The 144,179-nt window shown below is 47.9% G+C and overlaps 1 protein-coding gene across 1 annotated transcript; it reads left to right on the top strand.

Moving 5' to 3' along the window:
* The first annotated feature begins 64,446 nt into the window (after window positions 1-64,446).
* Window positions 64,447-129,234, top strand: LOC119454355 (phospholipid scramblase 2-like). Its single transcript, XM_037716310.2, has 3 exons — window positions 64,447-64,801; window positions 72,030-72,242; window positions 128,996-129,234. Exons 1-3 carry the CDS (start codon window positions 64,447-64,449, stop codon window positions 129,232-129,234), a joined length of 807 nt encoding a protein of 268 aa, XP_037572238.2.
* The last annotated feature ends 14,945 nt before the right edge of the window (window positions 129,235-144,179 follow it).

The following is a 144,179-nucleotide window of genomic DNA, read 5'->3' as shown; positions in this document are numbered from 1 at the left end:
ACGTGCGATTAGAATCTGTCATCATCGCCTTAAGGGCTCGAGTGCAATCGGAATTCAGTAACAGCACACGACTTTAAGCTCAGGTTGTCGTTTACTGGCAACGCCACGCCGCTAATGTCTCATTCTTTGTACAACGCATAAAAGTTGCTTAAAAGCTTTTAATCGAAGGCGGTTTGGCCAACTAACGACTGATTTCTCAGTAAGAAGAATTCTATGCGCGTCGTCTGCTGACACACGGAGCCGCCAGCTGACTGAGATATTTTACTTGTTGTACGTGCCTTGATTTCGATTAGAAAACACTCTCAGATGTTCAAATTTGGATACTGTAACTGCTGCGACAAAATAGAATGTAAATAAAATCGAAAAGAAGCTGGGCTTTCGGCCGCAACGCGACCAGAGCAGAAAAATACCGCCGCCTGCGGCAGCCGCTCGGCTAGGTGGCCTTTCTTTTACTATGGCGCCCCTAGCGGCAGACGCTGGCTCTATATCAAACTCAGGCGGGAGTTTCGTGACCAGACAAAGCTATTAAGCTACTATGGTAATACCTAGCATTCTCGCATACAGGACTGCATATCCTGGCGCTTCGAGGCCTTACATCAGAGTCCTTACTGAGGTCCCAGGGGTTATACCGTGGACGACACCTTCGCTCGAGTAGTCAGGCGTTGCTGCGTATGCGGTGACTGCGTATTCTTTCTCCCCAAGTTGTAGTGATTTGATTCGATTAGCTTTATCCTCTAATCTCTGTCGGGTACGCTCGCGATGGCGGTGTTTTGCTGTGGCTCCATTCTCACGATCATGGTTTGCGCGCACGTTCCGATTGGCTGATTACTTGCCCTTTTGATGCTGTTGGGGGTAATCATCCTTGTAATCCTCTTTCGGTAGCGGAGGGAGTCGTCTGTACACCGGTGCGGCTGTCGGTTGGGCGTTTTGCGTCGGCTGTGTCGTGGTTGACATATCTATTTTTTCTGGCGCTTTGCTCAGCGTCCATTTAGACTTCCTACTCATTACTGTGATCCATCGATCGTGATTTTTCGGCTATTTGGAGGATTCTGACGTTACTGGAACGTTTTCCGACGTGTCCATGCGCATGTGCTGCTGGGGCGGCGTGTCCGCATCCATGCTGTGTGTCAAGCGAGCGCTAGCCCTAGCCGTACACGTCGAAACGAAAACGTCAGTAAAATCCTCAAGATTTGGTGGACTGGCCTGAAGGTGGTCGCGACAGGTGCCTCTTTACTTGCGGCGCTCATTGATGTCGGTGTCAGATCAATAGAGCAAGTAATTCAGCTGATATTGAGGTGAAAAGCAGGAGCCCATGTGAGGCACGTTCGTATGGGCCAACCTCCTCGTCGTCTTCTCTGGAAAAGCGAGGAATGACATATATTCGGCCGATCCCACAATAGTGCAGGATGTAGAAGTGTTAGGTAGGGTAAAGTGCAGTGACCATAGATTAGTGAAGTCTAGGATTTCACTCAATTTTATGAGAGGAAATAAAATTTGTTAAAAAGAAAAACAGGCCAACCTAAACGCAGAAGAGTATAAGCAGACCAGTTCAGACTTGTGCTTGCACACAAAAATTGGAGGACTCTTAAGCTTCGCCTTTAAGGGCAGAACGTGACAGCGTTATCAGGACCCGTTCGCATCGCATAGTTCACATACGGCAAGTAGGCTTCATTCACTGAAACGTTTAACGCCCGAAAGCAAGCTTACAAAGGCCAAGCTTACACCTATCCCCTAAAAGTCGGCTTCACTTTTAACCTAAATGCTTTCGGAACAGTTGTTTAACATATTGTACAGTCAGTGACGCAGCCATAGCAGTCGTTTACTGGTTTCATCGAAGGGAAATGGTGACGCGAAAGCGCCTGCTGGCGGAGAAATACAACTTTGCACGTCACACGGATGACTCCGCATGGCGGCGCCACGGTGTGTCCTCGACCCCAATAGCACTGATAATTGAGAAAGTTACTCTCGTTACTGAATGGCTGACGCGAGCTATACATTTCCAACGGTAGTTTTTAGGGCAAGAAGGCATCGTTTACATTTGTGGCCTGTCGTATTTCCGTCAGCAGCCAAGGCCACTATCTTGGGAATGATGTAGAATAAGAAAAAATCGGCGCCATCACATTGAACGTGTAACGACAAAAGCAGCGCGTGCTGTAGCTATGCTTCGCAGAGCAAGTACCAGAGGCTGGGAAATGTATGCTCCATAAATGATCTTTACTGGTCGTCCAGTATACAAAGTTAATCTCATCGCCATTTAAAAAAAAGTGTTGCCAAATAGCACGATAATTGTTGATTTTGTGCCAAATAATATGCTTTAGCAGAAAGCGCGTTTACCTACCATTCATATAGGTTCCCTAATACTCACTGTACACACATCTTTTGCATTGTTCGCAAGTCCTAAGACAATATTGAAATAGAAGTTTATTAGTGAATTGAATGAATATTTTGACGTTCAATGGTCCCGAATACGCATCCCGCGGGTCCTTTTTGTCGAAGAGAGTTGAGAACATTAGACATAGATATATGTAGCGTTGTCCGGATTAATAGCCATCGTTCTAGCTCTGCGCAAGTTGCCATCAAAATTGTCGACATCTGCTATTTTGAGAAACTCACTAAACGTGTGCTCATCTCGACATTTCTTGGTGAGCATATAGAATTACTTAAATTAGAAATACTCCAAATTTACAGGTAGTCCATTCAATTTGCACACCGAGTCACTCAGGAATACATCCACATGAAGTGGCTGACTGGCTTTCCAAAGCTTTCCTAGATATTTTAGTAGATTCCGTTTTGCCGGTTAAGGAGTATGCACCTTCAGCGTGATAGAAAAAATTGTGCCCTGATCATCGTTATCGAATTCTGACTTCCAGCATCTGCAACTCCCCGCGATGCTCAATGGTGTTCTACAGAGTGAATATGAAGTTGCCTTTACAAGATTGCGAAGCCGCATTCCGCAGTTAATGTTCCTTTGCACGAAGCTGGGGAGGTATTCTGTAAGAGTCCACCTAGTGGACATGTCCATTTCGTCTGTTGCGGAAGTGCTGATTGGCTGTGGCGCCTGGCTCCTTTTGAAACGCACCCTAGCCCAGCCAATCGGAACTTCAACAGCAGACGAAATGAACATGTCCACTAGGTAGACCCATACACAATATCTGCCCGGGTATGACGCAGTCTGTTTTTGTCACTTGTGTATTAAAACGAAGACAAACGATCATTCCTTTTTGTCTTGTGGATTTTCGGTACAAACGCAAAAATACTTCTCAAGGCACCGTTTCACCAACTCGAATGATACCACCAACTCGAACTCGGATACCATTGACTTTCCCAATTATTGAGGACGATGGCGATGATTTCCTTCACATGGTCCATACCCACCTCTGGGTATTGGTCAAGGAACCGGTGGTAATATTAACTTAAAACTGTCCTTTCTGTCGGGGACTCAGTTCTGGGCTTCGGTTACAGGAGTGTTGGCCTAGCCATATGCAATTTCAGTGGCAACACAGAAAGATCGGGGCGATAATTTGACATCATCCTGTCCACGCAAATCCGAGCTTTATTTCATTCATTGTCAATCGATCCTGCAGGATTCTCATTGTGTTTCTATTCCTGGACTTTTACATTGCGTTGCATTTCATTTATACTCGTCTTATTTCTCGTTCGGCGGTTCTTGGCCCATCCCTCGCGGTGCCTATGTTCCATAGTATATAGACTGCCAAGCGGGCAGGGACCCGCCTCGTGTGCTGATCTGGGGGCAGTGGGGTTGCCACACGCCTATAAACTTTACTCGCCCGACATGTATCATGCCAATCTAAAAACGTTCTGTCGTACACCTCTATATTCACGTGGCGCCGCCAGCTAACTGCTACGTGCTTGTGCCTTTTGCTGCTGCTGCTTGCGTTGGGCATGCCTGATATCTCTGCCTTTTGGTTTTGTTCCTGTACCTACCTGCGCGTTCCCAACTCCGAGTCTTGGTTCATTCTTCCATGTGGTGGGTACGAGCCATGTTCAAGGATCATCGCCATCGGCATCATCATACCTTGCGCTGGCACGTGGTTGCATGGAACTAAGCACAATTCCTTTGTCCAGGGAAGTGAACGTTTATGTTTATGCGGACGATATTGCATTTTTTACATCTGCAACTAATGTACACTCACTGCACCAGTCGTTGCAGAGTTACCTAGGAAGGCTTGAGACATGGCTAGATGAGTTATGTATGTCCTTAAATGTTAATAAAAGTGCTGTGCTACTGTTCCCGTTAACTGCACCAGTGCATATATCCCTCCAATATCACCAGGAAACCATTCCTCAAGTTGACTCAGTGAAATACCTTGGTGTCATATACGATGAAAAGCTTGTCTGGCGCACTCACATTGAACATATCGCAACAAAGGCAGAACGTGCCGTAGCTATGCTCCACCGGCTCAGTCACCGTCGCTCTGGACTACGCAGGGATACTTTAATGATGATATATAAAATGTATATTCGGCCCATATTAGAATTCGGTTGCGTGTTATTTTCCGGTGGTCCCGCCTATAAAATTAAACCTCTGATACTATTAGAAAGAAAATCTCTACGATTATGCCTTGGGTTACCTAGATTTGTTGCCAACACTGTGTTATATCAGGAAGCTAATATACCCACTCTAGATTGCAGATTCCGCATGCTTACGGTTCAGACTTTTTTAAAAATTTATGAATTTTCAAGGAGGCGTGCTCAATACATATTTTTCACTGAACCGTCTGAGTTTTTTAATGTATCGTGGTCGCGATTACACAATCCCCAGATAATATTTGTGCACGCACAGTTACAACAATTGAATGTGTCATTACGTGAAGTTTGCCATTCGAATAATGCCTTAACCGACCTCAAAATTGAATTCGAGGACATATTTCCAAATCATGCTAAACTATTGCCTAGCCGACATTTAAACAATATATTAGAAGATCAGCTAAACCAGCTAGCTACTGACAACATAATAGCTACCGACGCTTCCGTGTGCAATGAGAAGGCAGGAGTGGGGATCTTCTCTGAATCTCTTCAATGGTCTTACTCTCTTCGCCTTCCCGACTTCACACCCATTTTTCAGGCAGAACTAATAGCGATTATATTAGCCCTACGAAAAATTCCCCAAAACGATTCATTAGCGGTTATTGTCACTGACTCACTGTCTGTATGCACAGCACTTACAGCCTCGTCAAATTCAAAAATTTTGCGAACATTTTGTTGAATGGTTCCTTCGTACTTGCGGCAAGTATTCTTGCTTTGGGTACCGGGACATCGCGGTTTGCACTTGAATGAAATGGCTGATTCACTCGCACGAGCATCACTTAATGGCCCTGTCATATCTGTTTTGCCGACATCAGCTTATGTCACCGCGGCTAGGTACAGAAATTTCTCTATATCGCAAAATTCCGCAAAATCTATTTTAACATCGTCTTCTGATTTCCATCATCTTTGCTTCTCATGGAATAAAAATTGGTGTACATCAAGGCAATTGGAAGTCTCCATTACAAAATTGAGATGCCGTATACCGCCACTAAATTTTTACTTACACAGGTCTGGTCTCGCGATATCCCCTTTATGTTCTTTTTGCAATGAATCCGAATCCATTGAGCATTTTTTCCTTTCGTGCCGCCGATTTTTAAGAGAAAGAAAAATCTTAGAAATTGCATTTCGAAATCTTGGCTTATTATTAACCTCACCAACCATTCTCTCCTTTGGGGCGACTTCACTGGGACACAGTCACAGGGATGCTTTTCTTGCAGTTTACAATTTCATTAGAGATACAAAAAGATTACCTTGCTGAATTTCTAGAATTATGAATTATTCCTATTACTTCACTTCTTTATGACAAAATTCCTTTATCTCAAAATTAAGATTAAATCTCAAATTAAGATTAAGTTTTTGTAAAATTCGAGAAATAAACATAATTGAAACCGCCTGCTTCTTGGCCAATCCCCCGTAGTGAGTATGCGCCAGAGTTTGGGAAACAAGACAAGACAAGGAACGGGCCCGGCAACTCGCCCCGAACGCGACCGGAGGCGGACCGATCCACAAGACGACCGGCAGCTGCAGCACTACGCGACCTGTAGCCGAGCCATTCGGGTGAGTGGCGTATCTTTAATAACATGGCTGCATACAGGCCACCTATAACATGGCTACATATTTCCTTGATTCAGAGCCTGGACGTCCATCCGAGACGGAATGCCCAATTATTCAGGCTTGTTGGTCATTCAGGCAGAAAGCGCCGTATCGCTCACGGTAAAGCAAAACAAACTCGAAGAAGCACTTTAAGTCCCATGCTTTTGCTAAGCAGCGTGGGGCTTTACACTTGCTCGCCTATTTTAAGGTGGTTGGCTTATTTTACAAGATCCAAGAAGTTCTTTATGAACGTTAGAATGATCGAAGTTCATTTTTACATATCGGTGCACGGAAATAGCGCATGTCTACCTCTTTCAGCCACATTTCAATTATTTTTCTCTTTCTACCGCACTCTATCTCCTAGGGCCTTTCAATCTATCAGTTTCCCCTCCATGCAGAATGAACATCCTGTACACGACTTTACAAATGCTGGCAAAAATCTCTGCGTTTCACTAGAACCCTCTCTTACCCTCACTTCAGCAAATATCTTTTCTCTCGAGACCTCGACTTACGGCCTCAGTTAAGTCCCAAGGGTATTGTCTCTGCTATGCACTACTTGCTTTGTGACAAAAAAGGACTGTTGAGGAAATTTGATAGTTATTGTGTTCCTCCTTTGAAATCTTATGGAAACGAGTACCATTTATTTCATTTTTCGTATAATGCTGCTTTATGTTTTTCATTACACGATTGTAATTTTACGTTGTTCCCTGAGATATAGTGCTGAACTACGCCTGTTTTCTACTTCGCCGTTGTTTAATTATACATTGCTACAAGTACGAAGTTTTCCTCCTCACTCTTCTTTTTCTTCTCAAGCCTGGGTCTGAGCGAAATTGTTGTTGTCAGTATGGGACAGTGTTTGTTGGCAGCGACGAACTATATTTAGTATGACGGGTTGTTTGCGGCACTGCGAAAACTGCAAAGCTTCACCAATATGAAGGCCGAATGCAACTCGAGATGGGTTCATCCACGCCGCGTCGTCTGCTCAGCGGGTGCTAATATTCGCGGTATACGAAACGCATGCGCGAATGTTGTAACATGTCAAGTATCTCTGTAGGGTTATCACGTACCAAGCAAAAACAAAACTTTATACTTCCCGCCATAACTCAGACAGTTACACCCGGAACTGCATTCCGCAGCTCAAGGATATTACCTGCGTAGGCCTCGTTCTTTCGTCAGTGCTGGAAACGGCTTTTGGGATGGAGTAGAGACCTTGGACATATATTTTGCAAGCGAAATCTACTAACCCAGCAAATGAAAAAAAAAAAATCACAGCATATCCACGGGGTGAATGATGATGAGTGGGCGAAGCTCCGGAGGGAATCATCGGATTTCCCACTTAAGGGGACGCTAGCACAAACGCGTTAGAAACGTGCAGTACTCTCTAGTAAGGGGGAGCGGCCACAGCGTCTTACGCAGCCATTTACACATGCCGGAACGTGCACCGCGTTTGCCGACGCCATCACATGACTGCTGAGAGAGTATACCCCCCGTATTCATAAACGCTCCTCGACTTGAACTTGATTTGCCACCGCTTTGGGCAGCGCGTTCGAAACGCGTTGAAGGTAAGGTGGAGAGGCCACAGCGTCTTACACCAGCTTCTTGCACGGGCCGTAACGCGCTAGCACAAACGCGTTAGAAACGCGCTAGAAACGCGGCCTTTCGTTAATGTTGGGTATTTATAGCCATCGTGGTGCGTTTGTCCATGTCCGCTTCGTGGCGTAGTGGGCTAACGCCGCGCGCTCGGAAGCGAGGGGTCCCTGGTTCGATTCCGCGCTACAGACACAACTTCGGAATTTTTATTGCGATAGCAATTATATGGACACTCAAAAGCAGATTTCTGCCGTCGGCGTCGCCGTCGCCGTAGCCGTCGCCGTCACCGTCGCCGTCGCCGTGAGGTTCCGTATGACGTCATTTGGAGAAGAAATCATCGCCGCGCGCCGAACGCTGTATGTGCGAGTGAAAGGGCGCGAGGGGCGCGTCTTTCACGGGGAGTGAACGCACGGCGGAGAACAAACGCGCGTTCTGCGCCGTGCTCGCTTAAGGGCTGCAGAAGTAGGCGTCTCTGTTCTCCTTCACAATCACCATGTATGTAGAGCAAACGCGCCTTCTTCCGACGAGCGGGAGGCCGTGGGGGAGGGGGAGGGAAGGGAGGCGACGTTTAGCTGCGGCACGCAGTGCCTATTTATATCAGAGGCTCCGGCAACAGTCACCAACGCCGCACGCATTTTGAGCGAACGCGGACAAAACGCCGATGGCGTCGACAACAGTTCTGCGTGTTGTCGATGCTGCTGCATGTCCGAGTTTATACAGCTGATAAAGCTAATATCATTACTCCGTATAGCTCTCTACAAGTTTGCTATCGCAATTGATGCTTCGCCTTTCAGGTGAAACTGCGACAACTTTTTTTTCTCAGACTGGTTACACACTACTACTACTACTACTACTACGACGGGGACGGAACGGGTGCCGCTATAAGGAGCTTCGCCCCTAAAAAAAAAACTAAATACGTTTTCATCCTTGCGACTGCAATGAGCGCTCTAAGACTGTGAGAATTTAGGCTCCGGCATCACTCCAGTCGCTACAGTTATTTTGCAGCTTCGCCTGTCTTGTGTACAAAGTACCGAGTAGGAGACACCCACACACAGATGCGGCTTTCGTTGTACAGGGTGTATCGCGAAACTTGGGCCAAACTTTAAAAATATGCAAATGCCACGTAGCTGGACCAAACCAAGGTAATATTGTTTTCCGTCGCTTGGAGAAACTCGGATTATTTTTTTGCATTCTGCCTAAATAAATAATTAGCCATACCTAATTATTGAACTTGTTATTATAGTCAGATGAAAAGTGTCAGTGAGAAAATTGTAGAGTAACATGAAAAATTCCCGATAGAGCTTTCTGTTGCTCAAAACGTGCTGCTAAAATGTTTTTCTGAACGTGACAGGTGCGCGCTAGTGCACGTAAAGTGCCTCGAAAAGACAGTCGCTTAGCAATTTCGCATGTATTCGGGGGCTTCTTCCACGCTCAAAAAATATTTTGTTGTAGCACGTATTGGGGAACAGACAGCTGTATCGGGGGTTTTTAAAGCGAAGCTTTGTACCTCTACCAGCCAAGGGTTCTCGTGTCCGTCGTTGTAATCAAAAAAAGTTGTCGCAGTTTCACCCGAAAGGCGAAGCATCAATTGCGATAGCAACTTAGTAGAGAGCTATACGGAGTAAGGATAGTAGTTTTATCCGCTGTACAAACTTGGACATGCAGCAGCACCGGCAACACACAGCACTGTTGTCGACGCCGTCGGCGTTTTGCCCGCGTTCGCACAAAAAAGTTGTCGCAGTTTCACCTGAAAGGTGAAGCATCAATTGCGATAGCAAATTTGTAGAGAGATATACGGAGTAATGATATTAGCTTTATCAGCTGTATAAACTTGGACATGCAGCAGCGCCGGCAACGCGCCGAACTGTTGTCGACGCCGTCAGCATTTTGCCCGCGTTCGCTCAAAATGCGTGCGGCGTTGGTGACTGTTGCCGGAGCCTCTGATATAAAAAATGTCACAGTTTCGCCCTAAGGGCGAAGCAATGAATGCGATAGCAACACAGCAATGTCATACGAAGTAAGGTGAGCGGCTTTGGTAGCAACAACACGCAGAACTGTTGTCGACGCCATCGGCGTTTTGCCCGCGTTAGCTCAAAATGCGTGCGGCGTTGGTGACTGTTGCTGGAGCCTCTGATATAAATAGGCACTTGGTGCCGCAGCTAAACGTCGCCTCCCTTCCCTCCCCCTCCCCCACGGCCTCTCGCGCGTCCGAAGAAGGCGCGTTTGCTCTACATATATGGTGATTGTAAAGGAGAAAAGAGACGCCTACTTCTGCAGCCCTTAAGCGAGCACGGCGCAGAACGCGCGTTTGTTCTCCGCCGTGCGTTCACTCCCCGTGAAAGACGCGCCCCTCGCGCCCTTTCACTCGCACATACAGCGTTCGGCGCGCGGCGACGATTTCATCTCCAAATGACGTCATACGGAACCTCACGGCGACGGCGACGGCGACGGCGACGCCGACGGCAGAAATCTGCTTTTGAGTGTCCATATAATTGCTATCGCAATAATAGGCACTTGGTGCCGCAGCTAAACGTCGCCTCCCTTCCCTCCCCCTTCCCCCCCTCCCCCACGGCCTCTCGCGCATCGGAAGAAGGCGCGTTTGCTCTACATATATGGTGATTGTAAAGGAGGAAAGAGACGCCTACTTCTGCAGCCCTTAAGGAAGCACGGCGCAGAACGCGCGTTTGTTCTCCGCCGTGCGTTCACTCCCCGTGAAAGAGCGCGTCCCTCGCGCCCTTTCACTCGCACATACAGCGTTCGGCGGCGCGCGGCCACGATTTCATCTCCATTGACGTCATACGGAACCTCACGGCGACGGCGACGGCGACGGCGACGGCGACGCCGACGGCAGAAATCTGCTTTTGAGTGTCCATATAATTGCTATCGCAATAAAAGCGTGCGGCGTTGGTGACTGTTGCCGGAGCCTCTGATATAAATAGGCACTTGGTGCCGCAGCTAAACGTCGCCTCCCTTCCCTACCCCCCCCCCCCCCCCCACGGCCTTTCGTGCGTCAGAAGAAGGCGCGTTTGCTCTACATATATGGTGATTGTAAAGGAGGAAAGAGACGCCTACTTCTGCAGCCCTTAAGGGAGCACGGCACAGAACGCGCGTTTGTTCGCCGTGCGTTCACTCCCCGTGAAAGCGCGCGTCCCTCGCGCCCTTTCACTTGCACATACAGCGTTCGGCGGCGCGCGGCGACGATTTCATCTCCATTGACGTCATACGGAACCTCACGGCGACGGCGACGGCGACGGCAACGGCGACGGCGACGCCGACGGCAGAAATCTGCTTTGGAGTGTCCATATAATTGCTATCGCAATAAAAACGATCCCTACGAACCGCTAACAATTGCAGGTATAGCAGTATAGCTTACTTGAATTCAAGCATTCAGCGTACAACTAAGCACTCGTTTTCGCAAGAAAAACCACAAAAACAAGCTTCAAAGTGATGAGCCAACATGATAGATGATAAGGGCTGCGGGCAAACAACGGAAACCGGCTGGGCGCGGTCCGTAAGATGAGATTGCAGCTGTTGCAAAGCTTATGCAGCTGCTTGACAGAGGGTTGACGTCATTCGGAACCCTTCCAGCCTAGTAACTGCTTCGGTTCATTTTCTAGACTACCCCACTATGGGGTAGTCTAGTAGTGTATATCACACCGATCATAAAGCAGTAGTGAACATTGTTGTGAAGTAAATAATAATAAAGGCCGTGGTTAAAGTTACGTTGTAGTGTGTGAAATATCAAGTGCGCCGCAGTCACCGTGAGCGTGGCGTAAAAAGCTTCGCTTTCCAACCACCTTCACAGGGTGGATTGGCGGGCAATTTTTGATCTTGCTCTCCAATATTTCTCATATACTTTTTATCTAATTTTTTTATTTGAGAAGTTGAATAATTATTTACGACTAATTATCTGATTAGGCAGAATGCAAAACAATAATCTGAGTATCTCCAAGCGACGGCAAGCAACATTAGGTTGGTTCGGTTCGGTTACGTGGCATTTGCATATTTTTAAAATTTGGCCCAAGTTAGATGATACACCGTGCGTAGGAGTTCTTCATCGTGGTCGACCGTGCTGCACGCGTAGTCATAAAACACTTATAACCAGACACGGGGAGCGTTAACTCACAAACCTATGAGCCGCCGACGCATCTATAATCTCAGCCCTCATTGCAGACCGCTCCCAAGATACGGCCGCGCCACCGCGCGCAGCCGCTATTTGCGCAGTTGCAGCTATAATAAAATCCCCCCCCCCCAACCTCTCTGCACCCCCCCCCCCCCCATGCCTTGCAACGTTAAGTGCCGCACGCGCGGCGCAAGACAGCGCGCTTATTGCCCGCTTTCTTCCTTTTCGCGCAAACGACTGTGAGCCGCGCTCGACGCATCCCCTCGCCCGCATTCATTCGTACATACAGCGTAGAGCACGCGGCGACGGCGTTATCGCCATTTGACATTAGGCAGTTTTAGTTTAGCGTTTTTACGCTCCGCTTAGCTGCTGAGCGGAGCGGAAGCACGAATGCGCATGCGCTCTCCGCTTAGCCGCAAGCGGGCTACCGGAGCGGGAATCACGGTCCGCTTACAAGCTGCCTAAGCGGAGCGGGGAGCGTTGCTGCCGTCTTTCGCTAGCGAGGATGGGCGATGCACGCGCCCTCTCTCGCGCGTGCATCGAAGTGCCTTGCGTCGAGGCACCACTCGTGCGAGCGCGAATAACTTGTGTAATACACCTCCAACTGGTTATTTAAGGAAATAAATTGAACAGCACAGCTAACAAAAACTTCGCCAGCGCATTGGCGTCAGAAAGGATTGGATTGGATTCGAAATGCAACCTCGCTGGCTATCACGTGGCGTTCAACAAGTTGACGCTTCATTTTCCACTCGATAAAATGGACCGCTCACGCATTACAAGCACCCGTCTAGATACTTAATGAACTAATAAGGTATATATATTCGTCTTACATTGTAAAAGTGACAAAACGTTCTTTTTTATTTTGTTTCACTACGCTGAATTTGGCCAGAGGGCGCTGCAACTACGAAAGGTCCGCTCCGCTACGCTACACGCATAACTAAAACGTGAAAATCACCCGCCGCTCCGCTGTGGCTTAGCGGCGCAACTCGGAGCGGAGCGGACCGTAAAGACGCTCAACTAAAACACTCTATTATACGGAACCTCACGGCGACGGCGACGGCAGAAGTTCACCTCGAATGTCCATATAATTGCTATCACAATAAAACTAGTTCGTACGCAATGTGTCATAACTGAGAAACTAACTACGTACTTCCGTGTCTGATTATATGGTTTGTTGTTGTTTTTATTGTCTGCTTAATTTTCCGAGCTACTGAATATATCGATGCCTTTCATATATCGATAGAAATAAATTCATGTACTTCGCATAATTCCCCTGCTGCCTGAACCGCCCCTATTGCAGCTCCCGTAGGCACTAGCGCCACATTTCCCCCTAGTGATTATTGTGCGAAACTCGATCTATAACAGCAATAGACGTTGGCAGCCGGCTCTTGCGTGACGTCCGCGCGCTTTGCTCTTTGAACCCGTGTTGGCTGCCATGGGTACGCAACACAAATCCATATCCTTTGATTACTCGGCTCTGTCGGAAAGGTGTGACACGGCGTGTCTCGCCCGACGGTGCTTTTCTCACACCCTCGCGCGCAGCAGCGTAGAGGCGTTCTCCTGCGTCATGCCAGGTGCTTCACGGATCACATTACAAAGCATCGCGCAACATAAATGGCGAATTTGAAGACTTATGCACAAGCTCCGTTTGTGGAAAAAAATGTCACAGTTTCGCCCTAAGGGCGAAGCAATGAATGCGATACCAACACAGCAATGTCATACGAAGTAAGGTGAGCGGCTTTGGTAGCAACAACACGCAGAACTGTTGTCGACGCCATCGGCGTTTTGCCCGCGTTAGCTCGAAATGCGTGCGGCGTTGGTGACTGTTGCTGGAGCCTCTGATATAAATAGGCACTTGGTGCCGCAGCTAAACGTCGCCTCCCTTCCCTCCCCCTCCCCCACGGCCTCTCGCGCGTCTGAAGAAGGCGCGTTTGCTCTACATATATGGTGATTGTAAAGGAGAAAAGAGACGCCTACTTCTGCAGCCCTTAAGCGAGCACGGCGCAGAACGCGCGTTTGTTCTCCGCCGCGCGTTCACTCCCCGTGAAAGACGCGCCCCTCGCGCCCTTTCACTCGCACATACAGCGTTCGGCGCGCGGCGACGATTTCATCTCCAAATGACGTCATACAGAACCTCACGGCGACGGCGACGGCGACGGCGACGGCGACGGCGACGGCGACGCCGACGGCAGAAATCTGCTTTTGAGTGTCCATATAATTGCTATCGCAATAAAAGTAATCCGGCCGCGAGCTACTGCACAGTTGAGATTTCGTTCGCTGCCGACCGGCGCCGGCCATGCGGGTGATGACTGGCACGCCGGTATCCGTCACAGACGTCACAGAGACGTCACTTCCTCTAGTTCAGGGTGCGGCCGCTAGAGGTGATTTTTTGCGAAAAAGGCATTAAATTCATTATTTCCCACTGGTTTCCGCCTGAAAACAATGTTGTGTCAACCAATTTCAGCACCCAAGCTTTCATTTGCGCTAAAAACCTCGGCGGCAAAGGTTTTGTTCAGTATCCCTTTAAGCTCGCCGCGTTCGCTCAGTCGCCTTTCTCCACGAATGAAGTGGTGACTTTGGCTTTCCGGCCACGGCGACCAGCCGCATTCTGATGGGGGCGGAATGCAGCAGCGGTCGTGTACCGCGCGTTTCGAAGAACCACGTGGCGGTGAAAATTATTCCGGAGCAGCCAGCAATGGCGTCTCGCATATGTCGCCTTCGATATCACAAACGCCATTGTTCACTCACCAGACACAGGTGAAAAGAGGCTGCTCAGTTTGAATAGCGCCCTAAGAAAGCCAGACCAGTGCCGTATCATTCAAATTGTCAGAAAACGGTCGCGCTCTCAATGAGCTCCAGAGGCTAGGAACGCACCGGCACTCAGTGAAGCCCAGAAGTCATCCGGCTTTATTCCCCAGGTAAACACACATGTTGACTGCTATCTGAGGTCACGCTATATGTGAGTTGTTCTGGAAAAGTCAACACGTATGTTGCGCTACCTACATATGAAGTGTATATCTATCCACCACTTCGTACTGTGCGTTATCCTGCGCAAATATCGCGCCACGTATTGCCTCCGCAGTGATCCACTAGACAGTTGTCATTGTTCGATCCTTCGAAGCAGAGCTCCAAGGTAATCTATTGCTGATGCACATATCGCGTTAACGAACAAAGAAAAAAAAACGGGCAAGTTTGCACTCGGCCCACAAAGCTTAGGTACAGCGAAGCAGTAAGGCTACGTTCACACTTGGGAAGCGGCAAGCGGGCTGAAAGGCCAAAGCGGCCGGAAAACCTTTTCCGCGCATGTCCAAGTTGTTCACATTTGTTTTACTACCGCCGCGGCCGCCGCTGCCGCTTTCGCCCACATCCATCTAGTCTGCGTACGTTTGTCGGCGTGGTGGCGCTCATTATCACACCATTTCGAGCGGTATGTTCATTCATTGACCCATCCGTCATCAAAAGTGATCATTTCGCGCAACTTCGCGTGTCATCTGCGACCTTCGGTAAATTCCTCGTTGGCGTTCCGTAATTCTCCTGACACGGGCATGGTAGCACTGAGTTACAGGTTGCTGCCAAGGCATGATTATATTTCTTTAATAGCTTTTATTTACAGGTTGTAACAACATTTCATCATTTCGTATTATTGGCGGCGCCTCCAGTACACCAAAGCTAAAACCCAGGCTGGCCCTTGTGTTGGGACTCGCCGAAGCCTGGACGTCCTACATGAGACCTATGCTCCCAATGTCGCGGCGAGAAAAGCACCGCGCAACGAAAAAAGCGCCCCGCGACTTCTGCAACATACCGCGCCCGTGCGAGAAGAATTGCGGAGCGCCAACGAGGAATCTGCCCAACTTTTTTCTGCCATGGAAGTGGGAGAAGAAATTGTTTTTTTTTAATACTCCTACCTACTTGTTTCCTAGAAATGGACAATGAATAAACGGAAGGAGCGGACACCTCGGAAGCGGCGGTGGTGGGTTCGCCCGGCTTTGCAAAAGCGCGAGAAGTTGGTTCACGCCAAGGCATCGTTGCCGCACCTGCGGTCGCGCAACCTTGAATACTATCGCGAGTATTGATGACAGTACGTTTTAGTACCACTCTTGTCGTAGAGCAAGTGGTGGATCTAGATCGCGTCGAGCACCATCGCAGCCTACACTTTTGGTGCCATCTAGAATTTTACGACCGGATGTTTACATGCTAGTGGAGCTTCCGGTCGAGCGGAACGACTTTGCGCCGCGTTTTCGCTTCGCCATGGCGAAAAAATTGGTCCGAGACCGATTTTGCTCGCCGTCTGGTTTTCCGCCCGCTTTGCCGCCTAGGCGGGCGGATTTCTCGAAGTTTTTGCCGCTTGCGCCTGCTTCGAGACCAAGTGTGAATATAGCCTACAAGCGACAGCGTTCCTGGCATGACACAAACGCAGGCAGGCAAACCACGGTTGACACCAACGTTACTAGATTACCTCTTTAATTAAGAGGTAATCTAGTAACGCTGGTTGGCACTGTGCCAAGAGCACTGCTGCTTGCCGACGCCGAACGCGTTGGAGGCTAGCCGCTCGATATCAAGGGCCAGCTTCACTGTGTTTTGAGCTTTGCGCGGCCTATACACTCTTAAAAATGTAGTAGTGCTTGGTAATTTTGGGTAGTAACGGTTTGACACATATGTTACTGCACTGCATTAGTAACGGCAAGGGTAGTTACTCCCCTATCGTTACTACCTGCTGTTAGTAATAGCAAAGGTAGGAACTGTTACGGCCCTGGCTCTTACTAACTACGGTGTTGTAACGACAAGGGCAGTAGCTGTTAGTATACCCTCGCCAATACTACCTCCTGTCTCTTGCTGTTACTAACAGCAGGTAACATGTGACAAGCCGTTGCTACCCAAAAAGAGCAAATGCTACTACCTTCTTCCAAAGTTATAAAACGAGTATGTTAGCTACTTCCTATGTTCCTATACTAACTGCGGTTGCTACCAGGAGGTATACATCCAGATGCCTGCAGCAGTTAGCATAGATAATCGTGTGCACACCTAATTAACTGAATTGATTATTGTGGTGGCCATATTTTGCTTATAGTATGCTAGCAGTAGTCAATATAACAAAATATGACTGTAGAAATAACAAATAGGTATAGATTATATAGGTAAATTAACTGCCAGTGCAAGATGAATAAGTAGAATTGTGGTATCCAGGACAGACATTTCTTATGTAGCCTGATGCAAAACACCTAGCACAGTAACGAGCTGACAGATATTGAAATGTAAATATATTATATAGCCCACGAAGGACACCACACATAAGCCATGGACACACTTGTGATTGCAGTGCCAAGGGTCAAAGAAACAACCCGAAGTTTATACTGCTGCCGTTAGCAAAAACAGAAGTATGCATTGTTCCAAAAGACAGGAAGAGAGAAAAATGTGCCAAACAGTGTATTTTCACCTCACAATATTTATTAATGCGACATATTTCTACACTTGACGGTTCCCCAAAACATGGCACACACGATTACTCACGGTGAGAGAAGGAAATAAAGTATCCTATGCTGCCCTTTTTAAAGACGCCTTTTTGCTAGCACGTCAGCAAGCGATGAAATGAGGCGTATGGCTAGTGGCATCTTTTTTTTTGAGCTTGTTGGCAAGCCACATAAGTGTTCTAGAATAGTGAACGTTTTTTTGCTGACGTCAGTGTGCTTCACATCAAAGACCCAATAAATTTCAATAGGCGCAGTCACGCCTGCTATTACGTCTAGCACGTCTACGCTAAACCCTTCAAAACTAGCAACGACGTCGGTCGCTTTTGCAGCACACGTGCCCTAGCTCGACAGGGCAGGGTAGGTGTCCTTTAAAACAAGGAATACAGAAAATCAGCATTACTTGTGAGAAATATACTAGTTCATATGAAAAAGGTAATGCAAAAGGGACTCACCGGTCCCTGCAGAAATCTAGGTTTCTGCTTTAGGAGCATGGGCAACAGCTCACATACGCCAATTGCAAAGTGGTCCGTTGCCCAAAAGTTTGTTATGCACTGGCAAACAGAATGACCACAAAACACTTATACATCACGTTAATGCAAGCCTGGGCACGTTTGTGGTATTCACAGCCGCACTCATACGAGAAAGACATAAAATATGGATATCCCCTGCAATGAAAAACCTGGTAAGCCTGTATACATGCATTTCTTCTCATCGCCTTCTAACTGCTGAAGTTCCGCTTCAATTGCTGCGGTAGCCTCGTTTGAAGAATGCCGACACTTGGCAAGTTCAAAAAGCCAGTGCCCATACCGGTTTACAAATTCCAACACCTTTTGTTCCAATTTTACCTCAGTGAGGGCGGTGAACTCCTCGTGAAGCTAGAATAATGGCAAAATTTGTAAATAATTACCAGCCAATACTCATAACATATAAACAATAACTGAAAATCGCTTAAAAGTCTTACATAGAAAGAGTCCAGTTGAATAATTAGGCATTGCCTGTAACGGAAATACAACAGTTGTTTGTGCTCACCGTTTCGGCATTTGCCAAAGCGGGGTATCTTTGTAACACGTCTCCTGTTGGCGGCCGCATTTCTTTAACCCATTTCTGCCTAGCAGGTCGAGCTTGCAGCATTGAGTCACGGAGTTCTTGCACGTTTGGGCTAGGCCGTTTAACTTCGTTCACCATAAACTCTACGTGGCTATTTACAGTAGCCTCATCATGCTGAGCCGTGACGTGCAGTGGAGGGTTTGCAGTCTAACAGGCAATAAATATGATGTTGCACAGTGAAAATATCACTACAAATGACACCAAAACAGATTCATAACATAAATCTTTCTCTCACTCAGTTAAAATATATTGGAACCCTTTTTACAAATAGACCTGTGAATTACTAGTGTGAACTGACCAAGGAGAACGAGGCTGACCAAGGAGAAAGAACGTAAGCACGGCGTGTTATCTCCTCCTTTGGACCATTGTCACAAGCAGGGGCGTAGCCAGAAATGTTTTTTTTTTGGGGGGGGGGGGCGTGTCCGACCATACTTTATGTATGTTCGTGCGTGTGTTTGTGTGTGTGCGTGTATATATGCACACGCAAAATTGAAAAATTGTGGGGGAGTGGGGGTTGAACCCCCAACACCCCCCCCCCCCCTCCATGGCTATGCCAGTGGCCACAGGCAAGAAATGTCATGCCTAAACTTGGGCACCAACACCGTCCAACACAACTATCCTAATTCAGCCAATTTAACACTGTATTACTCATCAAGATGCCTAATATAACTGTAGAACACTGTACTGCTTAACACAGTGAATTCAGGCACGAGGCGGAAGTAATGTTGACGCGGTGGTGAGAAAAACGTCGGATAATCTCAGGAATCTTGCTAATCAATGTTCACAAAGTAATGGACTTCCACAATTAGCCAACTAGGACACAATGAAATAGCTGTCCTACATAGTCAATCGCTCACTCTATTAGGTTGACAGTTAACAAGAACTTTATTGAAAGGTCCTGAGGAAAAGATTTAGGGAGCCAAATGCACCCCAATTAAGTTGGTGGCTCCGCCCATGACGGAACCGGGAGCTGGTGGCTCTCGGCGACGTCCCGGGCCCTCTGGGCGGCCTGTTGTTGATGCGTAAAGTCCGCGCTTTGCAGTAGGGCGTCCCACTTCGGCTTGTCGTGAAGATCAGAGCCCGCGTTGAACGGGCACAGCCAGAGCATATGACCGAAAGAGCAGTACTCGTGCCCACATTTGGAGCACGATTGCGGGAAGTTGGAATCTATCCAATTGAGCGCACTGGGGGTGAGGTACGATCTCGTCTGTAAGAGCCAGAACATGACAGACTGAGCCCTGTTTAATTTTGGGTGAGGGGGAGGGGAATTTCCTCTTGCTTAGTCTGTAGTGGGATGTGATCTCGTTAAAGGTGGTAAGAGGGTCTTTAGGGGAGCAATCTTGTGAGAGAGCTGGACCGTTAGCCCGGGCGCGGTTCGTGAATTCACGCGCTAGGCAGTGGGCCTGCTCGTTGGGCTTGCAACCTGCCTGATTAACTACTCCCTTAACGTGGGCTGGGAACCAGGCGATGTGATGACCTCCTGTCTCGTTGTCCGCAGTATTTTGAAGAGATTTGTTTACTAGTCTAGCCGTGTGCTTAGACACTACGGCTGAGGAGAAGGTCCTGGCGGCAGTGCGCGAGTCGGAGAAAACAGCCGTTGGGCCTTTGGCAGCGTTAAGGGTCAAAGCTATCGCGGTTTCCTCCGCCTCGTTTGCGTGCTTAGTTCAAACGGACGCACAGCTAATCAGCGTTCCGCGCGAGTCTACGACCGAGATTGCAAACCTGTTTTCGCTGCCGTATTTGGCCGCGTCAACGAAGAGTGCATCTGCCCCTTACGGATTAACTCTTTGAAGGATGGCTTTAGCCCGTGCGATTCTTCGGCCCTCGTTATATACCGGATGAATGTTTCTCGGTACGGGATCGACCGTTATACCTTCCTTAGCTTCTTTGGACAGGGGGTATCTGTCGAGCGGTGGTTGTATGGATGATATACTTGCTTCGTTAAGGATTTTGTTACCCGGTTTAGTTAACGAAAGCCTGGAGATCTGTGCATTGAGATGCGCCTCAATTAATTCGTGGATAGTATTGTAAACACCAAGCTGCAGTAGTTTCTCCGTGCTAGCACATTGTGGGATGCCGAGTAATGTTTTGATACCGGACCTAATGAGCGTGTCGAGTTTCTTCCTTTCTGCTTTGCTCCATCTGAGGAAAATTGCCGTGTAGGTAACGTGACTGATGAAGAAGGCCTGAAAGACCCTGAGTAGGTTGTCCTCCTTGAGTCCCCCCTTTCTACTTGTAACTCTGGCAAGTAGCGTGAGTATATTGTGCGCCTGTGCTCCGAGCTTTTTTAGAGCGTCTCCATTACATCTTTTGCCGTGTATTAAAAGTCCTAAAATTCTGACGGAGTTCACACTCGGGATGGGGTGTCCTTCTCTAGTCATAATTTTGACTTGCAGTGTTTCCAGAGGCTCAAGGTTCCTAACGTCTTGCCTAGCCTGCCTGCGGAGTAAGAGTTCGGATTTACTCGGCGATAGCTTTAGTCCTGTGTCTGCGAGGAACTCCTCCGTCACGTCTATGGCCTCCTGTAAGGATTGCTCTAGTTCGGCCAGAGATCCCCCCGGAGACCAGATTGTAATGTCATCCACATAAATGGCGTGGTCCACTTTTGGGAGTTCGGCTAGCCTGTTAGAAAGTTTATGCATGGCGATGTTAAAGAGTAACGAGTATAGGACCGAGCCCTCAGGAGTTCCGCAGTTGCCCAGTTCTTAAGGACCAGCCGAAATCGTACCCAATCGAACGAGCGCCTTTCTTTTCGACAGGAAAGAAAAAGTGAAGTTAAGGAATCTCCGCCCTAGATTAAGGGAGGAAATCTCTTTCAGGATGTACTGATGCGCCACCTTGTCGAAAGCTTTGGTGAGGTCGAGTGCAAGGATGCCTTTAACGTCACGCGACGCGTTGTCGAATATGGATCTTTTTAGCAGGAGCATTGTGTCCTGTGTTGAAAGTCCTCTTCTAATTCCGATTGAATTATGTCTGAAGAGTTCGTTGTTCTCTATGTGTTCTCTGATTCAATTATGTATAGCATGTTCAGCCACTTTGCAAACACATGATGTTAGACAGATGGGACGCAGGTTATCCATATGCGGGGGTTTCCCCGGTATGGGGATAAGCACCATCTTGGCTGTGCGCCATTGCAGCGGGACCTGCCCTGAACTCCATACTTCGTTTATCTCTGTCGTTATGATTTCTATGGCCTTGTCGTCTAGGTTTCGGAGCAGTTTGTTGGTAACTCCGCTTGGCCCAGGGGCAGGCCTTCCGTTTAGGTTGAAGAGAACGTGTGTAATTTATGATACAGTGAACGGTTCGTCTAGCTCTGGCCTGTCTAGCCCCGTGTATCCTGCTCTCACCTTTCCGCCTTGCGAATCTCCTTCCTTAATGGGGAGATAGGTGCGAGCCAGGTTGTTGATAGTTTCTGCTTCCGTGAGGCCCGTGGCGATCTGCTTATGAATGAGTCTATCGACGGCAAGATTGAGAGTGCTCATGGACTGTTTATCGTTGAGGAGGCTTTTAAGCAAGTTTCACTTACTGCCTCTTCTCATGCGACCGTCCATTTCATTGCACGTCTCGTCCCACTGCTGTAGGGCCAGCTGCCTGGAGTACGACTCTTTCCTTGTTGACTGACGTCAGCTTAGGTCGAAGTCGGCGATTTAGCTTCTGCGTTTTCCACCTCTCCGCGAGGGCGTGTTTAGCCTCCAGGAGGTGTGCTAACCGCGAGACCATTTTGGGGACTCCGAGCTGTGTTGTGATTTCCTTGGTTGCGCTCTTGACAGCCTGTTTAAGGTTTGCGATTAGTTATGTTAAAGATTCACTTGAAGGGGCCGTTTCGCCTCCAATTTTTCTGAAAAGATCCCAGTCAACGTATTCGTATCTGACTGGTGGTTTGGGTTTGACCTGCACCGCGATTTCGAGAATGTAGTGGTGGCTACCCAAGTCCTCGTGGAGATTATCCCACGTACCCTCGATACCGCGGAGGAACGCTAGGTCGGGTGTGGTGTCGCGACTGACCGAGCTACCCCTTCTGGTGGGAAACCTAGGATCTGTGATGAGAGAGAGAGAGAAACTTTAATGGATAAAATGAAATTTGAGGTCCCGTGGTTGGGGCGCCTAGTCCAGGGCTCCACTATCACGAGCGGCTTGCTGGGCTTGGTCCAGGAGAGCCAGTTGGCTGTCCTGGTCCTCGTCCGCAAGCCGCGCCTCCCACTGCCTGTTAAAATCTTGTGTTTTCAGTAGTGTGGAGTTTATATGTGTTGGTCTGTTTGGGCATATCCACGTGATGTGCAGTAACGTTGGTGTGTGCTCAATGAGGCGCACATGATCACGATTATTTCCGAACGTAATATTTCTCATCGGAAGAAGACGCTTATCAAGATTTTCAATTTTGCATTGAGGCAACGAACTTGCATAACTAAATTCTGCCAACCGTCACTCAGCAAGCATCAGCACAGGTATTACTGTTGTCGTGGGAGTACCATTTCATACGTTCACGCACTCTGTGCAAACACGAGGAGCACGCACAATGCGAGTGTAGTTAGCAAGCACGATTACTTACCTTGCGAATGGTACGACCCGGTTGAAAAGCGCTCTCCTAGTGGCTGGTGCTGCGTCGACAATGTCACTACCAGCCAGCGCTTCCTCTATTTTTCTAAAAATAAAGGAGGCACTGTCCCAGCATACATGCGCATAGATGCTGTGAGACAAAAAGAACAATTCAACAATCTATATCGTACATTATGATTTAACATAGAAAGAAATTCGATAATGTATTTTCGAGGTTCTTAAAGGTGCATTCAATGCACTATACGAGCGTTTTTACTTTCCGCCTGAAGGTCACAAGCGAAATATCACTGAAGTGGAACGTTTCAGAAGACGTCCCCAGTTGTTAGCCGTATTTCTGCGTACTATGTGGAATAGAGAAATGCGCGTCATCATTTCGCCATTACTTCGCCTACAAGAAGCACGTGTATCGCTTTCACACAAAGACCGCTGGCATTAGCGCCGATGAGCGTACACCTGACTTCGGCTGTGGTGAAGCAACTGGAGAAAATGCATCGGTAACTGATGCCTCAACTTCATCAGATACAAACAGTGATGACACTGCTTCGAACTTTGACTTCATTGCGACAATCAGGGAAGCAGATAGTGATGTTCTACAACAGAATCATGGAAAAGTTGAAGCTACCGTTGAGTACCACAGATGAAATTTTCACCGTTGTGAAATCCCTCATTTATGATGTCATAGAATGGATGTTCAAAAAAACTGCAAAGCTCCTAGAGGAAAAAATGTGGCACCGTGCACAATAGAAAACCTGGCATGCCAACTGAATGCTGCGGATATTGTCAATATATTTTCTGACTTGACAAATGCTCACATGAGAAAAAAAATACATTTCGGAGCACTTTATTTACACTGAAGCTACTCAGATGCCACTGCAGACTGGCAGTTACAAAGACTTTACATGTTATATTTCTAACTCTGAACTGCTAACAAATTTCCTGAAATGCGAGGACTTGTTAGAATGCATTTCACAGTCCGTGTCAAAATCGCAAGATGTGCCCTATGACTTTGCTGATGGCAATGCATTCAGTCAGTACCGTCAGCTTGCACAGGATGCCAGTCATGGCACTATATTTCTGCTTTTGTACACTGATGAGCTGGAGCTTGTAAACCCTCTTGGTGGTGCTGCTGGACAGCACAAAATTTTACCAGTTAACTTTTCTATTTTGAATCTACATCCTGGGCATCGGTCAAAACTCAGTGCCATTCACTTGCTTCTAGTTGTGGAGTACCGTGTCATGCTATGACATGACCTGGCCTAAGTGCTACTTCCACTCGTGCAGGACCTAAATTTAATACAAAAGAATGGAGGGGGCACTGGCAGTCTGCACTTTAATGTTGTGACTGTGGCATTCTCGGGAGATAACCTCTCAATGCACTGCTTGGCAGGTCTCCAGTGCTGCTTTAGCAGCGGCACAGTCTGCCATTACTGCCTAGCTCAGCACAGGCACTTGCGGATGCTGCATAATTTGGATGACTGTATCGAGAGGACAAGTGCAGCACACAAGAGCCACCTTAAAGCATTCACACTTGACCCAGCTATAAATGGGCCCTTGTACGGCATTACAAATGTATCGCCATTGCAAGGCCTTGAAGAGTTTGATGTCATTGAACAATTACCTCCTGATGCCATGCATGACATACTTGAAGGGGGTATTGACTATGTTCTTCCCCACGTTTTGGAAGGTTTAGTTGCTGACGGAGTGATCCGCAAGCAGGACCTTGGAAAAAGATTGTTCAAGTATGGCTTTCATGACAAAAAGGCCATACCTCCTGCCATTAGAGCCGCATTTCGTAGTGGCAAAGCCAGCCTTTGGGTATCAGCAAGCCAAAAATGGTGCCTCTTTCGGCTGCTTTCCCAAATATATGCAGAGTACATTCTTGAAGGCAACCCTCATTGGATGATGTACTTGGCATTCAGGCATCCCAAAGCCACTGAGAAACCAGCACTCTTCGAAGTTCACTTTTATGTAGGCACAAAAAGGCACTTAAAACGGATCCTAACGGCATATACTTCTGTTGGCATTTATATGTCACAGGCACCTTCCCTTCAGGATGCTGAATGGCTGGCTTTCGCATCGTTTCTGCACATTGAAAAAATGGCTATTTCGCCCCTGTTTTGCTTATTTGTTAATATATCACTTCTGAACAATGCTATGATGCACACATGCCGAAACCCATCTTTTCTTATGGCTGCTGGTGACAATGAACCCGGGTTGACGAGGTGGAACGTATAGAAATGCATGTGGTGCACTGTTGAGGGCTGTGGTTTGTCATGGCCCCTTTAGGTGCCGCATGCTTTCTATTTATGTGCCATATTTCCTGCATCTTCGAGTGTTACAGATGGATAATGGTCACCACGGTCGATTTTATTTGTAAGGCAAGTTACAATAAAGAATTACTATGTATTGATTAGCAGACATCAACTGTGCCACTGTACGTATTACTAGTTGGCTGTGCATACAATGTTGTAGAAGTGTACTTTTTGTTTTTTTGCTTCTGGAAGAACCATAATGTATTTGATCAGACTATTGTGATGCCTTATTGAAACTGTGGCAGACACCTGCTTATTTCTTCCACAGAGTCTTAAAACAGTTTCTTGCTCAGGTAGTGTGCTTTTGTTCATCATAGTATATTTGTTTTTACTTTTGTGATATGTTAATTACATTACTTTCGTTTTTAATCACTGTAGTGCGATTCTTTAAAAATCATTGGATGGCAGTACTTTTGAATTGCGCAGGTTTATTATGTTATTAGCTAGTAAAAGGTGACATACTCTTAAATGGCAATTTGGGCTCGTTGATAATTTATTACAAGCGATAGATGTATAGCACAACTATGTATAGGCTTTTAAGGACTGGCACGGCAAAGTAAGGCTGATAATTATGTGGACTAGTGGGAAAGAGGGTTTTCATGAAGGAGTAGCTAAAAACTAATTCAGGACAACAACGATTCGAAAGCATTTTTGATGCATAACACCTAATGCTCGTGACATCTCAACATGCAACATCTCACCTGTAAAGCTTGCCAGTTTGGCTGGCAACACGTTAAGTTTGCTTTCGTTTGAAAGCAATTTTAAATTAAGATAGTGAAGGAGGCAAGAGTAAATAAATGCACACTTTATGACAGCATGGCAAGATTGCTTTATTATCACACACCTTTGCCAGCAATCTCGGTAATTTTTAAGCAATCAAAATCGGTGGCATTCAACAACATTGATGGAAATTCATGAAACAAGTAATTATTGCAAGACATCACAACAAAGCAGCAAACACAACAAAACCGGCAATTGTGTCGTTTATGGTTGGCTCTGGCGTCTGTATTTCTTTTCGGAAGCCATGCAGGTTATAGAAGCAATTAAGTCTTTATAGGAGGCGTTGAATTAAGTCGCGTCTTTTGATGTGCTGAACTTCCACTTCGATGATGTACATATAAAGGTCCAGTGCTTGTTTCAGTTAGCCATGCATTCTAAAAGGAATAAAAAATTGAATTGTGAAAATGTCATTATCAAATGCAGTAACGCATGACACTGAAAAAAGTGGACAAAGTTTTTTTCAAACCGAATATGATGTAGCATGGTGCATGAAAAACAAATCACATCACTTGGCCTTGTTTGTTCTGAACCACGTAAACAACATAGTTAAAAGAGCTGTAGAATAATATGTTACGATTTGCATAAAAACTTGACAAGAGACTACAGTTGCTTTCAAATTTCGCCCCTACCGCAATCGGCCACAGGAACCGGAGTTGAAGCCGCGACCATAAGGAAATAAAGCACCATAGCCATAGCGGCTATAAATTTCAGTGGCGATCGATGTCGGGATACTATCGGTCACTTTCTGCACCGCTTTCATTACACGTACGCGTTTCCACATATTTGTTTTTTGTTAACGCAACTTAATTGGCACTTTCGCACTAATAATAATCGCACGACAGCCGCATGTACCGCGAGAATAAAGAAAAGAAATATGCTTAAGCATTATCCTCTACATGAGCAAGGAGATCTAGATTACCAATACATTTTAAGGTCTTGCTTGCATCTCGGTGCAGTAAATACTGTCTAAAAGGACTGCGTCTAAAACGTATAGCCTATTGCTGAGAGCAATTCGTATGCGCATACCAATGATCGAGAATAAAATAACTTGCCTGTTTTGCGATCAACCTTCCTCCACCGACGTTCATGATATCGCATGCGCATCGTTCCGCAATGAAGTATCCATGCAGCACATTGAAGGCACTCAAACACAGTCAGTGGGTGAAGTAATCGCGATCGATCGGCTGCAATCGCTGATCGATCGCAGCCGATGAAATCGCAATGCGCTACACGGGATTACGGCGGAACTCATTTTCAGGTCCCGGGGTGCTCGCGCTAAGGGAGGAAAGTTCCTCAATCTACGATTGCCGCAAGAGAGCGCAGCGCGTGAATCGTGCTCGAAGGAGGAACTCGCTGGCCTGAAGGAGGAACGGAGCCCGTTGCTCCATTCTCACTCCCTTTTTTTTAGAGTGTAATCTCAGGTGCCAGAATCATTTCAGCTTTGAACACCACCAAAGAAGTTAGAGATGATAATAACAAAAAAGACAATACAATAATAGTTTGTCTGCTGTGTTCCAGCGTATTCAGTTTTCAGTGTTGTAACAACGGCGTCAACTTTCTTTTTCTTTTTCACGTTGGTATTGAGTCTGACATCAGTACGCGCGGGTACATGTGGACCGTGACGAGCGAGAATTATTGAGGACTTCAAACCCGTTGGCCGTGTGTGATCTACATCGAGCCCAGAATATTGTGCAGCAGCTGTGCGCCGTAAGTGTTGTGAGTGAACATGTTACACACATGCCCACGATGTGTGTTCTCGTCCACGAAGTTCTCCAAGGTCGTCTGGCACATAAGAGACCATCGCGATGACAGTAGTTTTTCTATTATGTGCGGTGTGGATGGGTGCGCGAACGCCTACAATGAGTTCGAATCTTATCGGAGGTACATTTATCGTGTGCATAAAAACTCCATGGACTTGGACGAGACGGAGCAAGAAGCCGGCGTCGAAGAAATCGTCCTCGAAGAATCGTTGGTGGGTGCTGCAGCAAGCGGCCCTTCGCACAAAGACGCGATGAGTGACAACATTGAAATGTTTTCATCGGGCTGTTCGTCGAATACGAGCGAAGGCGAATGTGACGCGGACTCTGATCCCTCTGTTCGAGTGACCACAATCAACGACCTCGCGCTGAAGATAAAGAAACAGCTGTGTTTACTTATTTTTCTTGTTGCTGAAGTGCACAAACTACCACACTCTACGACAGAAAGTGTGTTCAATGACTTCAAGGTTACCTTTCTCGACATAATTCGGGCGTTCGCTTCTGTCGTCGAACAAAACATCGCCCTGGAGTCAGCAGGAACCGAGTTGCGCAAGTTACTCGCTGGTGAATTCTTAGATGACATTTTCAAGGAGCAAGTAGTAAATATAAGCGAGAGCAATTCGCCCAGCGCCACCTGTCCTATGTCAAGTCCGAAGCACGTGACCTTGGTGCTGGTGAGACGTATCAGTTTGTTCCTATAAGTGGTGTCTTGCGAAACATTATGTCGTCTGATAGTTTCTGCGACCACATCGAGCAAGACTTAAAGATAGGAGTGTGTTCACCACTACTGGGCAATTTTAGTGATGGCTGCATATTCAACGAAAAGTTGCGCGCACTACTTAGAGGAGGGCGCGCAGTATACGTTGTTTCTTGTGCTGTACAGCGACGAAGTAGAGATAGTGAATCCGCTGGGGTCAAAACGGGGGATTCACAAAATCTTTGTTGTGTATTTCAGGGTGTTGAAAATTCATGCCAAGCACAGATCACAGCTGAGCTCTATTCATGTAGTGCTAGTTGCACCGTATAAACTTGTATTCAAGCACGGGATCGGTGTTATCCGGAAGCCGGTTGTTGATGATGGATCAGCTTTATGGATGACTGGTTTCACAATTTGGAAGAACTCACTTGCAGTAAAGGTGAAAGCAATCCTTGTAGCCTTTCCTGGTGATAACCTTTTTTTCACGAGGGTGACGTTTAGATTCGAAATTTTATCTTGCACAAAAACATGTTGCAAGTGCAAAGATAAACCACTAAGCACAGCTCTCAATGGCGTTAAAGATGAATCTCCACTCACAGATATGACGTATTTCAATGTGACAATGCAACTTCCACCGGACTTGATGTACAATGTGCTTGAGGGAGCTATGCCACATGTATTAAGGCAAACTTTGCAAGGCTTGCTTAGTTGTGGGGTTATTAGGTACTCGGACCTTGATCGCATCCGCACATTCACTTTTGGTGCCCACAACAAAAAGAACCAACCTGAAGAAGTGGGGAAATCCTTTATTAGTGGGCAAAGTGAATTCAGCTTCTCATTGGGCAAGGATATTAGTTGGCAACGATACAGCTTCTCAGAAGTGGTGCCTCTTCAAATGTTTTTCCTTGTGTTTGGAGATATTGTTCCTGAACAAAACGAACACTGGGAAGTATACCTGCTTCTTAGAAGCATTGTAGACATTACATTTGGTGACATGATTCCTCGTGACCATCTGGCTTATCTGCAAGATGAAATTAATTTTTTTATCTTCCTTTGCAGCTGTATACCCAGTAGCAGTAATTCCAAGCTGCATTTTTTGTTACATTACCCACGGCTGATTAGTGAACTTCGCCTATTAAAGCAGTGTTGGTGCATGCGATATGAAGCGAAGCACCAGTATATGAAAACTATTGCACGACGCAACCAAAATTTCATAAATATATGTAAGCCTATCGCAGAACGGCACCAACTACTGCAGACATTTGAATTACCGAACTTGGAAATCTACAGGGGCAAACAGACTACAAAATCCAGAGAGCTGAAGCAAGAGGACTTGTGCTTATGCATGTGTGAAGTTGTCTCTCCTGGCATCCCAGTGTGGGAAGTGGGATCTGCCATGGTGGAAAACTTGACTTTCAAAGTGTTGGAGTATTTACCTTGGAGAAACACCAGCTGCGACTTTTGGACAAATAATAAGGCTGTATATCTACTGCGGAACCTTTTCTTGTAGATGTGCTCACGACGGTCACATTTAATGGTCACTGCTGGTAATATGTTGTTCACAGTACAGACGAGCAAAAACTTGTACATCCCTTGAACCTTCCATCACCTCACGTTCTTGACCTCTATTTCGGTGCTGAGCTGGTGCTAAGGCCAGAAATTAGGGTTTATGAATGATGTGCAGAATGTCGTGTGGTTTTAGGCTTATTATTTTGTTGTGAAATAGATCAAGACGCCATATTACTTTTTCTTGTATTTGTCTTTTACTGTCCGGTGTCTCGTTTTGTCGTACTGTCTGTATTGTATTTGTCTTTTACTGTACCTAGTGTGCGCCTGATCTGCTTTGTTTTTCACCGAGATTTCTTAATTTTTTTTCATTTTATCAGTGCTGTTAGTGTCCCCGACTGTAATGCTCTTAAGAGCGCATGTAGCTTTGTGTGATAATAAATGCACTAGCAGCCACTGCATTTATGTGGTTAACATACTTATTTCAACTTATGTATGTCGTTGCTGTGTTCACTTATTAGCATCTAAATTGGTTCTTCATCTGCTGTGAACGAATGTCGCCTACTCTGTACTAATAAAAATATTCATCGGAGTATCGGAGTTCGGTTAACAAAGCAGTAATTCATGCTGTTTTAAATTTCATGGTAGCGATGGAGCAGTTAATCACTAACTTTTGACTACCCGATGTCCACTCTGCTGTTAAAAAACTGGCATTCTTGTCTTCTACCTCAATCAAAATATGTCCAATGTGCCTACAATTTGGTCCATCAACTTGGGACCAAACACTGATGCCACTCACACACTGTATTTGGCATCCAAAATCAAAAGAGGTGGCTGACAGATGGAGTAGCACACGAGGAATAAGGATTATTAACAGGGATAAGGTGTCTCAGAAAGGCTGGCCAACGTTTCGATAGGAGGACCTATCTTATTAAAATTAACAGCTGTGAAAGTTTGCATCTGGCGTCTGTTTGATTTTCTTACCTTGATTTACATATGGTTTCTTCGTGTGATGAGTGCTAAGAGAGGGGGGCATATTGACAACGGATATTAATTAACACAAGAGCCTTTCTTACAGGTGACTCTTGTGCGGTGCCTAAACAAACAAAGAAACAGCTGCTGAAAATGAATGATTTGTAACTGATTTTGGCATAAACTACAAAAAAAATTTTCGATTTGTCATACCTATTTGCTATGTATTGAAAGAGCCATATTTTGTTCATCACTGTAAACACATCGTACCAATAAAATACTCAAAGGTACCATCGCAGTTATACGCTTGTCACTAACTTGGGAGTCCGTCCTAATTTTTTCGGGAAGTATACAGGAAAGCTGCATTGCCTCTGGAATTGACTTGCATATCACGTGTAGCTGAAATAAAAAATTAATTTCATGTCGAGTTTTTACTGCAGGAGCAGCATTCAAATTTCTTGCCGTTATAAAAGTGCAAGTTATGAGGAGAAGGAAGTGGATGGGAGGGGTTAGAGTGATATACTGCAATCACAGACGGGTCTTGAACCTCTCTGATATGAGTGTAACGAAATGTAGAGCAAAAGCGCCAATTGCCGGTTTCATTCTCGTTTGTGCATAACCACTGCTGTAATACTATTACATAGCAGGATTCATGCTGGTCACCAGTCATGTCATTTTTCACAATACCTAACAAAGATTCAACTTAGTTTCAACTAGGCCTGGACAAGTGCAGTAACTTGATCAAAAAGACGTTGCTTTTACGAGCTCTATAGGCTCCCGATCACAACCAGCTGCTCATTTCCGCGAAAACTTTCCAGGGCGGGAGGTAGGGGGCTGAATGAGGAGAGGCAAAGACGTTGCTTCTACAACCCTTAAAGGTAGCACGCTCAGCGTCTGGGGCAAGGGCACTGAGTGGAAAGAGGTAGAGAAAAAATGTCGCATTTTCACCACAAAGGCGAAGCATCAATTTCGATAGCAACTTAGTAGAGAGTACGGAGTGAGGATAGTAGTTTTATAAGCTGTGTAAACTTAGACATGCAGCAGCACCAGCATAGCACAGAACTGGTGTCGACGCCGTCGCCGTTCTTCCCGCGTTCGCACAGAACGCGCGTGGCGTTGGTGACTGTTGCCAGGGTCCCTGGGGGCGGCTCGGAGGTTTTCGACGAGATCACAACGGGAAACTCGTCGAGCAGCGTCGGAAGTCTTTACCACCTTCTCGCCTTTCAACGTTTTTTTTTTTTTTTGAAAAGCTGGCAGATCCCACGCCCTGTGGGAATCGAGGTTATGCGAAGTAGAGGGCGGATAGCCTGCCAAGAAAACGAAACGACCATGAGAACACGAAGACGTAGGCGGCTCTTTCATGACCTACATGACACGCATGTCATGACATTCATGTCATGAATCCTCAGGAGTCCCTTTAGCTACACCTAAGAGACCTTAAGGCGAAAGCCTTAGTCATGCTCATGACTATGGTTTCGACCATCAACCTTTAGTGTTTCCTTCACTTAGTACCCACGTCCGAACCCATTTCACTGGTTTTTGAGTGGTATTCTTTTTCGCTGAGTCATTGTTATTTATGCTGAGTCACGCTCATGACTGATTTCTAGCAGGATCCTTGTGTGTTTTCTTCAATTAGTGCCCACGTCCGAACCGATTCCAGTGGTTTTTGAGTGTTAATCTTTTCGCTGAGTCATTGCCATTTTGCTGAATCAAGCTTATGACTATGACTTCTACCAGTCTCATTTAGTGTTTGCTTCCCTTAGTACCCACGTCCGAACCCATTTCAGTCTTTTTTGAGTACTGTACTTTTTTCGCTGAGTCAGTCATTTTTGCTGAGTCATGCTCATGACTATGATTTCTACCATCGTCCTTTAGTGTTGCCTTCACTTAGTGCCCCACGTCCGAACCCATTCCAGTGGTTCTGGAGTGTTGATATTTTTTCGCTGAGTCATTGTCATTTTTGCTGAGTCATGCTCATGACTCTTCTACCAGCATCCTGTAGTGTTTCCTTCACTTAGTACCCGCGTCCGAACCCATTTCAGTGGTTTTTGAGTGTTGTGCTTTTTTCGCTGAGTCATTGTCATTTTGCTGACTCATGCTCATGACTATGACTTCTACCAGCCTCCTGCAGTGTTTCCTTTACTTAGTACCCACGTCCCAACACATTTCAGTGGCTTTTGAGTGTTAATATTGTTACGGGGAGATTTACAGAAAAGGGGGTTTATTCACACTATGTACAAGAAGCCTAAATGTTGGCCAACAACAACAAAGATGGCGAACCGCAGTTTCACCTCTTCCTCGTCTCTTCGGCTCTATGCTTCAGCATCTTCTTTGTCTGCCGGACAACTGGCTCATAACACTACCCTCCGGCGGCGAAACCACCGACTCGGTGCAGGTGAACGAAGGATACATGAAAAAAACAAAAAACAAAAAAAACTAGCACACAAGGTATTAAGGGGTGTCCGGGGCACGATAGGGCTTGAGACGGACAACGTGTACAATGTCCTTGCGGAGAGGAGCAGAGGATGACGAAGGCAGCAGTGGAGCGATTTCATAAGTGACATCAGTCACTTGGCGGCACACGCGATATGGACCGGTGTACTGGAAGAGCAGTTTTTCGGATAAGCCAACGCGTCGTGCTGGGGACCACCGGAGAACGAGCGATCCAGGGACAAAGTGGGTGGTCCTGTGGTGGCTGTTGTAGCAAGACTGCTGGTGGATTTGGGACTCAGAAAATCGAGTGCGAGCAACTTGACGTGCATGGTCGGCACGTGCAATGGTCTCTTGAGCATATACAGTGGGTGGGCACCCAGAAGAAGGCACCACGGTGTCCATAGGCAATGTAGGGTTGCGACCGTATAAGAGGAAGAACGGCGAATAGCCAGCGGTCTCATGCCTGGAAGTGTTGTACGCGAATGTCACAAACGGTAGTGCAACGTCCAAGTCGTGGTGGTCGGCAGACACATACATGACCAACATGTCAGTAAGGGTGCGGTTCAGGCGTTCTGTCAAGCCATTCGTCTGTGGATGGTAGGCTGTAGTCAGTTTATGTTGCGTCGCGCAGGATCTTAGAATGTCATCGATCACCCTGGACAGGAACTGTCTCCCACGGTCAGTGAGCAGTTGCCGAGGAGCTCCGTGCTGGAGTATGACGTTATGCAGCAAGAAGTCGGCAACGTCGGTGGCACAGCTAGTGGGAAGCGCACGCGTAATGGCAAACCGCGTCGCATAATCTGTGGCAACGGCGATCCACTTGTTCCCAGAGGTGGATAAGGGAAACGGACCAAGTAAATCGAGACCGACGCGGTGAAAAGGCTTGTAAGGAATGTCCAGAGGCTGAAGATGTCCTGCAGGTGGCAGAGTCAACTTTTTTCGGCGCTGACAAAGGTCGCATGAGCCCACGTAACGGCGCACTGAGCGGGACATCCCAGGCCAATAGAAACGGCGGCGCGCGCGGTCGTATGTGCGTGACACGCCAAGATGTCCCGCCGTTGGTGCGTCGTGGAGCTGGTCCAGGACAGTGGAACGGAGGTGAGCCGGGATGACTAACAACAGGTCAGGACCGTCAGGGAGTAAACTGCGACGATATAACGTGTCGTTTTGGAGTACAAAGAGGCGGAGGGAAGGATCAGGATCGTGGGAGTTTAATTTGTCGATGATCGTGCATAGAGACTCGTCAAGGCGTTGTTCGGCAGCGATGTTGAAGAGTTGAGAGATGGAAAGCACACACGGGCTGGAGTCGCTCAGGGCAGCGTCTGGTGGATCTACTGGGTATCTGGAGAGGCAGTCGGCATCCTGGTGCAAGCGGCCAGACTTGTAAACGACGGTATACGAGTATTCTTGAAGTCGCAGTGCCCATCGACCAAGGCCACCAGTGGGATCTTTGAGAGAGGACAGCCAGCATAGAGCATGGTGGTCAGTAATAATGGTGAAGGGTCGGCCGTAGAGGTAAGGGCGAAACTTGGCGATGGCCCAAACTAGAGCGAGACACTCTCGCTCTGTGATAGAATAGTTTCGCTCAGCCGAGGAAAAAAGGCGACTGGCATAAGCAATAACGCAGTCCTGACCATGCTGACGTTGGGCGAGAACTGCGCCGATTCCATGGCCACTGGCGTCGGTACGGACTTCTGTGGGCGCAGATTCGTCGAAGTGAGCCAACACTAGTGGTGATGTCAGTATTCCTATCAGCTGTGAGAAGGCGAACGCTTGTGCAGGACCCCAAGAAAAGGTCGCGTCTTTCTTAAGCAGGCAGGTGAGGGGCCGTGCTAGTGCTGCAAAATCTTTGACAAACCGCCGGAAATAAGAACACAGGCCGAAAAAGGAACGGACGTCCTGAGTAGAGCGAGGTGTCGGAAAGTTGGCAACGGCGCTAACTTTGGCTGGGTCAGGCCGTATACCTGTAGCATCGACAAGATGGCCAAGTACTGTGATCTCGCGGCGACCGAAGCGGCATTTGGCAGAGTTAAGTTGAAGACCTGCATTGCGAAGGATGCGCAGAATAGCCGAGAGTCTACTTAGATGACTGGAGAACGTAGGCGAGAAAATGACTACGTCATCGAGATAGCACAGGCAAGTAGACCACTTGAAACCACGAAGAAGGGAGTCCATCATTCTTTCGAATGTTGCGGGGGCATTGCACAAGCCAAATGGCATAACATTGAACTGGTAGAGCCCATCGGGTGTTATAAAGGCGGTCTTCTCCCTGTCTTTTTCGTCAACGGCGATTTGCCAATAGCCGGACCGAAGGTCTATAGAAGAAAAGTACTGTTCGCCATGCACAGAGTCGAGGGCGTCGTCAATTCTGGGCAGAGGGTACACGTCCTTTTTAGTAATCTTGTTCAGGTGGCGATAGTCGACGCAGAACCGCCAGGTGTTGTCTTTTTTTCTGACAAGCACCACGGGGGACGCCCAAGGACTTGTAGATGGTTCGATGATGTCCTTTGTAAGCATTTTCTCGACTTCGGTTTGAATTACGCGCCGTTCAGTCGCAGACACTCTGTAAGGACGCCTATGGATGGGACTGGCGTTGCCGGTGTCAATGCGATGAGTCACAACTTTTGTCTGGCTGAGATGGGGCGAAGCAAAATCGAAAACGTCGCTGTAAGCGGCTAGCAAACGACGAAGGTCGTCAGACTGAGCAGCCGAAAGGTCGGGGGCGATCATGGCGTCAAAATGTGCATCAAATGAAGTACTAGTGTCAGGGCTTCCAGAAGACAGGGGCGCATCCATAGTAAGGTCCACAGGGTCGTGTGCGTCTAAAGGTGCTATATGTCCCAGCGTGATACCTTCGGGAAGAAACTGTGGAGTCCGTCCAAAGTTTAGAATAGGGATACATGCCCGGTTCGCAGAAACAGTCACAACAGAGTGAGGGAGGGCTACCTGCCTTGTTAAAAGGGCGTCTAGGGAAGGAGAGATGACGTAGTCGCCGTCACAAATGGCGGAATCAGAGGTCAGTGTGACATACGTCGCGGCGGCTGGTCGAAGGCGAACAAACTCGGCGACACATAAACGCGGCTGTGACTCGGTGGGGAGATCGGGTATAAAAGGAAGTTCCAACTGGAGAAGGCCAGAAGAGCAGTCGATGAGGGCAGAATGGGTACTCAGGAAGTCGTGGCCGAGGATGACTGCATGTGGACACTGCTGCAGAACGGCGAATAGAACTGAGGTCTGGTGACTGGCGAAGCTCACACGCGCAGTGCACATCCCAACGACTCAAGATGTGCCGCCGTCGGCTACACGAACGACAGGCGACGCCGCGGGCGTCAGAACCTTGCGGAGACGACGAGAAAGGCGAGCGCTCATAACCGATAATTGCGCCCCCGTGTCTATGAGCGCCGAAACAGGCACGCCGTCCACTTCTATGTCCAAAAGGTTTTGTCGGAGGGTCAGGGTCAACAGAGGATTTCCGGGTCGGTTGGTCAATGCAGCATCACCTCTGGGAGCTGCACCGGTCAGTTTTCCGAAGAGGGACGGCGGAGGTATGGCGACGGTGAGCGACGGGCAATCGGTGAGCGAGAACGCCGGTTCTGTGGGGACGGCGAGCGGCGATCGTAGTGTGGAGTCGGAGCAGCAACATCACAGTGCGGCAGGTCAGTGCGGGCATGAAAAGGCGAGAACCGGCTGTCTTCTGGGCGGTAAGCGTACGCGGGACGAGGAGACGAAATCTGACGATAGCGACAATGGCGGGAAATATGACCAACTCCATTGCAATTAAAGCATATGGGCTTGTCGTCATGTGTGCGCCACTGGTTTGGGTCGCGGTACCGGAGGTAGGTCGATTGTGGGCGGGGAGGTCGAAAGAAATTGCCGACTGTAGGGCTACTTACAGAACAGATCGGACGGATGCCTGCGTTCGCCAGCTCTTCGCGTACGACAGTTTGAATCAGAGATACTGCCGGGCGGGACTCGTCGTAAGAACGTATCGGGGGAACCGACGGAGACGCAGCCTCAATCTCACGCCGGACAAGACGCAGCAAGTTTTCGGTACCAGGCGGCTGGACGTCTTCACACGATGAGCTAGAGGCGGTATTAGGGAGCCGAACGAATTGTTGTGAGACACGACGGCTCTTTGCTTCTTCAAAGCGTCGGCACTCTCTTATAATGTCGTCGACCGTCGAGCAGTCCTTGTACACGAGTAAATTAAAGGCGTCGTCTGCGATGCCTTTAAGAATGTGGCTGACCTTGTCAGCTTCGAGCATCTTGTCATCGACCCGCCGACAGAGTGCTAATACATCTTAAATGTACACAACGTACGGTTCAGTCGATGTTTGGGCCCGGCACGAAAGTTCCTTCTTGGCGGCTCGCTGGCGGCCAAGTGGCTTCCCAAAGAGTTCCTGCAGTTTTTGCTTGCAAGTGTCCCAACTGGTCAATTCCTCCTCGTGTGTTCGGAACCAAACACGGACCGTTCCCTCGAGGTAATAAATGATGTTCGCCAGCATTAGAGTCGGGTCCCAACGGTTGCTCTTGCTGGCGCATTCGTATTCGATTAGCCAGTCTTCAACGTCCTTGTTGTCAGTGCCCGAGAAGGCGCCAGGGTCCCGGAGTTGAGTCAAGACAATCGGCGCTGTGGTAGCCGAAGCTGAAGCAGAGGGCCTCTCAGTCGACATGGTCGAAGGGCCCACGAGGTTTCCACTTCGAAGTTCCGTGATGTGCTGGTGATGTACCCCGCACCTCCACCAAGATGTTACGGGGAGATTTACAGAAAAGGGGGTTTATTCACACTATGTACAAGACTAAATGTTGGCCAACAACAACAAAGATGGCGAACCGCAGTTTCACCTCTTCCTCGTCTCTTCGGCTCTATGCTTCAGCATCTTCTTTGTCTGCCGGACAACTGGCTCATAACAATATTTCTTCGCTGAGTCATTGTCATTTTTGCTGAGTCATGCTCATGACTATAATTTCTACCCATCCTTTAGTGTTCCCTTCACTTAGTGCCCACGTCCAAACCCATTCCAGTGGTTTTTGAGTGTTAATCTTTTTTGCTAAGTCGTCATTTTTCCTGAGTCATGCTCATTACTATTACTTCTACCAGCATCCTGCAGTGTTTCCTTCACTTAGTACCGACATCCGAACTCATTTCAGTGGCTTTTGAGTGCTATACTTTCTTCGCTCAGTCATTGTCATTTTTGCTGAGTCATGCTCATGACTATAATTTCTACCATCGTACTTTAGTGTTCCCTTCACTTAGTGACCACGTCCCCACCAATTTCAGTGGTTTTTGAGTGTTAATCTTTTTTCGCTGAGTGATTGTCATTTTTGCTGAGTCATGCTCATGACTATTACTTCTCACAGCATCCTGTAGTGTTTCCTTCACTTAGCACCTACGTCCGAACCCATTTCAGTGGTTTTTGAGTGTTAAACTTTTTCGCTGGGTCATTGTCATGACCTACATGACACGCATGTCATGATATTCATGTCATGGCATATTATTTATGTTCGTCATATACTCTTGTCATTTTATGTCAATTTTGGTACATACCAAGTTAACGAAACGACCCTGAGAGCACAAAGTCGTAGGCGGCTAGATAGATAGATACAGTCAAAGTAGCAAATGTTCGCCGAGAAATGCTTCACATTGAATACGCATTTGGTGCCGCAGGTAAACGTCGCCTCCCCTCCCTCCCTCCCTCCCGTCCCCCACGGCCTTTCGCGTGACGGAAGAAGTCGCGTTTGCTCTCTCTCTCTCTCTCTATATATATATATATATATATGGTGATTCTAAAGGAGGAAAGAGACGCTGAATTCTGCAGCCCTTCAGGAAGCACGGCCCCGAACGCGCGTTTGTTTTCCGCCGTGCGTTCGCTCCCCGTGGAAGCGCGCGTCCCTCGCGCCCTTTCACTCGCACATACAGCGTCCGGCGTGCGGCGACGATTTCATCGCCGTTGACGTCATACGGAACCTCACGGCGACGGCGACGGCAGAAATCCTCTTGGAGTGTCCATATAATTGCTATCGCAATAAAAGCGACGCTGTGGAGGATGACTTTGAAAATGTTGACCACTTGGCGTTCTTTATGGGTACTCACATCGCATAGTATGCAAATTGCGCAAGAAGAAGCAACATGAACGACATAACCCCCGCCTCCCTTGGTATATGGAAAAGTTACTATACCACTGCTTCTTCTGGTATCATCTCGATTGCTGACATTCAAGTAGTGGAAGAGGCACACTAGCCTCCTGTTTCGTCGACAATAGCACAAAGGGCGATTAAACATAGCGGCCTCTTAATTTTCCTGTGGTTTTGTCAATTATTTAGTGGACATTCTCCTCGTGGGCTGGCACGCTAAAAAGCAATATTTCGATATAATTCTATTTTCTTACTTAGCACAGATAGGTTATGGACGTATTGACTACTGAGCAGGTAGCAAAACATTATTAACGGTTCAAAGGAGGAAGAACCGTTGCAGTTCCTCTGCATGCAGCTACTAAGTCCTTGCATATATAGGTAGGAAAAGGTTAGTAATGGGTCAAGAGAGGTAGTAACCGTGGCAGCTATGATACCTCCTTGCATGCCGGTAGTAACTCTTTACTAATGTATGTAGTAAACAGGTAGCAAAAAGGTAATAACATTTGAAGAGGGGTAGTAACAATTGCTGTTGCTACTTCTTTCTATGCAGTAGCAACTGCTTACTAATGTAGGTAGCAAGCTGGTAGCAAAAAGGTAGTAATGGTTCAAGAGAGGTAGGAACAGTTGCAGTTGCTACCTCTTTGCGTGCAGGTAGTAACTGTTTGATAATGTAGGTAGTAAAGAGGCAGGAAGAAGTTAGTAAATGTCCAAGAAAGGTAGCAACCGCTGCCGTTACTACCTATTTGCCTGCCGTTACTACCTTTTTACTAACTTTTATTGCGATAGCATTTATATGGACACTGAAAGCTGATGTCTGCCGACGGCGTCGCCGTCGCCGTGAGGTTCCGTATGACGTCGAACGGCGATGAAATCCTCGCCGCGCGCCATACGCTTTATGTGCGAGTGAAAGCGCGAGAGGGACGCGCGCTATCACGGGGATCGAGCGCACGGCGGAGAGCAAACGCGCGTTCTGCGCCGTGCTCCCTGACGGGCTGCAGAACTAAGGATCTCGTTCCTCCTTTACAATTGCCATATATGTAGAGCAAACGCGACTCTTCCGTAGCGCGAAACGCCATGGGGGGACGGGAGGGAGGGAGGGGAGGCGACGTTTAGCTGTGGCACCAAATACGTATTTATATAAAAAAGTTGTCGCAGTTTCACCTGAAAGTCGAAGCATCAGTTGCGATAGCAAATTTGTAGAGAGCTATACGGAGTAATGATAGTAGCTTTATAAGCTACTATCATGGACATGCAGCAGCACCGGCAACACGCAGAACTGTTGTCGACTCCGTCGGCGTTTTGCCCGCGTTCGCACAAAATGCGTGCGGCGTTGCTGACTGTTGCCGGAGCCTCTGATATAAATAGGCACTTGGTGCCGCAGCTGAACTTCTCCCCCCCCCCCCCCCCCACGGCGTTTCGCGCGTCGATCGGAAGAAGGCACGTTTGCTCTGCATATATGGTGATTGTAAAGGAGGAAAGAGACGCCTACTTCTGCAGCCCTTAATGGAGCACGGCGCAGAACGCGTGTTTGTTCTCCGCCGTGGGTTCACTCCCCGTGAAAGCGCGGGTCCCTCGCGCCCTTTCACGCACACATACAGCGTTCGGCGCGCATCTCCATCGACAACATACGGAACCTCACGGCGACGGCGACGCCGACGGCAGAAATCTGCTTTCGAGTGTCCATATAATTGCTATCGCAATAAAATGTTGCGAGGCGAGAAGGTGGTAAAGACTTCAGACGCTGCTCGACAAGGTTCCCGTTCTGATCTCGTCGAAAACCCCCGAGGCGTCCCCAGAGGCACCGCTAACAGTCACCAACGTCGCGCGCGGTCGGTGCGAACGCGGGCAAAACGCCGGCGGCGTCGACAACAGTTCTGCGCGTTGCTGGTGCTGCTTCATGTCCGTGTCATGTTTATACAGCTGATAAAACTACTATACTTACTCCGCATAGCTATCTACTAATTTGCTATCGCAATTGATGCTTCGCCTTTCGGGTGAAACTGCGACATTTTTAAGGTGGTAGTGACAAGTTTTCGCCCTTTTTTAGGGGCGCAGCACCTTAGGATCGAGCCTTGTCCCTGCCTCGTCGTCCGTAGCTATGATTTGCATGGAGTCCGCTAGGGGCGCTGCGGTCGTTCCCGACGCGCGCTCTCTTTCTCTCTTCAGCTATGGATGATAACGGTCACTTGTGATAACGGCGCGCCCGCTATGGATGAAAAGGCGAGAGTGGCGACTCAACTGCAAGCAGAGTCGAGGGCTCGGAAAGCTGCTGCAGCACGGCGATGCAGACAACAAGCGGTCCCGGAGTCCAGGGCGCGGGAAGCTCAGCATCATTTTCATTTCTAAAGCAGGGAAGGAAATTAATGCGGGCAACCTGAGACCCATCTCGCTCACATCGTGTGTGGGCAAACTAATGGAGGCGATGGGGTAACGGCGACGCCCGCCGTTACCACAGTGGCCGAAGGAACATCCTGTATGAACCCGGCGACTATGTTTGGGTGTGGACACCCGTCCATCATCAGGGGCTGTCAGAAAAATTACTGCGAAGATACTTTGGCCCGTACAAGATCGTCAGGCGACTCAGCGACGTGAACTACGAGGTCGTCCCTCAGAGTACTAATATGAGCTCGAGCCGACGGCGAGCACGAGCCGAGATTGTGCACGTAGTACGGATGAAGCCGTACTACGCCCGCGAAGAAGTGCCCCTCTGATCAACTCTCTCCGACGCCTTCTGTCGCCCTCTACCCTCTCCAACCGGCGACCGGGACGGTCGCTTTTCACGTGGGGAGTAATGACGCGAAGTATGCTGCCCACTACAGGCACCGATCGTCATAATTCAGCTGCCCACTACAGGCACAAGATCGCCAGAGAGAAGACGACGAAGGGCGCAGTGTGCGCGCGTTCTCTTGAGTGTCGGCCATCATTAAAGAAGGCTGTTCTCTTTCGACGAGTTCGTATTAATTATCTTCGTGAGAATATCATTGATTTTCGATCAATCCTGGAGGATTCATATTGTGTTCCTATTCCTTATCTTTTACATTGTGTTGTATTTCTTTTTCAACTCATTTTACCTTCGTTTGCGGTTCTTGGCCAATCCATCGCTGTGCGTATGTCTCATAGTATATAAACTGACAAGCGGGCAGGGAGCCGCCTCGCGTGATGGTCTGGGGGCAGTGGGGTGGCCACACGTCTATGTACTTTACTCGCTCGACAAGTGTCGTGCCATACTTTACTCGCTCGACAAGTGTCGTGCCATACTGAAAACGTTCTCTCATACACGCCTATATCCATGTGGCGCTGTAAGCTAACTGCTACGTGCATGTGCCCGTTGCTACTGCTGCTTGCATTGGACCTGACGGATTCATCTGCCTTTTCGCTTTGTTCCTGTATACCTACCTGTGCGTTTCCAACTCCGATTCTTGGTTCATTCTTCAGTGTGGTGGGTACGATCCATATACAAGGGTGATCGCCATCGGTATCGCTCCACATGGGGCAGGCCCGTGGTCGCGTGGAACGGGCCCGGCAGCTCGCTCCGAACGCAACCGGAGGGGGCCGGTCCACACGACGACCGGCAGCTGCAGCGCGACGCGACCGGTAACTGAGCCGTTCGGATGAGTGGCGCTTCTATAGTAACGTGGCTGCGCACAGGCCGCCGCAGTGAAGCTTGGTATCCCTCATTCGGAGCTTCGACGTCCATCCGAGACGCAATGCCGAATCAAGACTGAATGTCTTGATTCCATCATCGAGCCTGAATGTCCAATTATTCAGGCTGGTTGTTCACTCAAGCCGAAAGCGCATATCGCTCAGGGTAAAGCACGACGAACTTTACGAAGCACTTAAGTCCCATGCTCTTCCTAAGCAGAGTGGGGCTTTAAATTTGCCTATTTTAGGGTCGTTGACACGTTTTACAACCTCCATGTGCTTTAGACACGTTAGAGTGACCGAAGTCCATTTTTGTATGTCGGTACCCGGAAATAGCGCATGTCCACCCATTTCGGCATATTTCATTTCTTTTTATCTTTCTACCGCAATCTATCTCCTATGGTCTTTCAATCCCTCACTCTCTCCTCCAAGCAGAATAAATATCCTGTGCACGACTTTACGAACGCTGGCAGAAATCTATTCGTTTCATTAGGCCCTCTCTTACCCTCACTTAAGCAATTATCCTTTCTCTCGAGACCTCGACTTACGGCTTTAGTCCCACGGGTGTTTGCTCTGCCATGCACTACTTCTTCTGCGTCACAAAAGGACTGCTGAGGTGATTTGATAGTTAATTTGTCCCTCCTTTGAATTCTCGTGGAAACAACGAGTACCATTTATTTCATTTCCTTATAATGCTGCTTTATTTACTTTTCACTACACCATTGCAATTTTGCTTTGTGTTTGCTATGATAGAGTGCTGAACTGCGCCTGTTTTCTACTCCGCTAATATTTTAATTATTCATTGCTGCTGGTACGAAGCTTTCCTGCTTAACCTTTTCTTCCTTCTGAATGCTGGGTCTGAGCCAAATTCTTGTGGCCGGTATGGAACAATGTTTGTCGGTGGCGACGATATACTCCATCGGACGGGTCATTTGCAGTGCTAGGGAAGCTGCAAGGCTCCTTCGCCAATATGAATGCCGAATGCAACTCGAGATGTGTTCATCCGCGCCGCGTCGTCTGCTCAGCGGCTGCTGATACTCGCGATATACGACGGGCATGCGCAAGGATTGTAACATGTCAAGTACCTCTGTAGGGTATCACTACCGAAGCAAAGAATAAGCTTTATAGTCCCACCATAAATCGGACAGTTACACCCGGAACTGTTTTTCGCTGCGCAAGGAGATTGCCTGCGTGCGCCTGGTACTTTCGGCAGTGTAGGAAACTACTTGTGTGATGGAAGACTGACCTTGGACAGGTATCTTGAGCGCGATATCTACTAACCCGGAAAAAAAAGTTTTCATCCTTGGATACTGCAATGAGCGCTCTAATACTGTGTCAGCATTTAGCCTCGCGCATCACTCCAGTCGCTAGAGTTATTTGGCAGCTTCATCTGTCTTGTGTGTAATGCACCATTTGGTGACACCCGAACCCAGACGTGGTTTCCGTTATATAGGAGTTCGTCATCGTGACAACCGTGCTGCACGAGTAGTCATAAAACACTTGTAATCAGACACGGCAGTGTTAACTCACAAACCTACGAGCCGCCGACGCACCGATAATCCGGACCCCATTGCCGATCGCTCTTACGATACGGTCGCGCCCCCGCGCGCACCCACCACATGCGCAGTTGCAGCCGCAGTAAAATGCCACCCCCATCCTTCCTCCCTGCACTTTCCCCCCTTCCCCGCCCTCACACCCCCTCCCCCATGGCTTGCAACGTAAGGTGCCTCGCGCGCGTCGAAAGACGGCGCGCTCTCGTGTACCTCAGGGTTTCGTGCTTCGGCTTGTTTTGCTTATATCACTCGTGGTCTACGTTCCATTATTTTGTGACGATTGCGTGATTTATAGACAAATTACTAACCCTGTGGATACCTGCGACTTAGTCTGATTAAGGCAAGCTCAGTAAATGGTGTAATGAGTTGCAAACGTAAAATAACGTGAGTAAAAGACGCGCCATTATATATACAACAGCTAAACTCACGTTATGTAACCCCATATTAAATGACGTGCCTATAACCTCAGCATATACGTAATGTATGTAGGTGTCCATCTGTAATCGGATCTCTCATTGAACACGCATAAAGATGCGATAGTTTGCAAGGCGCCTAATACACTTTGCTTTGTTCTGCGCCATTTGTAGCATCCCGTACCCCAAGACGCCAGTGCGTGCTGGGTGATGATGATGGTGGTTTACTGGCATCCCCTTTGAAACGGGGCGGTAACAAATTCTCGCCTACCGTGCTTGATTTATTAAGGTTACCTGACACCAAAACGCATCATGCCAACCCTTGGCCAGTTCTGCAAATACGACATCGGCCATCACGTGTATGTCCCGCGGAGAAGCCGATCGTGAAAATATGCGCTCCGTGCGCGGATGATGATCGCCAAGGAACGCGAGCAAGTCGTGCGCGTTCTTGCAGTTTTTTTTTTCGTACGGTAAGCTCATACAGGAGCAGGTACGTACAATGCAAGCAATGAACGTCAAACTAAACACATAAAGAAAATAGAATGAAAGTCCTGCCGCACATTAACATTGTTAATAGCGTTAACCTACCAACTTTTGAGTGTGCGTCTCTTTATTTTGAAAAGCATAGATATATAAAGCATATATTCACATTCTAACGGACAGACGTGTGTGTTTACATACATGTGCACACCTGTTCATGAGGTACGAAACAATTTCAAGAAAGACGTTTACAAAAAAGGTTAGATCACCGGAAAAGAAAAATCAGCTTGTGGGCGAGAACTTTAGTGAGTTTCCTTTAACAAAACAATTCTTCAAGTTTTGCGGCGAATGCTTCCGTTCGTAATAGACTCATGCACTCACGCGATAGTTTATTCCGGAGTTGTGTGGCAGATGGAAAAAATGTTTGAAAGCAACAGAGCTCCATAAGAAAAGCCTTACACTGTTTGCATGGTTGGTTCTGCTCGAGTGTTGGTAAGGTGGGCTGAGGTAGTCGTTCCTGTTGATAGCTATTGTTACGGGCGGGGGTTTGGAGAACCTTCAACAGCGTCCGCTTGGAGCTCGAACTAGGTGGACCACCGGAGAGGGTCGGGCAGGGAAGACGAGGCGACGTAAAAGAATGTCGCAGTTTCACCCGCAAGGCGAAGCATCAGTTGCGCTAGCAAATTAGTAGAGAGCTATACGGAGTAAGGATAGTAGTTTTGTCAGCTGTATAAACGTGGACATGTAGCAGAACCAGCAAAGCGCTGAACTGTGTCGACGCCGTCGGCGTTTTGCCCGCGGTCGCATCGCGGCGTGGGTGACTGTTGCTGGTGCCCCTGGCGGCGGCTCGGAAGTTTTCGACGAGATGAGAACGGCACACTCGTCGAGCAGCGTCAGAAGTCTTTACCACATTCTCGCCTCGCAACCTTTTTATGGTGTAGCTGCGGCACCAAAAGTGATGCGCATTTGGTGCCGCAGCTACACGTCGCCTCCCATCCCTCCCCCCGTCCCCCCACGGCCTTTCGTACGACAGAAAAAGTAGCATTTGCTCTCCGCCGTGCGTTCGCTCCCCGTGCAAGCGCGCGGTATGACGTTCGACGTCATACGGAACCTCATGGCGACGGTGATGCCGACGGCAGAAATCCGCTTTGAGTGTCCACATAATTGCTATCTCAATAAAAGAACTAATAGACGTTTATTACATGGTTACGAGTGTGCGGTGTGCTCTAAAGAAAACATACGAGAAACGTTCAGCGTGGATGCACCTACAGCCTAGGGCAAAGCAAAAGTGTTCACGTGGCTGCTTTCTGGTTTTGTTATACCGTCCACCATCTGAGAGCTCTTCCCCCTCCTCTCCCCCACTGCAGGATAGGGCAAACCAGACGAAGGAGTGAGGGTAGGTGACCGTAGCGAGGTGAACGTCCTCAGCGGGGGTGAGAGGCGTTGCAAGGTGGCACGGCAGGTTTTGTCTGTGACGTATGGGCCTCTTGCGATGAAATTTGAGGTATAGTAGCGGCTCGTCACTTCTCACAGACCAGACCGCGAGCTGGCCGCAGCCTAGTTTTTATGAAAGCGGACTCCCCGTGTGCCGTGGGACGTAAAGGCCGTTTCACATGGTACTATTTCCGTCGCATGCGACGAAAATCGCAGTCGCGGGGCCGATTCTGTGACTTTCGGCTGTGACCAACCGGTTGGTCGCAAAGCCATAGCGATCGCTGCGATTTTCCGTCGAAATTGCACCGAGAGCTATTTCGCGGTCTGTTTTGTAAAATGGGGGCGGTCGCGCAACGCAACGTTTAGAGCTATGGTTTATAGATACTTTTTTGTCTATAAATGTTGGCTCAACAGTGCAACTAATTGAGTGGAGCCTTGGATTGTGCAATGGGTACGTAACATAAGCACCGACACGCGAACAGTGCAGGTAAAGACTTGTAGGTCAGATTCGGTTCTTTGATTTCTATGCGTTTGTTGACACGCTTCGTTGCTAATCACGCGACGCTTTCATGTAGATTGGCTTCGTGTGCTGATAGAATGTACTTTGGGTGATTCTCCGTTATTCACACGCGCTGCGAGTTGGTAAATACTACGAGGTGCCTCTCACGGGAAGGCATGGCCTCCGGATGTCGTCCCAACTTTCTAGTCGTACAAACTACTCGCGATATGCGAAAACGCCACAGTTGTAGTGTGGTATGCTTTTACGGACGGAACAATTTAAAGAATATGCAACTACGGACAAATGCTACGGTCAATAGGTCACGCTATACGCGCGACCATTTAGTTGCTGTCGGTTGGTTTGGGCTTTCATGCCCATTTTCCCCAATGAATTATCTCATTTCAAGGTTCTTCCGCTGCGAGACGCGACTGCTTATCAAGCTCGCAAAGCGAACGTGCAAACTATATATCGTAATGAATGTTCTACAATAGCATATAACGCTTTGACTGGGAATAAACAGTAGTGCCAATTTGTTTTCGAAGCAATATTTAAATAGTCTTTTTTTTCTCATTTTTTGATGTATCATTTTTCTCCTGCACAAAAACCAATACACTTTCAATGTGTTGGAGACTTTGTATCATTACTGCATCTGTATTTACCCTAACATTCAAAGGTAGTTGCATATCTCGCTTACTTCAGTGCGTCGAATTACTTTTGTTTATGCTGGTTGTAACATATCGCAGTGTTCTCAGAAACTACTTCGCCATAAACAACCTTGCCTTTTCTTGCTTCTGTCTGTACTTCCTGTAAACCACATGCAATAATGCGAAAAGCAGGCAAACACCTTGTTTTTATAAGCAGTATATAACACAATAAACAAAAGCAGATCAATATTGTGCAGTGAAGTCAGCCGATGCATTCCTTCCTGTGAATGATACCACCTTTTCAAGTGTAGGTGGTTCTTGCATGTCTATAGCTCATAAAGTGTGCAGACTCATCACGAGGCATAGGTCTTGCCCATCAAGATGGAGGCAATGTTGCTAATGAGTCTGCAATTACGTGTATTACTGCATAAACTCGCATAAACATATCCCATCATTACTGAGCGGAGCTTGCTCAGAGTCATATTCACCAAAATTCCACATATTCGAGCTTGCTGTGACTCATATTCATCAAAATTCTACTCAGGCAAGCTTGCACTGAGTCATATTCACCAAAAATCTGCTAAGCCGAGCTTGCTCTGACTCATATTCACCAAAATTCTACTCAACTGTGCTTGCTCATTCATATTCATCAAAATGCTACTCAGGCGTGCTTGCACCGAGTAATATTCATCAAAAATCTACTTAGCCGAGCTTGCTCTGACAGATATGCACCAAAATTGTACTCGGTCGAGCTTGATCTCACTCATTTTCACCAAAATTCTACTCAACTGAGTCTGTAAATATGATAGTCTTTTGAAATTTTGATTTCATTATATACTTACAGCCGATAATAGTGCATATGCCTCACTCGCAAAGATACTTGTCTCCGGATGCAGTAGACCGGATTCCCAAAAGGATGGACCGATGGCTGCATAAGATACCCCGGCATGTGACTTGGAAGCGTCTGTGTAAAACTCTGTACATGAGTATTTAGATTGGAGTTCTAGGAAATGCATTTTAATGTGTTCCTCTGGCGCGTGCTTCGTGACTTCTACAGAGGTTTAGCTTGTCTGGTAATCGGGTAAACGCGGGCGGACCGGGCGTTGGGGCGTCTTGGCGGAACCTTAAACGTGAGCGGCCTGTATGGTGCTGCCACCTGGTGGCGCGGAGCCCAGAAAAAACAGCTATATTGCAGTAACCAAGTGATTTGTACTTCACTGGTGGTGTAAATTTTCGGCAGTAGCGTAATCGTGTTGCTGCCGAAAACTTACGCCAGCAGCGAAGTAAAATACACTTGGTTACTGCAATATTAGCTGTTCTTGTGTGTTGGCGCTCTGCGCCACCAGGTGGCAGCACCATACAGACCGCTCACGTTTACTGTTCCGCCAACAGGCCCCAACGCCCGGACCGCCCGCGTTTACCCGATTGCCGGACAAGCTAAACATTTCAATTGACCGGGTGTTATGCTCCCAAATGCACCAATCGCTCGGAAAGCGGAAAATTCTGAGAAGGTGCACAGGTGAGCGCAAAGTCCAAAAAACAACAAATAATATTCGCGCTGCATCTCACGCCGCGCGTTAAAAATCAGCAGCGCCTTTTTTCTTCTTGACTATTTTATCTAGTGAGCTGTTTCCATGCGCTTTCTTTGCGATTAGACGGAAAAGCGGTCCAAACGCGATGGAAAAGCGCCCACGGTTGACCGACGACACTGGTAGGCATGTCGCCTGCAAAAACGGAGTCCGGCTTCACCACAATGTCTTGGTTGCTTGTCAGGCAAGATGGCGGACCTACGCGCGACTCTGCTCCCGTAGGGATCATATACAGTAACTCTAACTTATGTCATCGCGTAGCGCCATCTGTCGAGGCGCGTAGAAATCACTCAACAGCTTGCTTCCATGTGCGCATGCGCTGAGTGGCGGAGACCGGCGGCGACGGCGGCACGAAACGGGCAGCGCGGTACCCGTAGAGCGTGTCGTCTGCTAGAAACGCGGGCCCTCGACCTTCTCGATTTGACAGCAATCAAACACGAAAAATATATGTGCACAAATAATGAAAGCGCAAATAAGGACACGGTACCGCTTTTACGCACGTATGCGAAACATTTTTACATGTCTTTAGAGGAAACAGACAATGAATGATGCTGTACAAAACGACACAGCAGAAGTACTTGTTTTCCACTCTAAGTCTGCGCGGAAGCGAAGGTGCGAAATTTTCGTCTTCCTCGCTTTGTTTACCATATCTGCAGTATGTTTATCCATGCCTGACGGAACAAGGTAATTTGATACTTGTGCGTGAACAGACTGAGCAACAGGACAGTGTTTTGTTTCGGGCTGTACATCTGGGTATCACAAAGGACGCGAGACGTTTTCGCTCTTTGCGACGCCATCTGATCTTCAGGTACTGCACCAGTGGAGACAAGAAATTCCTGCAAGTAAGTGAACGCTTAAATCAATGGAAAAATTATGTGCCCGACACTTCGAGAAGCATCTTATTTTTGATAGGTACTTCAGCGAGCACAAATCGATGTCCTACTAGATGTAAAGAAAGTGCCTCGACTTCGAAGTGGAGCCGTTCCTTTTATTTTTGAAGGAAGCCTGGCGCAGCTCACTGATGCTGAATGCCAGGAGGAACCAGAAGACGCCGATGCGGAAGGACGGAAGGAGCTCAATTTGTCTACACCTACACTCAGTGCATGTGATTTTCCTTGTCCAGAGACATGCCATAATGTAAATTCTGAGCCTTGTCTTCGAGAAGATTCCCCCAGTTTTGTAGACACATAATCTGAGTTTCCCTTGTGAAATTCATAAGCAGCAAACACTGACAGTAATTCCGCATTATTATGTTCTAATGAGAATGCGGCAATTTTGCTCGCAAAAGAACCGGGCGACACGAAAAGCACCGAGAGAAACAAAGAAGCAAGCGAAGCATCTTAGCACTTGATACGTGCTATGATTAAAATAGTGATAAACGTCAGCTTTGCATTAAACGCTTCTTTTCGCAGTCGTTTGTCATTGCTTGAGACCTCCCGAACTGCGGTTATATCTCCTTACCATTTTGCCTAATTTTTTATTTCGGTCTTATAGTTTCCGTAATTCGTTTATTTTCTGTTCCTGTGCCTTGTATAGTTCCATGTTGCCCACCTGACAAATGCCCTGCATTCAGCCTGTATAAAATTAATGAAATAAAATGATACATGACTTGTTTCTCGTGCAAACGTAACTCCGTGAACCACAAGAGCTATGCCAGCTATGCGCGCTATAGGCGTCAGGGCATGAACGGAGCAGACGACAAAACGGGTAGGAAAGCAGGCGCTGTTGCTATAGCAGCTGTAGCAACGACAAAAAAGACCGACAGAACCGAGCTTTTTTTTTTGGGGGGGGGGGGGAAGGGGGGGGGGGTTGACCTGCTCGCGCCTTTGCTGCTTCGGTTGGTTAGGCCCGCCTCTCTTCTCCACAGTTTTTACTAATCCGTAGCGCCATCTGACGAACACACTGTGAAGCAGGAGCCGGCGTTTCGGAATGTTTCCCTTCCAGATGAACAGAGTCGGCGCTCCTGTCTTACTCCGTGGCCTCAAAGAAGTGTCACCGTCGTTACTGCTGCGAAGTGGGCTGCCAAGAGCAAGAAGGCCTCAATCCCAACAACAGATTCTACCGTTTTCCTTCAAGGCCTCACGCAGCGGAGCGTCGGGCGCGCTTGATAACTTCACTAGCCCACTACGACCAGCACAAGTTCGAGAGATAAATGTGGTCATCCTTGACCTCAAGCCAATACGTTAACGCAGCGCAGTAAGGCAGTATTGATTACAGCTCATCGATGTTCGAACACTGTCATTTAGAGCTACATGAAGCGAGCAGCGCACGAGCTCGCACTGCAGCACGCGATTCGCACGTACGTTACTGCGAGCTCATATGCATTGCATCAGTTATCAGTTGCTAAAGGGACAGATGGCCGCTACTACAGCGCAGGCATAAGTGCTTGTCTAGCGGCATCCGATCAACAACGATTGCAGGAGGCCCGCCGTTTCGCGGCATGCTGAAAGACAATTGTTGTCGCGGTGCGTATACGATCGTGGGCTTTAGCAGTTCGCACATCGCGGCATGCTGAAAGACCACTGCCGTCGCGGCGCGTACCGTCGTGCGCTCGAGTAATTCCGTACACATGTCTCCTTATCGCTGCTGTGAATTCATTATTAGCAAGCATTTCCTCGCGTTTGTGCGCCTGAATATAGCAGCGTGCAAACCTTACCTAAAGTTCAACTTCGTACGCGACTCGCTTCACATGCGATTGACACCGCGCTAAAACTTCGCCGCTTATTTCTTGAACGGCTTACACGTATTAGGCGTTGCATAATTTCTTGCCTTTACCCAGCGTGCGACACCTGAAAAAATATTCGGCGCCCGATATTCGCTGCAGGCAGTGGTACAACACAACCGAAAGTGCCATATTGTAAACGTGCTTTCCGAGGCAGACGACCGAGCTTGGTACTACCCAGTTCAGGACAGAGGGCGCTCTTTAGCACCATTTTCGCAGCGCCGCCTGGGCAAACAGGAACCCTATCTCTGACCCTCACGACGGACACGTCTGTTGATGTTGACCAGCGAGATCGTTAGGCCCGCCGATTCCCATGGGTTTGCACTTGTTCCGGGCATGGCCGCTCTAAGTGAAGTCGTAACAGTATGTTGTCGTGATAAAGGAGAGAGAGATTCAACATTGGTGCCAGCAATCACGAGGGCGGACGCAGCCTCCCTCCGCCTAGCAGACGGCCGAGATCCCCTGGGTGTCAGCGGCTGCCTCGGCTAGCTGGACGGCCCAGACCAGGTCTTGCTGGTCTGAGCTGTGCAGCAGGGTCTTCCACTGGTGCCGGTTTTGAATTTTGCGGCCTTGGAAAGGAGCCGCCTACGAGCTTGCCTATAGAATATGTGGCAGATCCACCTTACCTTTATATTTTTGCACAGATCATTGTATTGCCCTGGATAGAATCTGCTGCAGGCCGCCGGGTTAGGATACATGTTTATTTTATTTATTTATTTTTTGCAGTAGGCGCCAGGCCACCGCCTGTTTCCTGGTTAGCGCGTGTTGAGCTGGTGGTACAGGGCCCTTCCCAGCCGATAGTAATAGGTAATTTTTTTGTAGCTGACCATGCGGTCTGGTCTCGTTCCCGGCTGGGTCAGCTCAGTTGCACGACGAGTATGCCCTAGAGCTACGTTGTGAGCCGCCTCGTTGCCGGTGAGAGAGGAGTGCGCGGGTTCCCAAATAATTTGGATCGTCCCTCGATGATGATCACTCTTATTATTGCGATAGCAATTATATGGACACTTCAAACGGATTTCCGCCGTCGGCGTCGCCGTCGCCGTGGTCGTCGCCGTCGCCGTGAGGTTACGTATAGATAAAATCGTCGCCGCGCGCCGTACGCCCGAGTGGAAGCGTGCGGGGGACGCGCGCTATCACGGAGAGCGAACGCACGGCGGAAATCAAACGGGATGGTCGCGCTAAAGGCCGTAGGGGTATGGGAAGGAGGGAGGCGGGGCCACGCTGCGCACCGGCACCAAAGGCCTATCTTGCAACCGGGCGCAAGGGGAACTTGCCGCCGCCCAATCTCCCACGTAAAAACAAGAAAGCGAAGGCAGCGCGGGAGAGAGAGGGGGGGGGGGGGGGGGCGCAGCTCTGCCAACAACCGCATTAGTACTTTGCCCAGCTGTGTCGCTTGCCCGCACAGTCTCTTATCTCCACACGCCAACTGTGCATTCGCCGCTCAGTTTCCGTTGGAGCGATAGACCGCACGTATATACCTTCGCCGGCGGCGGCGGATGCGATTGCTGCCAGCGTTTTGACAGTCGTTGTCTGCAGTCATTCAGTGTGATCTATTCATGTTTGCTTGTGCGCGCTGACACCACGCTTGTTAATTCAGTTAGTAATAGTCGGGCCACATTTTCCAACGCACGCTACACATGCAATGCTGCCCGGATCGGCAGTGCAGCGCTACAGGTGTGTCCCTTCGCACGCGCTGCCCACGGGAAGCGCTTCTCATCAACACCACCGTTTCACATGCGCCTTGTCGTGGTCATCGAGTCTCTCTACATGTCGGTCTACTTACGCCGCAGCACACCTGCTTACTTAATAAGCTCATGTTTACTACTATTCATATTACTACCAAAGCCGCTCACCTTACTTCGTATGACATTGCTGTGTTGCTATCGCATTCATTGCTTCGCCCTTAGGACGAAACTGACATTTTTTGTTTAGAATTTTGAGCCCCTATGTCGGAGATGCCTCCTTTCGCGAAATTATGAACCGCAATTTTTGAGTCGCTTATGATAATTCTCGCTTTGCTGGAGGCCACCGCTAATGCTATGGCGGCTTCCTCCGCAGCTTCGTGGTTTCCGCTCTCACGGTGCCGCTCGCGAGGGGTTCTCCGTCCGCGTTTACCACTATTACGGACATCCCTTTGCATTCTTTGTATTCAGTGGCGTCTACGTAGGCCACGCCATCTGCGTCACGGTATTTGCGCTCCATGTGGCGCCCCCTTGTCTCTCGTCGCTCCTTGTGGTGCTCCGGGTGCAAGTTCTTGGGCAGTGGAGGAATTTTAAATTCCGTCCTCGACTCTAATGGAATGCTTAGTTTCGTGCCATGTTGTGCTTCATTTCGAATTTTGAGTTCCCGTAGAATATGTCACCCCGTCGGGGTTTGTGTGGGTCTTTCATTTTGGGCGGTAGTGTGCGCCTCGATTAGTTCGTCAAGCGTGTTGTGTAGCGCCAACTCTAAGGGTTTGCCGTTGGATGTTGTGACTGGGACACCAATTTCCTGTTTGAAAGCTCGTCTGATGATGCATTCCATCTTGTTTTTTTTCTTCCACTCCAAACTAATTAGGCTGACCTCGGTCATTCCGTAGTGTCTATTGAGAATCCGTTTGATTAGCCTTAGTGTTGGCTGTGCGCTGTTCTCTAGCGCCTTGATGGTACCGAGGTTTCTGCCTTCGGCATACAACCAGAGTCCTAGGACTTTGATCTGGTCTACGATAAGTATCAGGCCCCCGTTCACCTAGATGTTAATGTTCGGTGTTCATCCGCATTGTTTCCTGGTCGTAGGGTACACCAGCAGGAGTTCAGCCTTTTGCGAGGAGCAACTGAGCCCCTTCTCTGCCGCGCAGCGTTCGGCGGCATCCGTAGCCTGCTGGAGGGCTTCCTCGATTTGGCCTTCGCTGCCACCTGTCACCCACAACGTTATGTCGTCGGCGTACAGGCAGTGGTTGAGGCCGCGGACCTTGCTGAGGATTTTCGGCAGGCAGATCATGGCCACGTTGAAGAGAAAGGGGAACAATACCGAGCCCTGCGGCGATCCCCTACTACCAGTTCTATGTCATCCGACTTGATTTCTCCTATCGTGATTGCGATAGGAGAAATCACGTCTCTTTTTCGCAGTCCATGCAGTGTTTCGGCACGTGAGAATAGCCATCAGACAAGCAGTTCGTGGAATGCTCCTTTAAACGAATTTTAATGCAGCGGCTCGTTTGTGCAATATACACACGCCCAAAAACAAGGTGTGCCTACCGCTACTGAAAAAAAAACTAAGATTTTATATCGCCATAACGACTGCATCACGCGGGAGATTTTAAAGGCTTGTGTAATTAAGAAAACACGTGGACGCATCAGTGATCCGTCGATGGCAGTTGCAGATTGTGAAGTGCAAATCTAGGCGTGAGACTGTGATTGAAGCGTACATGTGACCATGTCTTGCCAATCAGAGCATGCTGTTTCGTTATCCTCACTGTATATATGCCATCTTTCACACATTAAAAGTTGGTTGTGAGTCTGCGCACGTGTTGTCTTTTTCGTTCTCCTTTGCTCCTGTTTCTAGCGCAGTTAAAATCTTTCCAATATGAACTTCAACCAACTAGCCCAACTTGGTGTTCTACTATTCCATGTAGTTGCTTAATATAGTGAGAACGACGTGCTCCTTCAGCTTCCCCACGCACGAGGTTCGAGATATGGGCCCGAGGTTCTCAATCAGTAATTTCTCCCCGGGTTTGGGGATCATCACCAAGGGCGCAGTTTTCCACTGCCGCGGTATTGCGCCCCACTCCCACCACGCGTTCATGTACTTTGTTATTGCCGCGATGGATTCGTCATTAGCTTTCGGAGAATCTTGTGCATGATGCCATCTGGGCCCGGTGCCGACTTTATGCTTAGCCTGAGTAGTTCGGCCCTCACCTCGGCCTCCGTGATCTCCTCGTCCAATGCGGCGTTTTCCCTGCCCGTGTACGCTTTCTGTGGTTCTCGCGTCATGCTTCCTATGTATCTGTCAGTGGCGCAGCCAGAAATTTTGTTCGGGGGGGGGGGGGGGGGCTCAGGTTGCAGCGCGGCCTCCTCTTTATAGAATTTGTCGAGGGATCAAATACCTGAATAATAACTGCATTGCCAATGCTATTGTATATTAGATGCTGCAAACGAATTATTGAACGCAACACACTGTCAAGTAAAATATGTATTTTTTCATAAAAGAATATATTCGTATGTCCCAAAAATTGTGACAGAAATAACTGATATCAATGCTGCCGTGTTTTTTGTCCATTTAATAAGTAAAGAAAATGTCACACGAACTTTAAAACTATATCAGTTCGAAACCAGCAAAGCAGTGCATGCAGCTGATATGAAAAACGTAAAGGCCATGAAATGAATAAGTTGAGGACAAATATTTTGATGAATCTTTGTCATTCAAGAACCTTGTTTACATTTTTGCACATATGCAACGGCCAGGAAAAAACCTCAATGACGCTGTCCCTCGTTGCAATAGATTGCGCAGGAGCAGCTGTAACCGGTCGTGTATTGTACATACACCGAGATTATACTCGCAACAGTGAGTACAAATAAAGAGTAGGAGTTCTGCAAAATATACATAAGGAATTCGAAGATAGAATGGAATATACAGATGCGAAGATACAACTCGCTAAAGGGCAAAAAAGAGTCGCTGGAAACAAAGTTCACTGCTTGTATACAGAAAACCTCGCAACAAGATATTTAAATATACGTATAAGTCTCTAATAAATCTACATATTAAAGCAAACGACACTGTATATAATGCGTCAAAGAAGGCAAACATTTTGCGCAGTCACAGGTAGTAAATTTTACGCTAAGAAAGACAGACGATCCAGTGAAGAACAAAACAATCAGAAATCGCAATATGTACTCGGGCCATGCGGCGGTCGTGACAGTGCCATATGGTTAGATTAATAGAGGAATAATGCAGAAATCAGTACGAAAATGTGTAATTTAACTGCCTGCACAACGCCAACAATTATTCGGCACACAAAATTAAGGGAGGGCATTGCTTCGTTTCAAAAAACAAATAAAAGCAGGTAGCTAAAAAGGAAAGAAAAGGACAAACGAAAGCCACAGATGATGCGGCAAGTTGAACTACTCAATATCCGAGTGTGTTTTTGGGAAAAGCCGCGTGTGCCGGGTTTTCAATGAGCAAGGTCGGTCAAAATTGGTTATTGATGTCCTCGTAATTTTCATACTCGCATGATAATTTTGATCATGATGCTAACTGCTAGAATAAACGGCGAAAATTTCTGCGGTTTTAAAAACAGTCATACGTTTTCGTAACTAAAAGCTTATGGAACTGAAGGAACAGAGCTTTTTACTTGCATTGATTTTTGCTGCTCTTCTATCTAAAGGACAATAAAACTTCTCTCGGCGGGAAAGTTGAGCGAAGCGGTCAATGACTACGAACACGTTGATGCCGACGTCTCTGTGGGTGTATAGAAGCGCCAGCCTAACCATGCGTTCTACACATATTGTAGAGTGCAAGTAGTTTTTTAGTAAACTCTTGTTAAAAAATATTCTCTCTGGGCTGGCAGTGGTAACTGGAAGGGTGACTAGAATCTGCAGCAATTTGTACACATTTACATAGAACATGAAGTCGCAATGATAGAGGGCATCTATTCCGGTGCTAAAACCTAAAACACTCCCTCGATGTCGTTGGCATCCTTGTTTAGGTACCTTGCACAAACAGTAGGCTGTTCGATTCCAGCAATGTCCGTCATTTCGTCAGGAAGTATGGAGAAGTAGCCTGCTTTTGCATCTAGGCTTTCTTTGATAATTTCACCACACATTTCTGTAATTTGGTTCTGTGCATCTGGGCTTATCATCATCATCATCATCATCATCAGCCTATATTTATAACCACTGCAGGACGAAGGCCTCTCCCTGCGATCTCCAATTACCCCTGTCTTGCGCTAGCGTATTCCAACTTGCGCCTGCGAATTTCCTAACTTCATCATCCAACCTGGTTTTCTGCCGTCCTCGTCTGGCTTCCCTTCTCTTGGTATCCATTCTGTAACCCTAATGGTCCACCGGTTATCCATCCTACACATTACATGGCCTGCCCGGCTCCATTTCTTCCGCTTAATGTCAACTAGAATATCGTCTATCCCCCTTTGTTCTCTGATCCACACCGCTCTCTTCCTGTCTCTTAACGTTACTCCTAAGATTTTTCGTTCCATCGCTCTTTGTGCGGTCCTTAACTTGTTCTCGAGCTTCTTTGTTAACCTCCAAGTTTCTGCCCCATATGTTAGCGCCGGTAGAATGCAATGATTGTATACTTTTCTTTTCAACGACAGTGGTAAGCTCCCAGTCAGGATTTGGCAATGCCTGCCGTATGCACTCCAACCCAATTTTATTCTTCTGTAAATCTCTTTCTCATGATCAGGGTCCCCTGTGAGTAATTGACCTAGATAAACGTACTCCTTTACACACTCTAGAGGCTGACTGGCGATCATTAATTCTTGTTCCCTTGCCAGGCTATTGAACATTATCTTTCTCTTCTGCATATTCATCTTCAACCCAATTCTTACACTTTCTCGATTAATCTCCTCAATCATTTGTTGTAATTCGTCTCCATTGTTGCTGAATAGGACAATGTCATCTGCAAACCGAAGGTTGCTGAGATATTCGCCGTCGATCCTCACTCCTATGCCATCCCAGTCTAAGAGCTTGAACACTTCTTTTAAGCATGCAGTGAATAGCATTGGAGAGATTGTGTCTCCTTGCCTGACCCCTTTCTTGATAGGTAGCTTTCTACTTTTCTTGTGGAGAACCAAGGTAGCTGTGTAATCCTTGTAGATATTTGCTAAGATACTCACGTATGCCTCCAGTACTCCTTGATTACGCAATGCCTCTATGACTGCTGGTATCTCTACTGAATCAAATGTTTTTTCATAATCTATGAAATCCATATAGAGAGGTTGATTGTAATCCGCAGATTTCTCGATTACCTGATTGATGACATGGATATGATCCATCGTAGAATATCCCTTCCTGAAGCCAGCGTGTTCTCTTGGTTGGCTGAAGTCAAGTGTTGCCCTGATTCTATTGGAAATTATCTTGGTGAATATTTTATATAATACTGAAAGCAAGCTAATGTGTCTGTAATTCTTCAATTCTTTAACGTCTCCCTTCGTATGGATAAGGATAATGTTGGCGTTCTTCCAGCTCTCTGGTGCACTTGAAGTTGTGAGGCATTGCGTATAAAGGGCCGCAAGCTTTTCAAGCATGATATCTCCTCCATACTTGATTAAATGTACTGTTATTCCATCTTCTCCAGCCGCTTTTCCCCTGGTTGTGTCTTTCAAGGCCCTTCTAACTTCATCGCTAGTTATAGAAGGAGCTTCTGTATCCGGTTCATCACTATTTCGAATGGAAGTAGCTTGGCTGTTTTGGGAACTGTACAGGTCAGTATAGAATTCTTCCGCTGCTTTTACTATGTCATCGAAATTGCTCATGATATTACCATGCTTTTCTTTCAGTGCATACATCTTGCCTTGTCCTATGCCAAGCTTTCTTCTTTCTGATTTCATGCTGCGTCCATATTTTACGGCTTCCTCAATATTTCCCACGTTACAATTTCGAATATCCCTTACTTTCTTCTTGTTGATCAGTTTCGACAGTTCAGCGAATTCTATCTGATCTCTTGAGTTGGACACTTTCATGTTTTGACGTTTCTTAATTAGCTCCTTTGTTTCTTGGGAGAGCTTCCCTACTGGTTGCCTTGGTGCCTTACCTCCCACTTCAATTGCTGCTTCTGAGATCAGCCTAGTTACGGTTTCATTCATTACCTCTATGTTTTTCTTCATCTTCCTGTTCTCAAGCAGCTTATTTGTTTGCGAGCACCAGCCTGAATTGGTCTGCTTTCACCCTTACTGCGTCTAGGTTGGCCTGTTTTCTCTTGACTAATTTCCCTCTTTCTCTGTTCAAATTGAGAGAAATCCTAGACCTCACTAACCTGTGGTCACTGCACTTTACCTTGCCTAACACTTCTACATTCTGCACTATGCTTGGATTGGCAGAGAGTATGAAATCTATTTCATTCCTTGTTTCTCCATTAGGGCTTTTCCAAGTCCACTTCCTGTTGCTGCGCTTCCTGAAGAATGTATTCATTATTCGGAGCCTATTCCTTTCGGCAAATTCTACCAACATCTCTCCTCTTGCATTCCTAGAATCGATGCCGTAGTTGCCAATTGCTTGCTCACCAACCTGCTTTTTGCCCACTTTTGCATTGAAGTCGCCCATGACTACAGTATACTGAGTTTGCACCTTTCTCATTGTTAATTCGACATCTTCATAAAACTGTTCTATTTCTTCATCATCGTGACTGGAAGTTGGGGCGTAGGCTTGTACTACCTTCATATTGTACCTCCTATTCAGCTTTATTACGACGACTGCTACCATCTCACTAATGCTGTAGAATTCATCAATGTTGCCCGCTATGTCCTTATGGGCTTATATACGAGGCATTACTGGGGCAACTTTCCAAATGGTTCTTCAGATATGGATCTCCACAATCAGCTCGCATGCGAAGAATCGCTCTGAAAATACCTGTATTTTCAGCGGGGTCTATGAATCCATAGGGTCACTGTCTCTGTGGCCACGGAGAACCAGACCTTGTCGACCACAAAAAAAATGAAATTCCTCAATAATAGGCTGTTTACTTTCATCTGTTTTCTCATATTTTACTTTGCCTGCCCTGGCCCAGCTGATCGATCACATTGGGCTTGCTTCCTGCAAATGTTTGGAGAAAATCATCAGCTCCTAGCTGACAGTCACGGTGATATTTAGTATTTTTGTGTGTGTGGAAGATTGCGAGCGCTTGCTTCCATATCTGGAACGGCTTGGACACGACGGCTCCAGTGCGCGCATGTTGGTCCAAGTTCATAAGAACATTAACCCCACAAAGTTCGCGAATTGAAAATCTTTTAAAGCACGCCTTTGGAAATGTCAGTGCTTCTTTCGCGTGAAAAGTTTATGAGAACTTTATACCCATAAAGTTTCGTAACCTAAATCCATGCCCTCCGTAGATTCCGCGGCCGCTGCGAGATGCCGCAACGCGCCCGCTCACTATCGAAAAGCCCTTGAAAGTTTGTGCTCGGATGGGGCCCCTTGCGTTATATGATCCCAGGTGCAAGGACGTTGCCATGAAATTCAGCCCGAGTTCGCAATGTTCGCGCTGAAATTTCTTTTCGAGCGTGAAAGAGATATTGTAGACAAAATCCATAATGATTCCCAGTGTCGGTGGTAGTTTTGGTCGGCAGTGCATGCCAGCACGAAAAAATTTCGGCGGAGGGGCTGCAGCCCCATTAACCCCCCCCCCCCTTCCCTGGCTACGCCCCTGGTATCTGTTCTGTGTGTCGCTAATATATTCTGTTCTGGATCTGTTGTATATGTCACGCGATAAATGAAATATAAGAATTTCATAGCAGCGATACGTCGACGGTTATTTCAGGGTTTGTATGGCGGCGCGGTTGCACAGTGCACTCACACTGTCACTCCTGGAGTACGTGTAATAAACGAAGCGAAGGGCCTTGTTTTCTATTGCCTCTAAACGTTAGGTGAGATAAGCTCGACGTGGATTCCAGGCTATGTGGCTATATTCGAGGATGGGACGCACGAGGGATTTGTAGCTTGATAACTCAACATTGGGTGGAGCTGTTGCTAGCTTTCTACAAAGAAAGCCTGTCTAACCGGCTTCTGGAATGTATCCTTAATTTATGTGTCCCATTTCAACGTCGTTGCTATTGTTACTCCCAAGTGTCGATTCTGTGCGGGCAACAGCTGATCCCATGATGTTGTAGGGGAATCGTAATGACTCTTGTTTACTTGTTATCGACATACAGGCAGTCTTGTGTAACCTTATATCAATGCGCCATTCGTGGCACCAATTGGCAATACTGGACGAAGAATTTAACTTTACTTGATCGGCCTGTGTTCGTATTGTCGTGTGTACGACGCAGTCACCGGCGAAAAGTCTTGATGTCATGGCCGGATGAATATGAAAGTACAAGTCATTTACGTATACTAAAAGTAAGTACCTAACACAGAACCCTCTGGAACCTCTGAAAAACCCTATCAAATTCTGCTTCGCCCACTTTAACACATTGCCTGTGGTTGGAAAGGTATGCACTTTTCCATCATACTATTTGGTCTTCAAGTTTGTTAATTAACTTTCAATGCATGACCTTGTCTAGCACCTTCGAAACGTCTATGAATATTGTATCAGCTTGAAGTCGAGAGTTAGTCGCAGTCGTGATTGTCTTGTACTACCTCTACAAGTTGCGTCACCGTAGAAACTCCTTTGCGGAAACCGTGTTGTTTGGGGTACAGTAAGTTGTGCTCGTCGATATAGATCATTATTGTTTTGTTAACTATACGTTCCAGAGGCTTACAACAATAGCTGGTTAGCGAAGTGGGCCTGTACATGTTTACGCTCAACTTGTTACCACCTTTGTGGATAGGAATTAATTTTGCACTTAGCCTGTCTATTGGAAGGGTAGAGGTATGCAGAGACGCAGTGAATATTTCATAAATGAAAGGCGTCAGTTCTACATAGCACCTTAAAAAGCTATTATAATTATTGTCCGGCCCTTGAGATGTTTTCACATTCAATTGCAGTAGCAAATCAAATTTCCTTGTTCAGTGAACACTACCGGTGTGATTGTTATGCCCATGGCTAACACATGTTCTTGCTCAAAGGAATAGTAGAACGCACGAAAACGCACTGAAAATACACATTGGAAAATACACATTGTCACGTTCTATTATGCGTGCGTCGTCAGTGATTTCACCGTCACTTTCTAACTGAATAGCAGAACTTTCAGGCCTGGATAGGTGGCGCTAAAATTAATGTGGCTGTTGCGTCATGAACATTCTCAGCGCAGTAGAAATGAAGGTGTTACGCGCGGACGTTATTGCAGCCTTAAGTTCAATGGCAAGTCTGCGAATGTCTTGCGGATTATACCTCGGTTTCTGCGCATACGCTGTACTTTTACTTTCATATGAATAATGTTACGCGTCATCCACGGTGATTTACGGTTTATACGTCATATATAAGTTGAGATAAAGTTATCTTCACAGAATGTAATGCCTTCCTTAAATTTCTGCCATAGATTGTCGGCAGTTTCGTATCTTTCCAGACTTAAGCGGTCTAGTAATGTTTCCAAATAATCTATGACGCCGACGTTATCAGCTGTCATAATTTTTTGCAAACATGCTTTTCGTCCACGGAGCGCCTGATATTCTTACGCGCAACCTTAATCTTTAATACCAGTAGTTTGTGTTCGAATATGCCATCTTCTACTGTTAGCTCCGATAAGAAGTTACGCGAGACAAATGCAAGGTGGAGAATTCAACGGCTTTGTCCTTGAAAGCGTCTAGGCACCTCCACCAGCTGGTTTAATGAAATGCTAAAGCCAATGTTTAGAAGTAGATCGCAGCTTGAGACCTCCTTGTTGATAATTTCATGTGTATTCTAGTCGGTGGAGGAAAGATAAAATCGCCAATAAGGACCACATTGCTTCGTTCTTTAACTCCGCCAGAAAGGAAGTCGTGAATTTGTGTAATGTGCTCATCAGGAGCATTTGCTTTCCTGCAGATGCCTCCTATTATTATTATCGTGTCTTGCCCTGTTATAGTACACCAAACGCTTTCGTGGTTTGCAATGCCTTCCTCTGCACGAAATTATTCTCGCTCAGCGACACATGCTCTCAAGACCATGTAAACGACCGCTCGTTAGGGTAGGTTTGGAGCGAGAATCTTCTCCTCACGGCTCACTTTCACAACGCAGGCAGAGTGCGGCTGAGGACTCTGCAAAGGAGCTGCCAAAGCTGCTCTTGCGCTGACGGGCTTTCGTAAAAAGAAAGGTGTCACACCCACGATGGCAACACGGCCTGCGCCACGGCCGGCAACACGGCCTGCGCCGCGGCCGGCATCCCCGCCAGTGCCACGAGCTGCACCGGCACAGCCAAAAGCGCCCGTAGGATCGCAGACGCGGCAGCAGATGTTGGTGCCGACCGCTGGAATGGTCGGACAGCAAGCAACCGGAAGCCGCATGGCCGGAATGCCGGAGGCTGGTGGGCCTCTCAATGCGCAGAGCGGACCCTACGTTCAGATGCCGACGCCGGGACCAGCGCCATCGGCCCTGCCGGTGATCCCGGGCTGCCCCGTGGGTCTGGAATACCTGACGATGATCGACCACCTGCTTGTCCAACAGCAGCTACAGATCAAAGAACGTACGTCTAACGCCCAGCTGCGGATGACTGGAGGGCGAGATATTGACTTGACCGGAAACAGCGCAAAATAACAGGACGGGAGAGAGGGCAAACAACAGTGCTGTCTAATAACCGAGTGTTCTTTCTTTGAATTTGCAAGAAAAACGCGGGAGCACATGAAGGGAGCATGCGTGCAAGTAAAACAAGAATGTAATCACTCCGATAGGAACGATATTTCCTTCGGAAGCAGTTTAGGCAAAAATAATGTTCACGCAAAAATCACCACTCTACTGAATTTGGAATGCTTCTGAGATTATTCACGCGCGCTCGTCATGAGTTTTACAGTGTGGCACAATACCTAAAAATAAATCACAGCATATCCACGGAGTGAATGATGATGAGTGGGCAAAGCACCGGGGGATCATTCGGGTAAACCACAGCTACGGACGAGAGATAAAGAGAGCGCGCGTCGGGAACGAGAGAGAAAATTACACCATCTTCCCGTAGGGGAACCCTGAGTAGCATGCGAAGCAGTCATGGGGTCGACTCAAGGTAGTTTTATCACCTGTATAAACTTGGACATGCAGCAGCACCAGCAACGCGCAGAACTGTTGTCGACGCCGTCGGCGTTTTGCCCGCGTTCGCACCGAACGCGCGCAAAGTGGAACCGGAAGTGGAAGCTGAAGTGGAAGCGGGACCGGAACGCCATCTAGTGAACACTTCATAAAACTACAGGTGGCTACATACTACTACTACTACTACAGAGGAGGGAACGACCCACACCCTAAGGAGCTTCGCCCCTAAAAAGTGTGTCACAGCCACATTCATTGCGCTGCAATGAGAAGTGACCATGTTTCTGGCTTACTAACCTTACTTGAGTGTACGCGCATGCGGCCATATGCCCAACGCCACGTCTGTCCAAAATGGAAATGTCCGCATCATAAAGGAATCGGCTAAACGACTTTACAATGGTACTTAAAAACGGCTGTCAGTGCTTTTTTCCTGTAACGTTTTTGACTGTCAGCCTCGCGATTCGCTTTTTAGCACAGACTGCCAAGATTATTTGGGGCAGCGAAGAGCAGCCTAATGCCTGATCTCTGAAGTTAGAGCTCATCGAATCTGATCTCTTCAGTTACACTTTCTTGTCTTTGTTGTTTCTTCATTAAATCTTACGTTACTTGGGAGAGCTTACCTATTGGTGGCCTTGGTGCCCTACCTCCCGCATGAATTACCGCTTCTGAAATAAGCCTACTCGGGGTTCACTGCTGTGAATTATTCACGTTTTACATGGGTGCAGTCATATATTTACATCCTTTTGCTTCCATTTGGTACGGCGTTCGGTATTACAAAAAATACATCAGCTAAAGGAAAAGTTGGGTGAATTTGTATACAAAAAATTTGGACGACCCTTAGGCTTCGCCTTTAAGAATGGAACGCAGTAGCATTCTTAGTAGCATGTATGACATGATTAGATACCTACATCTTGAAGGACTGAAAACACTCTTGTCTTTTTTTAATGACATGTGGGCGGCTGTCTGTATTCTGTCCTCATGGAAAGAAGCCATAGTCATCCAGGTACTTAAACAAGGCAAAGACCCATCCTTAGCCAGCAGCTACTGGCCAATAGCTCTAACAAGCTGCCCGTGCAAGCTGTATGAGAAGATGATAAACCGGTGCCTAATCTGCTTCCTAGAAAATAACAAAATACTGGACACCTTCCAGTGTGGTTTTCGAGAAGGTATGTCTACAACAGACCACCTTGTCCGCATTGAGACATATATTAGAGATGCTTTCATACATAAGCAGTTCTGCCTGTCTGTATTTGTAGACCTAGAGAAAGCTTATGACACCATGTGGCGCTTTGGAATTCTCCGAGATCTTTCGACGATGGGTGTTCGCGGCAATATGCTAAACACAATTGAAAGTTACCTCTCTAATCGCACATTTCACGTAAGGGTGGGTAGAGCTTTGTCTAGCTCATTTACACAAGAAACTGGTGTGCCGCATGGGGTGTGTTTAGCTGCACACTATTTATGGTAAAAATTAATTCCCAGCATACAGTCATCCCACGCACAATGTTTTATTCCGTTTATGTCGACAACGTGCAAATAGCCTTCAAGTCATGCAATATTGCAATCTGCGAACGACAAGTACAGATGGGATTAAACAGATTGTCCAAATGGGCAGATGAAAATGGTTTCAAAGTGAATTCACAGAAGAGCCCTTGCATACTCTTTACAAACAAGAGATGCGTAACGCCAGTCCCAAGTATAGAAATCAAACGAGATGCTCTCTCTGTGAGCAACGAGTATAAGTTTCTAGGAATCATTTTAGATTCCAAGCTGACGTTTATTTCTCATCTTAACTATCTGAGCACAAAGTGCCTGAAGACAATGAATCTCCTAAAGCTTCTATCGCGCACAACATGGGGCAGTGATCGAAAGTGTCTCTTGAACTTATATAACAGTCTTGTCCTCTCACGCCTTGATTACGGGTCTATAATTTATAATTCTACAACGCCAAGTGCAATAAAGATCTTAGACCCTATCCACCACCTAGGTATGTGCCTCGCGACCGGTGCTTTCAGGACAAGTCTAATCCAGAGCCTCTACGTAGAGTCGAATCAGTGGTCGCTGCATCTGCAGCGATCATACAGCAGTTTCACATATTTTCCGAAAGTGCAAACGAACATTGAAAATCTTTCTTATTCAACAATAAACGATGTGACCGCTGCCACACTCTTCCATAACCGACCTGCAGCGAGAAAGCCGTTCTCTTTGCCTGTGAAGAACCTCAGTGAGGAAATGGGTGTTCCACTGCTTGATGATCGTCCTATGGCTCCAGTTAAACTGTTACCACCGTGGCAGTGACAACTCATAGATTGCGATACCTCGTTTGTAGTTGTCACTAAACACGTGCCAGAGGCACACATTAAAATGCATTTCTTAGAGCTTCAATCCAAGTACTCGTGCACAGAGTTTTACACAGGCGCTTCCAAGTCACATGCCGGGGTGTCTTATGCAGCCGTCAGTCCATCCTTTTCGGAATCCGATGTACTGCACCCGGAAACAAGTATTTTTATGGCAGAGGCCCATGCACTATTGTCGGCTGTGAAGCATATAAGGAAATAAAAACATCAAAAAGCAATTGTATTTGCAGACTCCCTATGCGTCGTAAAAGCGTTGATGTCACTCGGTAAACATAAAAATCCTGTACTTACTGATGTCTATTCCGTTGTGTGTAAAGTGCATATATGTAACCAGCATGTGATTATATGCTGGGTGCCTGGCCATAGAGGCATCGAGGGCAATGTACTAGCAGACCAGTTGGCCACATCAACTACATCGCAAGCTATTAATCCTGCGGCTACTATTCCTCCCGCAGATTTGAAGCCTTTTCTGCGAAGAAAACTGCGAGACCACTGGCAGCGCTTGTGGGACGCTGAAACAAATAATAAGCTTCACTTGATTAAACCACAGTTAGGTTTCTGGCCCCCTGTAACGAAAACACGACGAACTGATGTCCTATTCTGTCGTCTCAAAATAGGACATACATATGCCACCCACAGTTTTTTGCTGACTGGTGATGAACCACCAACCTGTGATAGATGTGGTGAGAGGTTGACCGTCTTCCACGTCCTCCTGGAGTGTCGGGAAGCCGAGACAGCGCGAAAGAAATATTTTTTACAAGCATACCGATATCATGTCCCCCTTCATCCCGTCAATTTTTGGGGGGAACTGCTTTTTAAAGCCAAAGCAGTCGCCGATTCCTTGAACTATGTGGTCCTGCATGTTATTAGCCCAACAAGTTCGTAGCGCATCCTATTTCCAGAGGATGCCGCTGTAATAGTAGTTTTTTATAGCACATGCCTCCAGGCCCTTCTGGTTCAAGGGCTCTGTTTAGGCAGTAGTGCTTCTTGCTAATTACTGCATCTTAAATATTTTAATTATCCTATAATTGTTTCTCAATGGATTCTTCACTTTCATAGTACACATCATTAGTCATTACCATGATTTTCGTGCATGTATATTTTACGCACTTTACAGCGACTATTTTTAGGCCCCTTTACAGCCACGCCTCATCTACTTCTCAGAATTCATCGCTCCACTGCAAACTCACAAACACTGGCATGGCGGCGATTTTGGCCATATCTGACCCTTGCGCCACTAAACAACACACATTCATTCATTCACTTCGACCCTTATGCCCCAACAGATTTGCGTACGGATGCCAGTGGTCATGGTGTAGGCGCTGTCCAAGCACAGCGTCAGCGTGACCACAATCGCGTTATTGCTCACGCCAGCCGCCTCTTCTAACCACCAGAGCGCAACAATTCTATTACGCGGAAATGCCTTGCTGTTATCTGTGCAGTTGCCTAGTTTCGACCTTACCTTTACGGCCGTCGGTTTTCTGTGGTAATCGACCACTATGCTCTTTGCTCTCTTTCCTCCCCCACGGATCCCACGCACCGGCTTGGTCGTTGAGCTTTGAGGCTACTGGAGTTTTCATACTTTGCGATTCACAAGTCCCGATGCCTGCACCAAGACGCCGATAGTTTCTCGAATTACCCCGTCGGCAGCTCTGACGTTCCTGACATCGTGTTTTCTCCTTCTCACACCTTCTCCGCACACTGACAAGCCACGTGGTGATGCCTCACTACAACCGCTCATCTATGGTTTTGAATACGCGCCCGACGACGCTTCCTTATGTCTTTTTGTTCACCGGGATGGTACTTTGTACCGTCGTAATGCTCATCCCGAAGGCCCCGACCGACCTCTTGTCATTCCAAAGTACCTCCGTTTGACCGTTCTAAAGGAACTGCACGACGCACCCGCCGCTGGACATCTCTGCGTGTCTTGAAATTACAACAGAGCACGCCGCAGCTTCTTTTGGCCCGGTCTTGTACGTTCTGTGCGGCGATATGTCGCAATTTGTGAGCTATATCTCAAGGCCGCTAGAAGCGATCCCTGTTTGCTGCTGGGTGCCTGCAGCCAAATGAAATCCCGTTAGAGCCATTGGGTCGTGTCGGCTTGGCCCTATTCTGGCGTCTGCGCCGGGAAAGGAGTGCGTCAATTGCTACCGCTCTTGACTACTCGTCCAGATACGCCATTACGTGCGCTCTCTCAAGCAACTGCGTGACAGATGTGTCAGATTTCCTGCTACACGAGGTCATTATTATGCATGGATCTCTACATCAAATACTAACAGACCGAGGCCGTACTTTCTTGTCCAAGGTCATTGGAGACATCATGCTCGTCTGCTCTATGTAGCATCAGCTTATGACCTCCTCCGATCTTCAAGCCAACGACCTGACCGAGGGATTGAACCGCACCCTTACAGATATACTTGCGAAATAAGTTTCGGCCGATAAACGCAATTGGGACCTGGCTGTAAATTGCATCATTCTTCTCGCCTTGCTACCGGCCGATTAGTTCCCGTTTTACCTCTTGTATGGCCGTGAACCTAACCTGCAAGTAGGCACCCTGCTACCATTTATTTCCACCTCGACAAAGCAATATGCGCGTGATATCATCACTCCCTCTGATCACGCTGGATAACTTGCACGTGCTCGCCTATCCGTGTCAGAAGACAACCGGAAGCACCGCTATTTTGCAGGGTCCCGTAGTGCCGTTTTGGTCGCCTTGCCGTTGAGTAGCCCTGTGCGAGAAACTCCTCTTTTGTTACAAAGGCCCCTGTCACGTCGTTCACGAAGAAAGTGATGTCACCTATGAAATTGGTCCAGCCAGCCTCGCAACATCCTCCGCTCCAACCACAAGAGTCACCGGGATGGCACTTTTGACGCTAAGGATTGTGTTGCGATACAACTGGGGCTTTTTAAAAGGCATGGCGGAAAAGAGGACGAAGACGGGGATCTGAGCTATTCCCTAGCTCCTTTACATCCTGATCTCTGGCTGCACACCTCTTGTAAGTGAATAGTAAATCGTTAATTTATTGGTGTCTGTCTGCACGTAGCAATATAATGATTCGATCGCTGGCAGCGTGGCTCTTTGGAACCCTACATTCTCTTTTTGTGTATTGGTCGCGTCATGTTGGGCTATTAAATGAACAATTTCCCAGTTTTGTGCAAATTGCCGTCGAATAAGACGGCCGCGGAACATTTAACGCATCCTTAAAGCAATTTTCAGCTATACAAATGGACTGCATAGTAAAGTGAATTCGGTTTTTATAGATACAAAATGACAGCGGCAACAGCCCAATACAGCGGCACTGAAAACGCTTCCGTAAATTAGTCTTTACTGTAGCCGAACCGAAAGGAGGGCGAGTTGATTCGGGTTCGTACTGTGGCTTCCGCGTGGGTTGTCGTCCGGGACGTTCTTTATTGTCAGCATCTTTTCTTTTTTCACACAGCTCACAGCACGAGTCAATATTGTCACGTGGTATACTCATGGGCAACATTCTGTGGCAATGAAGGGACAGCTGCGAGGGCGGAACTTCTGCACATGTATTACTACGTCAAGCAGTCAGGTGGTTACCTGACCAGTCGCAGATGCTCAATAGGCGCAGCATTCTACGTGCGAGGGTTTCGCGTTTGCCTCAAAGTCGGTAAACTTCAAGACTCAGTGGTGTGTTTTGTCGTACTTAGGCGTTGTAAATAAGTTTATTGTGTGTTCTTTTCCCCAGCTTAACCTAGCGCGTATGAAAATGTGGGACTCTTTTCTCAAGCGCTTTGACTGCGTACCCTTCCCTTCATTGCCACAGAAAGTTGTTAAGAAAGATCCAATGTCAAAACTGAGTTATGAATTTAAGTCCAACCTGTGCCAAGCAAAACATGTAACTCCTAAGTATGATGATACCGTCGAGCACACTCGTCGATGTGCGAAATCAGAAGCGTCGACTATTTAAACTCGGCTCAATGAACCTTCCAGCATAATTGCTGACACTATAATTGCCGAGCTCTATAATGTACACCACCATTCGCGTCGTCCATGTAATCTGATTACAGAAGGCTGATCCACAACATAGGCAACAGATATAAAGAGCGATAACATTTGGGAAAGTTCCGATACAGAAGGGCGCGCCTTGCGCTCGGCGATAATTTCTTACATTTCTTATCTGGCAGAATTACCCTATTACAGGTAAAGATAAGTACACGTCCCAATATAGTCTCTTCCTTTACGCTTTTAATTTTTGAGTGACTGTTCTAATTAGATTCTTAAGACAGCTGACTGTACGCACGCTCGCAGAGTCATATACTACAAACATGCGTTCGTATCTTCAACTCGCGCAGTGTTCCTGGGGATGCAGTTCAATAGCAAGTTCATTGTGAAGAACAGCATGGGCCAGTTCGTCTTCGAGGCGATCGAGAACTGCTACTGGCACACTCTCAGCAGCAGACGGCCGTTCCACATGTCGCTTCGCGACTACCGGAACATCGAAGTGTTGAAGATTGTCCGGCCACATCGCTGTGACTGCTTCCTGTGTTATTGCTGCATCCAGGCACGTAAATATCGGCCAACTTACCGTAAGGCTACAGCTGTTCAGTCGTAGAAATTGTGCATACTTCTTTCGAAAATTTGGAGCTTTCCGTCGCGTCCCCACAATGTAATCTGCAGCTCCCTGCCCGTCGTAACAATACCCACCAGACGGCGGTAATTATCGGTGACCCCAGCAAAAGCATTGCAGAAGCTGCAGCACTTGCCTTCGTACTATTGTGCAACAATCAAGAGGGGAGGTAGAAACGACCACCTCACGAGACGAGTGAACAACAGCCTTGGCACTCTGCGCTCGCAGCGGCGATACGGGTGGGGGGGGGATGTGGGAGAGGCAAAGGACAACGGAAGAAGGCAAGAAAACGGTACTAATAGACGCGACAGCGCTCGCGGACAATCTGGATCAATTAGATTCAAGGTGCGGTACGGTACGTTTAGTTACCTACGGAAGAATGAACACCTTGGAAATTTGTCAAGCGGACAACTGACGCAGGGTGTGCAGACGCTCACTCGCATTAAAGCACCGTAGGGTTTAGGCGACACATTGAAGCGACCGCACGTCCAATTAACACTTCTTTGCCTGGCACAGTAGCCTTGTGACTCTGGAATTACTCGAGGTCACGGGTTCGATCGCGACCGCATCAGCCACATTTCGATGGAAGTGAAAAAAAAGTGCTCGTGTATTCAGATTTAGTTGCACGTCCTAATCCGAGAAGGTCAAAATTCATCCGGGGAGTCCAGTGCTACGGCAGACTCCCCTCCGCACACACAGCAGGAAACTCGTTCGAGCAGGGAAGTATTTGTCTTTCAATTGTGACAGCACTCAAACATGGCTTCAATGGCGCCGACAGGGTTGTACTCCCAGCATTATAATTTCGCCGCTGAAGATTACGTGAGTTGTTATCGCTTTCTTTCAACACATACTGGTCCCGCATATTAAAGTCGGGTAATTGAAATCAAGTTCATCTTTAAGTGTCATTCTGCAGGAGGAATTGCTATGCACGACCCCTAAGATGAAGTCGCGCTTTACGTTATCCATTTAGGTTTTTGGCTACGCTTCGCGAACCACTGAAATGAGCGAAGAGCGGATCTGAAAAATGGAAAGCTCAATTCAAATAAGGAGTACCTACATTTCAGCAAACACTTGTACGGCCGTGATCTTGGTCTCCAAATGAGCTCAGTCAATAATGATCGTTCTAAACAGCCTAGAAATTTACCGAGATATGTGCAACTGAGGTCGACACAAAGTAAAACGAACTACCATCTCCCTGTTAGAAGCAATCGTGAAACCATCGAGGACCTCTTAGATGCGTTTGCGCAACACTTTCATTAGGTTTTCAGCAGAGGCGGCGGGCCCACTTCGGCCGACCCTCCATTCCTGAGTGGTTATGCGCCAAGCATTCGCCGCGCCAGACCATCGCTGTCATGTGGCCCTCGTGGATTCCTATGGCAAATTTAATCAAGTCATTCAGTGACACTTAGGGCGATCGTAAGTTTGATGTACAGGGTCGACCACATCTAAGGTGAACACCTCATTAGTATTTAAGCCGGTAAAACTACAGCGTTTATTCTACTTCACGAATGAAATGTTCGTTATACGATGTGTAATCATGGTGTCGAGAAACACAATAATGATTTTTCGAATTACGTACTGAACATCAGCTTCAATTATGTTTTCAATACTAATAAGATGTTCCCCTTAAATGCGGACAACCCTGTAGTATCCGCGTCATATGAAACGCGACGAACGGAGCGCATAACGGAAGGTATAGTGCGCGCCGTCCAGTCGTCACCATTGACGGGCACGAACATCGGGTTTGACCGCAGAGCGCGATTATGCTCCCCCCCTTTCGTTTCCTTTTGGCTCTCCTTTATTTCAGAGCGAGAAACGAAAATCAAAGAACACAGAAGTTAAAATATCACAGCATAGGGCAAGTATTATCGCCAAACGTGGCGAAACCGTACGCTCTATCGGCGTCAAATGAAACTGGAACAGCGGTGCGTGAAGTTTGCTTAGTCATCAATATAGCGCCGTCATTTTTTGTCGCTTTCAAATAAAAGACAAGCAGAACGGAACGCAACATCATTACGCAGTGCAGTCAAACCGGATGTACACTCCTGTCAATAGTGATGACTGGACGGCGCACACTGTACTTTCCGTTAGGTGCTCCGCTGTTCGTGTTTCAATTGACGCCGATACTACATCGCGTACCTGTAAACAAGAACATTCATTCCCATGAATAAATCGGCATCGAAAACAGACGCACAAAACAAAAGACCTACACACGGCCGTGAAAATATTTCTCTCTATCCTGCACACAATTGCATGCATCGTGGAACAGCCCAATATATTCACATGTGTACTTGTTCACCTTTAACCGGTGACCACTCTTCACCGGCTAACAAATGTTAAACGTTAAATGTATCGGAATTTTCTCGAACGTTATCGATGCTTTTATCCGCTGTCTGTTGTCAGCGACGCCTATGTAATCTGATTGTATGAGCAGTGCGAATTCGGTAGTACTTTTTGGAAGACACGTGGGCACCAGGGATTACTCTGGAACCTTCGATGACTAATGTATTGTTACTGTAGGAAAGCAGGCAATGTTGACGACGGAGAAGAGGACGAAGTGCTGTTCGTAGAAACAGCCTCTCTGTATTCTCAGCTGCTGTTTATCTATCTCCTGTAAATACACCTCGTAAATAGTTTATACCCGTGACATTTTTGGTGAGAGGTGCTGGGTACGCGTCTTCGCCACGGAGCTCCGCAGCGGACGTCTCGCCCAGCCTGGGAACATGCATCCAGCGGCAGGCACCGCGTCTGCAGCTGCATCGCCGATACGCAGACCCAGTACGTTGCTCTACCTCAGCCGCAAGACCCCGGTAAATTCAACGGCCTCAATGGTGTTGACGTAGAAGAATGGTTGAAGATGTATGAGCGCGTCAGCAAGGTGAGAAGGCGGGATTTGACCATAATGCTGGCCAATGTTGTGTTCTACCTCGACGGAACACCGCGAATGTGGTATTACTCACACGAGGAAGAGCTCACCAGCTGGGAGTTGTTTAAAGAGAAGCTGTCCGACGTTTTTGGCAATCCAACCGGTCGACAGCTAGCCGCCAAGCAACAACTTGCCACGCGTGCCCAAACTGCCACCGAGTCGTATGTCTCCTACATTCAGGACGTCCTCGCCCTCTGTCATAAGATCGACACGTCAATGCCAGAGGCGGACAAGGTTGGGCACATTATCAAGGGCATCGCGGACGACGCATTCAACCTTCTGGTCTTTAGAAACTTGTCGACTGTCGATGCCATCATGAAGGAATGCCGCCGTTTCGAGCAGGTTAAGAGCCGCCGTATACATAATCAGTTTACACGGCTTCCAAATACTGCAGCGACCTCTTCTTGCACCGACCCAACCGACCAATCTAGCTTGCGACCACCAAGTGAAAATGTGACCCGCATTGTGCGCCGCGAACTCGAAGCAGCGTTTCCTGTCTCGCCTCAACAGACGTCTTTGACCAATTCTGCTGAGACGATATCGCTGATCGAGTCCGTGGTTCGTCAGGAGATCGCTAATATGGGTCTCCCCAGCGCCTGCTCCTTGAGTCGTCCTGACACCGGCCCTGCTCCTATGCCTCGGTCCTATCACAGTCCGCCCTACAGTGCCCGTTATCCCTACAGTGCGCGGAATCCATCGGACTGGCGTACATCTGATGACAGGCCGATCTGTTTCTGCTGCGGCCGAATCGGTCACGTTTCCCGTCACTGCCGTAGCCGTTGGCCGTCCCCGCCTCGAAACACATTCTGGAATTCAAGTTCGCCCCGCAGTTCTTCGCCCCGTCGCTTCTACGACGCTTCCGACGCCGCTACCTCTCCTCGTCGCTATACTCGCTCGCCCTCGCCTGAACGTCGCCGGCCACGTGCGCCCCAGCTTCACCGCTCGCCCTCGCCGACCTACCCAGGACCATCCCGGCTGGAAAACTAGGCAATGCGGCACCTTGGCGTTAGTGCTGCAATGTCGAATTCGCCGCAAAATCCTCCTTTGAGGCTGTTTACGAGACATAACCTTCTTGACGTCCACGTTGATGGTACACCCGTCACAGCACTCATAGATACCCGAGCGCACATATCGATTATGACCAGCCGCCTTCGCCGTCATTTAAGCAAAGTTGTTACGCCGGCCGTTACTCGGATCGTACGAGTCGCCGACGGCATCACGGTAGCCGTGATCGGACTGTGCACTGCACGTGTGAACATTTCCGACCGCCAAACTGTCGTCCTTTTTACTGTGCTTGACCAATGCCCCCATGACCTCATACTAGGCCTCGACTTCCTCTCTGCCCATTCAGCGCTCATCGATTGTTCCTCAAATACTGTGCGTCTTGACCTGCCACTGCTGGACGATCCTCCGACACCTCGCGAAATTCGCCTAAGACCGACTGATTTTGTTCGCGTTCCACCACAGGCCTTTACATTCATCGAAATTGCGCCATCTACATCAGTTCCCGATGGTGATTACATCTCCGCTCCTATAACTGCCATCGTTCTCAGCCACAACGTTACTGTCCCGCATACAATACTGAGAGTCACAGACAATCGCACGTATCTCCCTGTGGTGAATTTCGGGCTCACAAAGCAAATTCTGCCTAAAGATATCACCCTGGCTACGATCACTGCTTTAGAAGTTCACTGCGCTGAGACTTGCCGTCGACGCGTCCTGTGAACCGGTCAGCCACTTGTACTGACCACGACATTAGGAAAATGATCGCCCCGAATCTGACACCTGTGGAGGCTGACCAGCTCTGCAGTTCATTGGTTTCGTACAAGGATATATTCAACCTGAACAACCGTCTCTTAGGCCAGACGTCACTTGTCAAACACCGTGTACATACAGGCGATAATCCTCCCATCCATCGGCGACCCTACCAAGTTTCAGCTTCGGAGCGCCAAGTCATCAAAGCGGAAGTAGACAAGATGCTAGCGGAAGACATCATTGAGCCATCGTGAAGTCCCTGGGCGTCACCTGTTGTGCTGGTCAAAAAGAAGGACGGCACATGGAGATTCTGCGTTGACTACCAGCACCTCAACCGCATCACGAAGAAGGACGTCTACCCACTACCTCGTATAGATGACGCCCTTGATTGCCTATACGGGGCACAGTATTTTTCATCCATCGACCTACGGTCCGGATACTGGCAAATCGCTGTAGATGATCTCGGTCGTGAAAAGACCGCCTTTATAACGCCTGATGGCGTTATTTTACCACTTCAAGGTTATGCCTTTTGGGCTATGCAACGCTCCGGCTACCTTTGAGCGTATGATGGACTCATTACTCCAAGGATTTAAGTGGTCGACTTGTCTCTGCTACCTAGATGATGTTATTGTGTTCTCGCCCACATTCGGCACGCACCTTGAGCGCCTTTCAGCTGTACTTGCTGTTTTTCTTGAACATCAAGCTCAAGTCGAAGAAATGTAACTTCGGCCACCGTGAAATTACATTCCTTGGACACGTCGTCAATGCGTCTGGCATACGACCGGACCCGGAGAAAATTCGCGCCGTGAAAGAGTTTCCTTTCTCACAGTCCTCAAAAGATGTCCGAAGTTTCGTGGGCCTTTGCTCTTACTTCCGCCGCTTTGTTAAAGGTTTTGCCACCATCGCGCACCCTCTGACAGGTCTCTGAAGAAAAGTGTGCCGTTTTCATGGGGAGACTCTGAGGTCGCCGCCTTTTCTCGCCTTACCACCATACTCACCACCCCGCCGATTCTAGGACACTTCGACACGTCAGCCCCTACAGAGGTGCGCACCAATGCCAGTGGCCACGGCATCGATGCCGTCTTGGAACAAGCTCAGCACGGCCGTGAACGTGTTATCGCGTACACTGTAAAAAAAATTGCTTTGGTTTTACGGCAAATCTGCTGGTAATTTGTGAACGAACACTTTCCGTAAGTAAAGAACGGTCATTTCCGTAGAACGGACAACCGTAAAAATAGAGACCGTATTACAAAATACGAGTGCTTATGTATTCAGAAAACGGAAGACTCTGTATGCTGAATCGTATGGTTCGACCGTTAATGTACAGGTGCTTTCCGTATTCAGAAAACGGAAGGCGCTGTATATTGAATCTGTAGTATACGGTCCAACCGTTAAAATACAGGTATTTTCGTATCCAGGAAACGAAAGGCTCCGTATGCTGAATTTGTACTATACGGTCCAACCGTTAAAATACAGGTGTTTCTGTATGCAGAAAACAAAAGACTCTGTATGCTGAATCTCTACTATACAGTCCAACCGTTAACATACAGGTGTTTCCGTACTCAGAAATAAAAAGGCTCCGTATGCTAAATCTGTACTATACGGTCCAATCGTTAAAATAGAGGTGTTCCATGCATTATGTTTTACAGAGCATATTGATTATTTAGAGAATGTACTATCGGGGACAGAAGTGCCCAAAATGTGCGAATGACGACCGAATTTTATTGGTGCACTTTCTGCTGGGATCAGCCACGCTAACATTTGCATTCGGAAAGTGGTCTGCAACGCAGATGATAGCGGCTGATAGTGCAGAGATGCAATTTGGTCGACACTCGCACGTCCTGGGCACTTTTGTCCCCAATAGTACATATCCTTTAATGCAAATGTCATGAATGCAGCTCATTGCAGAAGCAGCCGGTCGCTATGGAGAAAACTGTCTGGCCAACACATTGAAATAGCTCAAAAGATCAAACACTTTGCTTTTTGTGATATGAATGAATTGCACGACATATATACAAATAAGTGCAAAATTTTATTCATCAAGTACTTTAGATCACAGAAGCAATTTTATTTTCTTCGACCACTCGTCTTGCACTGTTTCCTGGTGAAAGCTGTCCCACATGCCTTGCAAGGATAAACTTGCTGCTGTTAGGAGAAACAAATAATATTGGTGAATTTCCATCCTAAAGGAATTGGCAACAAAAGACAATCACAGAACACAACAAAGCGGTAACTGAAGCATTAAAAAACCATGAACGTGGTTCAACGTTGTCAAAACAAGGGATATTGCTGTAGCCAACATTTCGACAGATACGTGTCATCAGGGCAGCAGCTGTGTTCCTTGGCAGCGGTTTTGGATGTGGATAGCTCACTCGCCCCTACCCTCATCTGGTGCATATAGTAGGTCAAGAGAAACCAAAGTGTTAAAATAAAGATAGGAAGGGTGTGTTTTGCAGTGATTGTGATGAAGTGTGTAGGGGCACTGCTGTAAGTTGTTACAATGAGTAGGGATGACCTAAACAGAAAACGATCTGTAGACCTAGTAGACCTATTCTTCCCAGAAATCAACATAGGAATTAAAATAAACTGTTTGGACATTTGGCAAAAAAAAAAGCAATGAAGAGTTAGGCAAAATAAACTTTGTAACATGATGTGTCTGTTTAAGATCAGTGGAAATGGCAAATTAAGGTACGTTATCAATAAACATTTCATCAAGATCCGATAAAGAAAAAAAGATATTGGTCAAATAATAAATAAGTAAGGACACCAAATTAAACTGGGTATGACCATAAATAGTAAAGAACAGCCTGTGAAGAAAATGGGACGGGAAATGATAAAAGGTGCAAGATAGGGAAAAGTTTAGCACTGTTTACTGTATGTTCATGCCACTACTGACGACTTGAAGTTTCAGTCTTCCTACTGAAGCTGTATTACTTGAATAAGGAAATGGATCACTTTGCAGACAAGTCTACGTTCAGATTCTGTTGAAATCTTCAATGTAATTTTATGGAAGAAAATGGTATGGACAGTCCTACTGGATGGGCATTCATTCAGCAGTACCATCTACAGGTATTAGCTTAAAATTTATTGGTCTCACTGGACCTTAGCTCTTGGGAAACCATTAGCTGTTTTTTTTTTATCACAGATGCCTTCAAGTTATATCGGTTGGCAGGAGTGCTAGCACACAACATTATACTTGTTGCCGCAGTCAAAATTGATATTTGGTAACAATGAGTAAAAGAAGCAAACAGCATTCTACAATGCTGATTCAAGTCAACCGAAAAAGCTGCTAAAATGAATGTACCCCGGCCGCCAATACACAATAATTGCACATCACATTGATGGTCATCGTGTCGATCATGCTATTAGAACGTTAGGCATCAAGTGAGGAGAATAAGGAGATCAAAAAAATTAAATTATGGGGTTTTACGTGCCAAAACCACGATCTGATTATGAGGCATGCCATAGTGGGGGATTCCGGAAATTTGGACCACCTGGGATTCTTTAACGTGCTCCTAAATCTAAGTAGACGGGTGTTTTCGCATTTCGCCCCCATCGAAAATAAGGGGATCAGAGGGCACATCCTTTTTTTTTTCGAACATTAAATGTACTTCGCCTTAATGTTGCCTTCCAACTCCAAAAGGAGCAGTTTTCGATATGGTGACCGACACATAAGAAAACTCATGACATTCTGTGCATCAGAACAACACGCGCAAATACACTTTTTCCTGCAAAATGACATACTGTAGTGAAACCTTGTGCACATGTGCCAACCTTAGAATTTGAAAAACACCACAGTGGAAGACACAAAGTGTTAACTTTGCTGGAAAATACTAAAATTATATGATTATTCATTCAAGATTCGCCGACTCTGCTCTCTACAGGTGCTGTAAACAGGCACCCTCCTTTTGCAGTTGTAGTAACAATGATCTGTAGAGCAGATGAGGAGAAATGGTTATAAAGTTTACGCAGGAGCATACGCCGCAAATGACAATCCACTTCACATTTTAATCTGGTGGAGGATGCGTACTCCAATATAGAAGAAACTAGTGTACCCTAAAGATTTCTGTGGCCAATGCCTGTGCACTAGCAGGTACACATAAAATGGCAGTTGCAATTATATTTCCACAAGCTATAGTTACTGCAAGCTACTGCCAGTGTACTGGTCCACAGCTGTAATACATTTAGGGCAATTTAAAACTCTCTAATGAATTTATCTCATATGATAGAATTGGAATGCAATATCTTGCAAATAAGTGATGCTGTATGTGCCGACCCATACAATGAAACACCTTTGAAAAACCTGAATAGCCACCTGGGCCTTGACGAGATGTGAAGTGTATTCTGTGTAAACTAGTACAGCTGCATAGTGTAAAGCTCTGGAGAGTGCATTTAGTAACAGCTGTGAAGCTTTTTTCTTTTTTTTAAACTGCACACAGTAAAAACCTCCTTACAGTTTTGAAAAACTCTTTTTATTAAAAAAATTTTCTGTGCGCAAACAAACAAGGACGAAGAACCATTTGCTTAGAACCCAGAGATCTGCTCAATCCAATCAACAGGACACATCAACAGTGCATATAACAACACGTGTGATAAAAATGCCACGGATCAGCGCGACCCCGTCAACATAAAAACAGCAATGCACATAAAACGAGCACTTAAGATGAAACTATGTTAAGGATAAGATGACAGGAGCGAATTCTCTTTATCTAGCAATGAAACAGAAGGATGACTGATGCATTTTTACTTTAGTTTTGCAATCCAGTGCACTTCCACAATGTCCCTCGCGGTTTGATTTCGTTGCCTAAACAATGTGCCAGTGCTTCTAAGACAAGGTGAGCACGCATGTTCTTGACAATGCATGGCCAAATGCTTACTAGGGCCACCTTTCAGACTGGACAAGTGTTCCCTTAGTCTTGTGTTAATGAATCTTGCAGTCTGCCCTACGTACACATGACCACATGTCATACAAACCTGATACTCAACATTCTTCGCACAATCAAGAAATTGGTTCTTATGCGGATGTTTAATACTACATTCTTTCTTTGCATCACCCTTACTTTCGAACTTACTTTTTAATCTAGAACACACATTACCTCTTTTGTTTTTAGCCGAAAACACCACTTTTACTTCATAACTCCCAGCCACCTTTTTAAGTCTGTGTGAAAGGCCATGCACATATGGAATCACTGAAACCTTGAAAGCTAATTCTTTCTGCCTTAAATTTTTTGTGCATAGTTCCTTATCCTGTTCAAGTTTTTTCGTTAGTCTAGCGCATGACACCAGCATCACAGCGAGCAGGTACCCGGCCTCTCTCAACTGATCAACTTGCTAACAAGAAAGGCAATGTTTACAGTGCGGTAACACGACTTCAACAATGCTGAGTGGCAACATGAAATGACTGTGCCATTCTTTACAAGCCTGGAATTGCTTGAGGCATAGTTCATGTAGCTTGTTAACAAGAAACCGTAGCTTCTTATCTACCAGTACTTGCAAAGAAAGTACTTTGCAGTACATGCAAAGTAAGATAACAAGCTACAGTTCCTTTATGTCAAGTTAGAAATTCTACCAGAACATGTGTGTTGGTCATTCACGCCCCGAGCTGGAAAACCGCTAATGAAGTATGCCTAAAACCATTGCAGGCTTGTGAAGAATGGCATAGTCATTTCATGTTGCCGGTCAGCATTGTTGAAGTCGTGTTACCGCACAGTAAACATTGCCTTTCTTGAGCAAGTTGATCGGTTGAGAGAGGCCGGGTAGGTGCCTGCTCGCTGTGATGCTGGCGTCATGTGCTAGACTTAAGAAAAACTTAAACAGGATCAAGAACTATGCACAAAAAAACAAAGCCAGAAAGAATTAGCTTCCAAGGTTTCAGTGATTCCGTATGTGCATGGCCTTTCACACAGACTTAAAAAGGTGGCTGGGAGTTACCAAGTAAAAGTGGTGCTTTCGGCTAAAAACAAGAGGTAGTGTGTGTTCTAGGATAAAAAGTAAGTTCGAAAGTAAGGGTGATGCAAAGAAAGAATGCAGTATTAAAAATATGCGTGAGAACCAATTTCTTCATTGCACGAAGAAAGTTGTGTATCAGGTTCCTATGACATGAGGTCATGTGTACGTAGTGCAGACTGCAAGATGCGTTAACATGAGACTAAGGGAACACTTGTCCAGTCTGAAAGCTGGCCCTAGTAAGCATTTGGCTAAGCTTTGTCAAGAACATGCGTGCTCACCTTGACTTAGAAGCACCTCCATATTGTTTATGCATCGAAATCAAATCGCGAGAGAAATTGTGGAAGCGCACTGGATTGCAAAACTAAAGGAAAAATGCATCAGTCATCCTTCTGTTTCACTGCTATATTCGCTCCTGTCTTTTCATCTTAAGTGCTTGTTTAATGCGCATTGCTGTTTTTATATTGACCGGGTCGCGCTTATCCGTGGCATTTTTATCACAAATGTTGTTATATACGCTATTGATGTGTTGTGCTGACTGGATAGCACAGATCTGGGTTCTTAAGTAAAGGGTTCTTCGAAAATAAAACCAGTTGTTAGAACGGGATTGTGCTTGTGTTGCTCCTTTTCTTCGTCCTTGTTTGTTTATGCACAAAATATTTTTTTAATGAATCTGTTCCACTTAGGCATACTCACAGTTTTGCTTCCTTTTTTTTAAAGGTAATGACACGTATGGCTATCACATACATGTACAGTATGACCTTCATTCCCAAACAAAGTGAACAGCACTACCCTATGGGTCAGGTGCCTTGTTTCACACATTCTCCCAAACATTATTAGTGAGGGACGCTGATGTTGGCAGGGAAACTGATTTATGGAGCAATATACAGTATTAAGTACTCAGCTCTTAATGTTTTCTCTGCTGTTTCAGCATCGATGGGTCTTATAGTAAGAAAATACAGAATACAACATGCATAATTCACGACGCAACCCCTTTGGAAGTATTTAGTAGTCTGAATTATTTGGATTGCATATTTAGATTAGAAGGATTTCATTCCACTGCAAGAATGGCATCATCCCAATAATTCTTGCATTTGGTGCTATATTTACTTTTATTTCAACTGGAATGTAGATGCATCGACAGCGATATCGCTTGACATGTCTTCGATTGACTGTTTCTCCAACTTAAGCAAACTCATATTCTGAAATGACCTTGCAGATGATACCAAGAACTTGCTCAGCAAGAGTATGTCTAACATTCACGAGATCTGAGGCTCTTGAACGCATATGTAAGAAAGCCTGGGGTGCATGCTGCTCTCATTTAATCAGCAAGTTTCTGGAAATCATCTATAAGTTTTCTTGTGATGAATGTAAATTTGCTTGGACGGGAGAAACATGGAACTTGAACAGGTGAATTATGCAGCGTAAGAATGACCTCAGCAAGAAGCAGGCATCAAGAAGCATTGTCGCTCAACACGCATAAACCGTCAATTAAAAGAATTATTGGGATGATTTAAAATTCTGTTAGTGTAATGAAATTTGTTTTCTAATCTATATTTAAACTCCTTGATTATTCAGCCTACTACCACTACCTTTGCCAGAAACATTCATAGTCATTATCCTACCTATGCCAAATTATTCCGACCAATATTCAAGCCTTCATAAGCTGTTTTTTTCACTGCCAATTCTCTGAGGGAGAAGAGGTGTCCTATTTCTCTCTACCTATTTCTCGTTCACTGTTCACTCTCAAACTGCATTAAGCTTGAGTAGGTTCTATGCTTAAAGCTGTGATTCCCTTTCCCTCTGCCATATTTGACCCACCTGGTTAGCTAAGTAGGTAGAAAAACTGCAGAAGAAAGGTTGTGGCGCTGAGTTGGACTTGTGCCCCAAGGAACCTTTGCACGGTGGCTCGAGGAGCAACTGCTTGTGGCATGGAGTGGCTCAAGCTGTGATGAGTTCACTTTGTAAAATCCTGCTGGTTACTGCTGGCCCGTCTTTGCCGGAGCAGGAATCAACGTTGGCAGTCTACAGTCTCGGTTTCTTCCTTGAGCGCCATGGCCATGTAAAGAAACCTTGTCTCGACAGGCTGCATAAAAAAGGATAATTTTCTGAGCTAAGTTTTTTTTTTCTAAAAGAACCCAGTCAAAGTTGTATTTGTAACTTTGCGACACTTTCCGGGTGATGCCAGCGGTACTTCATTGCACAATGCCACAATCATGACTGAGCTGTGGCCATTCTGAATACAGCATGCAACACGTGACAAGACCATATATACAAATGCAACCAAAATAGTAAACATTTGTTGTAGCTTCTGTATATGGCACTATTCAAATGAGACAATTGTAGCACTCTTCTCAGCTCAGTAAAGTTATTTCTAGCTATTTTACTTTTCATGAGGAAATTGCCATGAGCTTCTCTTGAAAAGTAAGTAAACATTCTTGCTTCAGTTTTTTCTTCAAATTCTTGCATCACGAATGGATATCAGGAACCCATTTACACCACAGGCAGAGCTCCATATGTTTAAAAACATTATAAATCAAAGTACATCACAATTTTCATAATCGTGTCAAGCTAGTATTATTGGTGGCTATGGCTGCTTCAAGCAATTATTTTTCATTAAGGCGGAAACAGTTATCATCTCAAATTGTTTGCAGCAAGGGCGTACAATCCACAAAATCAATCAAAAAGGTCACGTTGTGTTCACTATTCAAACATATAGGATAGGTCACATACAACAGCTAATAAAGAATGCAAACTTGAAAATCTCAACTGAAGAAGAAACCAGTTTTTGAATATGGAGCAAAATGCCACCAGCTCATGTGGAGTACACCCTTACTATGTACTCCAAGCAAAGAATGTTGTTACAGCAATGCTTGAACACTATATGAATGTAATAATCAACAACCTTAAGCAGAATCTTAACACCACTAAACAAATTGTGCTTCGAAGATTCCTGATCCGAAATTATCAACAAATTGTTCTGGTGTTGTACGTGTTAAGCTTGTTGTGCGTTCTGAAATGCAAGCTAACAACATCTACAATTTCTCTAAAGGCAATATCAGCTTTGTCAAGATAGGTATGACGTGCAGATAAAGTGGATAATGCATGACATCATGAACACTCAGATGTGTTTACCATTGGGCTCACTCTTGCAGCCATGAAATGAGATGCAGACACATTTTACGTTGAAACCGGTTCTGTGGAGTACCGCATGCTTCCCAGGCTTCTCCAGTTGTGAGAGCCGTCTCCCCTACACAAATGAGTGATGAGGAATAAAAAAGAATTTCAACATGCAACAATATGTTGGTCATTTGCTAGTATGCAGCAGGATTTTTGACTCCTAGCTTGCCTCACACAAATCTACCATGCACAGTATTTGCTTTGCCCAAGCATCAGCCACTTTACGATGCAATGTGTACAGAGCCCTTGCCCTTAGTTTTTCTGCTTTGGAAACAGTTACCGTGTGTTCAGCTGGCATCGAGAAAGGGGACATAAAATACTATGTGCACCACTGATCTCTACTATGTTTTGCTGGATGCCGCTTCGCTGCCCAGAGCCAGGGGTAGATGAAGCCAGCGGAAATGCAGTGTCGTGCAGCGGCTTGTCCCAAAAGTAGGGCATACGCTGCACTTACTAGTGTGTGCCGTTGCACAATATTGCTGCCATAAAATTTTTTCTTCGTGGTTTTCCACATCTAGGCGATGTCTCCACATGTCTGGTGAGAGCTGTTACGATGTTCTGAACCCGTACGTGATAAGTTTTTCTTACAGAAAGCATTTTCTGATTGACAAGTGTTTTCAGCACGCGCCACTCATGTTAGCGATGCTGTCAGTGCTGTGATGGAAAATTCTGGACGTCTTCTCGAAATATTTCTCTGGATTGCTTCGGTAGCTTGCGGCACAAATGGCAAGCATTATAGCAGAAGAAATGCCGCACTCCTGTGCAGGTGAACTGCCACAGCAAAGTCGTGAAGTACCAACTTCTGGGACGAGGTTGGCTTCAGTCGAAGGCGCTCAATGCGCTATCCAGCCCCCCATAGTAGAGCTCAGTGGTGTGCAACCTTTTATACTAGCTTTGCTATCTAGTCGGAACATTGGAAACAGCTCCCACCTTACTTTTCTCAACCTGTGACATGCAAACCGAAAGTTGCATCACTGTATTGATTCTATGGCTTTAGTTTTCTAAGCGAACTGCCTGCATAATCTAGCATGTTGTTAAAAACACAGTTGGCACATTTTTACTGTTACAAGACAGGTTAGTTGGCTGACAGAAATGTGAAACATGTTACCAGCGCTCTGATAGGATGCAAAAAGGAGAATTGAAATTTACTTGGCACAGGGGCTACAACAGGCACGTATGGTTACTGTATGCTCTATTGTTGTTTCAAGTAAAAGTTAAGTTTTTATGCTGTATTTCTACTTATTCTGAACCATCAAACTGCACAATCAATGTTCCAAGTTTATACATTCTTGGCATTTGATTGCCCATGTGATTTATTTCCTATGAACACAGGCAGTAATCCCTCTATAAGCAAAATGAGTTAGAAAAAGAAAAGCCGTGATAATAGTCCACAATTGCCGAGGGCAGAAGTAATGGCTGATAGCACTTAATTGAAGCTACATAAATATTCAGTTTTCTCACAGCTTGTTCAGCAAGTAATAAAGAGGTATGCTGTGCACCTTTGCATGACCAATGCAATCTGGTGAGAGACTGTGCACTGAGTCTGCTTGGTTGTGTTCGGCAATTTGACTTTGGTATTTTGCTATACATAATTCCTTACTTTGCAATAAAATGGAACTTGGAGCAGTGGTCATCTATACATAAATATTTGCACATAAATAATGCAACCACAATTACAGCATGATGAGGGGGGGCAATATGAGACTCTCAGAAAACGAAAAAAAATATTACGATTATAATGTGACGTGATGCCACAAGAAAACAAAGCAATGCATAGAAGCAGATGGCGCTTCCATGCCACCAAGATTATTTACTAAATAGGCAGCGCTTCAGAAGTGCCCGCGACACAATTGAACAAGGCAAAGCTGCGTTTGCTCCACACCCGGTAGCGATCACAGCATTGTTGCCAAGTGGTTTAGATCGCCGCAGTTTAAGTTTCCAGAAAATGTACAGAAGAACAATCTGCTTTATAGTCTTAAAGAATATAACATGAAGTACATTACAAGGCCAGAAACATTCCTAGAAAAGTTGCCTTATATTTGCTTAAATCGGCAAGCAGCATGGCTTGGTTTACATAGAATAAATTTTCATGATACCGCAGTGTGCAGGGTTTTATAGACAAAGTGAAAAACATTCAGACCGTATACCACACTATGACGATATGCAATAATTGTAATCTCATAATCTAAAAGGTGTAGTTGATTTTACAAAAGTTGACATTCTTCAATCTGAGCCCTGTAAGTTTTAACATGCAGGGGCACCCCTTGGCTAAGCAATAGGGATGTAATGTGTATGCATACAAGCATTACCGCATGCATTTGTACCACATCGCCCAAAAGAAATAAATTTTCCCGTCCAAGTCTGCCTCATGCAAGACTGGAATTATAGCATAAGTTTATACAGTCATCCAAACAATAACACCTCATTTTCACATATGAAATTCATATAAATAGATCTCTCTTGATGCCAGCCTCCTGGAATGCGGAACCTTGCTGCATGCTTTAGAGAAATTATAGTAGTAGCACTTTACTCAAAAGTTATTTAGGGCTGCAGTGTTGCAGAACACACCTACAAATGCCGTATTTCAAGGGTAACAACTTGGTTGATTTGCTTGAACAACCTACCAAGAGCAAATTAAAATTTCTTCCTGTTTAGCATTTTTGCCTGCTAGACCACAATCGAATGTCATCAGTATATTAACTTGGTGAAACAAATCTGGCTTATACGGGGTGTCCCAACACACAAAGGTTTGAAAATATGCAAATGCTACGTATCTGGACACAACCAAGGTAAAGTCTGCCATCACCTGGAGATACTCACTTTTTTTGCATTCTGCCTAATTGCATAATTAAGTGTAAATTATTTAATCAACTTCTCAAATATTATAATTACATGAAATATGTGCTACATGAAAGTTTTTCTGAAAGAAAGCCACGAATACATGCAAAGAGCCTCGAGCGGCCATTCATGCGGCAATTTTATGTGTATTCGCGAGCTTCTTTCCCGCTCGGAAGAACACTTTTATGTAGCACTTTTTGCACAACAGGATGCTTTATCAGGAGTTGTTCATGGTGTTCTACAATTTCCTCATTTACACTTTTCATCTGATTAGAGTAATTGAGAGGTTGATTAATTAAGACTAATGATCTAATTAGGCAGAATGCAAAGAATATTCTCAGTATCTCCAAGCAATGTCAAACGTAATAACTTGGTTTTGTCCAGCTACGTGGCATCTTTATTTTAAAAAATATTTATGCATCATAGTTGGGACACTCTGTATATTAACAGCTTCACATATTGCCACAGCTGTGTGTTGTAACATTCAAAGGGTGCTTGTCCACCAGCACTCCAATGTCCCTAAGAGTGATCACCTACACAGCTGAGTGGATTGCCATGATGCAGGTTGGTAGTAAAATGCTGAGAGAAACAAATCCACGTACTTTGAAGGCAACAATATTGCGGTAACTTGAGAGACATGGTCTCATGGCAGGCAGCAGATCTCTTCTCAGCTCCAGCAGGAAACCAGCAACTAGTCTTTCAGTAAAAGAAAATATTGAATCAGAAATGTTATGTTACCTTGTTCTTGCTAAGCATCAGCACAATCATCTGATTTTCATGCATATCTACTTTCTGCTGAAGCAGTTGAACTGAAGGATTTATAAAATACAGTCTATATTGATTGCATTGGCTTCTCTGGCATGTACAATTTTTTTGCAACTGATACATTTACAGCTAGCTACACGACACGAACGCTTGGATTGCCCAGACATCATTAGAAGCAACACGTCTTGCTGCACCACAAGCAGTTGCACCAAGGAAAGACACAGCAGAGCTAACACTTTTTTTTTTGGTAACTACAATGAAAATGCATGCAAACAAGGAGGCAACTATCGCACGTATAGTGACAGTACAAGCGTCAATAGGAATTATGTGCGCAACTGAATGCACTCTTATTCTAAGTTTTCAACGCGCATGAGCAATAGGTTATACGCGCCACACAAAAAATTTTGATCGCGCTACCATGGAGATCGATGTGAAATTATGTGATCCTTTTTCCCATTCACGCGCCATTTTTGCCCTATGACGCTGTTTACTGGCCTTTTGAAAAACAAATAGTTCTGTTCGCCACGCCAGCTTACCACACATCATCTAAACAGCTACACTACGCAAACCGAACAAATAGAATTACAACGGGCTTACCTCATACGTACGCGTACGCGCAGCGTGCGTACACTGTTGAACATCCGTTGAGGGCAGGCTATCCCGTATCCAAGCGCATACGTGCACCCGTACACAGGACTTCGATGCCGCAGCGTGCAGAGTTTTGTAGACGAAGGGACACATTCCGTTCAAACATCCCAGCGCTCTGACGGCACTTGACGAGCACAGAAGCGTACACCACACCGCGACAAATTCGGAACTTTGCCAGTCCTAACATGCCGAGAGTCGTACAGCCGAGAGTCAAGCAGCCTAACCATCCATCGCGTCTGTTCTTCGCTCACGATGCGTCAATCTCTGTTCCATAGGGCCTTGCTCCACTCTTGAGTACAAATCAAGACATATTTACGGTAAACTAACAAACTGTACAACATAAAAAGATAAACCGGCTGGCTACACAATGCAGCTTCGTCAACCGCTCGTCTTGTTACATCCTCCGAGATCGGAAGCGCCGCGCGTGGTTCCACCTGGTGCTGGGAGCGCGGAGAACAAAACAAAATTGGTTTCGTTTTCCCATTTTGCAGTAGTTGTTGGAAGAGTAAAATGATTGCTTGACAAATAATTGAACTCTGGAAGAGGAGATCGCTTTCTCTGCCACAGGGCATTGTATACACTGTATACATTGCCCAAAGAGATATCTCTTTGTATAGAAGAGAAAGCAAGGAGAGGAAAGGCAGAGAAGTCAACCAGACGAGAGTCCGGTGAGCGTTGCAATGCCGTGCTAGAGTGTAATGCGATGCGTCAAAAAGCTCTAGTATAGTGTTAATTTGGACTGGCTGGTGCATGTAATGAACGGGCAAATAATTAGTTGTGCCATTACTTTTACCCACGGATAAAGCTCATGTAATAAATGGTGTTACATGTCGGGTTAAAAAAGAAATAAAGGTTGAATCATTATGCCAACTCCGGGATAGGGCGTTTTTTTTCTTTTTCTTTCTTTCTTTTCTTTTGACAGTACACACAGTGCTATATCCCTCATCTTCGATCACCTTCCCGTAGTTTGCACACGTATTGGTGCGTGTTCGATGCCGCAGCGTGCAAAGTTTTGTAGCCGAGTGAAACACATTCCGCGCAAGTATACCCGCGCTATGACGGCCCATGACGAGCACACAAACATACACCACACAGCGACAAATTCGGAACTTTGCCCATTCAAACATGCCGAGAGTCAAGCAGCCTAACCATCCATCGTTTCTGTTCTTCACTCACAATACGTCCATCTGTTACTGTACAGCAGAATTCCGTACAAGAAAGTGTGCGCTCGACGGTCTTGTTTCAAGATGAAGCGCTAAATGATACATGATGATATACATTAATGACATAGCATTAAATATTAATTCAAGAGTTCGTCTTTTTGCCGATGATTGTGTGATTTACAGAGAGATATATGGTTAGCCCTAACGACATTATAACACTGCAATCTGACCTTAATAAACTAACGGAATGGTGCTGCAAATGGCAGATGCAAATTAACACAGAAAAGACCTGAACTTCACTTCCGTGAACTTCACCTGAACTTCTGAACTTCACTTCCGTTCCAAAGTCTCAAACAAATACTTATATTTTAAACAATAGCATAGTAAACTCGGTTACATCGGCTAAATACCTCGGTGTCTACATAAATTCTAGCTTAACATGGACTGATCATATAAAATATATCACAACTAAAGCGCAAAAGAAACTTGGCTTTCTGAAGCGACGCTTGCATCTGGCCGACAGGGACACCAGGCTTCAAGCGTACACTTTCTTCGTGCGTCCCTCCCTGGAATATGCATCAGTCATTTGGCATCCCTACCAGATCGCCCTTACCAATCTACTCGAAGCCGTCCAGAATAAAGCAGCGCGATTCATCATGTCATCCTACTCCCGATTTGAAAGAGTTTCATCTTTGAAGCAAACACTCAACATGCCGCCACTCGCAATGCGCAGAAAATTCGCCAGATTATGCTTTTTTCCCACACTGTATCACAGCAACACATCATTTGCCCGGTCACAGATTTTACCGTCACCTCATACTTCACATCGCATCGATCATGCCTACAAAGTTAACCCTATCTTTGCCCGGAGGGAAAAGTCCAACAATTCGCCGTTAACCTTATCAGTCACCCAAAAAGAATGGAATCAGTTACCCTCCAGAATTGCCACGATAACACACAGTCTTCCTTATTTTATTCAGCATTACTAACGTATTTACAATCCCCCCCTATGACCTTTAGTAACATTTTTCTCTCCCAGAGCACTTATTCGCTTTCGCTATTTTGTTCTTGCTTCGTTGAGTGTGAATTTTGTAAGAATATTTACCTTGTTAATATGTTTCACGACTTGCTGTACCCCAAAGTGCTGTATTTACCACCTGCGATGCTCCTTCATTTGTGAAAATTGTGTTCTGCTTTATGTCCCCCCCCCCCCCCCCCATGTAATGCCCCTGTGGGCCCTTAGGGCATCTAAATAAATAAATAAGAATACATGCTTGCGATTACATCTTACCGCAAAAATTGACAACACTGTCAACAATTGAACAGTGCAGAATATGCCTAATGGGGGTGTGTCAATGAATGGCAGTTGACAGAGGTGAGATATTTTGCAAATACTATGGGGCAATTGAAACCAAATACTGTACGGTTCAGTAAAACCCTTCCACTCCTGAGTTAATTCTTTCCCTCCGTCTAAAATTTAATCTATAGCCGCAGTACTTGGATTTATAGGCCGCCAGTTCTCTTCGCGGCCATTTCTTGTTAAATGTAAAGCCAATCGTGGTCATTATACAGCGTTTCGGTACTGATTTAGAGTGCGCACAATTTTTGCATAGCGCACCAATGTAACTGCCAATGCACCAGCACCTGAACGGCGCAGGTTTGTTTACGTTGTCATGTATGGCCACCGCTCTTCGTTCACCAAAACTTATCTGTATATATATATATACATATGTATATATATATATATATAGTGCTGACACCAAATAAACGTCAGTACAAACACAGGCGCCATTTGCATTGCAATAAAATATTCTTAGAGGAAACTTTGTGAGTACAAGCGTTCACGCAGACAGCGTGTACAGTTTTCCTTGCAAAAATACGGATGATCGCATAACAAAAATACGGAATTCTGTCTGTTTTGTACAGAACAGTGTAGTCACCGTAGTATTACGGAAAAATGACCGTAAAGCTTAAAACGGGGAGCACTTTCCGTATTTTAACGGAAATTTTGCTGTATTTCTGAAAATGAGATATTTTCCGTATTCTTACTGCAATTTTTCCGTATTTATTACGGAAAAATGTCCGTAAAACTTAAAACGGGGAGCACTTTCCGTATTTTAACGGAAATTTTGCTGTATTTCTGAAAATGAGATATTTTCCGTATTCTTACTGCAATTTTTCCGTATAATGACGGAAATCCTCCGTATATTGACGGAAATTTTTTACAGTGTACGCTAGCTGTCTTTTGTCACTTGCGGAGCGGAATTACTCTATTACCGAGCGCGAATGTTTGGCACTTGTGTGGGCAGTAGCGAAATTCCGTCCCTATTTATGCGGCAGGCCCTTTTCTATTGTAACGGACCACCACGCCATCTGTTGGCTTTCGTCCTTAAAAGATCCCACAGGGAGGCTCGGACGATGGGCTTTGCGGCTACAGGAGTATTCCTATTCTGTGGTGTATAGGTCTGGTCGCCTACACAATGACGCGGACTGCTTGTCCCGTTACCCTGTCCACACGCCCGCCAACGCCATCACGGATGCTTCCGCAAGTGTTCTTTTCATTTCCCAGCTTTTGGACATGGCCCACGAGCAACGCCATGACGCTACCTTGGGGACCCTCATTGAACGAATGGAATCTGCTCCCACTGATCCATCGTTACGGTGGTTCGTCCTCAATGGCGGGATATTGTACCGCCGCAATTTTCACCCTGACGCTCCTCCCCTTCTATTTGTCGTTCCCCAACACCTCCGCTTAACCGTGCTTCAGGAGCTTCATGATGCACCTACGGCCGGACACCTAGGGATTGCTCGCACTTACGACCTCGTGCGCCGCCGCTTCTACTGGCCCGGCCTCGCACGCTCCGTACGGCGATACGTAGCTGCTTGCAAGCCCTGCCAACATCGAAAAAAGCCAGCAACTGCCGGGTACTTACAGCTGATCGCCATTCCAACTGAGCCATTCTTCCGCGTGGGTTTGGATCTCCTTGGCCCTTTCCCCGAGTCCAGCTCTGGCAACAGGTGGATCGCTGTGGCTATTGATTACGCAACGCGTTACGCCATCACTCGGGCGCTTTCCACGAGCTGCGCGACTGACGTCGCCGATTCCATGGCGCCCCACGACAGCTCCTTACCGACCGTGGCCGCACTTTTCTCTCCCAAGTCATCGCCGATATCCTACAATCCTGTTCTACCAAGCACAAGCTCCCTACCTCCTATCATCCCCAGACCAACGGCCTTACTGAGCGGCATAATCGGACCATCACTGACATGCTATCGAAATACGTTTCACGCGACCACAAGGACTGGGATATTGCGCTACCCTATGTCATGTTCGCCTATAATTCGTCACGCCACGATGCTGCTGGGTATTCCCCCTTTTACTGGCTCTTCGGTCGTGACCCTGTATTACCATTGGACGCTTCGCTCCCCTTGGTACGGAATTCCCGGACTGAGTATGCCCGCGACGCTATCGCCCACGCTGACCATGCGCGCCAGCTTGCCCGTACTCGTTTGTTGGCATCGCAGGAAACTCAAAAGCACGCTTACAATTGCCGCCATCGTGAGACATACTTGTCACCAGGCTCTCTCGTACTACTTTGGTCACCTTGCCGACGAGTGGGGCTCTCCAAGAAACTCCTTCCGTGCTACAAAGGTCCTTACCGCGTTCTACGTCAAGTGACCAATGTCACCTATGACATCATCCCAGTGACATCCATCGGGCCACCCGGTTCCACATCACCTGACGTCGTTCACGTCTCTCGGCTTAAGCCCTATTATTCCCTTACCGATGACCCCATCTGAAGCACCGGGATGGTGATTTTTCCGCCGGGGGTTGTGTTACGGTAGGAAAGCAGACAATGTCGACGACGGAGAAGAGGACGAAGTGCTGTTCGTGGAAACATCCTCTCTGTATTCTCAGCTGCTGTTTATCTACCTCCTGTAAATACACCTTGTAAATAGTTTATACCCGTGACAGTATAAAGGCTGACGCATTTCGCCGCTGATGAGATCTCGACAATCGCCGACAGTGCTCGCTCTATCGTTGTGCTTCGAAATTAGATTGCTTTTGTGGGCACAGGTTCGCGCAATAAAGAATCAGTTTCGTCATTCACAGTTTTACGACTGTTTTCTTCACCCTCAATACTACTTGACAATATTGCCACGGGGATGAGAGTAGCGAAAAGGGATAGGAAAATTGTATTTACACGATATATACAAAGAGAGACGGCTGCAGGCAAGATGGCAGAACAACAACACGAGCGCTGCCCAGATCGTCGTCTTCACTGTCTTTTTGGCGCATTCTTCCATGCTCGGCATAGCGCGCAACATAGAACCCCCGCCGTCGAGAGCGCCGTCTCGGCGCTTAAGGAGCAGTAGGATCTTGTCAGGCAACATAAGGCTTAAGGCGGGAGACGTGCACGATATCAGTGGCGGACGCGGCAGATGAGCGACAGTCCAATGGAGTGATCTCGTACGTGACATCTGTGACCTGGCGTAGGACCTTGTAAGGCCCGGAGTATCGGGAAAGAAGCTTTGACGACAAGCCAACGTGGCGGCAAGGCGTCCAGAGGAGGACCAAAGAGCCCGGAGAATAATTAGCGACTCTGTGATGGCTATCATAGCGGGCCTTCTGGGACAGCTGGGAGGCCTAAAGACGATCCTTTGCAATCTCGCGAGCCGTTGCAGCCCGAGAAGCTGAATCGCGGGCGTAGTCGCTAACAGGGTGCACAGGGGATGGTAAAAGAATCTCGAAGGGCATTGTCTGATGGTGGCGAAACAAGAGATAAAAGGGTTTTGGAAAAGCCAGCGGTGTCATGGCGTGACATGTTGTAGGCGAATGTCACAAAAGGCAAGGTGCTGTCCCAATCACGGTGGTCTGAGGAAACGTACATGGAGAGTATTGCGGTCAGCGTGCGGTTGAGGTGCTCGGTAAGCCCATTGGTTCGCGGATGGTAGGCAGTGGTTAGCTTGTGACGGATGGAACACGAACGAAGAATGTCGTCGACGACTTTGGACAGAAAGAAGCGACCACGGTCAGTCAGCAGCTGTCGAGGAGCGCCGTGGTGCAGAATAACGTCGTAAAGTAGGAATTCCGCAACGTCAGTGGCACAGCATGTCGGTAGTGCCCGCGTGATAGCGTATCGTGTCGCGTAGTCCGTAGCGACGGCGATCCACTTGTTCCCAGTCAGAGATATTGGGAATGGCCCGATAAGATCAAGGCCGACGCGGTAGAACGGGAAACCGGGAATGTCGATGGGCTGAAGAGGACCTGCTGGCGACAAGGATGGATGCTTGTGGCGCTGGCAAGACTCGCAAGAAGCAACGTATCAGCGCACAGAGCGGTGGAGGCCTGGCCAGAAGAACCGACGCCAAACGCGATCGTACGATCGAGTTGCTCCGAGATGTCCAGCGATTGGGGCATCATGAAGCTGTTCGAGGACAGTGGAATGGAGTGTTTCGGGAACAACCAGTAGAAGGTCTGGGCCATCGGAGCTGGTGTTGCGTCTGTATAAGATGCCGTCACGAAGCACGAATAATTTTTGGGACGGGGCACAATCATGAAAGCGTAGACGGCGGATAATTGACCGCAAATTGGCATCGCTGAGCTGTTCGCTGCGCATGTCGGATAAATCGGATATCGCGAAGACACAGGCATCCGAATCGCACGCTGACAAGTCGGGAGGGTCCACTGGATGACGGGATAGGCAGTCCGCATCCTGCTTCAGTCTGCCAGACTTGTAAGTGACGTCAAAGCTGTATTCTTGCAGTTTCAGTGCCGTGCGACCAAGTCGGCCAGTCGCATCTTTGAGGGAAGACAACCACCAAAGCGCATGGTGGTCTGTGATGACCGAAAAGGCGCGGCCAATCAAGTATGGTCGAAACTTGCCGACAGCCCAAACTAGTACGAGGCACTCGCGCTCAGTGATCGAAAATTTGAACTCTGAAGACGAAAGAAGGCGACTGGCACAGGCGATGACGCGATCGCGCCCTTGTTGCTGCTGGGCGAGAACAGCGCCAATGCCATGTCCACTGGCGTCGGTGCGAAGTTCAGTAGGGGCGGACGGGTCAAAATGGGCCAAGATGGGTGGTGACGTAAGTAACGTCGTGAGGATGTGAAACGCAGTGACCTGTTCAGGACCCCAAGAAAATGGCGTTTCCTTCTTCAAGAGTTCCGTGAGTGGACGGGCAACGTCGGCGAAGTTCTTGACAAAACGTCAAAAATAGGAGCACAAGCCGACAAAGCTCCGTACGTGTTTAGTGGAACGTGGTATAGGGAAGTCTTTGACAACACGAATTGTTTCTGGGTCAGGTTGCACACCTTCAGCACTCACAAGGTGGCCAATCACAGTGATTTCGCGGCGGCCAAAACGGCATTTGGCAGAGTTGAGCTGAACGTCTGCTCGCCTGAAAACTTCAAGAACAGCCCACAATCGGCTACGGTGACTGACAAATGTCGGTGATAACACGATGACATCGTCAAGGTAACACAGGCGAGTTGATCATTTGTATCCACGGAGGAGGGAGTCCATCATCCTTTCAAATGTGGCTGGGGCATTACACAGTCCAAAGGGCATTACCTTAAACTGGTAAAGTCCATCGGGCTTAACAAATGCGGTCTCTTCATGGTCTTGATCATCGACGGAGATCTGCCAGTAGCCTGACCTCAGGTCGATAGAAGAGAAGTATGCAGAGCCGTGTAGGCAGTCGAGAGCGTCATCGATCCGCAGCAAAGGGCAGACGTCCTTGCGCGTTACCATGTTTGAGTGGCGGTAGTCGACGCAGAAGCGCACGCTGCCATCTTTTTTCTTCACCAGGACGACCGGTGATGCCCATGGGCTGCATAAGGTTCAATGACGTCCTTGGTGAGCATCTTGCCAACTTCACGCTGTATCACTTCTCGCTCGGCATGGGACACGCGATAGGGACGTCGTCTGATTGGGCTGGCGTCCCCAGTGTTGATCTTATGAGTGACCACAGATGTCTGTCCCAAAGGACGTTCATTGTAGTCAAAGATGTCGCGGTAGGACTTCAATATGCGCCGCATATCGGCTGTCTGTGCAGGAAGGGGGTCAGACGCAATCATGTTGTCAATTACACCGTCGACGAGATTGTGCGAGAAAGAGGAAGGGGCAGAGTATAAAGAAGAGTCGGTGACGAATGCAGAAACTGCACACTCATCGATAGAAGCAATGTGGCCTAAATTCAAGCCGCCTGGGATGAGCTGCGTGCACCAGCTAAAGTTCAGTATGGGTAGAGACGTGTGATTATCTTCAACCCTAATAAGGGTGTCAGGAAGAGCGACGTTTTTGGCGAATAAGACGTCAACGATCGGGGTCAAGATGTAATCACCATCGGGAATGGGCGAACAAGACCGAAAGTTCACATACATAACGGCTTGAGGAGGTAGACGAACGTAATCCACTGAGCACAAGCGCGGTTGGCGTGTAGTAGGAGCGTCATGATAGCACGGTAGGTCTAGCTGAAGCAAGCGGGTTCCACAGTCAATAAGGGCTGAAAGGGCAGACAGAAAATCCATACCGAGAATGAGGTCATGGGAGCATTTCTCGAGCACGGCAAGTTGTACGCTTGTGGATCGGTCAAGAACACTTATTCGAGCGGAGCACATCCCTAGCACGGGAAACGTTCCACCATCGGCGACACGAATGAGCGGTACTGTGGGTGGTGTTTGGACCTTTTTAAGGCGGTGACGAAGCTCCGAATTCATCACTGATATCTGAGCCCCAGTGTCCACTAGAGCGACAACATGTGCGTCATCCAGTTTAATGTTTATCAGGTTTCGTCTGGTCTGCAGTGTGGTCAGAGGATTTGGCAGGCGGTTCGTCGATGTAGCATCAACTCTGGGAGCTGCATCGTCTAGTTTTCCTGAGGGATTCGTTCAATCGGTGGCGTGGGGCGGCAGAATCGGGGCGAGCGAGATGATTGGCGATGCGACAACGGCGAACGGGACTGGTGACCACGTGGAGATGGCGAACAACGATACGGCATGGGGGGAGCGTCTTCACCGGTGGTTTGGGGATGCTCGTGGTGAGGGCTGAAATCGGCCATGATCCATGTCGGGGCGACGGTTGTTTCCATAGGGCGCCTGATAACAATACCACCGGCTGTTACAATGGCGGGCCACGTGTCCAATACGACGGCAGTTAAAGCAAATGGGACGGTCATCAGCAGTCCTCCATTCGGCTGGGTTGCGAGTACGGAAAGGCAGCCTTTGACCTTGGGCGTGCGAAAGTGAGGGACGGCGGTCGATCGGCTGGGAAGGAGCGGCGGCGCACGCAGAGTCCAGGCCAGCATTAGAGAGCTCCTAATCAACGATAGCTTGGACTAGTGGCACCCTCTGGGAGCTATGATCACAAGTACGGCCGCACGTAGAAGCAGGAGACGCCGCGTCAAGTTCACGTCGGATGATCTATTTCACGTGTTCCACGGTTAGCGGCGCCGACGGCTCAGGTGCGTCCTTGCATGCATCTTTTCCTTGCATGCGTCCCAGCTCCGAATTTGGTCTTCATTATTCTGAAACCATACCTTCGCGGTTCCCTTGAGATAAAATAATATGTTTGCAACATATCGTTTAATCCCAGTGGTTATTCTTACTTGCACGCTCGTACAGGGGTAGCCAGTCCTCTATGCCGACATTGTCAGTCCCGCAGAATGTGCCTGGGTCCTTTAGCTCAGCCAGGACGACCGTTGTCGTTGCAGTCGCCTCGGTGGCCGCAGACACCTCTTCCGCCATCGTAGATAAAGCCAAGCGTCGGCCGCTGCGGAGCTCCCTTGTACCGTGTGGGTATCCAGCACCTCCCACAAAATGCCACGGGGATGGGAGTAGCAAAAAGGGATGGGAAAATTATATTTACACTATACAGAGAGAGACGGCTGCAGGCAAGATGGCAGAACAACAACGCGAGCGCTGCCCAGATCGTCGTCTTCATCGTCTTTTTGGCGCATTCTTCCTTGCTCGGCATAGCGCGTAACAGCATATTCAACATGGGTTTATACCGGGCCGTTCTACCGCAAAAAACCTCATCAGCTTTATGGCCAACACATCGGAAGCGGTCGAAAACGGAAGTATACTTCTCAACCTTAAACATTACTTACATACAACCAACAATAAAGATGTTTATTCTCTATCCGTCTCTCAACCTATTGCTCCTAAAACTCTACGAAACCGGTGAACCGCTGTTTCTGCACCTTTGACACGTTTGTATAGATGGCTTGCACTGACGTCATCGTAGCCGCCATGTTGGTGCGCCGACACGATGATAAGCTAGGTCGGTAACGTGACGTGGAAGCTTTCAATAAGATGGATTGGACTGAAGTGCTTGTAGTGGCCAAGTTGATGCACCGACACGGTGATAAGGTGGGTGCGTGACGCCATGTGAAAGCTATGAATTCGGCACCTTTGACACGTCTGCACCTTTGACACGTTTGAGACGTTGACACTACCTCTCAGACCAAATATGCTATGTCACCTCTAAGTGAGAGTCCTCAAGCACACACATAGCGGCCATTGATGTGCCACAGGGTTCTGCCCCTGGACCGTTTTCGTTCTCTCTCTGTAAGTATGTATCTAGAGTAGTAAAGAACTTACTTCCTTTATGCGGATGACAAATATATTGTCACGTAGTAGTGACGGTGTATAAAACAGTCACAAAATTGTGCATGACGAAACATATTTTTTATTGGGCGAACCTGTGCCCACAAAAGGATGTTGCACTCGAAGCACAACGATACCGGCGAACACAGTCGGCGATCGTCGAAATCTGATCAACGGCGAAACGCGTCGGCTTTTATACATGAGTCATCGAAGGTTCTAGAGGAATCCATGGTGCCCGTGTGTCTTCCCAAAAGGTACTACACAATTCGCGTCGCTCATACATTCATATTACATACAACAGACAACTCTTAGGAGCATCGATAACATTCGTGAAACTTCCGATACATACAGGCTCGGCCTGCGCCGAGCGATAACGTTTAACGTTCTTTAGTCGTTGAAAAGCGGTCACCGGCGAAAGATTAAGTACACGTGTCAATATTAAAAAAAATCACAGCCTTTGTGACTGCACTGTACTTGACCGAGAGGCATCTGCATTCGTGATTGGTCCGTGCTGTTGTGATCTGCCGTTTAATCCGCGAAAGTACTCGCTCACGAGAACGCGATAATAGTAAACGAGCCGACGTCCCCGTCCGAGCCATATCCGACCGTGATTACTAGGACATGGTCAGCAGTTGGGCTCTCTCGGGAACGGTTCAACCAGGAGTGACTGCCAGAAGGGTACATTCCAGGCGTGCGCCTGAGGCAGGGCCAGTGTGCTTTCCCCTTTGCTGATGTGCGTGTGTATGGGATAAAGCCACCTTCGGACGGAGAAGGCTACCCTCCTCGGATTGGTGGGACATGAGGTAATCCGTCTCCTGACGCCGGATTAAAAGAAGGCGACTTGACCACGACGACTGAGGTCTTAAAACGATCATACTGACGCTGGCTGCAAGAGATCGGCAGCTGGAACATGATCACCAACTTCTGTAATCCTTGCAAATTAAGCACTGTACGCAATGTAATATAAACCTGTGTTTTATAACGTCTTGGACATTGGGCCCAGCGCCATGTTCCATTACTCCTCCACGCTGAAAGAATACCACACATCTTCCGACCCCTGGTCGCAACATTGGACGGCAGTGGTGAAATAGTCTGCACAGTGCTTCGAATTCGGCATGGTGAGTGCGCGAGCTAGTCTCCTTGAGAGTTGCCAGGCTTAACCTGGTTCCTCCTGGTAACAAGGGTGTTAGATGGCTTGTTGAAAGAAAGCTTGCTTCTACACAAATTCCTTGACGAACTCGTCGGCAAAACAGACGTACCTATAGATTGGCGGCAATTGCGCAGAACGGACTTCAACGTTATATGCGTGGAATTTGGAATCGATTGTGGGAAACAGCTAAAGAAGGCGGTGAACATCGATACAAAAGAGGCAAGTGGCAGCGATGACGGAGAGGTCATGTGGCTTGGCAGGCTATTCAGCAGCAGAGAAAGCGAGAACAGGAAGAACTCGAACGGGAACGCGAAGAGGAAGAGTATGAATGGGAAATGGAACAAATTCGAAGGGAACCCCAGCAGCTCAGGTTTGAACGGGCACGGTTTAGTCTGTATGATTTCAGAGAGTGTGAAAAGAATGAATGTTTTCTGCCCTTTTTCGAACAGGTTTGCACAGAGATTTCAGCTAGAACGTGACTTTTGGCCCCTTAGTTTGCTGCGGGTATTAGTGTGTCCTGTTGCCTAGCTCGCTTTTCCGGTGAAGATTTCAGGAACTACGATAAAGCTTAGGAGTACGTTACTCCAACGTCTCGGTATTCCTGTTGAGCGCGAGAGGGAAAGCCCGAATGACGAGTGCCAAATTTGTCCCTTGGCAGAGACAGAGGTTGCGCCAGTGAGGGAAAAGCATGAAAAGTGCGAGGTGGGCAAACCCTCAGAGACAGAGAACAATAATAGGGAGGCCGTTGGCGATTTACAAAGAGGGGCCATTTTGGAAGGCGTCTCTTGCGAGGACGAGGCTTGTTCCAGAAACCATGAGAAGGTCAAGGAAGCGCTGGAGACCTTCCTCGTATCTGAGCATATGGTCGGCGTTCCGGAATAGTCTAGGATAAGTTAGGATACGGTGGTGGTCGGGCCAAGAAAGGACCGAAGCTTCGGTGACTGCGTAATGTAGGCGTGCAGCGAAACCGAGTCAGTGGCCATCCCGGAGAAGTCTCCTTGCGACCACGAGGCTTGTTCCAGCAACCCTATTAGGGTCGGATACCTTCATGGTGCTTCACAACTTGAGTCACTCTGGCACTACCCAATGTCGAGATCGATAATGTCGGGAAAGTACAGTGGCTATTCCGGAGGGCATTCCTTGCGGGGACGACGCTTCTTTGAGGAGCCCTAACAAGGTCACGGATGCGCTAAAAACTTTTCTCTTATATCCGCACTTGGGCGATCTTTCGGAATCACCAAAAGGAGAGGAGAATGTCATTGCAGCCAAGCAGGGCAAGAACCTGACGCTCGGGTTTTCAGCCGCACATTCAGTGACCACCTGCCAAGCCAAAAATGTTTTATGACGGCGCAGGGCCTTGAGAGCGCAGTATCCGGCGCAGCCAATACTCGACAAAGACGCCTTAACACGGCCCGTAAGGAAAAGGAACAGACCATCGCGCCGAACGGAAAAGTGTTCATTGTGGTGGTTTAGAAAACGAAGGCGTGACCAAAGACGGAAGGCGACAGAACAGGGCGCGTCGCTGCAAGCAAGTAGGCGGTCGAAATGTTCAACCTTGCTGAGACATGCGTGTAGGAACCGGACTAGTCGAACTGTCACTGAGGCGAAATGCGCCGCGAGAGCGACGACAAAGGGAGAATGGCTAGTCTTCACGCGTTTATAGCCTCCCCTTCAGGGACGAGAAAGCAAGCCGCGGAAACACAAAGTGGTAGATGACTGCAGAGGGCAGTTTGTTGTCGTCTTAGTTGCCCAAAGGCTTTCAGACTGCGACCCCATCGAGTCCACATTGGACGAAGAAGACTAACATTTATTGAGGAAAAAGGGAAGGGGTTTACGAGCTAGTTGGGTGGGGCCCTAAGTCCAGGGCTCCACTGGCTTCTGCTACCAGCCGGACGTGGCCCAGAAGCGCTAGTTGCACTTCCGGGTCTGAGCTAGCGAGGAGTGCCTCCCATTGCTCCGGAGAGCTTTCTAGTCTATACCTATCCCGTAAAGAATTTAGTTTATTTGGCATTTTACTACATCCCCATGAGACGTGGGAGAGGGTCGGTGGCGAGTCGCGACATCACGGACAATCGTGCCCGTACAAAGTTGGAAAAATTTTGTGGAGTCGCAATAAATTTGGATAGACCCCCGTTTGAATTCGGAGGTCCATTGCGTCTTCCACTTCAAGAGATTTGTGGGGTACGCCATACTTTTGCCGTGCGCCCCGCTGATGAGCAAGAATCTCGCGCGGATCCAACCGAGCAGGATCACTGTCTTCCTCCCCACGGAGGCCATCCAGTTTTGTGTGGGGTGGTTGTAATTGGGAGGGCGGCTGGTGCTCCGCTCGGTTCGTGAGCTCTCGAGCTAGAGCGTCTGCCCTCTCGATACCCTCTAGGCCAGCATGTCCCGGGCACCAGACCAGCCTATAGCTGTTCTTTAGCTCCCTTCCTAATAGGTTGAGTATTTTTAATGGTAGGCGGCCGGTCGTAAAGAGTCGGCACGCCTCCTGAGAATCCGAGATGATGGTAATGTAGGCCTTCCCGACTTTTCTCTCTCGATCTTTAATTGCCAAGGGGATGGCGAAACACTCGGCCTTGGCGATTGAGGACGTGTACAGGGAGGCGCTTGGTACCATGCTACTCATGTCGCTATTGATTACGGTAACTACTGCGCGATTCCAATTATATCTCGAAGCGTCTGCGTAGAATACGTTGTCATTGCCTCTGACTAGTTTTCGGAGCCATTTTATTCGTTCCTCTCTCCTTTTTTATACCTTTCTTTGGCCATATTCTTCGGGATAGGGGCTACCGAGATGTTGCGTCGAACGGATTCTGGCATGTCCATTAGCACCTCGTCCAAGTTTTGGGGATGCGGTGGAAAGCCCGCCCTTATCAGGATCTCCCTTCTTGACCTCGTCTGGCTGAGACGGTTCCTTTGAGAGATTAATGTAGCAGCCTTGAGATCGGCGTACGTCTTATGCACGCCGATCCCGAGGAGCCTGTCTGTCGCAGTGGCTACCGGTAAACCTAATGCCGCCTTGTAGATCCCTCTAATGATAGAGCCTACTTGCCCTTCCTCGCTCTTGTTGAGCGTGTGGAAGGGCAAGCTGTATTTCAACTTACTTATTACGAGCGCCTGCACTAAACGTAGAGTGTCGGTTTCCTGCATCCCCTTTTTGTGGAAGGTGATCCTCTGAATCATCCTAGCCACCTGTTTGGTTGCCGATTTTAGGAGACCAACAGTGTATCTGCCCTACCGTTGCTCTGAACCCAGAAACCCAGGATACGAGCAACGGTGACCTCTTTATTTTCTGATTTTCAATTTGGATTTCTATTTGTCCGTTACTTTTGTAATGTTTTCCCTGTATACGGATCACCTCCGACTTTTCGGGGGCGCAGCTGAGACCGCTGGCTCTGGCAAAGTTTTCTAAGACCAGGGCCGCCTCCTGCAGGGTCTGCTCCTTGCTGGCCAGAGACCCGCGCGTGGCCCATAGAGTGATGTCATCCGCGTTGAGGGTATAACCTAGCTGCGGGACACCGTCCAAGGCCCGCACGAGTCTACGCATGGCGATGTTAAACAACAAAGGAGATATGATGGCTCCCTCAGGCTTGCCCTTGTTTGGCATTTGGAAAGGTTCAGACTTTACTTGTGAGATACCAATTGTTGCCGTCCTCTCTGTGAGGAAAGCCCTTATATAGTTGTATATGTTTTCGCCGCAACCAATTATATTTAACTCTGAGAGTATAGCCTCGTGAGATATATTATCAAAAGCCCCCTTCAGGTCGACAGCAAGCAGCAAATTTTCTCCAGCCGTGGGAACACCTTTTAGGACCTCTTCCTGTAACAGGAGGAAAGCGTGCTATGTCGAGAGGCGACTGCGGAAGCCCAGCATGGTAGCCGGGAACAGGCCCCTGTCCTCTATGAAATTTTGAAGTCTCGTGTGGATGAGCCGTTCGAAGAGCTTCCCCATGCATGACGTCAGTGATATGGGTCTGAGCGCGTGCAGGGAAGGCTTCTTCCCGGGTTTTAGAATGGTTATAATTTTGGCCGTTTTCCATTCTTCAGGGATCTTCCTTTTAAACCAATAGTGTTCAATAAATTTATTTGTCAGGTGCTCTATGACTTTGTCACTAAGGTTCCTGATCATGGCATTTGTAATTTGGTCCTCACCGGGGGCTGTGTTCCTCTTGGCCGCCTGTGCAACGACCTCCGCCTTTGTTATCGGCGCGTCTAAGTTTTCATTATTTCCTGCCGTGTAACTGATTTGATTTGTCGAATTTGTTGTTGCACTGTCGCCAAAGTATCTGACCTTGAGAGCCTTTATGAGGTCGTCATCCGTGCCCGGGAAGTCTTCCGCGATTTTCTGCATTGTTCTGTTTGTTGCGAGCCGCGGAAACACAAAGTGGTAGATGACTGCAGAGGGCAGTTTGTTGTCCTCTTAGTTGCCCAAAGGCTTTCAGGCTGCGACCCCATCGAGTCCGCATTGGACGAAGTAATTTTCGAATTGAGAGCATTCATCAGTCTTTTTGTAAATAATACGCGATTTATTTTTTCTAAGTTATTAGGAAGGTATTACATTTAATTTCGAAGGTTTCGCGTCGGGCTCGGAAATTAGTTGTATTCTTTGTTGTACCAGTCATTACGCGAATAAAAGTGCAAATCAGGTTTTCCGACAGTGGTGGCTCGTGGTCGGGCAAATTTTGCAAGGTGGGCTTTGAATTTGGAATTTTGTAGATACAAACCCTTGTAACTCAATGCTCATAGAATAGGCACATTTATCGGTTGCCAGTGCAGAAATTTTGATTTGCTGAATAGTGTTGGTGAAACAATCTTTTAGAAGTTTTTGCCACTAGATATCCTTTTGTTTTTAGGTTTTATGACTCTATGAATTAGTTTGTTTAGAGTTGAAGTGGTCAGCAGAGTCCAGTACATTACGCGTTAGAGGCGCTGGTACTGGCAAGTAACATTGACCGAACGAGCAACTCAGTACGCGGCATCGATCCCTCTGACACTTCGATCGCATTCACGGGTCGCGTGGTTCAAAATGCGCTTTTCTTTTTTTTCTTGGACGACTCTATAGAATCACGCACCTCGTAGGAGAAATGCAGAATTTGAAGACGCGGTACATGTTAACCGCAGAGGATCCCTACTCTTTTGACAAATTTTGACCTATCCGTACTGCGCGACGCGATTGACAGCGGTCTTGGGGTCGTTTCGAGATGGTTGGACAAAGGTGACTAAAGCAACCTGTGATTGGAGTAGTCGAAAGCCCGCTGCACGCGAGGATGCCTTTGGCTAATGGGAAAGGGAGCCGGGAATACAGTAGGCTACTCATAGGCTTGCCCGCTAATTGACTTGCGCGCGTTGCAAATAACTGCCCCTTGTGGCAGCTGTGAAGTTTGTCTCCTAGGTGGTCGCCTACAGCGACAGTGTGGCTCAGTCGAGCATATTTTGAAGTATCAGTACACAACGGTGCAGGAAATTATTAAAACGCGTATGTCCTCAGCTAAGGCGTTTCAGTTTGTTGGCAGCACTGACCCTTATTCGGACCCCTGAATTATTCTTTTTTTGTAATTCTTATGCGCTGTGTAATTTGATAAGTATCTTATTCCTCGTTAAATGAAAGACATTAGATGTTCATTTTTCTGGTTGTTGTTTAAGTTCTAACGATCTCTAGATGTTCGTCGTTTGCCTCAAAGCCGCGTGAAGTGCTCCTTCTTTGAGACATGATCGAAACGAAAATTTTCAAAACGTTAGGCACGCTACAATTTCAGCTTTGCTAAGGTTAGGGCCAGAAAGGCAGCCTCTATGGCGGCCTTTGTGGCGCTTGCTGTTTCTATCTCGGGATTGGTATGGGGGACGGTGTGATTACCTGGCACATCTCGGAGAGAGTCTCTGCACTTGTCTTGTCGCTGCTGGGGCGCTGTGCGGATTAGAGATGGCTAATGCCAGTTCCTAGCCTACGACCTGCGGCGAACCCGCTGTCCGAGATGCCTATTGTTCGAGGACGTGATCCTTCCAGCGAGCGCTAGACGTTAAGCCGGAGCTGAGCCTGCCGAACTGTCAAGGCCTCTTGCAGAGGCACCGACGAGCTGCGCCCTTGTGAAACCTCTTCCTGGCCGTGGACGGGCAGTTGTGATCAGCCGTTTACCCCCCGAAAACAGTAGCTTACGCCGTCCGAGCCATCAATGACCGTGATGACTCATGGTCAGCAGTTGAGCTCTGCCGGGAAAAGTTCAACCAGTAGTTGGTCTGCCAGGAGGGGCCATTCCTTCATCACCGGTCATCCGCACAAAATTCCACGTGCACACCGGAGACGCGGTCAGTGCTTCCCCCTTTCCTGATGTGCCTGTGTTTGGGATAAAGCTCTCGTCAGGATGAGAAGGCTACCACCCTGCGAATTGGCGGGACACGAGGTCATCCTCCTCAAGAAGCCGGGTTGAGGGAGGGCGACTCGACCACGACGACGGAGATGTTTAAAAGGGGATACGGACGCTGGCCGAAAGAGATCGGGGATCATGAACTTCTGTAATTCTTGCAAAACTCTGTTTGTTTATATTGTTACGATGGGGTGTGTTTATTTAACAGATGAATTGATGAAAAGGGGCCGCGCCGACGCCGAGCCGCTACCAAGACAAGTGCACTTCGTTATCCTCTTCTTCCGTCCTTTTCGTAGCTTTAGCGTAACACTCCTCCCTTCTCAGACGAAGCCCGCTGGGCGAGTAACTGTTACGTCCACTCGGAGTCACGTGGATAACAGCGTTTCAGGCGAGCGACATGAACAAGCTGCGTCTTCTTAGACCGGTAGCCATTGGACACGAGACGAGCAATCGAGTAGGTCACATCACTTAGACGATCGGTGATGACGAAAGGCCCGGTGTAACGGGCCAGAAACTTCTGGCACAGGCCGCGCTTGCGAAGTGGTGTCCAAAGCCATACAATGTCCCCTTTGTCGTATGACACATTCTTATGTCGTGAATCGTAGCGGATCTTGGAGTGGTCTTGGGACGCCAACGTACGGAGCTGAGCTATGCGGCGTGCTTCCTCAGCGCGGCAGAGAGTCTGGGCAATAGAAGAGTCCGTATGAGGAGTAAAAGGTAGAATGGTGTGAAGGAAGTTGCGGGGTGATCGAACATAAAGAAGATAGAAAGGGCTGTAGCCTGTAGTTTCATGCTTTGCGGTGTTGTAGGCGTATGTCATAAAAGGCAAGATGTGATCCCAATTTTTGTGCCTGGAATCCACGTACATAGAAAGCATGTTGGTCAAAGTTCTGTTAGTGCGCTCGACGAGACCATTTGTCTGTGGGTGATACGGCGTCGCGTGGCGAAACTGGCAAGCACAGAGACGCAACAGCTCTTCGACTACGTCGGCCACGAACTGCCGACCGCGATCGCTCACAATAACACGAGGGGGTCCATGACGGAGTATAACAGAGGACAGGAGGAAGCTCGGAACATCAAGAGCCGTGGCCGTTGGCATCGCTTCGGTTTCAGCATAACGCGTCAGATGGTCGACGCAGACTATAATCCAGCGGTTGTCGTTTGTTGAGCGCGGGAATGGGCCGAGAAGGTCCACTCCAACCATTTCGAAAGGAGATGATGGTGGCGCTACAGGGTGAAGGAGTCCGACCGGAGCAGTATTAGGGCGCTTGAATTGCTGGCACTTGTTACAACTGGCCACGTACTTTTCTATATCTCGTCGCATACTGGTCCAGTAGAATCGGCCCTGAATGCGGTGGCATGTTCTGGTGAAACCCAGGTGCCCTGCGGTCGAATCGTCGTGTATAGCACGGAGCACGTGGGCTCTCAATTTTTTAGGGACCACTAAGAGGAGACGGGCACCATCAGCCGCATAATTCTTCTTGTAGAGCAGGCCATCTTGGATGACAAAGCCATTGTGACCTGTTGGCTGAGCAGCTGAGGCGAAGAGGGCATCCAGGCTGCGGTCGTCACGCTGCTCTTGACGGAAGGTGGCCAGGTCGGGGAAAAGAATGTCGTCGATGGCGGCCAGAAACTCATCGAAATTGTACGCGTCACATTCACTTGTTTGTAGAGGGAGCCTCGAAAGACAATCGGCGTCCGCATGATGTCGGCCACTCTTATAACGGACAGGAAAGTCAAATTCCTGTAAACGTAGCGCCCATCGAGCAAGGCGGCCAGACGGGTCGCGGAGACCAACTAACCAACATAGTGAATGGTGGTCAGTAACGATCGTGAAGCGGCGCCCGTAGAGATATGGCCGGAACTTCTGGACTGCAAAGACGACGGCGAGACACTCTTGCTCAGTGACGGTGTAATTTTGTTCGGCCTTGCTCAACGAACGGCTGGCGTATGCAATGGCATGCTCGGCGTCACCAAAGCGCTGCACGAGGACGGCGCCGAGGCCGATTCCACTCGCGTCGGTGTGCAATTCTGTTGTGGCAGAGGGGTCAAAATGACGAAGTATGGGTCCGGAAGGGATCAGGAACTTCAGTTGACGAAAGGAGGAATCGCAATCTGCTGTCCAGATGAAAGGGTTATCCTTGCGCAGCAATGAAGTCAGGGGGTAGGCAGTATCGGCAAAGTTGGGCACAAAACGTCGAAAGTACGAGCAAAGACCCAAGAAGCTCCTCAGTTCGCGCTGTGACTGCGGTTGTTTAAAGCCGCTAACTGCAGCGACCTTCTGTGGGTCTGGTCGCACCCCGTGCTTGTCCACTAGATGTCCAAGTACTAGGGCCTCTCGTTGGCCAAAGTGACATTTCTTTGAATTGAGTGTAAGTGCAGCTTGTTCAAGGCACGTCAAAACAATGTCCAGTCGATCGTTGTGCTCTGCAAAAGTGCGGCCAAATATGACGACGTCATCAAGATAACACAAACAAATCTCCCATTTCAGGCCGCGCAGTACCGTGTCCATAAATCTTTCAAATGTTGCAGGTGCGTTGCACAAACCAAACGGCATAATGTTGAATTCAAACAAGCCGTCTGGGGTCACAAAAGCGGTTTTCTCTTTGTCAGCTGAATGCATGGGTATCTGCCAGTAGCCTGATCGGAGGTCCACAGATGAAAAGTAGGACGCGGAATGAAGGCAATCGACAACGTCATCGATGCGAGGAAGCGGATACACATCCTTTTTCGTCACAGAATTGAGACGCCGGTAGTCGACACAAAACCTCCAGGACCCATCTTTCTTTTTCACGAGGATGACCGGCGCAGCCCATGGGCTAGAGGATTCTTGGATGATGCCCTTGGCTAGCATGTCGTCGACCTGTTCAGCGATGATCTTGCGCTCTGACGCGGACACGCGGTAAGGCTTCTGCCTTATGGGATGCGCGGAACCCGTGTCGATCCAGTGGCGAGCCCGCGTAGCTGGAACGCATACTTTGCTAGCGTTCTGCTCGAAATCAAATAATGACGCATGTTTGCTAAGGACGCTGACCAGGGCTTGACGCTTCTCTGAAGACAGTGACTTGTTTATCATTTTTAGAAAAGGCAACGAGTCTTCAGGGACAACGGGGCCAGCCCCATGCTCTCGGGATTCGTGTGACGTGTCATCAGTTAAAGCGCCTATGTGGAGGCTGGTATTCACTTCAAAAGAGGCAAGTCGCATACCCTTGGGTAGCACAACTGACTGGGAGGCTAAATTTGACACCCACAATGTAGTTGTTCCGCAGGCCACAGAGAGGACGCATCGAGGTACGAGCACACTTTTCTTCACAGCCACCGAAGGCACAGGCTCAACAATCGCATCAAATGTATCGGCGTCGACACCGCAAGCAGCAACTCGAACTCTGGATAAGGCACGTGCCGGTAAGACAGCATCTTCAATGACGGCGAGAGTGCATGAACAGGGAGCAGGTTGGTTGGCAAGAGGAGAGAGGAAAAGCTCGCCAGTGCCGCAGTCAACAGTGGCACCGCACTGTTGTAGGAAATCGAGGCCAAGAATTACGTTGTGAGTGGATTGAGCAAGAACTGCAAATTCGGCTTGATACACGTTATCGGAGAAATAAACGTTCGCGGTGCACACTCCAATAGGTCGGAGCAACTCTCCACTCACAGCACGAAATGCATTAGCGTTATCCCAGAGAAACATCACTTTACGGCCTAGTTGGGTTTTGAAATCCAGGCTGATAACGGAGACACTCGCTCCTGTGCCCACTAAGGCCAACGTAGCAACATTGTCCACTAAAACACAAATCTTGTTATGACACATGGTGACGGGCGGAGGCATAAGGGCGTGTAGCTGATGATGACTGGCGACCTCACCTCCATTGGTCGCGCCGCCTAGTTTCCCGGCGGCGGTGACGTCAGACGTCGTCGCGGAGATGGAGACCTGCGCTGGCGTGAAGGCGGAGGCGTCAAGCTCCGCACAGACGCTGGTGAGTCGCTGCGGTGATTCGCCTGGTGGTTTGTCCTGCCATCGGAGTCAGAAGGCCAGCGTGTCCCGTCACCGTGGCGATTGCTGCGTCGATAAAAAGTGCGTGGTCGCTCATACGGCGGTGGTGACGTGCGACGGCGATGTGGACAAAATCTGGCGACATGTCCGCGAATACCGCATTGGAAGCAGATGGGACGCTCACGGGACGCACTGAAATTGTCATTCGCTGGATAACTGGCACGGCCATCCCACTCTTGAGGAACTGCAGGTGCTCTGGGTGAGTAACCGCCGTGGAACTGATAACTTGGATGCGCGTTCATAGCAGGATTTGACGCTCTTTAACGAGGAGTGAAGTTGTAGGCATCTGTGGAGACGGCGGTGATGGACGTCTCACCGAAGTCGCAGTGAGCAAAGGGCTCTCGAACCCGCGCAGTCGAGAGGGAAGCCGCCTCACGTCGGTCAAGCTCCTCGCGCACCACTTGCCGAATAACTGACGCAAGGTCGGATGAAGCTGGGACCACGTCAACACTGGCGACGTTAGGTACGTTCGCCAGGCGGCCGAACTTCGGTGTGATACGCCGAGCTCTCAAGGCTTCAAACGTGCGGCAGTGCCGAATGACGTCACTGACTGAGTCGATACTGTCTTTTCCGATGAGGAACTGGTACACGTCCTCGGCAATCCGTTTTAGAAGATGACCAACTTTGTCCTCTTCTGTCATTTGAGGGTCCAGGGCCTTGCACAATTTCAGCACTTCCTCGATGTACGTCGTGCATGTTTCGCCGGGAACTTGGGCTCGCTGCATTAGGGTTTGTTCTGCACGCTTCTTTTTAGCTGCCGCATCTCCGAAGCACTTCTTGATTTCATCTACGAACCGTTCCCACGTCGTCATGCTTTCTTCATTGTTTTCAAACCACACTGACGCGGTTCCCTCGAGGAAGAAGGCAACGTTGTTAAGCTGGGCGGTGGCATTCCAGCCATTGAACCTACTTGCGCGTTGGTAAAAGCTGAGCCATCCGTCCACGTCTTCCCCGGCTTTTCCGGCGAAGGTTCGTGGTTCGATGTAGGGCTGCCATTGGGAGCAGGAGGAAGGCGGCGGGTTGTCACCGTCGCAAGCCATCTCTGGTGGCAGACCGGCAATTCGGCGACTTCGGCGAAGCTCCACGGATTGCGCTCCTGCGGGCGGTTCGTCGTCGTTGCTCGGGGACGCCGTTGTTCTACCCAGCACCGTCCCCCAAGACTGTTACGATGGGGTGTGTTTATTTAACAGATGAATTGATGAAAAGGGGCCGCGCCGACACCGAGCCGCTACCAAGACAAGTGCACTTCGTTCTCCTCTTCTTCCGTCCTTTTCGTAGCTTTAGCGTAACAATATGAACGTTTGTCTTTAAACGTCTAGAATATCGGTCCAAGGCCTACGTTCCCTTACTCCTCAAGGCTTAATGGATACCACAAATCGTCGGACTCCCGGGCGCATAGTGCAAAACAAACTTGTGCTAAACGGCCACATTGACGTAAGCAATGGCATATACACGGAAAGTAGAGTTCTCTTCCCTTTACCACCTGGCCAAGGCCGCATTCTTTCGAGGGTGGGAAGTTACTGACCTTGGAGTCGTCTTAAATTACAGCCTTGCACTCTCACCCCACATAGAATCTACCTTTAAGCGTGGGCTACACACCCTGGGCACAGCAAGTAGAATCTTGAGGGAGTTCAGAAATGAAGGTGTGTTTCATAAGCTGTACACCTCCCTGGGCCGATCTTTGCTGGAATATGCCGCTGTTGTCTAGAACAGCACTTGCCGGTCTAGGGAAAAGCGAGTAGACAAGAATTAAAATTGGTCTCTCTCCATGCATATCGGTGCTACAGGCAAGGTCGGCCATGGCATGGTCGGTCGTTCTCAGTCCTCTTTTGGTCTAGAGGACCTGGACTGCAGACGCGCGAAAGCTGATTTAACTTCTTATTAAAGGTTGCGTGTGGTCTCAGTGGCTGCACAGAAATATTTGATAATTCTAGTATCAAATCCAGCGTAAAATAACTACGGTGATCTGACCTTTTAATGTGTCTACATCCGGCGCCTCAAAGAATCCCTTGACCAAGGTGCTGCATCCCTGACGCGAACACTCACACCAAATCACCATGTTTCGCAGACATTTGCCTACTTTCTAAGCAGCACTCAAATTCATTTCGTGTCCTGTTTCTAGTAATGACAATGCTCTTTTTGTATGTTACATGGTGGACCGTTGCTGTACGGCATGTGTACGCTGTATTTTTGTTTGCCGGTACGTAGGTGTCCGCCGTGTAACATGTGTATGATATGGTGTGCTTGGTCTCCATACTTTCTGAAATCTCAATAAATATTTTGTATATGTGACACTTTGTTATGTTATACTATGGTATATTATATTGTGTTTTCAACCGCCGCGGTGGCTCATTCAGCTAAAGCGTTGCGCTGCTGAGCACGAGGTCCCCGGATCGAATTCAGACCACGGCGGCCGCATTTCGATGGAGGCGAAATGCAAAAACGCCCGTATGCTTGCATTGTAGTGCGCGTTAAAGAACCCCAGGCGGTCAAAATTATTCCGGAGCCCTCCACTACGGCGTGTCTCGTAATAAAAACCGGTTTTGACACGTAAAACCCCAGAAAGAAGAATATGCATCTTTTTGTAAACCACAATAGTTTAGAATGTGCACTTTTTATTCGTGTTTCTTGATGTATATATGGATGCGAGTCACCATTTTAACGGCTTTCCTGTATTTTTAGAAACCGCCTGTTGCAGCTAACATAATTCTAGTCTTTGAGCTGGATTATTACAAGGCGGTTGTGAAATCAAAACACAGATTAAACTAATTCTAAAGCTCAACAATTTCCAGATAATTGCTGAGTAATTGCAGATAATTGCAGCAATTTACGAAGTGTAGCCGGTGAGCTTACGAGCAAATGGAGCAGATGCAGCAATTAAGAATTGTAGATGGTCCCGTTGCAAGACGTATCAGCTTGGAATTAATTTATAGAATGACACCAGTTTGGAGGTATGCGTCATTATTATACCGTAAGGATGCACGGTTCTTTCACTTACATGTTTAACAAAACAGTCTTATGCATTGAAGCACAAAAGTAACATGACACGCCAACGTATTTCGTCCCGCATGAATAATAATTGGAGGACGCTTAAGTATCGCATTTAAGAGTGGAACGGGATGACATGCCAAGAACCGTTAATGCTTGTCATGCTTCGGCTTTCTGTTCCTCTCGTGGAATGGTAGAAATGCTGGAAAAGGGGGTTTCTGTTTGAGTTTCCTCCTTACAGAATTATGTTTTCTCGTACATCTAAATTACAAGCCGACGCTATCATGTCTGCGGGTTGTGGTTAAGTCGTATCTTACAATTTTTCTGACGGATTTTACTTTGAGAAATTCAATTTGTTTCACTAACGCCTTGCGCCAGCCAAAATCATCCATGCTTCGGCATCATTTTCTCCACCACCGACGCCGGAGCGCCTACGCCGAGACCTACTCTCAGGCCGGATTTTCTGCGACACGGAGCCCTTAACGCTTTCGCATTAATCTAGAAACTGGGGTCATCCTGGATATTCAATTCAAGTGGATGTTTTGCAAACTCGGCGGCTACAAATCGTAAATTACAATGTGCCGTAAGGTAAGTAAAGGGTAATAAATGAGCCTTTAATTAGTAGAATAAGTGTTTCCATTTCTCGTACATCGCCGCCTCATAAAATAAATCAGTTCAAAGAAACGAATTATGCTATCTACCCCAGGCTATCTTTGTAAATTCTAGAAAATATAGAAGCCGTCAGCACGTATTTCTGTGTATACGTTATACGTGTTCTCACGTGCACCATTATCTAGACCACCAGGTTGTTGCCGGACACAATTATCAAATTGATCGTCATCATCATCAGTATCATTATTACTGTAGCAACAGATAAGTAACTAAATAAGAAAGTAACTGTTATACAATCCCACGGAAGGCTTCGGCAGCTCTAGCAAACATATCTTTGCAAATTGCTTATTTCTAATGAATAATAATATTATTATCATTATTATATTTCTAATACAGATTGTTGTCATTATTATTATCATCTTCGTCGTCATTATTATTAATATTATTATTATCCTCATCATCATCATTATTATTAATATGATCCAGAGGACTTGTCGTTGTTCCTACTTTTTGCTTATCTTTTCCCATAGTTTTCACTTTCATTTTCGTCTAGGGTTCTTTCAGAAATATGCGTGCCCCAGCTCTCGCACGTTAGGGTTCATTTAAGGCACGGTTAATGAATAATTACAATCATTCTTGTTCTTTTTATTGGGCTCAGGTAATGGACGTGCTCGACGCTTCCGGTGACGTGATCGGCTCCCTCCGGATGGAGTTCGCCGTGATAAACCCTATATTCTCGGTGCTGGACAGAAATGAGAACGTAGTCCTGCTGATCAAAGGCCCCTGCTGCACAACATCCATCTGTTGTGAGGACGTGAACTTCGATATCCTAACCACGGACGGCGTCACCAAGATTGGCGAAATAATGATGATGATTATTGTGGTTTATTGGCGCAAGGGCCAGATGTGGCCAAAGAGCGCCAAGACGATGGTAATGACTTGTTTCTGGTATATGAATAGTCAATTACATGAACATTCGATGTGGCATGGCTGTAAAGGGGCCTAAAAACAGTCGCTGTAAAGAGCGTAAAATCTATACGTAATAAGATTATGGCAATGACTAATGATGTGTACTATAGACATGAATATACATTGCAAAAGAATGATATGACTTACAAACATATTACAGATGCAGGAATTGGCCAGAAGCACAAGTACCTAAACAGGCGAAATAACAAAGATATGGGCCGGATGCTTCCGGGAGGCCTGCAGCGAAGCCGACCACTTTGCGGTCACCTTCCCCTTGGATTTGGACGCGAAGTTCAAGGCCGTGCTGCTGGGTGCAGCCATACTAATTGTGAGTGGGTGGTTGATTGATTCTGCATTGTTGGAGCGGTGGAGGGCTACTAAATTTTGACAACCTGGAGAGTCTTGGTGTGCACTGACAGCTAAGCACATGAGGGTTCTTGCATGTAGCATCCATCGATATGCGGCCACCGATGCCGTAAAATTGAACCGCCGACCTCGTACACAGCAGCGGAAGAGCCCCCGTGCCCCCCCCCCCCCCCGTCCCCATCCGGAGCTATCCGGGGGGGGGGGGGGGGGTGGCACAGCCCACCCCATGGCGATCCGAAGCCCGCATTAGTGATAGCGAAGTATAAGACATTTATACGAAGGAAGGTTCGTACCGAATAAATCCATCTAAGGGCCGCACCCCCAACTTGAGAAGCAATACTAAAGAAAAACAAAAAAATATCCAATCGACAAGCAAGCTCGTTCCGTGCGCTGATTGAGATCGGGCTACACAGCGAATTTGCGAGCACAGCGTACATTCCCGCGTCACTACTAGTTGGCGAGAGGAGGCGATCGTGGAGGTTTACAACGAGTTTCATACTCGCAGTTAGAAAAATAGGATCAAATCGCCCGGTCCCATGAAAGGCCCGTCAAAATCGCGACAAAAAAAGCGGCCCTACAAGAGTCTATGCATTAGTCATATTGGCCATATAAATTCTAGGAAACATTCGCTAATGATTAAAATTGCAAGAACAGTCTAATGCAAGGACTATGTAAGCCTGCAAATATATCCCAGGATGACGACGAGAACTCCCGGTCAGAACGCAAACATTATGAAGAACGCCGGCAGCGGAGGGTAATGGTTTGTAAAGCCGCGCGATTCCCCGCGACTTCGAAAATAAGACTCCTCATCATCATAATTTGCCTATTTTTATGTCAACTACAGGACGACCTCTGTCAGCGATCTTCAGTTACCCTGTCTTTTAACTTGTGCGATATGCAATTACGCGATCTGCACACTAAGGACTCGGAAAGGCAGTCCGGAAAGGAAGACAGTGCCTACGAAGTTAGCAGCCATCCTTGCTCGTCCTTTGTCATTGCACCCACCAATGATTACGAACAATTCGATATGGCACGCGGGCCGCGTAAGCGCCAGCCGCGCACCGTCATTCGCAGCTTCGGTAGGGCTACGCAGGACAAGACGCGCGCTCTCCTTTTAATCTCGTTTGATCACGTGGCCTACAACGAACCCGAATATTGAGTGCGTGGGAAGAAAATGCCCATCAAGCCGCCGACCTTTCCGGCTCACTATTACCTGCTTTATACGGTACATCAGGGCGACTACAACATCAAAAATTTGCCTGGAGTGTCGATATAATTACTCGTGCAGTAAAACGACAAATAAAAAACTGTTAGCAAAGGTTATATCGCGCTACGGGTCACTGGTGTCTTTCTAGATGGTGCCTTACACTGTCTCGTCGTTCATACTCGTAGCCTCTTTGAACCAAAAGAAGGCACCGCCCATAATCCTCGTATCAATTGGTAGAGGTTGCTGGAGTTCCCCCGTCGTTTGCATCCTGAAGGTTCCAACCCGAACGCTTCCACTCATCATGACCGACAACACCCACCCATCAGCTCCTTCGCCCCAGTCCGTCACCTACACCGGGGTTACTCGACAACGATGACACAGATGTGGAGGGCTGGTTCACATCCTATGAGAGTGTGAGCGCAAATAAGAAGTGGGCCGACGCCTCGAAGTTGACAAACGTCATATTTTATCTCGCTAGCGTTGCCCAACTCTGGTACTATAATCACGAAAGCGACATCGCGACATGGTCAACTTTTAAGACGTCATTCACTGAAATGTTTGATCGCCTAGCAGTTCGCAAACTGCGCGCTCAACAGCGTTTGCGCGCCCGAGCACAGTATACTGGAGAAATTTTCACAAGCTACATTGAAGACATCGTTGGCCTTTGTAAACGTGTCAACGCCAATTCGTCATGATTCGTCGTTTTCACACCTCATTTTTACGAAGTCCTCCAAAGCGAAATATACTTTAGGCAGCTTCTGTCTTTCATCCCATCCATTAAAGATTGCCACTCTTTCGAACAATTCCTACCAGTGATACACATCTCCGAATGAGTCGCCATCGAATGTCGGAGGTTTTTGAGGTTGGCTTACGACCAGCTGTGCCGGTGTTTCCAGGCTAGTCATAGTGGGGGCGTCCGTTGTCTGAGTGTCTTTGGCCTGAAGAGAAGAGGGCCAACTTCAGGCGAGTCACCTCGAAGACGGCAGCCGGCCCACAGGTGCACAGGTGTCTCCACGGGTTCGACTCACTGGTGGTCGGGGCTACGTTGACTTGCGTTCGTGGGGCTTCGACTCATACCCAGAACCTCCACCAGAAATGTAACGACGTTGAGGAAGACAGGTTAATAAAACAACGATATATATTACGGGCGAACTTCTGCCCACGACTCAGTCACTACGGTTGTGAAGAATGCCTGTCAGTCACGTTCTTAAAACTGGCGTCGAACCGCCTTCTTCTTTCCCCTCGCGTGATACCTCTTGCGCGTGGCGCATACGAGCCGGGTCCAACCGGCTACTCTTGCCTCGATGGTCGCTGCCTGTTGTTGCTCAACTACACCACGGTACGGCGCACACAGTGTCCAATATTTCCTTTCTTTCCTTTTTTTTTTTCTTTTATTGCGATAGCAATTATATGGACACTTCAACCGGATTTCTGCCGTCGGCATCGCCGTCGTCGTCGCCGTTGCCGTCGCATTCGCCGTGAGGTTCCGTATAGATAAAATCGTCGCCGCGCGCCGTTTGCCCGAGCGAAAGCGTGCGGGGGACGCGCGCTATCACGGAGAGCGAACGCACGGCGGAAAGCAAACGCGACCGTCGCGCGAAAGGCCGTGGGGGTATGGGAGGGAGGGAGGGAGGGAGGCGGGGCGACGCTGCGCTCCGGACCAAAGGCCTATCTTGGAACCGGGCGCAAGGGGAACTTGCCGCTCAATCTCCCACGTGAAAACAAGAAGGCGAAGGCAGCGCGGGAGGGAGCGGCGGGGGGGGGGGGGGGGCGCAGCTCTGCCAACAACTGCGTTCGTATTTTGCCCAGCTGTGTCGCTTGCCCGCACCGTCGCTTATCTCCACACGGCTCTGACCTTTGTATGCGCTGTACATTCGCCGCTCAGTTTCCGTTGAAGCGATAGACCGCACGTATGTACCTTCGCCCGCTGCGGTGGATGCGATTGCTGCCAGCGTTTTGACAGTCGTTGTCTGCAGTCATTCAGTGTGATCTATTCATGTTTGCTCGTGCGGGCTGACACCACGCTTGTTATTTCAGTTAGTAATAGTCGGGCCACATTTTCCAACGCACGCTACACATGCAATGCTGCCCGGATCGGCAATGCAGCGCTACAGTTGTGTCCCTTCGCACGCGCTGCCCACGGGAAGCGCTTCTCATCAACACCACCGTTTCACACGCGCCTTGTCGTGGTCATCGAGTCTCTCTTCATGTCGGTCTACTTACGCCGCAGCACACCTCCTTACTTAATAAGCTCATGTTTACTACAATTCATATTGCTACGAAAGCCGCTCACCTTACTTCGTATGATATTGCTGTGTTGTTATCGCATTCATTGCTTCGCCCTTAGGGCGAAACTGTGACATTTTTTTTCACAAACCGACGTTTGAGTAGCGCCATTGCCCGACACGAGCGACGTCTAGCGTCAAAACATGTTATGCCGCCATTGTGGACTGTGAGCCTTGCGAGAGCAGCCCGGCCGCACTTGGGTTGTGTGAAATGCGCCGCGCATTATTTCGATTGTTTTCTTCCGCTTCGCTTTTCTTGTGCCGCTTGACTTGTTACATGTTTCACGTGCTCGCGTGAGCGCTCAGTGTGATGTGCCATGGCAACAGCAAGCCCAGCGAGTGGATGGGGTGTTTCGTCGTCGGTAGCGGCGGCAGCCGCGTCTGCTTCGTCGAAACCTGGCCTGCTAACCAGCGGTATATTTAATTGTTATTACTGGGCACATGTTACCGCATCGTCGATTAAATCTGATCATCATTACGTTTCGCGGTTGAGGGTGTCCTCATTTAGCGGAAGCAGGCGACTACGTAGCTGTCGGGCAATGCTTAGAACCAGGCGCCGGCGGCCCGACGACGCGTTGTTTCAGTGGTTGGTAGATATGCGGTGGTTACTCCATAGGCTTGCGATGCAACTGAACGACTCAATCATGCAAAATTTATTGGATCGGGTGCAGTGCAGGGTGCTTATAACCAAATGTCAGAGCATATGTCGACACGGCACTTGTGTGGTTTGACAACCATAAAGACACCCTCACGACGTGAGATCGGCTCGTGTCTGAAATAACGGAGTGTTTTGGGGACTCAGTCGCGAAGAGGAAGCAGGCTGAACAAACGCTCCTGCAAAGAGCCGACGTACCAGGCGAGACGTGCACGATGTATATTGAGGCTATATTAAAGCTCTGCAAGACCGTCAACCCTCGCATGTCAGAGGAGGACAAGGTCGGCCACCTCTTAAAAGGAATTGCTGAGGATGTCTATCACTTCCTCATCGGCAAAGAGACCCTTGGTACAGTAGCTGACGTCCTACCGCATTGTCGTACATTCGAGACCCTGAAGATGCGGCGTATCACGCCTAAATTCGGTCAGTTACCGAATGTGACTACCGTAACAAGTGTTGTCGATTACACGTCCTCTGATCTCGCGTCTACAATACGCGAGATTGTACGGGAAGAGCTCACCCGACACGTGAACTCGACCCCTTATGATGCTGCGCTAATCCCGGTCCCCTCTCATCATGTTTCTATTGCTGCTACTGGTGTTGAGGACTAGAACTACAGTCCTCTCTCGCCACCGAGGCCGCAGCGAAATCACTACGCGGAGTCGTGGTACGAAAACCCCTTCAGCTATCCTCGTCAGCCTGCCGCTACCCACCAGGAGCCGTATAATGATGCATTTGTCCACAGCGTCGTGACAATGTTTTATTGCGATAGCAATTATATGGACACTTCAACCGGATTTCGGCCGTCGGCGTCGCCGTCGTCGTCGCCATCGCCGTGAGGTTCCGTATAGGTTCCAAGGGCGATAAAACCGTTGCCGCGCACCGCATGCGCGAGCGAAAGCGCGCGGGAGCGCGCGTTATCATGGAGGGCGAACCCCCCCCCCCCGGCGCGCTATCACGGAGAGCGAACGCTCGGCGGAAAGCAAACGTGACCGTCGCGCAAAAGACCGTGGGGCTATGGGAGGGAGGGAGGGAGGCAGGGCGGCGCTGTGCTCCGGCACCAAAGGCGTATCTTGCCACTCAATCTCCCACGCGAAAGCAAAGCGGGAAGAGGGGGGGGGGGAGGGGGGGCAGCTTCTCCTCTGCCTTTGCGCTTCTTTGCGCTTTGCCCGGGGATGCCGGTCGTCCGCACCGTCTCTTATCTCCACACGGCTCTGACCTTTCTATGCGTTGTGCATTCGCCGCTCAGTTTCCATTGAAGCGATAGACCGCGCGAACCTGCGCTTGCTGCCAGCGTTTGGACAGTCGTTGGCTGCGGTCATTCAGTGTGATTTATTCATGTTTGCTTGTGCGCGCTGACACCACGATTGTTAATTCAGTTAGTAAGCCAATGTGTTCAAGTTTATGCTGCCGATAAAACTACTATCCCTACTCCGAATAGCTCTCTACTAATTTGCTATCGCAATCGATGCTTCGCCTTTCGGGCGAAACTGCGACGATTTTTTTTTCAGGAGTACAGTGCATATCGCCAACCTGCTGTGTGCTATTGTTGTGGTGCTACCGGACACATAGACCGGTTCTGTCGTCGGCGCAGGAAAACGTCACGATACGATCGGCCATCAACGTTTCTTCGCGCCGTAAATGGTCGCATCAACGATCCCTGGTCCGCCTATTCCAGGAGCCCCTCACGACTATAGAATCGGCGCAATAGTTCTCCCGCTTCTGACCGTAGTTTGACATCTCTGCCCGCCGGACTGCGCCGTTCGCCTTTACCGCGACGGCGGCTTTCACCACCGCCACCGCCAGGAAACTAGCCCTCGCGACCGATGGAAGTGAGGTCACACAAAATGATTTACCTCAGATGCCTCCGCTAGTTACGATGCTCAAGAACGAAATACACGTGTTAATTGATGGATTATGTGCAACTGCTTTAGTGGACACTGCATGGTACAACCATTTCTGTAATGAGTCGTTCCTTCGAAGATCGCATTGGCCGCAAAGTTATGTTTTCTTGGCACGAATCTACAAGATTTCGTGATGTCGGCGGAGAAATACTTCATCCTCTGGGAGTTTGCGTCGTTAACGTCTTGTTGGCCGGAAAGGTGTTCCCAACTGAGTTCCTGTTTCTGCAGCGGGGTACGCACGAAGTTATTCTTGGTACTGACTTTCTCCAAAAGTGTGGTGCTTTTGTCGACTGTGGTACCGGTGAACTTTCAGACAGCAGTGAAGCTGTTCCTGCCTTCGGTGACGAGCTGCCGCCCGCGGAAGACACACTGGTTGTTTCCGATGAACTGACAGTGCCACCATGGTCCATGCGGTCGGTTGCCGTGTTCGCTTCCGTCTCCGCCGTATCTGCCTTTGATGCCATCGTTCAAGCTCTCGCCAGTCAGTCTGCTAAGAAAGACATCTTAGTGCCTCGCTGCATTGTATCGATTAGCCACGTTTTTGTGGGCACTTAACTGTTCGCCAGTGCCTGTTATACTTCCTCGAGGAATGAAGCTAGCCGTCTTTTATTATGCCGTTCAATTCTATTGCTGCCGTTAACGACGAAGGTCATAACGACGAAGGTTTGCGAATGCAGTTGCTCCTACGAGTCGCAGATTGTGGGCATGGTTAGGAAGAACCTACGGTTACACGGGCGACAAAGATTGGTGGAGCTATTGGAAAGACATGCTTCTGTGTTTGACTTCTGCTAAAAGGAGAAGCGACCATCTTTACCTTGTTCTCGAGCTCAGCACAAGATCAATACAAGTTATGCTCATCTGGTCCGGACAAGAACCTTATCGAGTGTCGTCACCGGAGCGGAAAGTTATTACCGAAAAAGTTCAGGATATGCTACAGAAGGGCGTTATTGAAGAATCACGCAGCCCTTGGGCAGCACCTGTCATTTTGGTTAAGAAGAAAGATGGCTCTTGGAGGTTTTGCGTTGATTATAGACGATAAAACGCCCTCAGCAAAAAAGATGTATATCCACTACCTCGGATAGACGATGTCATCGACTGTCTGCATTCGGCTTCCTACTTTTCTTCACTAGATCTACGATCAGGGTATTGGCAGATGCCTATGCACCCTGCTGACGAAGAGACGACTGCATTCGTCACGCCTGATGGACTATTTCAATCTAATGTTATGCCATTTGGGATTTGCGAAGCCCCGGGTACTTTCGAAAGATTTATGGGCTCAATTCTGCGTGACCTAAAATGGGAGGTATGTTTGTGCTATCAGATGACGTCATTTTCGGACGTACTTTCGAAGAACATAACGCCCAAAAATCCGACTTGCTTTTGAATTCCAAGAAGTGTCGGTTTGGCGAACAACAAGCATTAGTCCTTGGTCACCTGGTGTCAGGCCAGACCACTGGAAAATAGAACAGTCAGTGCCTTTAAGCCACCTCAGTCACTAAAAGAACTGCGCAGCTACCTGGGCTTATGCTCCTACTTTCGACGGTTCATGCCCAGATTCGCGGATATTGTTTATCCTTAGACAAGTCTCTTGGGAAAAGACAGCCCATGCGAGTGGACACCTGAATGCGACGCGGCATTCTCTCAACTCAAGTTTCCGCTGACTTCAGAACCCATTCTTCGTCACTTCGATCTGTCTGCTCCTACTGAAGTGCACAGTGACGCCAGCGAAATCGGCATCGGAGGAGTGCTTGTTCAGCGCCATAATAATGCTGCTGTGCGGCATGTGATTGCCTATGCAAGCCGTTCTCTCAGCAAGGCGGAACGAAACTACACTGTGACAGAGCAAGAATGCTTAGCGGCAGTCTTTGCTGTTCACAAGTTTCGTTGCTACCTCTACGGGCGTCCATCCACAATTGTAAGCGACCGTCGTTCCTTGTGTTGGCTTGTTACCCTCCGTGATGCGTCCGGTCGTCTAGCACGCTGGGTTTTCCGGCTCCAAGAATTTAACTTCATTGTGTCGTACAAAAGTGGAAGACGTCATGACGACGCTGAGTGCCTTTCTCGCCTTCCTCTGTCGACAACCGAGGATAACGCAGACAACCTCGACACCTGCTTTGCTGCTGTCTTCCACATGTTTCCTGACACCACCGTCTTCCAGCGGGAACATCACAATGACTTATACTTGGACCCCCTGTTCGCCGATGCCCGCAGTCCCAAGGCCAGTGGTCGCTTTTGCCTTCGCGATGGACTGTTATACAAGACGAATTATTCAGCAAGTGACACGCGGTATTTACTGGTTGTTCCCCAAACCCTGCAATGTAACATCCTCCGTGTCATGCATGATGATCCAACGTCAGGCCATCTTGGAGTCATTCGCACCTTACATCGAATACAGGAGCGGTTTTACTGGCCTAAGTTTCGACATTCCACTAAACAATACGTGTCGAGCTGCGACAAGTGCCAGCGTCACAAGCGACCTACAAGTACTCCGCAAGGCCTTCATCCTGTAGCGCCGCCTACTACACCTTTCGAGCAAGTTGGTATCGACCTGCTAGGACCGTTTCCACGATCTTCGAACAACAATCACTGGGTCATCATCTGTGTCGATCACCTAACTATATACGTGGAAACCGCTGCGATATCTTCCTCTACAGCTACTTGCATCGCTGACTTCTTGTTACGCTACGTAATTCTTCGTCACGGTCCGCCTCGCGTAATTATCAGCGACCGTGGTCGCCATGTCATCGCTGACGCCGCGGAAGAATTGCTTAGACTCTGCACTTAACAGTTCCGTCATTCAACATCTTATCATCTCCAGACGAACGGCCTTGTCGAACGTACCAACCGCACCCTGACCAATATGCTGGCTATGTATGCATCATCCAATCACATTAACTGGGATGACATCTTACCGTTTAATACCTATGCCTACAATACAGCAAAGCACGAAACTACGGACTTCACACCTTTCTACCTGATCTACGCTCGGGCACCGCGCAGCTGTCTTGATACCGTTTTCCGCTTTGCACTCAATACAGAGGACTTCAGTTGCCGAAACTTTGTGGCGTGCTGAAGAAGCCTGACAAATTGGTCGTCTGCGTACACTGGCATCGGAAGATCGCTCCAGGGAGTGGTATGACCACCGCCACGACTTAATTTCATTCTTAAAAGGTGACTTGGTGTGGCTGTGGACCCCTGAGCGCAGACGCGGGTTATGCCAAAAGTTCCTGGCTCAGTATACCGGTCCCGTCACAGTCATCAACCGCATCAGTGATTCAAAATATATGGTCACCAGTGTTAGGTCACCAGGACGCTGCTCAAGCGCTACTCAACTTGCGCATGTTACGCGCCTTAAGCGATATCACTATATCACTCAGCCCTAACTCACATGGTGGGCTTCGACTGCGAAACCGGGAATGTAACGCCTTGGTTGAGGCGAAAGAAAGAAGAGGAGGACGACGAAGCTTTTGGTGCGGAGCGCAGAACAAAACCGGTGCTGGACTGTTTTTCCTCGACTCTCATGCATCATCTGTAAATAAACACGCCTCATCCGTGTGCGTGTGTGTGTGTGTGTGTGTGTGTGTGTGTGTGTGTGTGTGTGTGTGTGTGTGCGTGCGTGCGTGCGTGCGTGCGTGCGTGCGTGTGTGTGTGTGTGTGTGTGTGTGTGTGTGTGTGTGTGTGTGTGTGTGTGTGTGTGTGTGTGTGTGTGTGTGTGTGTGTGTGTGTGTGTGTGTGTGTGTGTGTGTGTGTGTGTGTGTGTGTGTGTGTGTGTGTGTGTGTGTGTGTGTGTGTGTGTGTGTGTGTGTGTGTGTGTGTGTGTGTGTGTGGCCCATATATAGTGTGATGGCACCATATGCCCGACTTTCAACTTCATACCTTCATATAATCATCCACTGTACATCTTCCTAATCTGTACATATCATCATCAGCTGCAACGCTTCATTGTGTGGCAGCACGAGCTTGGATGGAATAAATCGGTTTCTTATAAGTTTTGAAGTTTTTGGAACCATGAGCCAGATCTTCCTGACTTGGCGACATTCACGGGACAGCTTGTCAGATTTTCGGCGCTCCCGCTATTCACACTGTTCGCCGAGCGAAGAAGCTAGGTGAGCGCATCCAATTCCCTGGGTAATCACACGCCTAATACATTAAGGATGTGCTTGCATTGTGGAAGCGTGTAAACGAAACCATGTCCCAGAGCGTCAGAATCCGCCACATTACTAAAGGCATAAACAGCGTCGCCGTCAGCGCCCTTGTTATGCAAATTCCTGCTACTATCCAGGATGTGATTACTGCCTGCCAGTGCCTTGAGGAACTACAGTCCCTCGATCATAGACGCGCGGAGAACGCGGAGTGATCGGACGCAAGGGGCATCGGCTCCGTTGATCTTCAGCGGGAACCACGGAAATCTACATGTAACCCCTACGGAACCAGTACGACTGCACCTGGGAAGTGAGCAGGATCCTGGTGACACCAACCTTACCCAGGTATACCCAAATTTCCACCATTTCGAGCAACTTTTCGCATCACCACGTAGCTGCTGAGTTACACCTAACGGTTCCGGCTCCCCGCCGCAGGCTGCGAAGACACCTTCCGGCGTTCGTGACGTTCATCCCGAAGGCCGGCAAACCTATTTATGTGGAGAACCATCGCCCCATCTCCCCCACGTCTTGTCTCGGCAAGTTGATGGAGACTATGATGTGAGACAAACTATCCCACTTTCTCGACACAGAACACATTTTCGCGCGCACCATGTTTGGTTTCCGGTCTCAAAAGTGAGCACAGGGTATACTTCTGCAGCTCCACCATGACGTCTTAGATCCTGTCGAATGTCGCCACAAAGACAAAATGGTCCTTGCCTTGGATCTAAAGACGCATTCAACAACGTCAAGCGCGAAGTAATCTTAGACCACCTCTGTCATACCAACTGTGGCCACAAACCATTCAATTACATAAGACAATTTCTTACAGAACGCCAAGCCTACATACGCATGCAAGATGCAGAACGCGGGCCATACACAATCGACTCGAGGGGAACAACTCAAGCTGCGGTCCCGTCTCCCCTCCTCCTCAATTTAGCCATCCTTCATCTTCACTCCAAATTGGCTTCTTTTCCTAGGATACATCACGCTCTTTAGGCGGATGATATACAATCTGAGTCATCCAAGGTAACCTGGGCCGCATGGAGTCCTGCCTGCAAGAAGAGGCGACCGTAGTCGACTACTACGCAACGTACTGCAGACACCAGTGCACCCCAGCTAAATCTGAATTTGTGCGCGTACGTCCCTCCCCTCGGGACACAACTCAGCTACGCAACTCCTCTCGAGACCAATCCGGGAGGCCAAGGAGATCCGCGTCCTTGGCCACTTCATTCACCACCAACGCAGGACCGACACTACCCTGGCCAAACTTGGCAAGGTGGGAGACCAGGTGGGCCGCATGGTCGGCCAGGTCTCCAACAAGCGAGGCAGATTACGAAGCAGGGATGCACTGCGGCTTGCTTATGCTGTCGTAACGAGTAGAATACTCTACTCGGCCCTCTACTAGCACCTCCGCAAACACGATGATGACCAATAGGAGCTTATCCACCGTAAAGTCAAGCGGGATCTCGACTTCCCGGTCGCCACGTCCAACCAGAGACTTCTGGCCCGGGTCATGGTGAACACCTTCCGGGAGCTTCGAGAAGCCCACTTAATCAACCAATACACGCGTAGAGCAGCTGAAGGCACACAGCAGGGAGCGTTGATGGTTTTTTGCGGCGCTGGTATTTCTCACACGCCGCAATGTATTTCTGGACAAAGCGGGCAACCTGGCCAAAAGAAGCGTCGGCGAATCCAGTCATAGATGCGGGAGACGCCGAGGTGACCTGCCGTTGGTGAGTCATGATGCTCTTGGAGAACATCTGAACGGAGATGCTTATAGGAATGACGAGGAGTAGGGCAGGACCGTCGGGGCATACTTTGTGGCGGTATAACACACCATCCCGGAGAACAAACAAGTGAAGGGACGAATCAGAAAACAATTGATTCCAAGCGATCATTGATGTCGCGTAAGGTGGCATCACGGCGTTGCTCGTCGGTTAGGTGTAACAGCGGAGCAACGGAGAAAAGGCAAGCGTCGGCATCGGTGTCAGGGTCGGCAGGTGGTTCGTACACTGGATAGCGTGATACACAGTCTGCGTTCTGATGTAGGCGGCCCACCTTCTATACTACTGCATAGAAATGTTCGTGTAGCCGCATAGCCCAGCGACCAAGCCAGCTGGTAGGATCCTTGAGTGAGGAAAGACAGCAGAGCGCGTGGTGGTTCGTGATTACAAATGTGTGCGTGCCATACAAGTACGGGCGGAATTTCGAAACCGCCCAGACGAGAGCCAGGCATTCACAATCTGTAACCGAATAGTTGCGATCTACTGATCTACTGAGGCGTCTAGCGTAGGCGATAACACGATCACGTCCCTGTTGGGGTTCGGGCTAAGACGGCTCCGATACCGTGACCACTGGCATCGGTACGGATCTCTGTAGGAGAGGGCGGGTCAAAGTGGGCTAGTATAGGTGGCGTGGTGAAAATATTGGTCAGGTGGGCAAACGCGGCAGTTTGAGCGGGACCCCACGTAAATGGCACGTCCTTCTTCAGAAGATCAGTAAATGGTCGGGCAATCGCTGCGAAGTCTTTAACGAACCATCGGAAGTAGAAGCAGAGTCCTAAAAAACTTCGGACGTATTTGACAGACTGAGGTACAGGGAAAGATGTGACAGCACGAATTTTCTTCGGGTCTGGTTGAGTACCGGAAGCGTCGACGAGGTGGCCCAGCACTGTAATCTGCCGACGACCGAAGTGACACTTCGAAGAATTTAGCTGGAGCCCAGCCTCGCGGAAGACTTGAAGAGCAGCTGATAAGCGCTCAAGCTGTCTCTCAAATGTACGCGAAAATACGAGAACGTCGTCTAGGTAGCAGAGGCACACTGACCATTTGAACCCTTGAAGCAAAGAGTCGATCATACGTTCGAATGTGGCTGGGGCGTTGCATAGACCAAATGGCATAAATTTGAATTCATATAGACCATCAGGGGTGACGAACGCGGTCTCCTCTTGGTCCTTTTCATCCACACAAATTCGCCAATAACCAGACCGAAGGCCTATTGATGGAAAGTAGTTGGCACGTGGATACAACCGCGGGCGTCGTTTATGCGACGCAAGGGGTACACGTCTTTCTTGGTAATTCGGTTTGGATGACGATAATGTACGCAGAAGCGCCACATGCCATGTTTATTTTAAACAAGTACAACGGGCGACGACCAAGGGCTCGACGAGGATTCAACAGTGCCTTTGGCAGGGATCTCATTCACTTCATCGTGAATAACCTTACGCTCTGAAGCAGAAACTCGATATGACTGGCGATGGATAGGACTTGCATCACGAGTATTTATGTGATGCTTAACAATTGAAGTCCGGCGCAATTGTCGATTGTTGATGTATAATATGTCGTGGTAGAAAACCAAGAGGCGACGCAGAGCTGCTGCTTGTTCAGGCAATATGCCCGCAGCAATCATGGGGCTAAATGTTGCGTCAGGGCAAATAGCATCCTGTGGACATGAAGAGTCGGAGCAGATGTCTACGCAAAACGGCGTGACATGGTCATCTCCTAAAGCACGCAGCGTTGCAACGGAAATTTTTTGGGGTAGAACTTGCTTCGTTGGGCCAAAATTGACGACGGGGAGGCATGTCCGGTTATCGGCGACGGTTACGATGGAGTGGGGTGCACTGATATTGCGCACTAAAAGGACATCAAGAACAGATGTGGCGACGTAATCGCCATCGCGCACAAGGAAAGATGATAGCAAATCGACGAAAATCAAGGCTTCAGGCGGCAGGCAGACGACGGCGGTCGTAGGGTGGTTGGACAGTTCGACACGAATATGCACGAGTATAGAAAGTTCCAGGCAAAGAGTACCGACAGAACAGTCGATCAAAGCTGAATGCGCCGTCAGAAAGCCTAGTCCGAGGATTAGGTCATAGGGAGAATTGGTGAGCACTGTAAAAAGAACTGGAGCGTGGCGGTCGGCGATTCTTAAACAGGAAGTACACATTCCAGTGACGGCAGCTGTGCTGCCATCGGCGACGCCTACGGCTCGTGTAGTAGCAGTCGTGAAAACCATCTTCAGTCGACTGCGGAGGTTACAACTAATTATGGACACCTGGGCTCCAGTATCTATTAATGCCGTCAAAGGGCCACCGTCGACGTGAACATCAAGTAATCTCTGTTTCGTTGGGAGCGTCAATGGCAGATTTCGACGCGATGAAGATAATGCAGCCCTATACCCACAGGAGCTGCATGGTCTAGTTTTCCGTCCGGTAGCGTTCAAGATTCGTCGGCAACGAATAGCGTCGTGGATGGGGTGACGGGGAGCGACGGCGCTGAGGCGACAGCGAGTGATCGGGACGACTGTCATCGACGGAAACGTCAGAGGTAGCAGGCATACCGCGAGGCGAGTAGCGGCGAGGGTCGGCATATGGGCGAGGAGACGGGTAAAAGTAGCTCGAATACGGGGACGTCCAGGTCGTGCGGCAGTGGCGGACGACGTGGCCAATTCGGAGGCAACGTTAGCAGTTCACTTGTCGTCCGGAGTTCTCCACTCTGTAAGGTCGCGGTATCTTGGAGGGGAATACAGATCGCCGCGAGGCGCAGCTGTCGGCGGCGGTCTGGCGTTAGGTCGGGAGACATAAAGTCCCTAGATTTTCTGCTCTTTCTTAACCCTTTCAGGGTCAATATCGTACATGTACGACCTCCGCGAACACCCTCAAAATGGTCAATGGCGTACATGTACGGTATCGCTTGTACATTTAAAAAGCGCGCCTCTTTCGATCATTTCTTTTGCTTGGCATGTGCTGCCACTCGACGGAAACACGTGGAATTTTTTGCTTGCGCCAAGGCCTCTCCGTTTTTTTTTTTTTTTTTTTTTGCAACGGCTCGTCGGCTATCGCTCGCGTATCCGGGCGCGCGCGCGCGCGCGCGGCGGCGAAGTGCACGATTCTTTCGATTATTTCTTGCGCTTGGTATGTGCTGCCACTTGACGGGAACACGTGGAATTTTTACTTGCGCCACTGCCTTTTTTTTTTTTTTTTTTTTTTTATGGCAACGCGTCAGCTACCGCTCGCGCATCCCGGCGCGCGCGCGCGGTGGCGGCAAGTGCGCTCTTCCACAGAACACCGCCCTTCTTTCTATTATTTCTTTCGCTTGGTTTGTGCTGCCACTCGACGGTAAGACGTAGAATTTTTGCTTGCGCCAATGGCTCTCCGTGTTGCTTTTTTTTTTCTTTTTTTTTTTTTTTTTATGGCAACGGCGCGTCAGCTCTCGCGTGCGCATCCGGGCGCGCGCGCGCGCGCGCGCGCGGCACCGGCGGCAACGGTTTTCTCCTGCGGCGGATCCCGCTTGTTGCACTAAACTGATGGCTATCTGGTTTCAAATCTCTCAAAGGGTGACCGCTTGTTACTCGATCGTTTATCGCCCACCGCGGCACGATTACACCTGTTCCCAGGCAGCCGCGTATATACACAAACGATGCTGCCGTTTTTGCGGTTCCTTTTTTGGAGACCACAAAAGCTCTATAGCCCCTTGTTGGCGATAAGACGAAGGCTTCTCACTTGTTTCGGTTTCCGGACGTGCACACAACCATTTTTCAGCGCGCTTATCTTCTTATTCACGAATAGACATTGTGTATTTTAGAACACAAACGATTTTTTCCTCACTTTACTGTCACTTTAAAAAAATTACGACCATATTTTTTCGAAATAGATTCTTGCGAAGAATTTAAATCAGCAATAAAAAAATCGACCCTGGGGGGTCGCATTTGGCAAAACAATTCGACCCTCAAAGGGTTAAATAGCGACATCTTCCTCCGTCGGCCGCCATGTTATTCCTAACTCCCTGAAGCAGCGTATCTGCGTAGATTGCACCCGACCGTCAACGGCCGCTGCTGCATCACACAAGTGACATATACGCTTCAGGCATGGGGCCAAACAACCAAATACGAACCGAAAAGCGGCTTAGTACTGCGCTGTTGAGGTCGAACGCGAAATTTGTCTTTACGGTGATGGCTGCCGCGTTGTATTGCGGTCGTGCAATACGACGCCTGCGGCGTTTCTAGCTGCGGTCGCGCCGACCGCAGAAAATCCTTCGCACAAGGAAAAGACAAAAAGATAAACACGTACGGAAACATAATGCATCTTTAGCCTGCCCTCAAGTTTGTTCGCAGCAGCATGCAAGTGACTGCGGGGAACCGCGTTAGGAAGAACATGGCCGCCGAAATGAGCGCAAACCAATGATATTCGTCGGTGGCACGTGCTTCAAACCTTGTCGCTACTTAAAGAAAGCAAAAAAATATCTAGGGACTTTAGCGAGACAGAGCTGGCAGTAGGAAAACCGAGGTTAGTAAATTCTTGCCGCACAACCGCATGAATGAGGGAGATCGCTGGGGCTGGTTGATCAATGGTGGAGTCAAGTGGGCGGGGATTGAACGGGGCAGGACTTGCAGCCTCGAGCTCCGGGCGAACAATATCTGTGACGTTCACACTGAAGGAAGGTGAAGCGGTAAGGTCGACGCCGGACGACGTCGCAGCCCTGTTAAGGAGCCGGGAGAACTGTGGAATGACGCCGCGGCTTTTACCGAGCTCAAAGCGGCGGCATTCCTTCACAATGACGTCGATGGTGGCCACATTGTTGAAGATCAACAAGTTGAACGCGTCATCTGCGCTCCCTTTGAGAAGGTGGCCTACTTTGTCAACCTCGACCATGTTCTCGTCGACTTTCCGGCAAAGAGCGAGCCCGTCTAGTATGTACGAGACATGCGATTTGCTGGAAGAGTGTACTCGGGTAGCAAGCTTTCTTGCAGCCAGCTGCCAATCGGTCGGAGTTCCAAAGCGGTGGCGGAGCTTCTGTTTGAAAGCATCCCAGCTAGAGGTATTGTCCTCATGTGTCCGGAACGGGACACGAGGTGTTCCGCCCAAATAGAAGAGGACATTCGCTAGCATTATGGTAGCGTCCCCGCGGTTCTTTTGGCTAACACGCTTATAGATGCCGAGCCAGTCCTCAACGCCGACATTATCTTAGCCGGAGAACATGCTAGGATCGCGGGGAGTGGCAACCGTGACGTACGTTGTTGTTGGAGTCGCAGGAGTAGAAGCATACGAGGTGTCGTCACCGAGAGCCATGGTGGAAAGCCGGACGGTGCGGCCGCTGCGAAGCTCCGTGGCGAGGACGAGGAACGTCACTCTCCACCAAAATGTTACGTGAAAGAAGTATTACGCACTAGAGAGCATTTACAATGTATATTTACAAAAGCCAACTGCAGCGCTGGGCTATTGAGCTGACAGCTCGAGAGCAAGGACCAGTTCGTCTTCTTCGTCGGGGCGACCACGCCCATCGTCCGTAAGCAACACTCAATATGGATGTAGCAATATGAATGTCATGACATGCGTTTTGTGTAGGTCATGAAACAGCAGCCTACTTCTTGGTGCTCTCGTGGTCGTTTCGTTTACTTAGTAGGCTCCCCGCACACTGCTTCGCATAGCATCGATAACGGAGTTGCCGGCGTTTTATAAATGCGAAGCATTTCTTGGCGAACATTTGCCACTTTGACAGTATCTATCTATCTATATATCTATGTATCTATCAAGCCGCCTACGTCTTAGTGCTCTGATGGGCGTTTTGTTTACTTGGTAGGTACCAAAATTGGTATTTCATGATGAACATATATGTATATATATATATATATATATATATATTTATATATATATAGAAAAAATGTGGTTGATCCCTCTTATATAGGAATCGGTATAGAACACGAAAGTGAAACGTGTCTTCACAGAAGTAGTGTAATGTTTATTGCACATTGATATATAATGTCTATTGGTGTTTTGTGGCTAAAGCGCCCTTAGGCGTTGATGCACCCACGCTGACGCCTGGTGGCACGTCTCCTCCATCACGACTACCAACGTCGATGACCATGAGCAACCGTCGTGCATATGGAAGCTGCACTACGCTGCACACGCTAGCACAACGCGAAAGACGAAGCACGTAACTGACACACTAATACAACGCGCAAGACAAAGCACGTAACTGAATCGTCACCGAGTCAAATCAGCGCGTACAGCGCGTCGTAATTGCAGCCTCCGCTATCAACTTCAGAAACATTTTCAGAGCTAATTGCGGAGGCCACGCTCCGCTGTGCTGAGTACGGTGAACGCCACCTAGGTGGCGTTGGTAGTGCTTCTTGATGCCAGCGTCCCTTCGAATGCTGGCATCGAGGCGTCGTAGTGCTGAGACCACCGAAGCGTTCACTGCCGGTGCGCGTTAGTGTCATAATGCAGTACTTCTCTTTTCTGCTCGTAGGCGGCGGCACCGCCCCGAGCAAGAGCGCGGGTACACGGAGGAGTGTTAGATATATAAGGCGCGTCTGTGTAGCTCTCTGCAAATGCGTTTGTGGCGCAATGGGTTAAACGCTCGGCGATCTATCGTCGCGGACCGAGAGGTCGTGGGTTCGATTTCCAAATTTTGCATGTTTGTGGAACTTTTTCTTCTGGTTTCTTTCTTTGTATTATGTTCTATGACGTATTTCCGTGACGGAAATACGTCAGTGAAGTCTTGGTGGACCCCGGCATAAAACACTTTCGTGTTAAAATCAGAAGCACAACTTCGCGGTTATCTTCGGTTTATTTACCCAACAGTTTTGGTCGGTGGACCGACCTCGCTCTCCCTGGGATTTTTGTTCATTTATTTTGATATTAATATTCACTTTTGCTCTCTTTCTATCTCTCCTTTCTCACTTTTTTTTCTTTTTTTTGCGTCTTCTTTATCTACCTGATGGTATAAAAAGACTGTTGCGAGAATTTCCTCTACCCCTTGAAAAAGGTCGGTCCACCGACCGAAACTGTTGGGTAAATAAACCTAAGATAACCGCGAAGTTGTGCTTCTGATTTTTCTAAATACGCCTGGCCCATTGAAAAATCCAGTTACTACTATATATATATATATATATATATATATATATATATATATATATATATTTATATATGTGTAAATATATATATATATATAGTGTATGACGAACATATAGGATTGGTCATGGCATGAATGTCATCACATGCGTGTCATGTAGGTCATGACATAACCCCCTAAAATGACAATGGACAAGCGAAAAAAGATTACCACTCAAAAACCACTGAAATGTGGTCTGACGTGCATACTAAGTGAAGGAAACAACAAACGATGGGGATAGATGTCATAATGATGACGATGTCTCAGCAAAAATGACAATGACTCAGCGAAAAAGATTAACACTCACAAACCAATGGAATTAGTTCGGATGTGGTACTAAGCGAAGAAAAAGGCTAAACGTTGATGGTCGAAGACATAGTCAGGATAATGACTTTCACGTTAATGTCTCTTAGGGTCAGCTAAAAGGACTCCTGAGGACTCATGACATGCGTGTCATGTAGGTAATGAAACAACCGCCTGCGTCTTGGTGCAGTTATGGTCGTTTCGTTAACTTGGTAGTCTACTCGCACACTGCTTCGAATAACATTGATTCCCACAGGGCGTGGGATCTGCCAGTGTTTTCGGAGCCTATTTCTTTCCTCGAATCCTATGAACATCTCTTCTCTAGTGTTCCCAGAATCGATGCCGTATAGTTCGAACATCTCCCCTATAGTGTTCCCAGAATCGATGCCATAGTTATCAATTGCTTGCTCACCAGCCAGCTTTTTCCCCACTCTTGCATTGAAGTCGCCCATGACTGCATCTTTCTAATCGCTAATTCAAAGTCTTCATAAAACGGTTCTATTTCTTTATCATCGTGACTGGAGGTTGGGGCGTAGGCTTGTACTACCTTTATTCTATACCTCCTATTCAGTTTATTACCACGACTGCTACCCTCTCATTAGGGCTGCATAATTCACCAATTACTGCCTGCTATGTCCTTATAGACCACAAATCCTACCCCGAATTCTCTCTTATCTGGAAGACCTCTGTAGCAGAGGACGTGGCCGTTAATCAGAATTGTATAAGCCTCACCAGTTCTTCTAGCCCTCACTAAGGCCTATAATATCCCAGGCAATGACTGATAATTCCTCAAATAGCCTTGCTAAGCTGCCAATACGTATGTCCAACTCCGTGCAACCTGATTTGCGCCCCCAGTCACCAGGAACTTCAGCGAAACGAACATGCCGATCAGGCCGCCCGCACACTCCACGGGCTGTCTCCCTGTCCTTGGAAGCCTTGGAAGCCTACTCCCAATCATACAATCTGGCCCTTCCATTCAAAGAAATCATCGATTACTGTAAGGGGAAGCACCGATGCTACCCGGCCCCTTGCAAGGGACTTGGTCACGCTGACAAGCGCCTCCTCATAAAAATTTTCACCAACACATCACTATGCCCGGCGGTGCTCAAGCATTTCAACCCATCTTAGATGGCGCGTGCCAGTTGTGTGGGGAGGTGGCTGAAACCTTCGACATAGTCTGGATATGCCAGTCAAAAGTTCCCCACGATAAACTAATTATAGAGGTTTGGTTCATTGGTGTGCCAGGATTATTTATTTCATGGATTTCAGCTTGTCTGAACCACCGTATTCAATACCTTCAGGTGGGAGAACAACACGCTGGCTACCTTCCGGTAACTTCTGCCGTTCCGCAGGGGAGCGTACTCGGTCCCCTACTTTTTTACTATACATAAATGATATTGACGCGAGACAGAAGAAGAAGACCGGCACCGAAGCAGAGGTCAGCATTAGACCGCCACTGAAGAAGAGGAAGTAGAGGTTGCTCCTCGCCATCTTGGCTGGTTGCTGCTACGCCTGTGCTACTCGCCTATTTTGTAAATATTTGTAAATATACGTTTTTGCGCAACATTTTCTGGTGGATGTGCTGGGTACGCTGCCTGTTCATCCCCATCACCCAAGCACGGAACTCCGAAGTGGTCGCCGCGTTCTTCCCTCGGTGATGACCACTGAAGCACGCACCGCACCGGAACCTACCGTGCAGCAGCCGTCCCCGCCATCTGTCATCTTATCGCTTCCGCAAGATCCGGGCACCTTCTCTGGCACAGATAACGTGGACGTCGAGGACTGGATTGCATGGTATGAGCGTGTCAGCAAACAGAACAGATGGGACGATACGCTTATGCTGGCGAATGTGATATTTTACCTGAAAGGAACCGCGCGCGTCTGGTACGAGACGCACGAACACGATCTGACCAGCTGGGACCTTTGCAAAGAAAAACTGAATGACTTGTTCGGCAAGCTCTTGGGTCGTCAACTAGTCGCTAAAACAGAACTTGGCTCCCGTGCGCAGTCATCTACTGAATCATACATTTCGTATATTCAGGATATTCTAGCGCTTTGCCGTAAGGTTGACGGTGACATGTCCGAAGCGGACAAGATCGGACACATACTAAAAGGAATCGCCGAGGACGCATTCAACCTCTTATTATTCAGGAACTGCGCCACCGTGGATGCTATTGTGACAGAGTGTCGGCGATTCGAACAAGCTAAATTCCGCCGTGTCGCCCAGCAATTCACCAGGCTCCCCAATACTGCCGCATCATCATCATGTGAGGAAACACTACCTACGTCACAATCGCCGGTTTCGAACACTTTGACACGGATCGTTTGACGGGAACTAGAAGCAATGTCACCAGCCCCTCTCGTGCCCGATGTCTTGACTGCCAACCAGCCTATGGTTTCATTGATTCAAGCTGTGGTTCGACAGGAGGTCGCGAATTTGGGACTCTCCTCTTTGTGCGCTCTTCGCGTGCCACCAGTCGCACAAGTCACACCACTAGTTCCACCAGTCGCGCCGCGGAACCAGCCCTTTTACTCGGGATACCGCAATCCCGCTGAGCGGCGGATGCCGGATGATCGCCCAATATGTTTCGCGTGCTCTCGAGTTGGGCATATTGCCCGACACTGCTGGAGCCGTCAGACGTCACCGACTGGCTGGAGCACCCGGAACCCTCGTCCTGAAGGCTACTCCCGTACAACATCGTCGCGCTCTCCACCGACTGACACGCCCGACATCGACACTCGCACCAACATGTACAGCAGGTCACCATCGCCGCGTGATCGCCGATCTCGCTCACCGCAAGCCCGCCGATTCCTTTCGCCACAAGCCCGCCGGTTCCCGTCGCCTGCCAACTCTGGACGCTACGCATCGGAAAACTAACGAGTGCAGCGCCCGGAGGTGACGCTGCATTCTCGACCCGGCCTCGAAATCCTCGTCTGACAGTTCCTACCCGCTCTAATTTACTCGAAGTCCAACTCGACGGTGTTAGCGTTATGGCCCTTATCGACACTGGTGCACAGATCTCGGTGATGCGCTCTAGTCTTCGTGAAAAGCTGAAGAAAGTCCTGACACCCACCGTGCTACGTACAGTGAGAGTTGCCGATGGAAGCACACCTACTGTTGTTGGAACGTGTACTGCCCGCGTTACTATATCTGGCCATACAACGAGCGCTCAGTTTCTTGTGCTTGAGCAGTGCGTATACGACGTGATCTTGGGCATTGACTTTTTGTCGACACATTCAGCCCTCGTCGACTGCGGCACCGGTGTCCTGCAACTTGAACTCCCTTCTGCCCCAGAGACTCTTCCTGCTAAACCTACGCAGCTGTGTTCGTCAGAGTACGTGCGATTACCGCCCCAATCCACTACTTATGTTCTTTTGACGCCCTCTCCTGCTGTCGCTGACGGGGATTACGTTGCATCCCCTATTACTGACGTTGTCTTGGCACACAATGTGACCCTACCCCACACGGTTGTCGAAATTGTCAACAACGAAGCTTATCTGCCTGTGCTGAACTTCGGCTTATCCGCCCGTGTTCTACCATCCGGAATTGCGCTCGCAACGTTGACATCCCTCAGCGACTGTCAAATATGCACGCTAACATCTGAGGCGACTTTGAGTCCGACGTGCTCAGCAGGATCCACCGGCTTGCCTACCAGTGAGTTCAACAAAATGATAGCCGCGGACCTTTCACCTGCGCAGGCTGGTGAGCTCTGCCGTGTGTTAGCGTCGTACCGGGACGTTTTTGACTTCGACAACCGCCCACTTGGCCAGGCAACGGCTGTCATGCACCGAATCGACACAGGCGACGCAAACCCTATTCATCGCCGTCCTTATCGTGTTTCTGCTGCTGAACGGGCGATTATACAAACAGAAGTCGGCAAGATGGCGGCAAAAGACATTATAGAACCTTCTTCTAGCCCATGGGCATCCCCAGTTGTGCTTGTCAAGAAAAAAGACGGCACCTGGCGTTTCTGTGTCGATTACAGACACCTGAACAAGATCACTAAGAAGGACGTATATCCGTTGCCACGCATCGATAATGCCCTCGATTGCCTCCATGGAGCGAGTTATTTTTCGTCCATCGACCTGCGGTGTGGCTATTGGCAGGTTGCCGTAGATCCTATGGACCGCGAGAAGACCGCTTTTGTGACACCTGATGGGTTATATCAATTTAAAGTTATGCCCTTCGGCCTATGCAATGCGGCAGCCACATTTGAGCGCATGATGGATTCGCTCCTTCGTGGCTTCAAATGGACGACCTGCTTATGTTACCTAGATGACGTTATTGTTTTCTCAACGACATTTCAGAGCCATATTCAGCGCCTGTCCGCCATGCTCCAAGTGTTCCGCAGCGCCGGTCTCCAGCTCAACTCATCCAAGTGCCATTTTGGTCACCGCGAAATAACAGTGCTCGGCCACCTTGTTAATGGTGTAGGAATCCGACCTGACCCAGAAAAAATTCGCGCCGTGAAGCATTTCCCTGCACCTTGCTCAACCAAAGACGTTCGCTCCTTCATTGGCTTATGTTCTTACTTTCGTCGCTTTGTCAAAAATTTCGCTGCCATCGCCCGTCCGCTCACCGACCTTCTGAAGAAAGATACGCCTTTCGTCTGGGGCCATCTAGAAGCTCAGGCATTTTCTGCGCTTATCCGCATTCTGACGACTTCTCCTCTGTTGGCGCACTTCGACCCATCTGCTCCTATGGAAGTTCGGACGGATGCCAGTGGATACGGAATCGGAGCCGTCCTTGCCCAGCGCCAGCATGGTCGTGACAGCGTCATAGCGTACGCCAGCCGCCTGCTCTCTGCCCCAGAACGCAATTACTCAATTACCGAGCCTGAATGCCTTGCCCTTGTTTGGGCAATCTCCAAATTTCGGCCGCACCTCTTTCGCCGCCCATTCACGGTAGACACTGACCACCATGCGCTCTGCTGGCTTTCCTCGCTGAAAGATCCTACAGGCCGTCTCGGACGCTGGGCTTTGCGATTACAAGAGTACTCGTTTTCCGTCATCCACAAGTCTGGCCAATTACATCAGGACGCCGATTGCCTGTCCCGTTATCCCGTGGATCCGCCCGACAGCACCAACCCTGACACCGATGCCTGTGTCCTTTCTATATCTCAGTTAATTCATTTCGGCGATGAACAGCGGCGTGAACCGGCGTTACGTTCCATCATCAACCGTCTCAGTTCCCGGCCCCCCGACGAGTCACTCCCGATGTTTACCCTACATAATGGAACTTTATACCGCCACAGTGTATACTCCGAAGGCCCTGAACACTTGCTTGTGGTGCCCTCCCACATGCGTACTACTGTCCTCCAGCAGCTTCACGACGAACCTACAGCAGGTCATCTTGGTGTAACGCGCACTTTGATCGCGTGCGGCGTCGTTTCTTTTGGCCTGGACTTTATCGCTCTGTACAGAAGTATGTTGGCCGCTGCGAACTTTGCCAACGATGTAAGAGACCACCGACGCTTCCCGCCGGCCTTCTTCAGCCTATCGATGTCCCAGTAGAGCCGTTTTTCCGCATCGGCCTCGATTTGCTCGGACCCTTCCCTACATCAGCATCAGGGAACAAATGGGTCGCTGTCGCGACAGACTGTGCCACGCGTTACGCTATTACGCGCGCACTTCCAACCAGCTGTGCCACCTATATTGCCGTAATGACGCGAGACAGAAGAAGAAGACCGGCACCGAAGCAGAGGTCAGCATTAGACCGGCCCTGAAGAAGAGGAAGTAGAGGTTGCTCCTCGCCATCTTGGCTGGTTGCTGCTACGCCTGTGCTACTCGCCTATTTTGTAAATAATTGTAAATATACGTTTTTGCGCAACAATATTGTCAATGTCATTAACACCCCAGTAAAGTTCGTCTATTTGCTGACGATTGTGCTTTGTTTAGATAAGTTACCTGCATTGGTTACCGACGTGACCTTTACTCTAACTTAGGCAATGTGTTAAAATGGTGTGAGCAATGGGGAATGCTTCTTAATACGACTAAATGTGTCTAATTCCCCATAACGCGCAAAAAAGTCCCCTTAGACTACACTTGCAATTTGGCTGCCGCGCCTTTATTGAAAGTAGCCTGCTATAAATACTTACGTCTAACAAGAGCTAGTAGCTTATCGTGGAACTTGCACATAAATAAAATCTGCTCTGCCGCTTTCCGGAAAGCGCCACAAACTCAAAACTGCCCCGCCTAGAGTAAAACTACTCTCTTACTTTTCCTTAATTAGGCCAAAACTTGAGTACGCTCCCAGAGTTTGGGACACTCACACAAAAATTAACATTAAGAACCTTGAAAGAATTCAAAGGAAAGCAGTCCGATTTATTTACAGTAAATTTAGGACTGCTGACTCCCCCACTGCATTACTAACCGCAAACGGCATTGAACATTTACAAATTCGAAGAAAGAAAAGTCGACTAGAGTTTCTTTCAAACTTAATTAATCATAGGCTACCCTTAGACACCGCAACATACATATCCCCCTTGATAAGCAGACTCACTCTAAACCCCTACTCTCATTCTCTAACACCAATTTTCGCAAGGACTGACACTTTGCGGCACTCTTTTATCCACAAATAATAGCTGGCTAGAATAAGCTAACTGAAGCATTTTCCGAGCGCTAGTGGCCCATATACCATTTGTGTAATTAATGGTGTTATTGCGTGTTAGAGTTGTATTATAACCAAGTTGATTAAACTTTCTTAATCGTCGGCCTTATGACGAAACAAACTGTGTGCAAAGCTTGTTACAGACTTGTGTCATCCTGTTTTTTTTTTTTTTGTGTGTAAATAATCTTGTGTATCCTGCTCACCCTGCATGGACTTCTTGTCCGCAGTATTTTTAAATAGAATACAAAATCCATCCCCTCAACCTCAACCCCACCAAAGAGGACTGGGAGGCGGCCCTGCTCGCCTGTCACGACCTCAAGACCCAGAAGGCCTTGGTTCAACGGACGCGGGTGGCATTGCTTGCCAATGGGGCATCAGAAGAGGCGCTCCGCCTAGTACTGCTAGGGGAGGGGGCAAATAGGGTCCTAACCCAATCACCTCTCTTCTACTATTTAATGGTTAATAAATGTTTTAGGTGCGAGAGCAGCTTATGCTCAGGGCAGTGTCCGTTCTGCTGCGTCCGCACCCATACAGCGCATGCGCAAC

Source organism: Dermacentor silvarum, chromosome 5 (assembly GCF_013339745.2).
Source record: "Dermacentor silvarum isolate Dsil-2018 chromosome 5, BIME_Dsil_1.4, whole genome shotgun sequence".
NCBI lineage: Eukaryota > Metazoa > Arthropoda > Arachnida > Ixodida > Ixodidae > Dermacentor > Dermacentor silvarum.
This window is presented reverse-complemented; position numbering and strand designations above follow the sequence as displayed.

Excerpts from the sequence above, each read along its gene's own strand:
- LOC119454355 (XM_037716310.2), top strand. The coding sequence starts at position 64,447 with ATGGCAACACGGCCTGCGCCACGGCCGGCAACACGGCCTGCGCCGCGG. Across the intron at positions 64,802-72,029 it reads GCAGCTACAGATCAAAGAAC|TGTTCCTGGGGATGCAGTTC; the intron begins GTACGTCTAACG and ends CAACTCGCGCAG. Across the intron at positions 72,243-128,995 it reads TTATTGCTGCATCCAGGCAC|CTACGCAACTCCTCTCGAGA; the intron begins GTAAATATCGGC and ends GACACAACTCAG.